Here is a 121,339-nt window from a genome sequence, read left to right on the forward strand (position 1 = left end):
AGAGATACGAGGTTTTGTTATGACAGTGGTAATATTTATCTGTGGTGCGTAGATGTGGAGGTAAATGAAGATAAAAGAGGCTGGCTGCTAGTGGGCAGATACTGTCCCGCTTGTCATGCTCTGCTGTAAGGCACTCAGTGGAACCCCAGGCTGCTTTGCAAGTGAAAATGGCACAGTGTGCTGTTAATGTCCCAGAATGCATCTGTTTTCCCTCCGAGAGATGCCATCACAGCAGGAGAAAGGCTGTAAAGTGGAACCACATTCTCTCTTTCTTTCATCCCTCCATCCCTTCAAACGAAAAGAAACATTGTCTTATATACAGTTGTGTGCAAATGTTTGGGCGCCCCTGGTCAAATGACATGTATTATTGATTTTCTAAGCAAAATTAATTTTACAGGGACCATCATTCTGCACATTTGAATACACAATTACAGTTTCTCTTCATTACAACACAATGTGAATAACAGCAAAAGTTTCATTTTATTCAATTTAACACCATTTGTACATCAAAAAAGTCACGCATTAAATTAGCTTGATTGAAATGTCGACACCACTGAAATATATCATGAAATATATGAACTCAAATTTGTCTTTCAGTTTACTTACTTTAGACAGTACTTGTCTTGACAGTATATTTCTCTTAGAAACTGTTCACGACATTTAAATCGAGTAAATTGAATGCTTGATTCTTTCAGCGCGTGTTCAGCAGCGCTTTTGACGAATCATACGGTGGAGTAATTCTGTTTCATGGGCTGATTTCACATCCCACTGGAGGAATGCAGATGTGTAGAGCACATGCCCCCCATTCCTCTGACAGATCCATTGAAAAACATGCATGACAGATCTGAGGCAGCAGGGATGGGGGGATGGGATGAAAGATGGTAGGAAAGCAGAGGGAATAAGGGATGAAAAACAGAAGGACAGCAAAGGTGAAAGGAGGCATAAAAGATGGAGATAGAGAGGAAGAGAAAAGGTAGCACAAGAAATGTCAGAAGGTTCAGTCAAAATATTTTTTAGGGGTTAAAAAAATTATATGTATATATATATATATATATGTATATATATTACCTACAGGATATCAACCACATAAAAGAACAAGAAATTCTTTTACTTTTTACTGTTTTTATGTTTATTTGCATTAGTTTTGATTATATATAGTGTTTTTACAAGCACAAAGACACTTATTGACGAATAAATTGTTTTAAATAAAGTACTAAGTTGCTTAAGTGACTTTTGCACAGTACCATATATTTTCAAGTATTAATGATGAAAAAGAGATAAAGATAAATACAGACAAAAGAATATAAGAATAAGTTCAGAAAAAAGGCAGAGATAACAGAGAATGTAGGAAAACCAATTATTATATAAAGACCCTTTCATTCCAAAATGCTATATATTCATTTGTAACAATATTGGATATAAGGAGTTTTTGATAAAAGAGCTGATATATGATGGAAAACACATTTTTTTTTTCTCTTATGAAGATACAAGGTACAATTTACACTTCATTAAGTTCACCTCCTTGTTTCTACTGCTCATTGTCCATTTTATCAGCTACACTTACCACACAGGTGCACTTTGTAGTTCTACAGTTACAGACTGTAGTTCATCTGTTTCTCTGCATACTATGTTAGCCCCCTTTTACCCTGTTCTTCAGTGGTCAGGAACCCACTGGACCACCACAGAGCAGGTATTATTTGGATGGTGAATCACTCATACCACTCATACCAGCGCAACACACACTAACACACCACCACCACCACATCAGTGTCACTGCAGTACTGAGAATGATCGATAGTACCTGTTCTGTGGTGGTGCTGTGGTGGTCTTCAGTGTATGAAAATACGCAAGCGGGCCCATGTTGGCTGGCCCTGACCTTAGCATCAACAACTCTAACAAAAGTGAGTAACAATTTCCACCTCCATCTCTCAGGAAAATGGCTAAGTTTTCAGGTTTTCAAATATGTTATGCCTATATTTGCTTGAATATGGGTGTCCAAAAAGTTATTTAGGAGGTGCTAGACCAACCAAGGACCTCCTGTATTTCGCATTCTTGGCGGTCCTGACCATTGAAGAACAGGGTGGAAGGGGGCTAACAAAGTATGCAGAGAAACAGATGGACTGTAGGACTACAGAGTGCTCCTATATGGTAAGAGGAGCTGATAAAAAGGACAATGAGTGTAGATACTTGGTACTGTGTGGGAACTTAATGAAGTGGCCGGTCAATGTAGCATATCTGTAAACCCCACTCCCAACAACTAATATCATGAAATAAAAGCAATTTCTTTAAAGTCGTCTATAACAGGTTTTGAATTAGAAACTGAGGAACGCTCTCTCCTCCTCATCTGCAGGCTGAAACGCAGAGCCCGGGCCGTTTTTTCTGTTTCTGTGACATTCACCGTTCAGCAGGGACTCTTGTGCTGATGTGCTGGTTAATGGTGGAGGGGGCGAGGCAGGCCCGGGGCAGCGCGCGCTCCCGTCATTAGCCATTCTCCTCACATCCACCCTGAACTCGCGGCGATTAGCCTCGTGAACGCGCCTCTTCGCCGCGCGGAAAGTAGGTCAGAGAATTTAAAGGCACAGCGTGGCTCTGAGCGAGCACAGCTAAACGGAACTGCAGTAGCCTCTGTGTAGACTGGCCGCCGTTTTCCAGGTGATGGAAGGACGTAATCAGCCTCTGTAGGCATGGTCTGTTTATCAGGACTCATTTAAAGGAGATTTGTTCAAAAATGTCGGCTTAGTTAAACTGTAAAGATGTAAACAAAGTCATTTAGAATGGTTTGATGTGAAAATGTCCCCTTCCAGAGGATCTTACCGAGACAGAATAACTCTAAGGCCCAATCCCATTTCACCCCTTGCCCCTACCACTTATCCCTTACCCCTCCATTTTCTGCGTTCATGCCTAGGGGGTAGGTTGTCCTGATTTTTGCTGAGACAGAGATGATTTATTTCACTTGTAAATCGTTACAGAACAATGCAGTACATTGTAAATGGTTTAAGTGAGCATAAAGTTTATTATGTAATTTTACAAGTGGTCAGTATGAACCTCCTCCGCCCATACTCAGTCGAGCGTGTCAGGTGTCACTGCACTCACAGCTCCTTCAATGCGATTCCGGAGATCATCCAGTGCTGTGGAGCCAACGGAGCATCACTGCTGATGAAAATCATGTTGCCCAGTTATGACAGATTGAAGTGGACAATGCAAACCGCTCTCTGCTCAGGGGTCTCCATCTCCTCACAGACTGAAGGGAGCCATCTTCCGGTGACAGTCAGAAGCTCTATGACCCCCTCTTTCAATTGGTATGTGATTGGTTCCTAGGCGCGTCAGGGTTGTAAAAACATGGTGCTTTGAATTCGGATGAATATTTTTGAATCACCCTGTATAGCTTTATGTAGTTTTTCTGTTATCACATTAATAAGTGATTAAGACTTAATTTCTTAAATTCTTATTTAAACTAAACCTTTTCGTAACTGAATCCTAGACTTCTTAATCTCTATAAAAACTGATATTTTAACAACGCTGTGGCAGTGTGTCAACCAAATGATGTAATGGCACTAAAGCTTAGTGAATTGGTCTTGCCAAATTTAGACTATCGTCACTCATACTCAAGCAGCTCAGCCAAATAATTGCACCTGATTATGTTTATTTTAGCCTGTTAGCATTGGCTTTGGTTCTAATATCTCTAGAATTTGAATTGTTAATTCTGTTTAATTCAGATAGAATAGCAGATAGAGACTACTTAATTTCTTGAAGAGGGCTTGATTTTCTGAGTCTTGATCTGGACTTGGCCTCCTTTAGACTCGTTCTTGTCTTATTTGACTTCAAGACAAGTCGAAAATCGTCTTGAATACAGCCCTCGTAGTAACTAGTTACTTTCACTTAGTTACATTGATAAGTACAATTTTGATAAATTTGTGCTTCATTTTTTTTACTTTTACTTCTACTCAATTTTTGAGGAACGTGATCTACTTTTTACTCCACATTTACGGTCCTTCACATTTAGTTCCCAATTCCTTCTCATTCTGTTACTTTAGTGGCAGCTTTTGGCTTTTGTAATTTGCAGTTGGTCATCATGCATTTTTAGATCAAGAGTGATCAGAAAGAGAAAAATACAGCCTAGCAAACTTCACGCTCCGATGCTGACAGATGCTAGAAGTTCTATGAAGCGCTGCTGCAGTTCCTTAAGTTATTTTGTCCTTAAGTTGACCTACTTTCTGCATTTACAAGATAGAAAAGGCTGAAATCAAGCTGCTACGGCTTGAATAATAGGAATGTCACTTGTTTCTCTTCCATTGGAAAGGCTTGACTTTTGGTTTCAGCTATCCTGTTTTCTGAAATACTCTACAGTTGTGTTTCAGAGCAGGAAAACAAAAAACTGTACAGTGCAGTGGGGCTACAGAAGCTGGGAACCACTCGTCTAAAGTGTGGCCTGCAATGGCCTAGGCTGTGGTATTATGATGTGCCTTTCTAAGACTGCATTGGAAACTCCGGTCATGAATACTTTAGAGACATAAAATATGTATAGACTTTCTATTTTTTGCCTGCAAATGGGTGCTTTTGTAAGCTGCACAAGCACATTCATACAGACATGGCCTACAGTAACCTATGAACCAGGACATTATGGTAATAAATCATACATGAAAAAGCATATTAGCATGTTTGCTGTATTTGTGTGGTCAAATTCAAACCAGAGAGTATTTTTTTCATTTGTTTTAATGAAAACAACGCAAAAATACCACACACTACATAATAATGATAAAAAAAAGACAATAAAACAAAATCCATAATGCAGATATACAGTCAAAAATCCTGAAGTTGTGCATTTTTTCATAATAATAATAATAATGATGATAATAATAATAATAAAAGTAATATAAGGTATAAAAACAGACAAACTATTTCATATGCAAGTGTTGGGCTAAAAATGTTCCCTTCATCTTCATGCCATTAAAACGCATGCAAACGTAAATAGGGTCATTCACTAAATACTCAAATACATTTTTTTCCCCTAATGTTCTCAGAATTTAGTATTAAAAAAAAAAAAAATTCAAAAGATCATCCTAAACCCTGAAAAACCCTGAAGAATTCTCTCGCACAGAAGAGTCAGAGCATCCTGAACACACATGAATGAGACCTTTAAAAAATCCACCACACGACTAACAGGCCCAGAGAGCGGAAAATTCCCAATTCTCCAACGTGCTCTCTGCTCTGCTTACAAATAACTTAAAGGAACAGTTTGGTGACAAATTAAATTTACCCAGTTTTCCCCCTTCACTCAAATATAGTCGATTAGCCAAGAAATGTTTAGTGTCCTAAATTTGCTTAGAATTTTTTGCACTGGAACTGCAGTGCTAATGTTGCTAGTAAGTAATGGAAGCTGATACATCAGTAATTCGCGCTGAGGAAACTTGCTAAATCACAAACTGGCTTCAGACCTTGTGTTCCACTGATTTTTGAAAATTACTGCATCGTTAAAAATGTTAAGACAAAGACATTCAGAGTTGCTTGATGTGAAAAGCTCCTTTCTAGCGAAACGGAGTCAGAATTGTTCACAGTGATGGTGACAGGAACCAGACGTCTAAAACGCTTAATGCCTCTAAAAGTTCCCTCACAGAAAGCTATTACATAAAATGGTTAAAAATACATTTCCTAATGTCTGAGACATGGTTTTATGACAGGTTTGCGAATGGTGGAGAGGTACATGCTGGACATTGTAAGGCAAAATAATCCCCACATCCATTTTTTCCCAATTTACAACTGTTGAACCATTATCAGCATGTTGGGTAATGTAGTGAGGGACTACATTACCCAACATACCTTGATCCAGAAGAAGGGGTGAAGCTTATTCCTTTATGTAAATCTGGTGATCCAGATCCCAACCTTGCCTCGTAAAAAGAGTGGACATACAATAAAAGAGTGGACAAATCAACGTTACATTTAAAAACTCGACACGTGTTGGTTCACTAGTCATTTTGGATAGTAAATAAAATGGAAATATTTGCATTGTAGACATTGCGCCCCCTGGTTCCGATCACCACCACTGTGAGAAACCTGAGTCGGTATAAGAAATGCACCATTTCTTATCAAACCACTATGGATGGTTTTGTTTACATCTCAACGATGGAATTATGCAGATAGATTATAGCAGTAGAATTCCTATGTGAATAAATCACAAATAGAGGTTTCTGACACTGCATGACAGTCATCTATAAAATATTCCTTTAAATAGAGCCTATCGACAAAGCTAAAGAAGTAAACTTCGTGCATCTTGGCTGATCTCATTTGGGGTAATGGGAAAACATGACATTTTGCCAAACTATCGCTTTAGCAGGACATCTCACTCTCTCTTTGATGACCTAAAGACTAAACTCACCAGCCACTGCACTGAAGAATTAAACAGGGATAGAACAGTAACAGCACCATAGTTTTAGTTTTTTTTTCTCCTGGTTTCCTTGTTATTAAACGATTTATATAATCTTCTCGACACAAAATCTGATCCATGAGTATGAAAACAGTGAGGTGAAGACTAGTATTGGCATTTCAAAAGGGTGACTATTTTACACAAGTTCACTTACAGTCATAGCTCTTTATATCAAGTACCACCATTTTACTCTTTGGCAGCCTCCGTACATATCTGAAGGAGAAAAGGGAGGGTAGAATTAAATAATATTTAAAATATCCAAATTCTCACTACTTATCACTTACCACTTGCTATACATATCAGATATTACCATATAACAGTCTTTATCTTCCATATGCTCTAAATACTCTACCATTTTTGGATCTATGAACTGGCAAATTCCTTCTACCCAAGCACAGTCAAGTGCTTTTAGCTACACAACAGTCTGTGATCTGTGACAAACTACACGGAAGAGAGATATGCTAATGTCAGCTAGTGAAATGAATCGTGAACTGAAATCTTAGGAAGACGAGTTAAAAACCTTAATTCGAACAGCTGAGCAGGCCTTTTGTGAGGGACTACATTACCCAACATGCCTTGATCCAGGAAAGGGGAGGAGCTTATTCTTTTAAATCTGGTGTTCCAGATCCCAACCTTGCCCCGTAAAAAGAGTGGACATACAACTGACATCAAATCAGATGCCAGTGGTTAACAATAATCACAGAAAAAAAAAAACAAGAAAAAAACAAAAAAAACAATGCAGAATATAGACAAAAAATAAGTTATGGTGGGTTCATTTTAAATCTAACAAGCAGTTCCTCACTCTTACAAAGAATGTAAATAAATGTTATAGGCCTGTAATGTAAATAATGCTATGGACTTTTAAAACTTTGAGGTTTGTGGTGGCCTATGCTAAGTAGTTGCTATGCTAGGACCTAACTGAGGTTTGTAGGTGGAATATAGTCCTGGCTGACCAGATGCATTCTGGGATTTGTCGTCCAGACTGCATCTTGAGCTTTCCAAAGCAGAGGGATGTGTTCTGAGATAATGAGTTGAGGCTGAGTGATGGATTGTGGGACCTGCAGTCCTTTTTCGCTGGATTGGATTGTCGTTGGCATTTTGTGAGCATTTTAAAGGCTTTTCTTTTGCGGCGCGTTGAGTTTCCTCATTCCCCTTATCCTCCCGAGCAGCTCCTGCACAAAAGCCTATGTGAGAGCAAGAGAGATAGAGTCAGTTGTCATAATCAGTACATCTGCTCATCAGTCATTCTATGAAGTACAGACACTACTGCTTTTAGACAGTGGCCTAATTTCAAATAGGGTTTTTTCCTCAAGTCATCATGAGATACTCATTTTTACCATGCTGCTCACTCTGCTGCAGTGTGTGCATGCAAGTGTGTGTGTGTATTAAGCCTGTAGGTGTGGGTCACAGAAAACTGGCTGCCGCAAGGTCACCGGTCTTGTTGTGACAGTGGTGACTCATTTGGCGCACACACCGTCACGCACGCATTCCCCATGACATTGTTCATTGTAGACGTACAGTGTTAGAGGCCTGGAATTGTTTACGCTGTAAACAACAATGTATCCCCAGCTGCCATCCTGCAAGTTTAATTTCTGTCCTAGTCTTGGGGCCACTGCACACTAGAGGAGCCACGCAGCATCACAAAGCAGATAGTACGAAGTGCAACTATAGCACATGCAAAGTGCTGATAAGAATCAAGTTCATTTTACACTCTACTTATACAGATTTAATGGAATAAAACTACATCATTTAGTGATTTTGTCACGTTTTGTAAATGTACAAGGTGCAAAACAATGTGACCAGGCTTAACATTAGCTAAATTAACAGAAGATTAGCATCTGTTTCTCTTAAAGAATTTCGACCAGGTATTCTTAACATCTTCCAGAGTGCTTACCTCTTTTTAGGGTTAAAAAAATTTAGAGTTTAGTATTTTTCAGAAACACCACAGCTTGTTCCGTTTTCTACTGGCTGATAATTTCCATTGCATAGAAAAGCGTTGGACTCAACACACAACTATTTTTTCATTATTTTAAAGGCATGATCTTTGACTGACTGTGTGTGCATGTATGCAAGACTTTACAGTATGGTAACTGGTAAAGCATATCAGTGTGTATGAATGGGGGTCAGTAGGTTAGACTGCCTCAGTGCAGTAGGTCTGATGTCTGATGTTCTTTGTATTTGGATGGATCCATTAGACAGATGTGCGTTTTCCGGTCAGTAGACTCCACAGGACTGCCTTGGGCCAGCCTGTGTGTCTGTGTTGGAGCAAGAAGCTGGTGCGAATCCTCAACTCTGAACTATCTAAATACATATATTAATCCTTAATGTCAATATTCAACTCAAACATGCAGTGAGGCTTGAGACACAACACATTTTGTAAACAGAAGGACTTACATCAGTGGGCTTATAGCAGTCTGTAAGGGATTCCTGGTGAGAGAGAAACATAGATCTTAGCATCTTAAAATAGCTAGGCTTGGGACAAAAATACACATTTATCTAAATTGAGCACTTTTTCCCCCTCCAATATGGATAACACATTATATGAGGTATATTTGACAAAATGATTACACTCCTCTGTTTCTCAATCCAGTATTAGCAGTGCAGGTTTCACCTTTAGGTCAATCCTTCTTTGGCACACTAGGTAGTGATGTAAGCCTTTTACTCATTAGTCAGAGAGGGAGAAGTCTAGCCATTCACTAGTCATGTCTTAAAATCAAAGCTGAGGCTGAATATTTCAAAACCTTTCATTGCAAACTCTGGTGCTGCAACATATTGTAGCAGTTTCTGCCATTTTTAAATGATTTAGCACTGCATGTGAAGGATTGTGAGTGATTGAAGGTCTGGAGTCCTTCAAATTCACAGAAATTAAGGGTGCATTTAACCAAACCACCTTTAGTGACGTAATGACTTCCTCGGCTGCAACCTTGGCTTTGAGACACAACCTCCTGACAGCAGCACACTCCAGCAGGATCGTTAGCACAATAAGCTAGCTAGTATTAGCTGTTTTGAAGTTAGGAAGAGTAAAGAAGGCAGTGAGGAACATGAGATTGTTGAGGGGGGGTGGGGGGGGCGCGGTCGGGGGCATTGTGGACTAAGTTTATTTTTCTTAAACCGGATGTAGCACAGAGCAGCAAAAAGCTTTGTCCTGTGTAGGGTTCAAATATTATTCAGACTTAAAATTTATCATTAGGAAACACACATGACTAATGATAATTATGGAAATCTAATAATACAGAGAAATGTAATAAGATTAGAATACTAATTTTAGCCAATCACAAATAGCTGAGGATGATTACATGGAAATAAATGAAAATCATATGGATGTGATAACATGAAAAGACTAAATTACACTGACATGGGAGGTAGATCTAATACGTTTTCTTATGTATGAAGACACACACACACACACACACACACACTTACCTGTAGCTTTACAGCTCTTTCATCTTCACTGTTGACCTCCAGGAGATCATCAATGTCTATTTCCACCTCCGGCATCTCTTCATCCTGCAACATGAAAGAGCTTTTAGCTCCAAACAATTCCTACTTTTACCCGGTGACCATGTGCACATTTTCTCACTAGATGGGACGACAGACGTCCAGCTGTTCACTCACATCAGAACACACCAAACACACAAACACAGATATCTCAACTCAGAGAGTGATTTATAATAGATTTATAAGAGAGAGAGAGAGAGAGAGAGAGAGAGAGAGAGAGAGAGAGAGAGAGAGAGAGAGAGAGAGATGGAAAGAAGAGAGGAAGAAGAGAGAAAAAGAAAGAAGAGGGAAAGAAAGAACAGAGAGAGAAATGGAGAGAAAGAAAAAGGAGAAAGTGAGACAGGAGAGAGAGAGACAGAGAGAGACAGAGACAGAGAAAGAGAGAGAGTATGACTGACAGAGAGAAAGATGAGAGACAGAAAAAGTGTGAAAGGAGAGAAAGAAGAGAGAGAAAGAAAGATCATGAGAGAGACAGAAAGAAAAAAAGAAGAGAAAAGTATGACTGACAGAAAGAGAAAGATGAGAGTCAGAAAAAGGAGAAAGTGCGAAAGGAGAGAAAGAGACAGAAAGAGAAGAAAGAAGAGAAAAGAGAAGAGAAAGGAGAGTATGACTGACAGAAAGAGAAGAAAGATCACGAGAGAGAAACAAAGAAAAAGAAGATTGAGAAAAGAAAAAGAAGAGACAGAAGGAGAGAGAACAGGAATAGTGAGACATTGTTTATTAGAGAAATATATTTCTCTATATTAGAGAAATAAAAATGCACTTTCCATTATACGTCAACAGTTATTAATAATAATTAATAATAAAATAATTTTGATGTCTTTTTTGAAATAATGCACCAAATCATTTCCTAAAGTATCGGAACCAGATCATAGCTGGAAGTCAGAGATTTACACTCATAATAAACATAAAATACATCAGTGCTTTGCCTCTGGAGGTGAAGACTGGCAGTATGTGACAGTGTGATGAGAGCTGAGAGGCGTGTTACAGTGTGCTGAGAGCGCTTTAGCGCCCAAACCTCTCAAACGTTGTGGAAGCGTTTTCTGTAATGTTCTGTAAACGTTCTGGAGATGCTTGAAGCCCACCAGGCTCAGATTAATCTCAGACCTCATTAATCACAACAGTGTGTCAAAGTGGTGACAAACACACACATGGTGAGATGAGGGCTATAAATATTCTGCCCTCTGTACGTCTGAAGTGAGGTGGTGAAGGGGGTGTATTTTCCATTTAGTAATCTGTTTGGAATGAAAGACTGACAAATGAGTGTGAGAGCGAGAGAGAAACGGAGAGAGAGAGGTGATAGACTGAGAGACGAGGAGAGAAATGCAGTCAGTCAGGTTTTCTTACTTGGGGACACCTAGCTTTTTATTAACTATGAGATGCTAAGTCATATTTATAACATTCAAAGTCAAAATTATGAGATACCAAGTCATAATTATGACATCTGAAGTCATTATGAGGTACTAAGTAGTAATTATGAGATTCAGTCATAATTAAGACATTTGAAGTCTTTGTGATATACTAAGTAGTAATTATGATATACTAAGTAGTAATAATGAGATTCAAAGTCAAAATTATGAAATACTAAGTCATAATTAGGACATCTGAAGTCATTATGAGATACAAGTCATAATGAGATGTTATATTATGACATTTGAAATCATAATTATGAGATACTAAGTCGTAATTATGAGATTCAAAATCATAATGAGATACTAAGTCATAATTATGACATTTTAAATCATTATGAGATAAGAAGTAGTACTGAGATTATGGGTCATAATTATGACATAGTATCTCATTATTATGAGATAAGAAGTCATAATTTTAGGAAATGATCTCATTGTTATGACTTACTAAATGGCAATTTTTTCACCTCTAAGTGGCAGAAACAGGCTTCCACAGATGAGGGTGAGCGCACAGTTCTGCTGTGCTGATGCTGAGAGCAGCACTCACAGTTACCCAGCATGCTTCACTCACTGCACAGTCTCAGTGTAGGGGTAAAAAAGGGTCACTCAGCAGGACGGCGCAGACTGAGAGCTGCGGTGAATGGAGAGCAGCTCCACACATACAAGACTGACCTTAACCCAGCTTTACCCTCCACACTCCAGCTCAGAGTGAAATAACCCTTCACTGGAGTTACAGACGTTCTGCGTGTCTGCTGAGGCGTGTGGCAGCGGTGGATGTTTGCCAGCTGGATACACAGCTGAATCCTGCCTTGCCTGTCCAATTTCATCTCTGTCCTCATGCCTGTGTGTGTGTGTGTGTGTGTGTGTGTGTGTGTGTGTGCACATTATAGCTTAACACATCAGTTCATTCACATCAGCAAAGCAGGGCAGCCATTCAAAAAAAGCTGACAGTAGTGCTCCAGGCAAAGCAGCTAAAATCCTTGATGTTAAAAGCTGTCAGCTTTGAGTATTAGGAAGAAAAAAGGAAATACAGAACATAAACTAGAATTACAGATGCGCAGTAGCTTTGTGTATATCCAGTCTGTGACGGGGTGCATGGTACATCATGAGGCTGATGTGTTAGTCCATGATAAATTGGACCTAAAATGATCATTTTTCCAATGTTAGAATTACAGTTGATAATTATGACTGATAGGCCCCATTTTCAGCTCATGCATGCAATAAGGAATGTATAATTACATGCTTAAAAAAGATGGTTCTTTAGGAAAGAAAATGGTTCTATAAAGAAACGTGAACATGCAAAGAACCCTTTGCATGATGAAAGGGTTTTTTACATTGTGAAAGCGTTCTTCAGAATGTGCTAAAGACGGTTCTATATGTAACCTTTTTGAAAAGAGTTCTATATAGCACCAAAAAGGGTTTTTCCATTGTTATGATGTAAAGCTTGTAACAGAAGAACCCATTTGGGTGCTATACAAAACCCTTTCCAAAAAGGTTCTATGTAGAACCATATACAGCACATTCTTCATCAATCTGAAGATCTCTTTCATGATGCAAAGAACTCTTTAATCATTGCCCATTCTTGGAGCAGCGCAGCCTCACCAGCAGAGCAGCACCCCTAGGGATAACACCACTGGCCAACACACCGAAGATCTGAGGTTCAGTTCCCCCTCTAGGAAGGAATGGCACAATAAAAGTCCTTGGGCAAAGCTCACGCTGCGTTTTGCTTATGACTGTAGATGGATGACGATCCAGATGTTCCAGATTTTAATGATGGACAATTCTGCCACCAGCACCAATGACTATGTACCGTAGCGGCTAGCAGAATGTTTGGTCAAGAGTTCAGTTTTCCTAACTTCTGCAGTCAGCCAGGGTGGTGGCACATGGTGCTGAATGCTTGTAGTTGAAATCCTGATGTAGCTGTTCATGTAAAATAAAACCCAAACTTCAACCAAAACTAACCCTTAGAGGCACTGTTTGTTTAAAACACAACTGTATGATAAAAATAGTGTCACACACAGGCACAAACACCACTGTTGTTCCAGTGATGCTATGGCCATGCAACATTCATATAGCTGCATGCCACGGTCACTCACGTACAATTACACCAGTTCTGCTATGACGCACGGACATTTAATACACACAATGTGCATAATGATATTTTGTTTTCCTCAGACTTAGTAAGTTGGGTTGAAACATTCCATATAGAGCCTGTAGTGCCACATATAAAAATACTGTAATAACTACAATGATTTTTATTCAATGTTTTACAAACTAAATTCAAATAAACAGGCGCACTTTAAATTATGCTCACTTTGTAATGAAACATAGTCAGTGTTCTTTAAGATGTGGCGATATCCACAATGTGCTCAGAAAAGCATAGTGACATTTTATTGTTATCTTGATAAATTATCATTATATTGCCCATCCCTAGCTTAGTCAACTCTTAAGCTTAGCTTGATCTAACTCTGGATTTGCTGTATTACAACATTGGATCGTTTTTCACCGAAATACATTGCCATGCCAACCGATGCTGCTAAGCTCTAGGTTAGGCTAAGTTTGGGAATACAAATAGCTCTGAAACCAAACAAGGCCAAACTTCTGACCAATCAAGGTCAGGGTTTACTGTTAATGCACATTTCCACAGTCTGATTTCTTTTCCCTTCTTTGGAAAAGAAGTTGCTTGACTCCATAGGTGTCATACAATTGGCAGTTCATTTCTTCATACGTCAAGCTGTATCATTAATCACAGCTTGAGTACCTAAACCTGAGTCAATACGAATAATTGGTATCTACCATTGTACAATGAGTTAGCCGTGGTCGTGTTTAAGATTTTGTGAAGCTGAAACCTACTCTGGAATCTTTAAACATGCTTGGTGAGAGAGGCTCCTGCTCTGGGGCAGGTTAAGTTTGAGATTGAACAGCTCTCAGACCACAGCTGAGCTTCTGAACAAATAGGGCAGACCTCCCTGTGTTGGCGTACCCTTCAATCTATTTCGAGTCACTTTTTTGTGAATTGCTGCAGGTTTATTTTATAGTCTACCGACGATTAATATGCTAAAAGAAAAATTCAACAGGAACCACTCAGCTGTCGCACACAGTGCTAAGAGTCTTGCTTTTTGGCTATTATTTTACTTTCTACATATTTTCATATTAGAATTTCTTGGACAAGTAGTAGCTGTTTGACTCTTCTCTATGTTTCACATGATTGGCTGTTCACTGTGAACATCACATTGTCATGGGCTTGTGCACAAGGATTAAGCATAGCTGGAGAATGTAAACCTGGGTTAGCAGAGAATTTTGTTAACCATCATCGTAACCGTGACTACATTTTTTAGGTTGTGTGAAGGTGAAACAGTGAAAAGCCCTGACTTAGCTGAATGCGCTTCCTGAGACAGGACCCTGGTTTAGCCAACATGGCTATGTAAAATTACTCAGTGATCAATTTGTAACCGGTCTTATGCTGTGTTTACATGTTGGCGGTAGACGATCAATGGCAAACTGGATATTCCATTGTTTTCAAAGGAGCACAGTTTTCATTTCTAAATGCCGCCATCAGTCGAATACCCCATGAAGCCCAGAACTACGGTAGTTTTAATTAATTTAATTTTTTATTAATATTTTTATCAGTCCAGAAATTCTATATTGGTGCATCCTTTATCTGTAGTTAAGTGGATTGACAGAAAATTTTATCTAAAGCAGCTGAAAGTGACACAAGAAAGCTTGCCAGTGTGTATTATATCCAGATTTACCACAAATCCTTGTCCTTGTTTTTCATATTTATCCTATCCTTGTTTGGTGCAGGAGTTGCCTTAAGAATCCTTTTTACCCTTACTTTCAGCTTTTTATGGAGAGAGAGAGAGAGAGAGAGAGAGAGAGAGAGAGAGAGAGAGAGAGAGAGAGAGAGAGAGAGAGAGCTAAGGAAGTGGGTCAGAGTGATTAGTGCCGGTCTGCAGAGCTGATAAGGCATGAGTATGGTGTGGCGTGTGTTGTATGTGTGGTAAAGAGGATGCAGTTAGAAAATAAGCAGACAGAGGAGAAAGAGAAGATGGTGCGGTTTCATCCATCACAGGGAGTAATTGCCTGATTTTACATTTAACTGAGGTACAGGGCCCACATTATTCATCTTAATTTGTTTAGAGAAGGCACATTCCATTTTTTCTTTTCCCATACTGCAGTAGGGAACCCTCAGGGCCTTCTAGGCCTTCAGAGAAGATCTAATGATTTCTGTGGGGGGGAAAAAAAACAAAACAAAACCTTTTTGTTTATTTTTATTTACTATAATCATAATGCTTGCTGTATTTAAACCCTGCAGGGATTGTAGTAATATTCTTATTTCATTGTTTTGTTTGGGGAAAAAAGGGTTAAATTCTTGAAATGACCTACAAAAGATTGAATCAGGTTTTTCTCCACTTTGGTATCTAAGTAAAGACAGCCAAGCTTGCTCTCCCATTGTTTAGGACTTCAGAAGCTCAGCTGAAGGTCTAATGTGTCAGATTACAAACACAATTAGGTACTAACAGTGGAATCAGCCAATCATGTTTTGATTTACAAAGGGTCCAGTTTTGTGAGAGAAAACGTCACTGAGTACTCATGGTAGCCTGTCCAGTGCATTTCAGTTAGAAATGGAAAACCGCAGCAGCTCTATGACAGAGCTATTTACTGAAGGAGTCACTGTAAAACGTAAATTGTGTTTGTAAGTCTGTTATCAGCTTCAGAGAAAACATGCAATGTCATTGACAAGTCTCAAATATCCATGCTAAATCTAAAATGGCAAAAATGTTAGAAAACTCCACGGCATATACGATCTATTAATGTAAAGTTTTAAAACAAGCCCAAATATATATGTTCTACTAGCACCACATCACATTCTTCATGAAAGCAGAAGTCAAAAACCTGCTATAAGATCTTCCACAACAACTACTTGAGCAGGATTTGAAAGTGAGTGTGTGTATTAAAAACTTGTAAAAGTGTTCAGGTGCTTGTGAAATGTCAACACCATGTGATTGACATGGCATTTGCCTTACTGAACGGTCATTCTTGCAGGGCACAATCTCTCTCTCTCTCTCTCTCTCTCTCTCTCTCTCTCTCTCTCTCTCTCTATGTATATCTGTATCTGTCTCTCTCTCTCTCGCTGTTTCATCTTTCTCCTGTCTGTCTGTCACTCTTGTCTCTGTATCTCTCTGTATCTTTGTTTCTCTTTAAATGGTCATGTGTTTACACACTTTCTTCTAAATATAACCATACACTCACCTTAAAACACACAAACACAAACACACACACACACACACACACACACACACACACACGTTGCCAGAGCTTAAACACTCCTATTAACCAGCTGTACAAACACAGATACACACACTGAAAAACAGGCACTCTAATCACATGCGTGCACACCAACACACACACACACACACACACACACACACACACACACACACACACACAATTATTTTTCCCCAAATTCCAAAATAACATTTGTTTACTCTCCAACATTAATATGTTAATGAGAACAAATACCTGATTGTCAATGTAAATATTTATTACGATTGTTCTCTCTACCTCTCTTTCTCTCTGTCTGCCTCTCTCGAGGTGCATTAAGGCAGTCAGAGCTGGTAAACTGATCAAAACAAACATTCAATCCATCATCTGCTGCTGCGCTTCACTGACCAGGTCAGAGTTTCTCTATTCTACAGCCAACAGGAGGAGTTTCACACATCAGGAGAAATATTCTCATCCTGCATAAACACACAGACTGCCAAACAGCCACAAATATGAACTGCAGAAGAGAGAACACTGACAGAAAAACACAGATCTAAGAAAGAAAGAAAGAAAAAGAAAGAAAAAGAAAGAAGGTAAAGACAACGAAAAAAGCAAAAAGACAGAAGAAGAAAAAGACTTCTGTCTGTGTTGATAGATATTTATAATATGTACAAATTGGGATTAAATCCACCTGGATTAGCAGTAAGAAGAAATGACATTTATTGTTTTTGTAGGGTTACAAATGCAGCAGAATACAGACTGTTTAGTTCACTAATCCAGCGCCACCTAAACATTCTGAATCAAAGTTCAATAAACAGGTCATTAAATATCAGCTTGAAATACTGGTCACATCTAAACATCCCTCTGATGCTTATATTTTTCAAGCAACTATCTGCTAATACCATTATGCATCATACATCACAGAAAAAGAAAGAAAGACAGAAAGAAAGAAAGAAAGAAAGAAAGAAAGAAGTTACAGCCCTAGCTGAACTCCATTTATTTGATAATATATATGTGACGTCTGAGATGAAGGGATAAAGAGGAGAATGAAAACAGCCACCAGCACCTGCTAAAACGGAAGATAATCAGCAGATCAGACAGGCAAAACACGCAAACACCAGACTCACCTAATCCATCACAGAGTGAGTTTACATCCATCATGATAACAGACACACAGAACCAGCCACGCTAAAGAAACACTTCATTAAGTACATCAGCGGAGCTGCTCACTCTGCATGCACAGGCTGTAGACTCTTCTCTTCATAGTCTCTTAGCACTGCAGCCATTACTCAGCAAAGGAGACGGTTCATTGATTATGGAGAATCACACTCAGTACTGTTTACTAAAAACAGCAGAGTTTCATCATGATCTTTAACGTCCATATGATGCACACGGTCAGATTTCAACAGACTGCACAACAGTACAGGAAGAGCAGGGGGTGATATGACTTCTGCTGTTTGATTTCACCATAAATGAAAAAAACTGACAGATGGTGGAGGTAAAGGGATCGATAACGAGGAACGCACAATAGATCAGTTAATATAAAGATACTAAATAGGGGTCGGTATACCAGGGTTTCATGGAGCCCTTGGGATTCATGGTGGCATTGCAGGAGGTTCGTGCCACTGTGGCTGAAATCACTGTCCAATAACATACAATTTAAGATATACAGTCATGTGCAAAAGTTTGTTGTTTTTCTACACTCTTAAAAAAGTTGGTTTTTCAAAAGGTTCTTTAGTGAAGAAAATCGTTTAACGTAGAACCATGAACACTCAAAGAACCCTCTGCATGATTAAAAGGTTTTTTACATCGCAAAAAGTGTTCTTCAGATTGTTGGAGTGTGTTGTGAAAGGGTTCTTCTATTGTTATGATGTCAAGCTTGTTACTATAGAAGAACCCTTTTTGGTGCTATATAGAACCCTTTTCAAAAAAGTTCTATATAAACCATATAGAACACATTCTCCATCAATGTGAAGAATGCTTTGATGATGCAAAGAGTGTTCATAGTTCTATATAGAACCATTTTGGTTCTGTGCTAAAGAACCCTTGAAGAATCATCTTTTTCATGTGAAAAAAAGTGAACAAATCCTCTGCAGAGAACTGCATGTTTTAATACGCAATTACTGTTTATTTGCGGAATTTATATTGTGCATTGGCAAATTCTCTATATTTTTTTTTGCACCTGTTAATTTATGGTAAGTCTACTTTAACTCTTAAGGGGTACTTAAGGCAAATAATTTAGAATAAAGGGGTTCAGCTGACAGATTGGGCCCCCCTGAATTATAGTATTAGGTATTACAATATCTACAGTCTACAGGCTATATTCACAAACACAGATCTTCCATTAGGAATTATTAACATGTATATCAAGTGATGCATCCCAATTTACTTTTAGGATCAGATCAGACTAAGTGTTGCTTCCATCTAGAAAAAAAAACTAACAAATAATAATAAAAAAAAACCCCTCAACTATATTTATGTGATTTCTGCTCTGGCTCATTGTGTAGTCGGCTGGCGTTTTGTCTGCCAGGACAAAGCCGAGCACTCTCTCAGAGCAGACAGGTCAGTTTATTGAAGGTTTGTATCAGAATAACAAGCAGGCTTTAATCCTGCTGAGAGAACTAACAGGGCTCAGAGCATCCAGCCAGACACAGAGCCCAGGGCAATGTACACATCGCGTGCACACACACACACACACACACAAGCACACAGACAGACACACACACTGATGTACACAAAGTTACACACCCAGTAAGAGAGTTTTTGTTTGATATGGACTGTATAGAATGAATGAGGGAGCTTTAACCTGACAATATCAACAACCTTCTCACATATAATACATACATACTCAGACAAGGGCATTTGTGTGCACTCACCTCAGACTAACAGTCACTGCATGTGTATAAAATATGTATACGGTCACTGTCAGGAGTTACATGATCCATACCATGATGGAAAAACAAATTTCCTTGCTTTCTGTGCTTTTTTGAAATAAAGGAGTTTCATACAGTTCACTCCCATATCTACGCAGTCCATACATGGAAACTAAGTGGCAAAAACTCATTTTGGATTCACACTTTGTGATGTCACAAAAACCAACTCATTTATATAGAGTACTGTGCAAAGGTTAAAGGCACTTGAGAAAATGAGAATTAAAAGGCTATTTAATTGGCACAGAAATTATGACTTTAGTTCATTTAAGTTATTTATAAATACCAATAACTAACACAATGAGCACTGATTTTATGTATGTCAATGTGTTCATTCAATCATTTTCACCTCATCATGAGGAAGCCCAGTATTATTTGTGGTCACTATCCAGTACCTGGTGTCGTTAATCAACACTTCATTATGTTAACTCAGGTGTGCTGCTGATGAGATTTATCAAATCTGTGCAATGGCTGGAGGCGACTTTCTGTATTTATATTTACATCTATTCTAATGTTACATTGTGTTTTTATTGCCAGAAACACACAAGATAAATGGTTTCAAACAGTGTGCTTAGGTGCCCAAGACTTACATAGTACTGTACATCCACATATTCAGCCTGCAGCAGTTTAGCTCCGCCCCCCAAGCTGAGAGTATAAGGAGTGTTTCAGCTCTAAGTGCTTTCCGAATGAGGCACAATGCAAGATCCAATCAGAGCAGAGGTCGTTTACATATCAGTCTTAAAGGAACAGTAAGAAAAACAGCCTGTTAAATTCTAAGGGATAAAGAGAGGTTGGAAAATGGTCATATAAAAATGAATTCTGACCATTTTTAGTAGTAAAACCACACAAAATGATAAGTGGACCTCAGAGAATAAAATAAAATACAAGAATAATGTTGGATATTAATATAGAATTATGCAGGAAAAAAACAAAAAACAAAAAAAAAAAACAGTACACTCCGGGGAAAAAAAAAGGGTATGAAACTCACTGGCACAGTACCCCTCTTGTCACTGGGGTGGTACCCTCAACAGTATGTCTCAGTACCTTTAGTCAGGGGACATAACTGTACCATAATCCATTGAAATTATATTTTCTAAGTTGTATTGACTCCACATGCCCCGTCTTGAACAATTTTATTGTTCTGTTTTAAAACATCAGGTTATGAAAAGGTACAAATATGTACTTTTCACCTGGGAAAAACTTAGAGAGACACAGTTGGACCTTAAAACCACTGTTGTACATTTGAGGGAACATTTACATTGTTTGTACCTTGAACAAAATGTACCTGCACAAAACATTTATTTCTAACAGTGTATGGTAGAAGTCCATGAACCACTGACCCATTCATGATGGAAATGCTCACATATTGTAAAGAGCAGCTGATTTTTACCAAATAGGCTGGTGTAAAAGTACAAAATATGCAGACAAAGGTAGTTTTGATATGACAGTGATAGCAGTCTACAACAACCTTTCCTCATACCGTTACATGCACTCGAACACATTCAGCACAATGAAATGTAATCCCTCATGACCTCAGACAGACAGACATACACCCCCTCCAGGCTGAACCTCAAAGAACGATCAATACACACACAAAGGAAGAGAAAGAGGGAGGTTCACAGACAGATTCACTCTGCTCCATTTGCTGTGAATGTGCCTTACTGGTGGCTAGTGGTCAAGTTTGGGTTTTAAGCACTATTACAGGGACAAAATATGTGATGCAGGTTAGGGGAAAACATAATGCAATGAGTGAAATAATGAATGAGTTACAATTACAATAATTTTCTTTTGATTAGGCTAATGTTGCTAACAAGTGCTAGAAGTCAGACACCCAATGTTTTCCATAAAAACTTCTCTCAACCCACTCAAACTGCATCTATGTCTTCACTGAGGTGGATGTGGTTTAGGGTGCAGTATGACTTACTGTGAACTATAATAACAAACTAAACTTCACTGTGTAGATGAACACTGCAGGCAGGCCTTTTTTGTTGCCATTTTTCCCCAACTTTTTCAATTTCGCCATTGTCCAGTTCCACACACTAGCCAGGTCTATCCCGAACACACGTTGCAAGCACAGAGAGCAAGGCCAACTATGTTCTCTTGGACTCCCAGCCATGGAAGACCTAGGCAGGCATTTTATGCTGCGTTTGAGTGGTGTCAGAAGTGGGAAATACCAATTTTCTCATTTGTTAACAGCACTCTAATGGGCCAAGATGTAACACAGCAGTATGAGAGTGAGCAGGCTACAGTCATGGAGGAGTTGGAACAGGAAGCCACTGTCCCACTACCTGGACGTCTGTGAAACCTGGAAATGGCATTCACCTTATTTTCAAGTTCACTCTGCGTAAAAAGTGATTGTGTTCAGGTTCAAGCTGAATTATTGAAAGTAATAACTGCATTCAGACAAAGTTTTAGGTAATTAGAGAAATTAGAAGCTGGAGAAAATATGAGCTGTGTGATTAATCACGATTAATCATGATTATTTTAATCATTTGACAGCTCTACATTGTATATGACAATAACTGCCGTTGCGGCCGTCTTAATCAAATGACCTTTGACTGACAAGGCGCACACACGCACAAGTCTAGGATATACCCCCCCCCACTCTCTGACTGAGCCTCTTTAGGACACCAATGACAAAACTAGGACATACTGTATGCTCTTTGTTCAGGGAAAAACACACACGCGCACACAAAATCTGCATGCTTGCGAACTGCTGTACTGCGTCCCCAAAAATAGACTGAATCGTCAGGGCACAGAAAGCCTGCACAGCGTTTTCAGCGTTTTCAAATGACCTCCATTGATTCAGAGAGTCAGTTAGACAGAGAAAAAGAGCGAGAGAGAAAACTCCATCACTGCAGGCCCACTCAGACTTGATAATGAGGTGTAAACGCCACAGGGATTGATTAAAGGGGAATTCCATTGATTTTTCAAAAACTTCTGCATAATTCAGTAAAGAAGATGTAAACAAAAGTCTTCAGAGTGGTTTGACGTCATTGTTCTTTAACAAGCAGCTCTCAAATTTAAAACTAAAAAATTTAAAATGATTTAAAATGTCTCTTTTCTGTCTTTGTGAGGTAAATGGCTATCAATAACAAACTTGCTTCTTAACCACACAAAATTAACGTCATCAACAAAGGACACTTATATCATGTGAGGAAGGCATGTACAACTCATCCCATCAAGTGCGAATACATTTTCGTTCCCTTTTAGATTCGTACATGTCAGAGTTAGACCTTGGACTGACTCGTTTCCAAGCTTAATCTAGCACTTGGCCATGTTGTGGAGGTTTCAGAAACATTCGAACTACTGCAGCTAAAATGAAGCCATCATATCTGATGAACATATAAATGTATTCACTGTTTGTAACAACTACACACTCCTCGGTAGGCTACTCTGCTGGGAAACCTAAACATTTAAAGTATATGCTAAAATTGGCGTTCGCAAAGTGTTCAGTTCTCTCACAACACATTCCTTTTTGTTTTGTAAAAGAATTTGTTAGCCTGTTTGTTAGTTTTACCTTGTGTTTTTAAATTCATCATCCACTTGTCCCACACAAACTTTCACTTGTCCCAGGCAAACGTTAATGTCGACGAATTTAGCCGCACCCAGAGGAACACATTTGAAAACAGGTTTTATTATTTAAGTGACTAACAGCGGCTGCCTATTCAGATAGCTAACCAGCTAACAGAGGTAACTGTTAAAACAGTGGATGCTGATACACTCATTTTCTTTTATGAGGTATTTTCTCTTCAGTGGATGATGTGGCAACATGGAAGAGTGCTAGAGACTATTTCTGAACATAGCTAACATCAGCCAGAGTAGATAGCCTAGTTAGTGCCACAGCTGTGTCATCTCTGCCTTCCCTACTTTATTCTTGCATGCTAACGGTGTGGCAGATAGAGATGAGAAAAACGCTAGCATATTCCTTTAAAAAAGACTAATCCTCTGTGTCCCATTTCACCTTCTTTACATTCCAAACGTCCTTCTCTCTAATTTCCACAAGCCTTGTTCATCCCTCTTGTGTGCTTTTACTCCATTTTCTCACCCTCTCTCCCTGCTAACACAGGCGAGACTGCTGATGCAGCACCGAGAATGAGGGGGGGAAATACATCATTGTCTAACAAATGATTATGTAATGTAAGAACACTCACACAAATGCACCTCCAGTCTCTCCAAGAAGTGAATGTCTGTGCATTAACATACAAATAACACTGGTTTACATCATGCAGAAGTAGATATATTTCCCAGAAGAGCTAGCATGTCCCCCCTGCTCTCCTTTCTTCTCCTTCTTTATTTCACGCTTTTTTACTCGATTCCCAGGGCATTCTCACTCTTCTCCAACCCACTGCAAGCACCATTGCTGAGCTTCCTCTCTCCTGCTGTATCTTGTCTCTTGCTCCTCTCTACATTCGCCTTGCTTTGTCCTACTCTGCTGTCAATCATTTAATAGTGGTCATGGTTGCTTTTGCTAGCTTTCGCAGTGGCAGACAGAGGACAAGGTCATGGCCCTGATGTCAAACAGCAAGCTCAGCTGACATATCAGAGTCTGAAGGAGTCAGAAATAGTCACTGGGGCCCACACGGTGCCGCACTTCTACATACACTGTATACAGTGTAAAATAGAGGCCTGGTCATCCATCCAGTGGAGATGAGTGAAATTCTGTAATCGCTGGTTTAACCCAATAAAAACAAACCCCACATAACAGTAAATCACTTGGTGACCGTTCTGGCGAAACACAACTTTCCCTTACCCTATGGGCAGCCAATCAGCCAAAGTTTGCTTCCATAATTTTGCAATGGAGCTACAAGGCTAATGTACCTAACAAGTAACGGAAGCTTCTACAACACCCATTAGCATCAAACAGCATAGCTAAATTATCACACACCTCAAACTGCCAGTCTGTTAAAGGGACATTACAGTCTAACACGTGTCAAGTTATTATGTGTTACTTGTACGGTATTTGGTAGTGCAGCAACATATCCATATGGACCCATTCATTTTAGACTCACTCAGGAGCGCCCTCTAGCGTTTGAAAAAACCGTAAGACATTGCAGAGTGGTAATTCTCCTCCCTACAGGTTCTCTTGTTTTATTTTTATTCAGCACAGAATGGACACCAGACATTCTCTTTTTTTACCCTTGTAGCCAGAAATCAGGAGCCAAAGGTAAGTGGTCTAGTTAGCCAGGTAGCTAACTTGCAAACGTTAGCCTTTAGCTTGCTGTCCTCTTCATCGGACAGGCCATTTCTGTCATTTGAGTAATCCATTCTCTCCATTAGTGATGATTTGAAAATACTTCACATATAGCATTGCTTACGGGTTTCTGACATGATGACAGTTGTTTATAGGATATACTAAGCAATGTATTTTTGTATAGACAAAAACATTTTTCTATACAACATCTGCATAGTAAAGAACAATGACAGCCATCTTGAAGGCTGAACTTTGTCTGAACAATACTAAAAAAAGCAAACACCACCAAACATGTCTTACCAACTATCAGTGTAAAGGAGGAAATTGTAAATTTGATTATTGGCCAAATTATTGCTTTAATAGTATTGAACAGTCAGCTCTGGAGCCTTTTACCTTGGACCATAGGACACAGTAGGCCTCATGAAAACCCCACATTATCAGGTGTCTCAGAAGGCCTACTTGCTAACTGAAACCTGAGATTTTCACAACTAGCCTGAAAAATTCGCACACATCTGCCACTTACAGTCCAAGGCCAGAAACTCATACAACTTCCAAAACCTTCAGTCCTGAAGTACCACTTTTCATCAGGCCACTAATTTAAATGTTTTAAAGGTTTAGTCCAAACATGCTAACGTGACTTACAATGAATGGAAGGCTAGTAGCCACCAACTAGCAGTATTTTCCTTGCTACATGAAATTCTTCTGAACATCTACTGATCATTTTGACTAATTCATTTCTTTAGTTTCTTGGTTAGTTACACCCAGCACTGTACTAACCACTTAATGATGAAATGACTGCGCACCATTTAGGCTGCTATGCTAGTCGTATTTATTTGTTGTTGACATGCTCATCTGATTTACTGTGGCTTTTCTTCTCAGTTGCGGTTAACAGCTGTTAACCACCGTTTAGATGTGCGACATCCTGCTGTATGTGATGTGTGGTCTCAGAGGCACCTGCGCAAACACTGACAGTGGGGGTCGACTTTATGTAATTAAACCACAAGCCCACTAATGTATGTGGGACAACCACCTATAACCAAGTAAGCGTAAAGAATTTGAGCTTTGATTTTAACTAATGTATGGATAGTACACAATAACGTTGCCAGAGTTTAAATTAACTCCCTAAATAAAATCACTTGAATAAATGCCACCCATAGACACAAAAGTGAGAAAGTTACTGCTTGTCTTTTAAGACTATTTTTAAAAAGAATTAAATATTGTGGCAGAAACAATTGCTAAAAAAAGAATAAACTGATAAGCAGCTTATGATGGTGCATTACATTAATGTCCCATTACCCTAATTGACCCCAGCCCATTCAAAACAGCACTGTCCACTTTAAACCACACTTTACTATGGTACAGTTTACAAGGTTTGTATTTCTATCTTTGTGGGGTATTTTCACTTACTCCTATGTAACTTTAGCTAATGAATATACTTTAAACTATAACTAATGGCAGCCATTTGATATAAACTTGCATTTTTAAACACATACATACATACAACATACATACATACATACATACATACATACACAAACACACCAGAATTTTGAATTTTTCATCTTGGCTGTCCTCGCAGCCGTCATGCTTTCCATCACCCTGAGGACATCTGGTGACCACTAAGCTCCACACACACACACACACACACACACACACACACACACACACACTGCCCGTCAAGCCTATGGACGCTCACGCGCATGAAATCAGACGGGTGCCGCGAGCGCGTCTGCTGAGGAGATCCGCTAAAAGGGGGTCAGCGCGCTGCGCTCTGATTGGCTGAGAGAGAGAGAAAGCTGGAAAAATCAGCATCTTGCGCCCCTCCGCTCCCCCCATCCCCCCAACACACGACTCACCGCGTCTAAACAGGAGCGGAGTAATTCACCATAAAACCCAAAGACCTGATAACATCAAGAGGAGACAAAACAAACCTCAGTTCAGCTCAACGCTGGAGAACTTGCTCAGGTCCAGTGTCGCAAAGCAGCTGATGACCAAACCTGATGTGACCCTGCCGTCGAATAAAAGCCCCTCTGCATCTAATATGTTCTCACATATAACGTTATTCTCAGCAAACCGGATAATTCAAGTCCAATAATAATGTAGCCCAGTAAGTTTCTCATCCTAAGACTCTTCTGAAATCAAAAGTATTAATAGGGATGGCACTGATTTTGCATTAAGTGTATTCAGCCACAAGAGCATTAGTGAGGTCATGTTTGATTAGTCTAGGATCACCAAGTCATCCTAAATGTACTGGACAGAGCTCCATCACTACAGAGAACACAGTTCCACTGCTCCACAGCCCCGTGGAGAGCGGGCTTTATACCCCTTTAGCTAACGCTTAGCATTTGGAATTGAGCATGTTAACCCCAGGTTCATGTGTAGCTGATCCCATTCTATTGACAACGCTTTTCTATGGAGGTTATACCATCTATGTGACGGCCTTTGTCAGCAATAAGCGCACCTTCTTATCCTATTGGGTAACCTTGACTTTAGGCTTCAGTTATAAGCTAATGGAGAACTCTTGCTTTGTGGAATAACCCCAGGAGGACTTGGCAAACGCTGCTACAGTTAGGGACCAGTATGCGCAGGAAAAGCTCTTCTCTCAGTCCTAAAAACCTCAGACAGAAGGGTCATTTCTATCCAGCCAGCACCTTAAAAGCCAAACCATGTACCTACAAAACGCACTTAATCATGTCAGGTTCATGTAACAGTGCCAGAACTGACAGAGCTCTGCGTAAAAGCGCCGCAGAATAGACCAGACAAAATGTAGGTCAGTCATAAGCATCAGCACATCTGAACCAAAGGAACCAAAACACACTCGCACAGCTAACTGTGTAGCCCTGGAGGAGGAGAACACACACACAGAAGTAACCGCTTACAGCACCAAATGTCTTTGTGTAATGCCCAGACGAGGCTGAAATTGGCCTCCTATTCGAATTTTCCCGTTCCACCTTAAACAGTGCAGTCACATTCTGGCGTCTACCGGCGCCACAATATAACTGCCGCGTTATTTAAGGTGGAACGTGAAATTCCAAGAAGTAGCTGGGGAAAAAGGAAAAAAGAAGCCAACTTCAGCTTCTCCAGCTCCAGCGTATCATTCCTCACCTCGCAGTCGTAAAGCTCGCTCAACTGCTCGATGATCCACTCCTCCAGAATGAGCCTCTTGCGCAGCTCTTTGCGGTCGTACTTCACCGTCACTTTGCCCTGCTTCTTCTGCACCGGGTCGTCCCGCTGCATGTGGCCGTTGGCCGCGCACCCTACCCCGGGCGCCGCCTGGAAGAAGACCCGGCCGGCGGAGGGCGGGAGAGGAGCGGAGGTTTCAGTGCTGGTGGCTGACATTGGAGAAAAAACCGGTTTCCGAGTGTCTCTATGTGAGAATCTGAAGGACAACACTGAGACACCTCGCGAGCACGACTTTAAACACCTGCTATTTAAAGCGCTGCGCGCGCTCTTAAAGCGAAAAGGCGAGGCTTCGCATGCAAATAAGCGCTGTACGCAACAGAGAAGGCGGGATTGGTCGGCGAGGTCGCCCTCCAGCGCTGATTGGCCGTTGGGCGGGCTCGGGAATGCAGCACGCGCTCTACGGGCTGAGTGAGGAACAGAGAGGGATGTTTTGAGAGCGAGAGAGACGATAAAGGAGACAGACACGCACACACACACACACACACACACACGCACACACACACATAGGCATATATACACATTCATATATATACACGCACACCTATAGGCAAAACACACCAATACACACACACACACACACACACACACACACACTGTGTGTCTATCAACCATCTATCTACAGTGCTATGAAAAAGTATTTGCCCCTCACCCGATTAATTCTATTTTTGCTAATTTGACACCTTTAAATGTTTCAGATCATTCAACTAATTTTAATATAAGATAAAGACAACACGAGTGAACACATTTTAAATGATCATTCCATTTACTGAAGATAAAGATTTATTCAAAACGTATATCACCCATGTGAAAAAGTAATTGCCCTCTAAACCTAATAACTGGCTGTGCCACCCTTGGCAACTGCAATCGAACATTTGCAATCATTTGCGATGAGTCTTTTATATAGCTGTGGAGGAATTTTGGCGGACGCTTTGCATAATTATTTTAATTCGGCAACATTGGAGGGTTTTTGAGCATAAACTGCTTATTTAAGGTCTCACCACAGCATCTCAATGGGATTCAAGTCAGGACTTTGACTCGGCCACTCCAAAACCTTCTTTTCTTTTGAGTCATTCAGAGGTTTGTTTGCTTGTGTGCTTTGGATCATTGTCCTGCTGCATAACAACTGTGCTTGAGCTTTAGGTCACAAACTGACAGGCGGACATTCTCCTTCAGGATTATCAGAGCAGAATTCATGGTTCCATCAGTTATGACAAGCTGTCCAGGTCCTACAGAAGCAAAGCAGCCCCAGACCATCATACTCATGTAGCAGCCCCAGACCATTACCTCCATGTTTGACTGTCAATATGATGTTCTTATGGTGGAATGCAGTTTAGCTTTTCAAAAGATGTAACGGAACCCATGTCTTCCAAATAGTTACACCTTTGCAAATGTGAGACAGGTCTTTGTGTTCTTTTAGTCAGCAGTAGTTTGTGCCTTACAACTCCCATGGATGCCATTTTTGCCCAGTGTGAAATTTTGGTAGGTCGGCCACTCCTGGGAAGATTTACCACTGTTCCAAGTTTTTTCCAATTGTGGATAATGGCTCTCACTGTGGTTCACTGGAGTCCCAGAGCCTTAGCAATGACTTTGTAACCCTTTGCATACTGGCAGATTTCAGTGACTCGCATCTGTATTTGAGTCTCTTGGCATCATGTGCTGCTTTTTGAAAACTTCTAGCCTGCTTCTCATTGAAAGACAGGTTCTATGTAAGTGATATGATTAGCAGCAATCATGTCTGGGTGTGGCTAGTGAAATTGAATCCAATAGTTAACTGAATTTGGTTAACTGGTTGATTTAGTAGCTAAGTGGGTAATTACTTTTTTCACATAGGGCCAGGTAGGGCTAAACAAAAATCATCATTTAAAAACAACACTTTGTGTTTATTTGCGTTATCTTTGTCTAATCTTAAAAGTAGTTTGATGATCTGAAACATTAAAGTGTGTAAATATAAAAAAAATTGGAAGGGGCAAATACTTCTTCATAGAACTCTATCTATCTATCTATCTATCTATCTATCTATCTATAGACAAAATTATTCGGACACCCTCCTAATTGTTGAGTTCAGGTGTTTCAGCCACACTTATTGCTAACAGTTGGATTAAATTAAGCACATAGCCATGCAGTCCCGATAGACAAACACTAGCAGTAGAAAGTGTCGCCTCTGCCACAAGTCAGTTTGTGAAATTACTGTCCTGCTAGATCTGCCCCTGTCAACTGTAAGTGCTATTATTGTGAAATGGAAGCATCTAGGAGCAACAACAGCCTAGCCATAAAGTGGCACACCACACAAACTCACAGAGTGGGGCCACCAAGTCCTAAAGAGCACAGTGCCTATCCTCTGTAGAGTCACTCACTAAAGAGTTCCAAATTGACCCTGGAAGCAACATCAGCAAAAGAACTGCACGTCAGGAGCTTCGTGGAATGTGTTTCTATGGCCGAGCAGCTACACACAAGCCTAAGATCCAAATGTACAATTCCAAACCCCAAGGGGAACCACCTGTGCTCTGGAGCAGTGGAACTGTCTGGCAGTCTGATGGAAGAGTCTGGATTTGTTGAATGCCAGGAGAACGTTACCTGTCTGACTGCCTTGTGCCAGCTGTAAAGTTTGGTGGAGGAGGGATAATGCTACGGGGTTGTTTTTCAGGGGTTGGTATAGACCCATTAGTTCCAGTGAAGGGAAATCTTAATGCTTCGGCCGACCAATACATTTTGGAAAACTGTGTGCTTCTAACTTTGTGGGAACAGTTTGAGGAAGACCCTTTTCTGTTCCAGCATGACTGAGCCCCAGTGCACAAAGCAAGGTCCATAAAGGCATGGCTGGGTGAGTTTGGTGTGGAAGAACTTGACTGGCCCATACAGAGCCCTGACCTCAACCCCATCAAACACATTTGGGATGAACTAGAACAGAGACTGTAAGCCAGGCCCTCTTGTCCAACATCAGTATCTGACCTCACAAATGCTCTTCTGGATGAACTGTCAAAATCTCCTCTGTATAGTGTAATGATGTAATGTACTGCCTGTCTGTGTATCTGTGTATCGTATGTACAGTGTAACAGTGTGATGTATTGTCTGTCTGTCTCTCTGTATATTTATCTAGCCTATGTACAGTTTAAAAGTGTGATGTACTGTCTGTCTATATGTCAAGGTATCTACATATCTAGCCTATACACAGTGTAATTGTGTGAGGATGCACTTACTGTGTCTGTCTATCTATCTATCTATCTATCTATCTATCTATCTATCTATCTATCTATCTATCTATCTATCTATCTAACGCACACATATGCAGTGTAATAGTGTGAGGACGTACTGTTCAGTGTGTGTCCCTGACCAACCTCCATTCAGTCTCCTCTCATCCAGCTGCCCACACTTATTAAACTTTCTGCCTGTCTGTCTGTTTGTCTGTCTCTTTCTCTCTCTCTCTCTCTCTCTCTCTCTCTCTCTCTCTCTCTCTCTCTCTCTCCCTCTCTCTCTCTCTCTGTCTCTCTCTCTCAGAACAGGGGCAGAACAGAGTCCCTGTTTTGGGACTGCGCCATCTCATTAGTGGGAGTTTCATTAAGTTACATAACCTCCTAAACACTCTTTCTCTTTCTCTCTCTCTCTCTCTCTCTCTCTCTCTCTCTCTCTCTCTCTCTCTCTCTTCCTCTCTCTCTCTCTCTCTCTGTCTGTCTGTCTCTCACTCACTCACAGAGGGAGGTCTGGCGTTTTTAGAAGGTCTTTAGCCCACTCAGTCATAAAAGACACAATAATGGGCAGAATAAAGTGTTATTGAGAGAGTCACGTACTGTTATGTGTTTATACACCTCTAGGTTTCCCCTAAAAATAACCATGAACTCACCTCCCCCACACTCTCTGTCTCTGTCTCTCTCTCTGAAGTGCCACTAGAGCATTGTTTATCCACATGACAGACCATGTGATTGATAATGATTGGAGCAGCTGAAATTTCTGTCCCTCTTCCATGCAGGAACAGATGGTCTGATGACTGTAATCCATTGCAGTCTATTACTGACACTGTCATTATCAGACATATTGCTCTATTTAGTGTTTTTAACATGAGAGGCAATGGCAGCTCTAAGTTTCTCAGTTTGGGCAATAATGCTATATATCATTTTAAAGGAAGTGTTCAGTGTTTATCAACCTGCTGTGTCTGCTGTATCTGCAGGATATGTTAGATTACCATGGACATACCATGGCATGGTAATCTCTATTTGACTTGGAGCTGGCATAACGTAGCAGACTAGGGTCAGATTCCCTGTTTGGGCCCACCATGTAGAGAATCAGACCCTGATCTGCCAGGTGGGTTTGATTCCCTGCTTGGGCTAGCCCACCATGCTTTACCAATAAGAATCTTTGACTCCTACTGCTACATTCACCTACATTGGCAATGTAGACTTATTAGGGTGGGAACAAACTGAGTGGGAAATTTTTAAACCAACCCAACACGTTGTGAAGAAACAGCTCAAAGAAGGGGGCAATGGTGTGCTCATCAACACTGAACAACGAACAACAAGCCTGCCTTTGGCCCATGGCTGTAATGTAAGTTAGCATGGTTGAATTGTCCCCTGAAAAAAGTACAATTAAGCATGTAGATATGTGTTGCATGTATGTAGAACACATTACATGCGGAAAATTTTTGCAGGAAAAAAAAAACTGTTCTGTTAGCTAACAATAGTGATTTGCTAGCTAGCTCATTTAGCTTGCGTTATTATTTAAATCTGGATGTTAAAACAGTATAGACTGGACCAGTGGTTTTCTATCTGTGGGCCTTGGCCCCCTAGTGGACCACAGTGGTACAGACAAACACTGGCAGTAGAATGGGTCATTCTGAGGAGCTCAGTGACTTTAAACATGGCACTGTCACAGGATTTCTATCCTGCTAGATGTGCCCCAGTCAACTGTAAGTGCTTTTATTGAGCAATGGAAGAATTGGAACGTTGACTGTGAGCCTGACCTTCTCGCCCAACATCAGTGCCTGATCTCACAGATGCTCTTTTGACTGAATGGGCACAAATTCCCACAGACTCACTACAAAATGTTGCAGAAAGCCTCCCCAGAAGAGAGTCATAGCTGCAAGGGGCGCAACTCCATATGAATCCCCATGGCTTTGGAATGGCATGTCCAACAAGCTCATATGTATGTATAGTGGGTGGTATCCACATACCTTTGGCCATATAGTGTATCTCAGAACTGTGTCTCCATGATATGATTCCTGAAAACAAGTCACAAAACAATCTGTATCTGCCACATCTGTAGCATATGGCCAGTTAGCATGGCTAATAATAATTCTGATAAATTTCCCTGAATAAAGCAGAAAACCTGATGACTCATAGCATGTTTAGACTTGAAGCTAATAGACAGATGTTTCATTAAGTTGCCTTGTACAGGGAAATGTCTCAGAAGGATTGTCTGTGGCAAATGACCATATGCAACACTGAACATTCCTTCAATGTGTGATCTTCACCCACAGGGCCCTCTGGTTCACCCCATCAGCACTAACACTAACTGCCTCCTCTTGCATGTGTTGGGCAGGAGCAGGAACACACTGTCCTGAGCAGAGCTGTGGGTGGTTCAGAAATGTACCTGGAGAGCACTGGCCTAAACTCTTTCTTCTTAGGACTGAAAGTATGGCATTGAAATACAGTGCCACTCTCTGGACTCCAGAGAAAATTGCACATCAACAAGTTCAAAACACAACTGCTCAGCAACACCACTCTCCCCCTCTACACACACACATTAATTCATTAGTTAAGGCTTCATTGTACAGATAAAACAGCCGTCCACTTTTGCAGGCCAACTGGCAAAGACCATCTGAGAGGTAAATAGTTTACATAGTTTGATGCTTTAGATTAGCACAAAATTTGGGATGACCCAATATTGGGGCAATACTGACTTAAGATGCAGATAGCTCACCATGAAATACCTTTAATTCTGATACTAGTAAATATATTACATTAAATCGGCAAGGCTACCCTTATGAAGGGATCATGAATGGTTTAAAATGAGTCTTTTACTGCTTATTAATTAGGTCATAAAGACCTTAAAATCATTAATAAGCAGTTGCAATACATAAATAAAAAGGGCAACAGTGACCTGTTGTTTGCCTTATAGCAAACCCACATTCACTTATACTGTTAAACCTCAGATTTTTGATGTTTACTGATCTTACTTTGTCGTCTCCATCAGTCAGCATTAAACCTGTCAGCTTTATCACATATACATATTCATCAGATATAACAGCTCACTTTTTTATTATTGTGCTATAATAGCTTATTATTTATTTATTAGTTTGTTAATTGTTATAAGTGAAAGTTTTAAACCAGTCATAAACCCTTTATAAGGGTAGTCTTGTTTTAAAGTGGTACCATTAAATTTAATAATGATAGTACATTGTGCCATACTACAACCCCATTTCCAAAAAAGTTGGGATGATGTGCAGAATGTAAATAAAAATAGAATGCAATGATGTACAAATCATATAAATGGAAAATATTACAAAGACAACATATCAAGTGTTGAAACTGAAAAATATTATTGTTTTTTGAAAAATATATGCCCATTTTGAATTTGATGTCAATAACTTGTTCCAAAAAGGTTGGGACGGGGGCATGTTTACCACTGTGTTTCATCACTTCTTCTTTTAACAACACTCGACCGGCTGCTGTAGTTTTGAAAGTGAAACATTTTCCTCTTCTTACTTGATTTAGGATTTCAGCTGCTCATCAGTTCAGGATCTCCTTTGTTGTATTTTTCATTTCATAATGCGCCAAATGTTTTCAGTGGGTAATAGGTCTGGACTGTGGGCAGGCCAGTTTACCACCTGGACTCTTTTATGACGGAGCAATGCTGTTGTAATAGGTGCAGAATGTAGTTTGGCATTGTCTTGCTGAAATAAACAAGGCCTTCCCTGAAAAAAGACATCGTCTGGATGGCAGCATATGTTGCCAAAACATATATATATATATATATATATATATATATATATATATATATATATGTATATATCATTCAGCATTAATGGTGCCTTCACAGATGTGCATGTCACCCATGCCATGTGCACGAACGCACCCCTATACCATCATGAATACTGGCTTTTGAACTGTGCACTGATAACAAGCTGTGGTCTTTAGCCCGGAGGATGCAGTGTCCATGACTTCCAAAAACAATTTCAAATGTTGATTCGTTGGAGCACAGGACACTTTTCCACTTCCCCTCAGTACATGTTAAATGAGCTTGGGCCCAGAGAAAGTGGCAGCATTTCTGGATCCTCTTTATGTACAGTTTCTTCTTAGTGTTTTAGAGTTTTACTTAGCATTTGTGGATGCAGCGACGAACTGTTTTCATAGACAGTGGTTTTCAGAAGTGTTCCTGAGCCCATGCAGTGATTTCCAGTACAGAATCATGATGAACAGATGATGAAAAGCAAAAGTTCTTTGCTATTTTACGTAGAGAAACGTTATTCTTGAATTGTCGCACTATTTGATCGTGCAGTCTTTCACAGAGTGGTGAACCCCTCCTCATCTTCACTTCTGAAAGACTCAGCCTCTCTGGGAAGCTTTTTTTATACCCAATCGTGTTACTCTGTTACGTGTTGTTGGCAATTCAAAATGGTCTAATATTTGTCAAAAAACAATAAAATTTCTCAGTTTCAACATTTGATATGTTGTTTTTCAGGTTTAAATGATTTGCACATCATTGCATTTTGTTTTTATTTACATTTTGCACAGCGTCCCAAGTTTTTTGGAAATAGGGTTGTAGTATACAGTTATACTGAATTAACAGTTTAACAATTTTAGCAGTCATAGCAAATCACCTCACTTTATTTATTTATTTATTTATTTAGTTAGTTAGTTAGTTAGTTAGTTAGTTAGTTAGATTGTTTTGTTATTTGCTCCTTTAGTCCTTTTCACAGAAAAGAACAGAGAAAGTTCACCAACACTGATGTAGTTTTGATGTAGTGCCACTAGGTGGCGTCCAAAAACAGTAAAAAACAGACTTTTCATCAGTCTTTAGCATACATAGCGAAGTAGATGGAACTATTAACAGCCCACCTCTAATATAAGCAACACCTGTAGGTGAAAGAACTGAACTGAATGAAATACCTATACACATACACACACTTGTCACAAGGTAGGTATATCTACCTTGTATCTATACTCACCATATAGATGCACTTTGTAGTTCTACAATTACAAACTGAAGTTCATCTGTTTCTTCAATGGTCAGGACCCCCACTGGACCACCACAGAGCAGGTATTATTGTAGTGGTGGATCATTCTCAGCACTGCAGTAACACTGACGTGGTGGTGGTGTGTTAGTGTGTGTTGTGCTGGTAGAAGTGGATCAGACACAGCAGTGCTGCTGGAGTTTTTAAACACCTCAGTGTTACTGCTAGACTGAGAATAGACTACCAACCAAAAATATCCAGCCAACAGCGTCCTGTGACCAGAAACGGACCACTGCTGAAGGAAAGAGGATGACCAGCGCAATCTGTGCAGCAACGTATGAGCTATCATCTCTAACTTTACAACTGCAAGGTGGACCAGCAAAGTAGGAGTGTCTAATAGAGTGGACAGTGAGTGGACACAGTGTTTAAAAACACCAGCAGCACTGCTGTGTCTGATCCACTCATACCAGCACAGCACACACTAACACACCACCGCCACGTCAGTGTCACTGCAGTGCTGTGAATGATCCACCACCCAAAATAAACCTGCTCTGTGGTGGTCCTGACCACTGAAGAACAGGGTGAAAGGGGGCTATCAATATATATATATGTATGATACATATATATATATATATATATATATATATATATATATATACATATATGTATGTATCATATATAAAACATAAATATAGAACAAAATATATGGATCATATATTTATATATATGGTTGAATACATACCAGTACAGTTTTAATTGTTAATATGTTATATATATATATATATATATATATATATTATATGGCTGAAATATATGTCACATATTGGTCTATATATGTCAGAGTAATCCATAAAAGATAATATATGTCATACATTTGAAACCCATATTTTGCCATATATCATATTTCTGTATAAAACTAATAGGTTTGAACGTGTCTGAGTAAAGGTGCTGGTTTCTCCTCCTCTCTGGAAATAGCTATCACCTGAGGGGTGAAAGGTGCCGCGCGCCCTTCTCCACCTGTCCGCAAGGGCGCGCGCCTGTCTCCGCCTCACGTGACGCGGGCAGAAATGGCGGAGCCGGAGGAGAGCGGCGGACATCAGAGTTACAGCCAAGGTGAGGTTTAAAGTCTTCACACGAGTGAGGGTCGCCGCTCGCCCACCTAAACTCACTTTTCAAAGCGGACAGCGAAGCGAGTGTTTAGTGGAGGTGACGGAAGAGTTTCTCTCTGAAAATGAGATGAAAAACAACCTGTGGCGGTTATTTAGAGCGAGCCGGTCATGAGAATCATGAGGACGGGATTATCCGGACTAGACACGAAACCTTTGCAAGTAGTTAGTATTTTTAGAGAAACCGGGTTTTATTAGGACTGTCTGTCAGCCTGACACACATTTCATATGTTTTAAACCTCAACCGCTCTCAGAAACACCGAGCGCCTCGAAAACACCTGTTACGTTTGAGCGTTTTTCTCTCAGAGCTGCTCGAGTTTCTCTCCCTCAGGCACGAAATGTCATGTTGGAAATGCGGAGAGAGGAGTTTGACATGATTCTTAAGCATTTGGAATAAGATTTTTAATTGTTTTGATAGCTGACAGGCAGCTGTTTTGTTTATTGGCCAACTGCTTCAGTTTCAGCTAAAGCTAAAGCAGCCAGTGAGTCAGTTTCTCTTTAGCCTCAGCCTCGGTGCTGGTGCTCCTCCAGTTCATGTCCCAGTAAAGCCTGAGGGCTCATGGTCTGACTGTGATCTGATAATCTTTCTGTGCTTAAGTGAGTTCACTCACCCGATAGACCATGAATTAGCCTTAAAAACGAGTAACGCCTCAGTTTCTGCTGTATCTTATTATGAAAGTCTGTCTGGACTTTGTTGGGGTTGTGGTGTTTGTAGTTCTGTGGTGTAGTTCAGAGGTCGTTCAGTAGAGAAGGTGAATGATGTGGCTTGGTTAGAAAAGTGTTGTGTCACAGAGAGAGAGAGAGAGTGAGTGAGTGAGTGAGTGAGAGTGTGGGAAGTGAACGTACTGCTAAAAGAGTAAAATTACCTTTACTCTCTAAGCTATAAGGAGCAAAGATCAGATTGCTCAAGTCTTTGGCTGTTCTTGTTGTAATGAATGGACAAGGTGTGAGTTTGTGTCCCTGGGTGTGTTTAAATTTCTCCAGGGTTTTTCAGCCAAAGCCAAATTCTCAGTGATGTGATGGTGAGCTGCTGAATTACATGTACACAAACACGTCAACAAGATCCGTCCATTTTTTTTCTGCAGGAAGATCTACTGCCACATGGTTCATAGTGATAACTGAAAGCTGTTTATTTATTTAATAAGTTTATGGTGTTGTTTGTAGGGATGTAACAATACATATATTTTAAGGTTTGATATGATTTTTATTCCTGAGGTACAGATTTGATTGTGTTTGATGTGTGTTAAATACTACATTAGCAAATACTACATTTCCATTCCAATTTTTCTCAAATTTGAAGTGAGTTTCCAAGAAGTCAGTAAAAGAAAATGCAAATGAATGTGTTTCCATCAACTACAGTTATGCACAGATTCCTGAAGATGATGTCCCACACTTGTGGTGTATGGTCTGACAGTCTCTCTCCTTTAATAGATCTCGGTAGAGCACTTTTGACAGCCCTCTGTCAGCTAAACATGGCTGTAGCCCTAACAGTGCAGCAGGTAGCAGACCATTTAATATGGGTAGCTGACCATTTAATTCCATTGTTTTTTTTAATCTGCATTTTAAGATTTTATGACCATAAAAGAAGTGGATGGAAAACACTCTTCTGATTGTTTTGGCTTAGTTTGGATTGGCCGGGGCCGCCTTCTAACAAAATAAGCCCAAGAAATAGTAACCAATAAAATTTCAGGAAAAAAAAGCCCAGTGGAAAAAAAAAGTGTGGCATAGCATAAGCCCTGCCCCTGCCCCCATTTTACTCTGATAGGATTCATCCCATGTGCCTGATTTTATCACTGATTTTGTCTTTGATTTTATCATCGAATATCAGCAGTTTTACATTTCAGTATTCTGTTTTAGATTTTTTTAAGACTGCATTGAAATCGTAATACCGTTACTTGAGGGTGGTAGTAAACAGAAAAAGCCAAGCATGTTTACATGGGTGTACTGCAGCAGGGGTGTGTGGATTGATGTGTGGAATGGTCTGCAGGTGGTGTTCAGCCTGCTTGATCTATTTGTGTACTCAAAAATAATTGAAATAATAACAATGTTTATTAGCTACAAATAACTGTTAAACCTCTTTAAATGTTCTGAGGAAGTAGGTTTTTAAGCCTGCCTCTTTGCTTGAACTAGACACCTGGTGTCTGTTCTTTTTGTGCTATAAAAGCTGTCCCATACTGTCCCATTTCTGGAAGAGTGGTGTCAGAGCACACATTATGTAGCAGTGCATGCTGGGGGTTGTAGTGCAGCTTGTGGTGAAACAGGGTAATATTAATAGAAAATTAAAATAATGTCACAGGCCAGATAGGATTGAACCACAGGCCTGACACGGGCCTTGTGTTTAACTCATGCGGCTTAACATCTTGAACCACTCAATGTAAAATTGTCTATAGTATCGTAGTAGTTTATCATCTGGTATATAGATAGCGAGCTCTCCTATTGGTTAGGACTTTAGGAGCTGGAGTTAAGGCCTTATACATTAATTACCAACTGAAATAGGAAGTGGAATCACATAGTGGGTGGGATGAATTTTGTAAGGTGGGAAAAGGTCCTTCTGGAAGTGTGTGTGTGTGAGAGAGAGAGAAAAAGAAAAAGAAGGAAAGAAAATGGGTTAATCCACTACTCTGGGGAGGATTGACAGACTCATATCTGCTGCTGGAGGGTGCGTATGCTTGTGGACACTGCTGCTTACGCTGCATATTTACATTACAGAGACTGAGAGCTGCGTGTGTGTATGTGTGTGTATGTGTGTGTGTATGTGTGTGTATGTGTGTGTATGTGTGTGTATGTATGTGTGTGTGTGTGTGTATATATGAGAGAAGAATTCAGGTTACTGTAGTGCACCACAGCATGGCTGTGTCTGTGTATATTTTCATATATTGAATGCACTGTTGGAGTCTATGATGATTAATATTTGATTTGTTCTCTGTATTAAATAAGTTTTTCTATTTTTCTGTGTTGCTATCTACGAGTGACTGGCTCATTAAACAGCGATCATTCAGAGGCAAGCTCACACCCTTACTAATGCTGACAGTTTCATGGTTAAGGGTGTGTTACACGCAGCTCAGTAGCCAATTTCTATACACATAACAACTTTTCACACCCATGACTTTTAGTGATGTTTATTTGTAGAGAATTCTTTTGGAAGTACAATTATATTGTGCTTTTTGTGTGGTTTTAAATATTAAAGCATTGGTTCTCAAACTAGTCCTCAGGTCCCTCAGACAGTAAGTTTTTGCTCTTTTCCAGCTCCCAACATGTAGGGATGGAGCAAACATGTGGACCATCTGGGAGGGCCCAGAGGACCAGTTCAAAAACCACTGAATTAGAGAAATGTGATCGTTTGTGGTTCCTAAAGGAATAGTTCAGTCAAAAAAGCTGACCTTGCCAACAATAAATGTAAATGAACAGCTACTAATTAGTATTATGCAAATTACATAATGCTCATTTATGACTGCTGATTTGCATTTATTGTTAGCCACATTATCATGTTTGGCCAAGCTGTTTGACTGTGTTACAGTCAAAAAAGCTAATGTTGCTAACACAAAATGAAAATGAAGAGCAACAACTTGGCATTTTGCAAATGACAGCATGTAATCAGTGGCTACTAGTTTCTTTTCACTGTCATCCACATTAGCATGTTTGGTCAAGCTGTTGTTTTAGGTCTCTGTGTATTACATGCTCATGTCCAGCTCTACAACAACACCCTCAGTATTAGGTCAGAACATGAAACATCAAAGAACTGTCTTATTAATGTGGGCAGCACACGTGATCATGAGATTATCATTTTTTAACTGAGTGAACTTAAGTTATATGAGTAAAACTTATATTGACTGTGAGGTTTATTTCATTAGACCAGTCATGTCTGTGTGACTTACAGAGGCTGATGTGATTTTATTGGCAATGAGAGTGTAATTTGTTCTTAACTGGTGGCAAGGGGCAACTGATTTGGCAGTGAATATGATAACTGTTCCAATTTATTTTGGAGGAAAGCCTACACTGTCATTCATCATCCACATCCATCCATCTGTCCATCCAAACATATACACAACCATCCATCCATCCATTCGTACTACTAAGTTTCAGTCATGTATGATATTCGAATTGGTGAGACATTCATTTAGGTTTTGGAAGATGTTCAATATATGAACCCTGCCCCACACTGGATGCGTCAGGCAGACAACACACAGCATCCAGCAGCCACTGGTTTCAGTTAAAGCCCCAAGAAACACAAATCTCTTAGCTTTTGTGGGTACAAAATATACATGTACCATGTATGTGCTAAGAATAACTTTCCAAAGACCACTAAATGATCAAGGAATTTTGCCAACATTCTCCTCTCTCAATGTGAAGAGGGACAAAGCTTGAGTAGTGCATACGTAAGGAGTATCCTTACCAATCACGAGGCTTGTGTGGGTTGTCCCATTTTTAACAACGCCGTTCTCCTTCGCTATGTTCTAGTCCGACAAACTTACCATGAGAAAGCTAACGATGAACAGAAGCTAACCTAGCAAGAAGATCCGAGCTAGCAAGAACGTCCATTTGTCTGTTCGTTTACTCAACCAGCCACGCCAGCAGTCCCTAGATGAATAAGAACCTTACCTTCTTTAAGGTGTTGCCATGTAAAAGTCAGATAATGTTTTGAGTGAACCCTGGACACAGTGGGGTCCACATCACCATCTTTCAGCCCATTTCACTCATTTTCTCAATTCATGCAGTTGTTTAGTTCTGCTTCGGTGGCCATGAATTGAGGGCTGTCAATCACACATGCATAACAGAATATTAGGCCACGCCCAGTCCGTTTTCAGAAAGTTCTGATAAGCTGTGTTACTTCATTGCTATGTGGTGTATGGTAGACTTTAGACGCCTGCAGTAGTTCTTCTACTGCTTGGACTAAACAGGACTGAGTTTCCCAAAAGCATCTTAGCACAAAGATGATTGTTAAATGGTAGTGTTAAAATTACACTGAACACTCTTTCTACTAGCAATAATCTTTACACTGAGGGCATTTTCCAGACCCAGGACTGCTTGCTCTGTGAGTTTGGTACTTTTGGTCAAGTCTGAAGCTGTCTTCGAGCCTGGGAGCAGTCCAGAATACTACTCTCTGGCCTTCCTGAAATTGGTGGTCTGGGGTTCGCTTCCAGCAATCTCTGGTGCGGTCTGCTGCACGTGTGGAAGTTATCCGCTCCTGGCACCGTGTGTGGGCTTGCATGATTACAAAATGAACCAATGTGATTACTTCCCTTTTCAAGTCGTGATGGCGGGAAAAAGATTACTGTGGACAGCCATATGATGGTCCATTCATAGTCCCATAGTTGTCACTATTATGCATCAGTATATACCTAATAAAACCTCACTTTCATAAGGCTGGAGCAAGGTTACTGTAATAAGCTCACCTTTGTGGAGCGAATGCATATACTGAGAGCATCCTGAAAACGCCATGCTGGCCTTCATGGCTAAAAACCTTCTCGTGAAAGAACGCCTCCTTGTTTGCAGGTGCACCTGCACAGTGGAATGCCGTGTATCCAAAAAGCGCTGTTCTTTGCTGTGTGAGTGTTTGTATGCAGGGAAAATAATAAAAAGCAGTGAACAGATGAAGCTAGTGCCTACCATTTTGTAAACCTGCACACAGAAACGTGATGTATGGAACTTTGCAATCGATCCACAGTTTGGATGGAACTCTTGTGTGTGAAAGCAAAACAGTGATAATTAGCCACACGCCCAAACGAGCCGAAAATTGGTCCAAGGAGTGGACTCAAGTATTTGAGTCAAGTGTGAAAATACCCTAAGATGCCTTTGAGAAATTGGGCCCAGATTAGAACCTCTGGCCAAAACGGAAGTGTAGGCTTCACATTGCCCTCTGGTGGGACATATGGTTCAGACATCTGTGGTTCTTAAACATGAGACTGTATAAACTTGGAGGGAAGCTAATTTGCTTATCAAAAATCTAAATTAACTTAAATACTTAATACTTAACTTAAAATTAAATTAAATATTTGATTATTTTAGACTTGAGTGATTATTAAAAACATTCTGGCTCATACATTACATGCACCCGTCCATCCTTCAGTTCGTCCTTCACCCTCTGTTGTTGTCCTGACGAACATTAACTGACTGGTTCACCTTGCCCTGCTTCCCTCCACGCTGAATATTTCAGTAGGAAACAGAGCTGTGTGTGTGTGTGTGGGTCTGTGTGGTGACAAGTGTGTGTGTGTGTGTGTGTGTGTGATGAGAGAGAGAGAGAGTAAGAGTAGTCTAGGGCGGACGTTGAGAGTGAGGGAGAGAGAGAGAGACAGTGGCAGCATCAGCAAGTAGAGCAGCAGCAGCATCTCTGGCTTAAAGACAGAGTGAGGACAGGGTAAGGGGAGAGCAGAGCAGGCTGTTTGTGTGGATTAAAGTGAGCTTCTCTAAAGCCTGGCAGCACGAGGAGTCTTCACTGAGCTGTTTACCCCTCAATCAGGGCTAGCAGCAGCATTTGCTTCTTCACTTCAGTCTTCTAATGTCAGTCCGTTCTTTCTGTCTCTTAGTTTTTGCTCTGTCTTTTCATGTCTAGCTTTTTATCTCGGCACACTCAGATCCAATGAGCAGTCTGCAGGCAGGCTGAGTGTTAGCTGTTAGCGTTAGCGTGAGTAAGCTTGCAGGACAGCAGCAGAAAAAGAGAGTGAGTGAGAGAAGAGGAGAAAGAAGGAGGCCTGAAAGGAGGTGGGGGGGATGCCGGCGCCCCCCAGGCTGAGGAGGGGGGGCAGCAGGCCGGCTCTGCCCTCGCTCTCCACCATCACAGAGGAAGAGGAGGAACAGAGGAGCCGCCGCAAGAAACGCAGGAGAGGAGGTGAGAGAGAGAGAGAGAGGGAGTGAAAGCAAAAGAGATAGAAGAGGGGTCACAAAGTGATGAAGACTGGGGAATAGACAAGTCAGAGAGGGCAGGAAAATAAGGAAAAGAGAGTGAACAGAGAAGGAGAAGAAAAGAAATGGAGGAGCCTAAGGGTGTAGGCTAAAGTCAGCTTAAGCAGGCTGCTTTGGTGCTGCGCTAAGCTGGCATGCTTAAACGCCACCTTTCTGACCTGCCAGCGGCTGTGCTGTGAGTGGGTTTGTGTATTAGCCACTTGATATGTACAGTTAATTGTTCAGTTAATGTTGAATGTATTATGTGAGTGCTACAGTACTGTAACATCAGCATTTTATTAGCCATGTTCTTACCCAGGGTTGAGTTTGTAATTAATTTAGACTGTTCTTTTGTGTGTGAGGGTTCTAGAATACTGACTTGACTATAACTGACTCGATGTGTGAGTTCTGGAATACTGGCTTGATTCTGTGTTTGAGGGTTCTAGAATACTGGCTTTGCTCTGTGTATGAGTTCTAGAATACTCGCTTGACTCTGTGTGATGGGTTAAGAACACTGGCTTGACCTTCGGTATGAGTTCTAGAATGCCAGATTGACTTTGTGTGAGAGTTCTAGCTTCACTCTATGCGAGTGTTATAGAAAACTGGTATTCTAGAACACTGACTTGATTTGTGAGTTCTAGAATACTGGTTTGACTCTGATGTTTTCTAGAACACTGACCTTTCTCTGTGTATGAGTTCTAGAATACTTGCTTGACTGTGTGCGTGGCGGGGGGGGGGTTCAAGAACACTGGCTTGACTTTCAGTATAAGTTCTAGAATGCAAGATTGACTGCTTAAGAGTTCTAGCTTCACTCCGTGTGAGGGTTGTAGAAAACTGGTATTCCAGAACACTGACCTGACTCATTGTGTGAGTTCTAGAATACTGTCTTGACTCTGAGTGCTCTAGAACACTGCTCTGTGTAGGAGTTCTAGAATACTCGCCTGACTCTGTGTGTGTGGGTTCAGGATCACTGGCTTGACTTTGTGTACGAGTTCTAGAATACCAGATTGACTTTGTGTGGGTTCTGGAAAACTGACTTCATTCTCTGTGAGGGTTCTAGAAGGCTGGCTTTAAATGTGCAAGTTCAATAATACTGACCATGATGGAGTTCTAATGTTTGTGGATTTATTTACCAAAAATATTACTTTAATTAATTTTACTTTTTTTATTTAGTTTTCATAATTCTCATATCTGCCATAATTCATTAACAACTTCTCTTTATCCCTTACAATTAAGCAGGCTGTTTTTGTGACTGTACCTTTATGCGTGATGTGTTGCCCTGTGTTGTGCTGATTCCAAAAAGTAGTCCAGGCTAAAATGTAGGAAACAGTGTAAAGTTACAGCACTCTGTATCACTTCAGTGTGAATGGGCAGAGCTCAGCTGCTGTAGGCTGAATAGGTGGTCAAACATAAATATGTTCATGGTTATGACATCATAAATATGATGAATTAATGACAGGCCGTGTTTGCAGCCTAGTTTTCCATATAGGAACTGAATGGGCAGGGGAACTGTACAGTCTTTAACAATGTTTATACTGCGTAGGGCTGGGACCACTTATCTATTTACTAATAATTATCAATAACAGACATGAAATCTATAGACAGTCAATTTATGAAAATGAATGGGGGAAAGAATACAGTGGAAAAAGGATGCGATTTATTACATACTTGCAGAAAGGGGATGAAGAGGAAGATAAAATGGATCCATCAAGTAGTAAAAGTGACAGTTTTTTTCTTTTAGCCAGAGTGACTCAGTCGTAGATTCTACTTTGCTTGGTGTGGAGAGGCCTTGGGTTTTCATGCCCCCTCTGGTGCAAATGGAAACTCTTCTAGATAAGTATTACTGTTAAAATACCTGCGGTTTTGAATAATGAAAATATTTATTGATGTTCTTGTCCTGAATCGTTACAGCCCTAATGTAACATGCCAGACCTATTTTAGAAAAGAAAGGAAAATGTCTCATTTAGTAGGCCCTTTAATAGCAATTTTGAGGACGTTATTGATCATTTATTTGGATTTGGAAGTTCTGCATGATTTCTGGCATATTGTCACTGTCCAATGAAAACCATGTATCTCCATTTTTGTTGATGTTTAGTTTTACATCATTTCAACACACCAGCTGTCCTGTACATTGTATAAACTGTTCATGATGAATGGACCAATAGAAACGCTCTAAAATCACTTGGAACAAAATCTCTTTACTCTCTCTCTTTTTTTTCATTGGACAGCGACGATATGCAAAGTGTCATGTGGACAGTAATCTAGTTGCGAAAAGCGTTAAAGTCCTTCTTTTGTCTTCTAATAATAATCAAGAGTTTACTCTGCTGAGTAAGCTCACACATTTAAGTTGGCAAATCTTTTGCAAAAATGAGTTAATTACGTCTGTATCCGGTGTCTGTGGGATGTTTGGCTTGTTTTATTGCGTGTGTGGGTGCGCCTGAGAGTTTGTCTTGCTCCTGTGTTGAGGAGGATGTGCATGAGTGAGAACCTTTCTTAGCGCATACTTGTCTGAGGTGTGTATGGAGTCACTTGCTATGACACCATTTTTAGGTTAAATGAATGGTACAGGTTAAGCTGCCCGAGCATTGTTTTTATTTTTAAAATTTATTTTTGCATTTGCTTATATTAAACTGCTCTCTGGCTGTCAGATTGGCTCGCTGTCTGGTGTGTGGTTACAGGGAGTGGCCATTTTTGTCCCTACAGTTGAAGCTGTTAATGACTGACGGGTTGGACAGGAATGCATCAGCATTCTCCTCGTTCTGGTCACATGATCTGGAAGAGAGCGACAACAGTAATGGGATGACAGGTAATGGTCAGGTGATCAGGCTGCCTCCATGGTTACAGACAAACTGGATCAGTGGAGCGTTCCTACTGTGACTTTTGACTTCAGAAACACATGAAACCCAAAAGAAATGGAGTCTGCAAATCATGCTATAGCTGTGATAAGAGTGTATCTGCTTTCACTATCAACTTTAAAGAGGTGTGAGTGTATGACTTTGGGTGATACAGTATTTGTGGTAATTTCCTCATTTCTTCTGCTAATGCTCAGACACACAGCATAGCATTGGCTCTGTTAGGACTAAGAGTTGAATGATCTCAATAATAAGTAGTTCCAAGTCTTGATGGTGACACATTGTTCTGACCAAAGCCCATTCACAGTCTTTGTATATCTCACTTTAAGCTTTGATTATTAAGCCTTCTATCCCACTTCATTCTGTGAACATTGTCTCTCAGGTGCTCATGGGAGATGTAGTACCTCAGTGGTGTGCAGCTTCAGGGCTTCAAGTGCTTTTTGGTAACTGATACTTGTCTCATGACAATGGTGTTAAACTATGGCCTCTGGCATAAGAAAACCTTGTAACTCTATTTTTTTCTTTCTTTTTTTTAAGTTCTTAAACCATTTGAGAACGTGCCATTTACATGGTGTGGAAATTTATTGAATGGACGAATAAGTTTAAAAAGCACACTTCATCTTTAAATGCAGAGCTCACCAACCAAACACCAATAATCCATTGTTTTCTGCTGTCCAGAAAAAGACTTGGTAAAGCAAAGGCGTTTTCCTACACTTTTGCCACTTAACAACTGGAACTGTTCGTTTTCCATTTAGCTCCAGTCCAGCACCAGAGGGTCCAGTTTCATGGGTTTTTGGTGCCTGCACAAGATTGTTACCAACAGGACTTGGTACTCGAGGGTGGGGCTAGCTGTACTTTATTTTGTTCTATAGACTATGTTCATTTGTAGACCACTATTTTTAGAATTATCACTTTGTCAGGAGTTTGCTAAGATAATGCTAGCTAGTTATGTAGGTACTGCTAACATTACCATTTAGCAGTGCCTTTTTTTTATTTCAGTCGTACCTCAAACAGGTAGAAAATTAGCTAGAACTAGAAACCTACGTTCTATTACTTTGGGTCAGTTCTTGTGTTTTTTTATTTTATTTTATTTTATTTTATTTTATTTTTGTTTTTGGTGTAGTGTAAAAATTCCCTAGCTGAACCAAAGAGAATGGGAACAGACCAGGGCTGGCCAAAATGAGGCCCAGAGGCCAAAGGATAGAAGGATATTTGGTTTGACCTACCAGAAGGTTGCCCTAACTTCCCTACCCCTTCACTCAGTAAAGGAACAAACCTTTTTCTATATATGACTTTTTATTTCTCTGAAAATTTGATTAAGCACTATTTGTAACAAATGAAATATATTGAAATGTTATTGGCTAAAAGTAAAAAAAAAAAAAGCATCAGTTGACTTTAACACTACACAGTCTTCACTCTTCGCAACGGAGGTGTAACAACACACATGTAGCCACTAGTTATGAGCTAAGGTTTTCAGGTTTTGGCGACGTATTTTTTGGGTGACTATTGAGATCTAGTGTTTGTTAACAACGTTAGCCTGGTTGTAATCTAAAGTTCAAAATTTGAACTCCAGATATGGCTGATCGAGTACATCTGTGGTAAACGAAAAATACAAACCTGATTTTTTTGCTAAACTATTCATCAAGCTATTATTTCATTACAAAGTTACACAGTAGCATCAGTTTGTTGAGTTTGCCAGGAAAACCACATAGGAGTTTGCTAATGAGAAGCACGGGTCAGACTTCGCACAGCTAGTTAATACACATGTGTCAGAACCCTGTTCTTTGTGTTTTAATGATTGAGCAAGGTCTCTCACTCTTTGTCGCTCTCTCCCGGCTTAGCATTAGCGGCCGCTAAGCTGCTCAGCGCTGGGATTGGAGCCCTTCCCCTTTTGCGGACTCTGACACACACACACACACACATGCAGATTGGTGCCATGTGGAGGAGTGCACAATAATCGCTAACACTAGAATAATCTCCCTCTGTCTCTTGTGCCTGCGTGCACACATTCATACATACAAACATTAATATCACACATACACAAGCACACACAAAGGTGAGTAATAACCCCTCACCCCTTGTGAGTATTGACCCCTCACCCCTCTCCATCTCTCTCTCATCTCTCTCTCCCTTTCTCTCTCTCTCTCTCTCTCTCTCTCTCTCTCTCTCTCTCTCTCTCTCTCTCTCTCTCTCTCTCTCTGGGGGTGGGGTGAGAGGCCACCACTTGTATTTTCTCACTCTGCACGCGTTCTGTCCTGTCAGGAACTGGCCAGCAGCAGTGGCCCCGCTGTCCTTCTTTCATTTCTTCATCTCTTTATTTGGCCTCGAATTAGCGGGTGTAATCCCCGGCCTGTGACGGATGCTTCAACTGCTGGCCTCTGGGTCTGACCCTCAGTGCACATTTGTGGTGCTAGCGGTGTTGGCGCTCTTCGTTTGGGATGTAATCGAGGTTTGAGAAGTGAGTTCTGGAACCTGAATTAGTGTTCTGGAACTCTCCAGAACTCCACTTTCCAGAACCATGAGTGACACCCAAGGTAAGAGTACTGTAGAGATTCTGGCCAGATCAGTACTGTTCCGTGGGGCTGTTATATTATCGTTATATTGTAACATTACGATTGCGTTTTTTTAATGTGATTATTTTCTATTAATTCTTTTTTCTGCAAAGAAAATCAGCACATCTGTTTTCTTTCACTGAATGTAGTGTACCAGACTGCTCGTTCACAGTCTCTACATTATTAGGCTGAAATTGCCCATTTAAAACTTTCCACATTCAATATTTTTCTCGCATTTTATTGGTCCACATATGATAATGTGTAGGTTTAGGTGCCTAGAACAGTCATTCACTTTTATGTGACCATTTTCAACCTCTTAATATCAGTTAGATTTAAACAGATTCTTTTTGTTGCTGTGCCTGTAAGACTGATATGTAAATCACCTCTGTTCTGATTGGCTGTGTATTGTGCCTTGTTCATAAGGCAGTCTGAGCTGGAACACTTCTCATAACTTCAGTATGAATATGTGAGCTATACTGCTGTAGGCTGAATATGTGATTATATGTAAAAGTGTTGGTTTTAGTGACATCACAAAAACAAGTAATACCTTAGTCATATATGGATTGGGTAGACTGGGGAGTGAACAGTGTGCTTTGAATCTTTTATGACATTACATCAAACTCTTATTTATGTTATAGGGGCCCTTTAAGACAATGTTGAATCTTTTATGACATAATTAAAATGTATAAAAATGATGAATTGCTCTTGTGTGCTTTGTTATGGTGAGGAGATGGTTGGACTGGGTTTGGAGTTTCTCTAAAGCTTTCTCTCTTCACTCTAGTGAGTCTGAGATTGAAGGCTATGTGTCTGATTGCTGTAAAACTATTTTAGTTTTTAATTTGTGTCGTAATAGCTTATGTTAGTTTCTCTATAAGATGGTCTGTGCATTTAAACGTAGTCCAGCTGTCATACATTGAGCAGTTGTCACTGTCATAGTCCCAAGTTACCGCTGGTTCTTCCTGTCTTTGTTAATGTTGTGACAACAGAGAAGGCTTTGAGGGAATCATTCCACAGATGTGAAGATGAGGCTTGTGTAGTTTATGTATGTTTTTCTTTTTGTGTGTGGAGGGGATATTTAGAAGCATGTGAAGCGTATAAAGCTTTGTGGGATTAATGCTGGGGGGAGGGGTGATCATGTGTGAGAGTTTAGGGGGCTGTACAGCAGAGAGACTCAGACACAGAGACCCTCTCTGATCTTTGGCCTCAGAACAAAGTCAAATGCATTGAGAAGTGAGAAATACAGAGAAAGGCAAGAAGAGTTTACATAGCAGTACTTTCAAATGGTCTAACACGAAGGAAGAGGAAAACAGGAATAGAGATCGCTGATAGATTGAGTGATTGGTCACAACTGATAAAGTTGTGAAATGATAAAAAGGTGATAGCTATCTGTTAGTGAAGTCTGTCTGTCTGTCTGTCTGTCTGTCTGTCTGTCTGTCTGTCTGTCTGTCTTTCTTTCTGTACTCCCTTTATCTGTAAAAGCAGGTTGTCTAACTATCTGTTAGCCAAAATACACTCTTTCTAAGTCTGTCTGTCTTTTACCTGAGATGATCTGTCTGTCTGTAGTGCAAATACTTGCTTTACCTGTAAAAGCAGACTGTCTGTCCGTCTGTTAGCCAAGAAGCTCTCTCAAGCTATCTGTAGTACGGATACTCTGTTTTTACCTGTAGGCGCATATTGTCTTCCTGTCTAACCAAGAGATACTCTGTCTGTCTGTCCGTCTGTCTGTCTCTCTCTTAGCTAAGGGAAACTCTGTATGTCTATCTGTACTCTATTTTTCTGTACGCGAAGATTAGCTATCTATGTATCTACATATCTGTACTCTATTTTTCTGTATGCTTAGGTTTGTCGGTTTGTATGTCTGTCTGTCTGTTAGCCAAGATAAAGTCTCTCTAAAGCTGCCTGTCTGTCTGCCTGCCAAAACACGCTCTTTCCCTCTCTGTCTGTCTGTCACGCAAATACTTGATATTTTTCTGTTAGTTAAGAGATACTGTGTGTCTGTGTATCTGTCAGTCTGTTAGCCAAGATTCTATCTATCTATATTTCTATCTATCTGTCTATCTATCTATATTTCTATCTATCTATATTTCTATCTATCTGTGTTTCTATATTCTGTTTATCTGTAAGTGCTGGTTATCTGTCTGTCTGTCTGTCAGTCCCGATACACACTCAATCTGTCTGTCTGTTTGTCTGTCTGTTTCAGTCTCTCTCTCTCTGCAGTCATTTGTTCTGTTGTGTAATGAAAGCAGGACTCCTGCTTTACATAACTATTCATCTCCCCTGTTTGCCCCCTGACCTCCGGCTGGTTAGAGCTCTGGCATTCCTCCATCACTGAGCCTCAGTTGCACTCCACTGCACACACACACTCTGCCATGGAAACCGGCTGCAGCAGAGCCGACATGAACGACCAGCATCAGGCCCATGCCAGAAGTTACGTGAGAGACTCAGATGTGTGGAGAATCTAATATTGGAGGATTGTAGCGTGTTTAGTTTTTGGATGTGTAGGCCCCGAATATGAATGAATTACTCTGTTGGTTTCTGTTATATTGGTTTGTTGGAGAAGCGTTTTAACACCTGTTAATGTTTTATCATGCCTCTGCCCTAAATCCACAGATCAGCATGTGCATGTAGAATGTATGTATGTGTGGGTACATCTATGTGTCTGTTTTGTTAAAGGCAGGATGACGTCCTTGTGGCAGTGTGTCATAGCCTCACTCTCAGAGCTGTTTGAGGACAATGAGAATGCCAGCATGGAGGATGTTCTGATAAATCCTCCTTAACCCAGATAGTCTGCACCAGGAATAGAGCTATAAATGCATTCTCTGCACCAGAATGCTGTGTGTGTGTGTGTGTGTGTGTGTGTGTGTGTGTGTGTGTGTGTGTGGTATTGGATTATTTGACTTCATATTGATCTGGAATGATTTAAAGATCTTGTATCTTTTTACAATTAGTGCCAAGAAATTCATTTTGGGGTTTTGCTGTGTGGAAACTCTGGATATACTGTTGTTGTCCTGTTTCTTTTTGTTTGTATAAACATACGTAAGTTTAGTTCTAGTGGTCTGGCACTGAATAAGTCTGTTCTAATGAGAAGCCAGGTGATATCAAATAGAGGCAGAGGCTTTCAAAGAAATTCAAAAGAAGGTTATGTTGCTTATGAGCATAACGAGAGATCTGCACAGGCATGAAATTGAAGCCTGAACCCAACCCGTAACCACAACTTTGAGACCCGACTCGATTCAACTGGTACTGCCAAATTTGAAACCCGAACCCACTCAGACGCACTAACGAGTGGATTATCACAGACAGGGTTTTACAGTGCTTTGCTTTGTTACTTAGTGCTTGAGTTGTGCGACAGAAAATATATAAATAAACTAGCATTTTATACCTCTGTAATACACTATAAACAATATTTATCAGTATTTTTGGAATTACAGGTCATAGCTGGCAAGAACAGCATCTTGAACTTGAACTTTTGCGGTAAAGTTCAGCAACGCTCTTGCTACTGTTTCTACTTGCAGAAATACTTAACACGCTTCAGTATGGCTGTTTGATTACAGAAATTTTGAGTGGACTCTGAGATAAGTGATGGAAGAGTCGAGTCATCTGGTTAAAATGTTACTATATTACAGTCTTATTAATAGTACAGTATTAACTATAATTGAGTCTCATTTTTTACTTCCTGCACACTTAAAAATAATGGTTCTTGAAGGGTTCATTAATAAAGAAAATGGTTCTTTATAGGACCATAGACACTCAAAGAATCCTTTGCATGATTAAAGGGTTCTTTGCATCATGAAAGGGTTCTTCAGGTTGATGGAGAATATGCTGCAGATGGTTCTTTATAGAATCTTTTTGAAAAGGGTTCTGTATAGCACCAAAAAGGGTTCTTCTATTGTTACAAGCTTGACATCGAAACAACAGAAGAACCTATTTGGAGAAAACTTTGTAGAAGCCTTGGAGTCATGTCTCAATTCCCGAGTGCCTGGAATTAAGGATTCAGTTTTTTTGGGATCAACCCCCAGCCTTACACTTCATGTGAACTTAACAAGCAATGGGAAATGGGAATGTACTGTTGAATTTCATTTCTGGTTTTATTCAGGGGCACATGCACCCATTCCTCAAACTCTGGAGACATTCCCAAAGCAGCTATAATGGGACCGTAATGGGTTTTTATGCTTAAATATTTTTAAGTGTATTATATGCAAGAGAGTGAGAGATGACGTGACAGAGCACGGGAGGGAAACTGCATGAGAGTGCGTGAAATTTTACATACACATATTTCTTTAAATAAAAACAAATCTGCTACGTAAAAAAATCACTCAAACAAGCCCGACACAAACCAGATGAAAATGGACCCGAACCTGGCCCGAAACACAGTAATTTGTCAGGCCCACATAGGGCCTGGGTTGGGAAGCAGACCACCAATCATGATATTCCATTCATATATCTTGCTGTAATGGAATGAAATTGACATGTCACAAGAAAAAATGACATGGTCACAAGAAAACACCAGAGGTTTTGGTTTTAGGAGCTGATAGTGATCTTGGCTTGCTATTTTCTTAACCTTTAATTATAATGAAGGGAAACCGGATTTCTCTAATTCCAAAGTCATGCAAGTCAAAGACGTTTGTTTGCTTGTTCTAATGCAAATAGAGCTTATGTCAAATATAAATACTCACAAACTGGTAATGACTTGTACCTCATTTGAAGGTTACTGCTTCATACTTAAAGATATTTAGTGGAATAGCTTAAATGTTTAGTTGGTGTGTCTCTGTATCCAGTACACAAACAGCTTTAGTAATTGTAGTTATTTTGCAGTGGAATGAATTATATTATTAATGTATGGCAATAACACTAATGTTCACATGCTAAAGTAGAGAATGTATAAATGGGTAATTTTTCCTTTTGAAATCATGGCATGTAAATCGTGACAAAGACACTTACAATTGTAAGGAGACACGGCTGTATGTTAGTTATCATTGCTTGGTATGTGTAAATGGTGGTTATCACATCTCTGAGGTTTCTATTTGTGGTGAGATTATACCTCATTTGAGGTGGCTAAACAGCCCGCAACATCACTGTCGTTGTCGTACATGGAGTCCACAGTTCCAGTTCTCTCAGGAGTGGATATTTTTAGCTGTGAGGAGAATCAGATCGGATCTGTCAGTATCCATTCAGAATGCCTCCCCATTCTACACTTGTTCTTCGCTGAATCACTCTTGCAGCATAGTGTCTCCTTAAGAAATCTTTATTACTGTATGACAAATACTTTGTTGCCAAAAATTCACTGCAATATAAAGCCTAAATACTAAAGTATATAAGATCTAAAGTGCTTCAGTGTGGAGACATAGAAGGCTAAAGTTGCTCCAATTCACAAAAATATGTATTTGTCACCCATTTCAGCAAGCCATAGCATGACAAACATGCATCTTCAGTTTTGGTAGTTAAACGCACCTTAGACTAAATGGTAGTCCCTAAAATTTTGCTACATCGAACATCAATAGTTTAAAACATAATGACTTATCAAAATTGAAGGCCATGCCCACTTTTAAAAGTCTTTATATTGCAGAAATGAATGAAGATACAAACCTAAACATCCCTCTCGCTATCAGACACAATGGCAATATTTCCTGAAAGTATTAAGCCAGTCTGAGATTGTCTGTTGAGAGCTTTTGATGTCATTTTGTCTATATAGACATTCTATGTATGAATTGTTACATTGGTAGGTTAAGTGATGAATGGATTTTTGTGTTTTATGTAATTCTGCTTTTAGTTAATAGACTCTGCTTTCAAATGTGCAGCTGGCTTTCTTGCTTCGCTAAATGTCATTGAGCTCAGCTCAGTTACATCAGGAAGAGCTGTAGGGTGTAGACTGTAAAGTACACATTCACATGCACACTAACCCGGTCTCTATTGTATCCTCTGGAGAGATCATGAACCTGTGATTTGGCTTGATGCAATAAGGTCACAATGGGCAGCAAATACATTTCAGATTAGATTACAGTGATATATTATTGAGGTATTCACCTTTTATTCTTATTAATAAATCCCCCACAGGACATTTGAAATATGCTAAAGTTTAACTGGAGATTTCAGAGACTAAAACAAAGCTTTGTTTTATCCCTCATTTTTGATGTAACTGTGCTTCCTGTAGGGAAAACGAGACTTTTTTTCAATTGTTTGCAGATATAAAGGTTTGGAAACTGATACCTAGAGCTTTTAGCAGAGAGTAAATGGGTCAGACAGAGTTGGGTCTTTGCATATATCTGGAACAGCAGTGTCCCTAAAGAGCCTTTAGGAAAAGGCAATGTGGAGCAGGCAGCAGCTACTTTAGTCTAGTCTCATCAAAACCAAATAGTCATGGACAGAATCTTCTCTTTTCTCTTACAAGTCTTAGAAATATCGCAAGCACACTTAGGAGCACATCAACTGAATTCTGTATTAATGCACCATAAAATGAAGTAAATAGTCTGCGACAGTATTAAACATACCCTATGTAAGTTCTGTGTAAAGTTAGGACTAATATGTTCATGAATGTGACTAAAAACTGAAAAGTTGAAAAAATCACTGGATTATACTCTGAAGTACTACTGAACGCTCTATATTCTAACGTTTCAAATTTATGTTTACCACTCATTTTTAGCCCAAGTTAAAATGAACATAAATGCCATAACTGTGGCTAGCTTCGGCTCACCTCAGTAGCTTTCAAAAGCTGTCACCATCCACCGCTACCTTCTGTATAAATTTGCACACCCATGTCTGATTTTCTCACGTTGTCAGGCATCATGATTTCACTCTGAGAACATGAATGAAATAGTTGTCTGGCTTATCTCTGGTGTTTGCTTTCAAGTTGTTATTTATTTGTTGATTAACATTTAATTTGTTAACGTTTTACATACCTGTTTCAGGCAGAATTCAGATTTAAAGCCATTAATTTAGCATCACACAAAAATCCCTAAATGTTCACACAATAGTCTAAAACCACAATGAGTTGATAAGAAATGTGAAATAGACTAGGTCTTTGACACTGTATGATATATTATCTATCTATCTGCCTCCAAGAATGAGCCTCCAAGATGGTTTCCAATGCTTCATAGCTATGAATGTACTTTTGTTGACACATTTGTCATTCATATGTGTGATTATTTAGGAATGCAGTTGGTATGATGCTAAATACTGGAGTAGAAACTTCAACCTCCAGTGAAAAACTAAAGAATCATCAGTTTATGTCTGTGGCCAGAGAACAATATGGTGGTAGCGACAGTAATAACATAATATTAACTATGAATATCTGATTTCTGCTAATTGCTCTTCCTTGCTGTTTCTCTCGCTAAGGTCTAGACAAGCCGTCTGCCCATCTGTCTACGGTTTATCTATTCCCCCCTCCCTTGTTCGCTGAGCATTATGGGATGCGCTCTGCGGATTAATCTTGCATGGAACCCCCCCAAACGAACAAAACATCAAACCAGTAAATTATATCACTATGGCATCTGCATTAAGAAATAAGAAATGGAGTACATGTAAAAGTAGTAAATTCACACAGTTCCCCTCAAAGGCTTTTACGCCTATGTATGGATAGCAGAAGTGAAATGATCAAATCAGATTTGATCAGCTTTATCTGTTAAAATGTGTGGATTTGTAGGCATTTGAATATTGGATGAAATTGCTGTGATACGTGCATGATAAATTGGAAGTGAATAGGGGTGGTTACTTTTTTGATTGTTTGCTGTAGTAACGTATGGCTGCTAGGGCTGCGCAATATATAATTTTTGATCATTAAAGTGATATTCTAAGCCCCAGATATTTACTATGCATTAAGCTGGCCACAATTATCATTTACATTGTGATTGGCCATTCGCAGATCCCTGTGTATGCTCTTTTATGCACTGGGTTTTATCCATCCAGTGAAAAACAGCTTCGTCCTACGAGCATTATATAGTCACAAGATTGAAGGGGAAAAAATTGCAGTTCACAGCATCAAATTGTTTTAAAAGTTATTCAGGGGTTTTATTTGCTATATGAACATGATGTTGCTGGGTATTGCAGTGTGACGCCCAATCTCACATCCCCATCCTGATTTCACTTCCCAAGGTCCCTCAAAGTTAGCCATTTTTGTATTATTATGCAAGCCATTGCAGTAAACTTAAACTCGTCACTGATTATAATTCAGTTGTGTGCTAGCTTGGTTGCCTTTTTTTTTTTCACAAATATATTTAAGTTAATAAAAAATCAGGCACATACATATTTACTTATGCTTTTTGAGGTTCCTCCCAAGTGGTTAAATGAAGGATCTGATATATATGGTTCATCCAATAACATTGTGAAAATCACGACTTGAAACCAAGAGAAGTAAAATCAGGATGGGGATGTATGAATAAACACCACACTGGCACACACACCACTTCACCAGTACCCATTACTGCGTTCATAACTATTGGAATTGTTGGAATTTTTCAGCTCGGGAATCATTACTTCCTGCTTTAAAGCGTCAGCGGTTAGAGGTTAGGAAAAAAAGATCTGCTCACAGTAAGCTTGCATTGTTTGGCTGTTCTGTGTGTTAAAAAAAAACTCTTAAAGCATTTACAGTTAAAACAAAACGAATACCTTGCACAGAAGGGCTTATGCACGTATCCCTATGAGTTTATCGACATTATACACAAATAATATAGCATAAACAAACAAACTCAGCAGTCTGTTTACAAAGCTTAAAACACGCCATTACTTCATGTTCTGTGGGTGCCTCCATGTTGCAATGACATCACGGATCATCAACTCAGTAAAGTCAGCAAATAGGGTTGCTGCAAATATGTGAACAATCTTGGGGCTTGAGGACCGGTTTGAGAACCACTGACTAACCAATCAAAAAAGTTTAGTTGCCTGCACAGACTGTTCTGACCAGGCATGGACTTTCCAGAGGAGTTTCTATGGGTGTTGTGATTAACGGTCACATGATCCAACAGAAGTTAACAATTTTGTTCAAAGTAATACAGCGTTTTTTAAAAATCTGTCAATTTACCAACAAGGATGCCAGTTTTGGCTTACTGTGCAGGCTGATTTTTGATCATGTCACAGTCATAATATAAAGTATACAGTGGTGTGAAAAAGTGTTTGCCCCCTTCCTCATTTCCTATTCTTTTTTTTATGTTTGTCGCACTTAAATGTTTCAGATCACCAAACAAATTTAAATATTAGACAAAGATAACACAAGTAAAAAGAAAAAGAAATCCAAACCTACAGGGCCCTGTGTGAAAAAATGATTGCCCCCTAAACCTAATAACTGGTTGGGCCACCCTTAGCAGCAACAGCTGCAGTCAAGCGTTCACGATAACTGGCAATGAGTATTTTACAGCGCTGTGGAGGAATTTTGTATATAATACAATCAACCACTGTATATAATATAATCAACATGTGATATTTTATCCATTTTGTGTCCCCCTAAACTACAAGATACAGTTGGTGTTGGAAAGGGAGAAAAAACTGATTTGAGTAAATATTCTAAATGAAGCTTAAGACAGCCTCAAGTCTTACACTGCTTTCATAATAACTCTTACAGCAGTGGCACTGATTCAGCCATGGCTGTGGGTGTGAATAAATATTGATCAGGTGTGTGAGGTAGCAAACGTAACAGCAGGCTGCTGATTGGTTTTAAAACGCAGATCAATATGAAACTCAGCAGGACTAGAATGACCTCGGTAACAGCCGTCGTTGATAGAATGTCAATATCCGATGTGGGCGCAACTGTAACATGACATGATGTGCGATTGAGCCTCCCTCTCACAGATCAGCACTTCAGTCCCAGCGCTGGCCTTCTCCTGTACTGCACAGTTCAGTGTTTTTCTTGCTCTAACGCTTCTGATTCAACTCATCGGCTAATTAGCAAGTCTGTCATGAACCAAGTCAGGAGTTTTGTTAAATCAGCCAGTATTAACCACTCATAAGAATTCATTTGTGGGTCCACAGTTCTCATGTCAACATAACTAAGTTAAGTTTTATAGTAGTTACTGAATATGCCTGGAGTTAAGTGTAAAATATTTAGATAAGGTAAGATTAGGTAAATAAAAGTAGATAAAAAATAAAGTGTAGATATAAATGATCCCATATATCTCATAACTTCAGCAGGTAACGTTTTGGCATGTTTCATATTTTATCACAAAAAAAAACCCTTAAACTCCAGGATTACTGTTCAGTTATTGGTCCTAAGACTTACTGTTCAACAACTACTATGGAACTAATGTGTTTTGTAGCTATGGGAGTGAAGAAGTGAAGTATGGACCCACAGATGAGCCCTTAGAGCCTAACAGGCTTTTAGGTTCCACAAACAAATTGGTTGAATTTTGCTGATAAATCACCAGCAAGCAAGCAAAGTTTATTTATATAGCGCTTTTTACAACAGGTGTTGTCACAAAGCAGCTTTACAGAAAAATCTGGGTCCAAGCTCCCATGAGCGTCGCCAGTGGCGACAGTGGCAAGGAAAAACTCCCTAAGAGCAAGAGGAAGAAACCTTGAGAGGAACCAAGACTCGGAAGGGGAACCCATCCTCCTTTGGTCGATACCGGATAGCAAACAGTATAAAGTAATATAGTACAAAACGGGGAAAACAGGTGGAGCAATGGTTAATTAGTTTTAGATTATGCAGCAGCAGCATGTTTTTGTTTGTTATAAGAAAACCACATTTAGGAATGTAATTGTATTTACTACAACCTCATTTCCAAAAATGTTGGGACACTGCAAAATGTAAATAAAAACAGAATACAGTGATATGCAAATCATTTAAACTCAATAATTAATTGAAAATAGTACAAAGGCAACATATGAGATGTTAAAACCGAGAAATTCTATTGTTTTTTTGAAAAACATTTGTCATGTTTTGAATTTGATTCCAGCAGCACATTTCATCAGCATTCCCTGTTAGGACAGGGGCATGTTTACCACTGTGTTGCATCACCTCTTCTTTTAGACAGCGCACTGAAAGTGTTTGGGAACTGAGGAGACCAATTGCTGTAGTTTTGAAACTAAAATGTTTCCCCATTCTTGCTTGATATAGGATTTCAGCTGCTCAACAATTCGGGGTCTCCGTTGTCGTATTTTTCATTTCATAATGTGGCAAATGTTTTCAGTGTGTGGCAGGTCTGGACTGCAGGCAGGCCAGTTCAGCACCCAGCCCTCACTATGGAGCCATGCTGTTGTAATAGGTGCAGAATGTGGTTTGGCTCACCCCAGTGTATGTGTATGTATGTATGATGTAGGAACTCTTGTTTCATAGTTTAACCTTGTGATAGTTCATGGTCCTTTGCTGTTTTAAAATTCAGTTTAAGTTTATTTCTGACTGAGTTGGTTTACATTCATATGAAGACATTGATTTTCTGCTGTTTAAGAAATTTGACAGTTGAGAAGAGTGTTAAGAATTGGCAGTTATATTTGACAACTGACAATCATATCAATCAGCAAAACACTGTTTTACAAAAGCTATTAGTCTGTTTAATTTCTTTTCACCATATAAAATATTGTCTGATATTGTCTGCTATTTGAATTTTTAACTATTTTATATCTGTATTGATGACAGTTTTCATATCAGTCAGGCCAGTGATTATTGTCTTTATGTAAAAACGCTCTTTCTGGGTCAGTTTGAATGTGTTGTCTCTTTGGTTGAACCTGAGGAATCTGAATCTGAAGAGGGGAATCTGATTCTCAATTAGGCATCTGAAGAGTCAAAAGAAACACTGATTTGATCTGGAATCTATACCCCTTTTATATAGTATTAGAGGTTTTTTCTGTATTTTTACTGTTTTCCCCATTTTAGTATAATAGGAAAGGTATGACTGGTTAAAATGATTAAATAACAAGTATGAAAAGAAAAAGAGAAGAGCTAAACAAAAAAACTATTTTCTATTTTAGATTCTTTAAAGTAGCCCCCTCAGGTGCCATGTCAAAGTAGCTAGGTTACATATTTTGGCATATCAAAAAAAAAAAAAAGGTGAAAACAGCATGTATTGAATAAAATAACTTTGAGTTAATGTATGCACACCTGAGGGAGATACATTTTTTTTTTTTGTCAGTAAAAATTCAATTTGATAAATTACAATTGAAATGCATTTGCCGAAAAAAATAATGAATATGTTTCAAGAATTAAGTCATATGACTGCTTCTCTGGCTGTACCTACAGAACATAACGAAAAGCTCCTGAGCTGTTGCCACTTCATTCTGTCTTTGTGCTCTTATGCTGCAAAATACAACTATAAAATTGAACAGTGCTGCTCAACGTTAAAGATTTAACTGTGAACTATTTCCATTTTTCGCAGTGTGTTTTATGAATGACACAGAGCTCTTGTACAGAGCTGATAGAAACTCATATTTCTTTCGCGATATTTCTTATTTGCTTGAATTTAATCCAGCAGCTGGGTGGCAACATGACTGTTCTCTTAAGTAGCTCACTAACATGCTTGAAGAAGATGCCCATAAGCTGAGTGCTAGACTGCTCAAACTACCAATTTCAAGCATTTAAGCATAAACTGGGGTCACAGTGTCTAAAACTAAGAAATACATCCAGTCATGTGTTTCAAGCTTTTTAATTGAATTTTCAAACAGCACTTGAGTCAGTCTTACACATTGACCAGATGTGGTTGGAATTTTACATGAAGGTTCAACAGGACAATTTTTAGCCCCTCAAAACTCCCATGAGTAAGAAATCCTCTTTGAGAACAGGAGCTTTCTTCTTCCTCATCTGTGTCTTTCTGCTTGAGTAAACCCACCTTCTCCCAGCACCCTCTGCTCCAGTGCTGTAATCTGCTTTCCCAGCCCCAACAGGATCACGCGTGATTATAAGTCAACAGCACCTGACCTGATGTCACTGAGCTGGGTTGGGTACACAAGCAAAGAACAGTTTCAGAGTTAGAGTACTGATTACGCTGGTGCTTAAAGGACTACTTTGGCAAAAAACATTTACACAATTTCAACCTTACCTCAAATACAGCTTTAGAGCTACAAGGCTAATATAGCTAACAAGAAATAGAATTTTATATCCCACCAATAAGCATTAGACAAACTTAATGCCTAAATCATCACACAGTTACTTCAAACCATGTTGAGTCGTTAAGTAAGATCAATTTTTCTATAAATTTGTCTGTGAATGTGGTTTAAAATACGAAATCCACGCTGCAAAGTGATCGGTACTGTTTCTAGCCTTGTAACTTCTTTCCATTTTTATAGATGTTTAGCATGTTAAGCATGCAGTGCATGCTAATGTGGTGTGGGCAGTTTTTGGGGGGAGCTTGAGCAACCCTTAGCGCCCCCTGTAAACCGCCCCCCCCCGTGCTGTGCCTCCATTAAGGAGCAAATACCTTGTGTAGCGTACACGTCCACATTTAACTGGTGCGGACTTAGCTCTGCATTGTTAGCTGTGTTAGCTCATTAGCACATCTGAAGAGGCAGCCTCTATTACTGATTCAACACAAAAGCCTACTGATTTCCCTTGATTGTTTTTGAATAATCAGAATTGTTTCTCTGCGTGTTGCTATTTTTTGTGCAACACCTGTACTGTAACCTAAAAGGTCATCCTGCACTGCTACATTATTTTCATCCAAAGCACTGCTGTTTCTTTCCTGTGGTTAACCGGGTATCCGTTCATGAGCTTTTACGGAAACTTGAAATATCAAAATTAGACTGAATGCATATACCTAGCTGATACACTGATTAAAGTGGAGGTGTATCTGTTCTGTCAGAAGGATGACTTTAAAAAAGCACTTCAAATGCAGTTGGTTTTAAGGGTGATTTAGAGAGTAAGTAATTGAGTACCTTGTCTGGAAATATTAAGTATTCGAAGCCTGTAAAATGATAGTGTCATACGGTGCCAAGCAAGTCTCTTGATGACCAATTGGAGGGCTATAAGCTTCCATTACTTGTAGGCTACATTATTGTTGCACTGGAGCTGCAGTGCTAAAGAAGCAAACTTCAGACACCATGGGGGAAATTGTGTAGATTTTATTCATTTAGTTCCAGTTCTTTATTGAAAGAGTTTTGTGGGTAAGATTAATGTCATTCACTTGGCTTATCGTGTGTTCAAAAATGTAATTGGGTTTGGTAGAAGATCTTTTATTAAACTTGATTTACTGGGCTAATACAGGCAACCTGCCCTTCTCAGAGATCGTTATCTGGTCTGTTATGCTCCTCTGGCGAGCTGTTTCCGCAGGCCTATGTGAAAAGTCTTTTTCAGTTTTGTTTTCTTTAGAGATGCATTGATAGGAAAAATCTGTACTGGTGCCAGCATTTGACATTTTCGAATTGATGAACTGCTTCGAAGTATAAATATTCATTTAACAGATTTAATATGCAAATGAACTTTTGGTTTTCTCTGCAGAACATCTGTCTGAAGGGTAAAGACTGTTTATGAAATGTCTGGGCACCACTTTAGTCTTTTCTATTGTTATTGAAACTCCAAAAACACTCCATAATGCTCTTTAATCTTTTAGATTAAACTTCTCTGTTTGCCCTAGATGTAGCCGATCAGCCAAGAAATGTTCAGTGTCCAAATGTTCTTGTTTAGTTTAGAGCTGGAGCTACAAGGCTAATGTAGCTCACAAACACTAGAAGTCCAAGAGAAGATGTGATTTAGGACACAGTATGACTTACTGTGAACTATAAAAACAAACAAAACTTAAACTTCAAAACTGTGTAGCCAGCTGCTGTCAGACACTTTAGGCAATGTGTTTGGCTGACTTCTGTTTACAAGCTGAATTTTTTCACAATCTTGAATTTTCTAGCTTCAGGTATGTTTCTACAAAGAAACAGCAGAAATCAAATGTGGTGTTCATATGCCTCCCTGGCATGCGTGTATACAAAGAGGAGTTGGATTCTGCAGGGGAGGTAGAATTTACCACAGCACTATTATATAAAGTGGCTGGCTTCAGTGTTCAGCTATACAGTGAAGGTTACTTTGTTCTAGTGTTTGTTAGCAACATAGCTCTAGTGCTAAATTAAGAAGCACAGTTCTGACACCTGACCTGCCTTGGCTGATGGACTGCACCAGGGATAAGTGGCAAATTGTGTAAAGTAGATTTTTTGCTGAACCACCTATGTGCACAAATGTGAAATTTCTGAACTAATTAAAAGTGTGCAAGAACTTGTTAACATCTGCTGTGAATCGGTATTTAAAAACATATGCATTTAGTGTGGTTTTTTGCACTGCACTTTTGCATGTTTTTTAAATGGTACTTGGACCATGTTTTTTAAATGGACGCTGACCTGAAAGCACATGAATGTGCATACACTTGTATGCAAATGTTTTAATAGCCCTGGCCAAAGTATACTGTTGTTACAGTGCTTGTAACAACAGAGGAACTCTTTTTGGTGCTACATAGAACCATTTTTAAAAAGGTTCTATAAAGAACTACTTAAGTAAGCATGAAATTGTTCTATATAGAACTTCCGGTTCTAAATAGAACATTCCCTTTACTAAAGAACCCTTGACAACCCATCTTTTTTTTAAGAGTGTAACGCTACTTTTAAAGGCATGTTTTAACATTTCCTTCATCTACCCCTTTTCTGTCCTTTAGACTCGGACTGTCACCTCAAAGGCGACGAGAAGAAATCTTCAAGTCGGCCGGACTCGTCCACCTCCGGGCACAACACCTACACCATCCCCAGTCCAACAGATGTACAGAATACAACCGGGAGACCAGGTGAATCACGTGTGCCCAACATGAGCACATTTTAACAGGGATTAGCTGTTACTTTCCATGTTGTGTTTAGTTACTTTCACCCTGATTTTTCAAAATTTCAAACACTTCATTGAGAAGTCATTCAGAGTGGTTTGATTTGAAATGATTTATTGTAGAGAAACTTACCAACTCTGACTTCTTTACAGTGGTGGTGATAAGAACCAGGAGTCATGATGTCTACAGTGCAAATACAGCCATTTTATTTACCATCCACAGCCACGAGTGAACCTACAATTTCCAATATTTACATTTTAGGCCAAAAGATTATTCCAAGACTGTTGTAAAACATTTGTCTCAGAAATCAGGCAACTTATTTATAAGCATTTTTATAATAGCTTTCTGTGAATGAGCATTTAGAGGGAATACACTCTTCAGATGTCTGGTTCCTATCACCACCACTGTAAAAAGAATCTGAATTGATAAGTTTCACATTAAACTACTCTCAATGACTTTATTTACATCTTAACCATTTCATTATGTGTGGAATGGAATGGGTGCATGGATGGAATTCCCCTTTTAATCCTTGTTTGTCTGAATGTGAATGTTGAACTCGTGTCATCTTCTTTTTTTATTCATTTTCTTAATCAAACAATGACAATGTACATAATGAGTGTTGTTTTTTTTTTTGCATGATGCAAAAATTTAAATATTGTTAATAACAAAAAAGGTATTGGAGTGTCAGACAGCAGACACCAAAGCAACATGCATTAAAATGGTTCATGAGCTGTTTTGTGTTCTGTCAGTGTGTGTTTATATACTAAACATGTATGTGTCTGTGTGTCTCCACAGAGCCACTGGTGCTCAAACTCGATGAGAGGCAGAGACTGGCTCGAGAGAGGAGGGAGGAGAGGGAGAAACAGATTGGTATGATGCACACACTCTTACACTCACTCCCAAGCATCTCCTGCTGTTTCTGAATTGATCTGAACCCATAATTACTATAATAGAAACTTCATAACCTGCATAGGCAGAAATCTGGTGTCTTTGATGGCTGTGCAGCTTTACATTGCAAACTATTTACTAAGGAGAGAAGAGTATGTTGTGCATGGTGACTCAGGACCGACTAATATTGAGTAGAAATTGACCATATTTAAAACATAAGCCTCATCAGATCAATGGGGATGTCCAGGAAAAAGGGCAACTGGATATCAGGATATATTCTAGATATTGCTGTTACAGTTTACATATATTTTGCACATTTTACTGTCTACCTCATACTGCCTTATCCTTATCTTATATTAAACCTTATAGGATAGTGACGGCTATTGTGTAGTAAATATAATAGCAGTCATTAGATCATGAATAAATTAAATAAAGGATAAAGGCTGAAATAATGATAAAAAAATAATCAGCTGTCCAGAATTAAGTTTAAATTCCACTCAGGGTTATTATAGTTTTGAAATTTTCATTATTTTTTTATTTAGTTTTTATTTTGGTTTTTGTTACTTAGTCTTAAGGGTCCATGAATAGTTTTATTTTTGTTTTTATTTTCTGGAAAGTGATGGTGTAGTTTTTATTTAGTTTTCATTTTAGTTATCAGTATTATGATAAATGCTGTGGTGGTAGGTGTTTGATAAGAGTAGAATAAAATTGACTGAGTTCAGCTCCAATCCAGCTTTCTTAAAGAGAGCCAAACACGCAAAGGATCCACTTCTACTCTTTCACCCACTGAAAAAAAAACAAAAAAACTATAGGTTCTTCTCAGTAATTTCAATTAGTTTTATTTAATTTTGCTGTGGACATTATAGTTTTGATTGTTTGCATGTTTTTGAAAGCTGTACAGTTAATGAGCACATTTTTTCCCTGCTAGTTTTTGTTTTCGTAATAGCTTTAGTTAACTATAATAACCCTTAATCTGCTTCAGTGCATGTATTTACCAGGCAGTGCTTTCAAACGTTATCTCAACATTTTTTTAGTCTGGATACACTTTCCATAACCTGCTGTTCTCAAATAAAGCACAGTGGGTAACACTTGATTCAATTTATATATCAGTTCTACATGAATAAAATTTGTTGCACCAACACATTATTTTCTCTCAGTTTACTCATTTTTGGCAGGCATTGAGTTGATGTAATATATTTGATTCATGTGGAAAACCTCTGCTGTACTAATGAGGGTCTATGGGCAAAACACCTAATACTACATTCATCTACTATTGTAAACTGTAGGTAAATTGTTTACCATTGTAAAATATTTTAAAGCTGTGATTGCTATAATTGTCTAATTACGCTATGTTATGTTAATCAGTGATCCATTTTTCCATTTCTTACATGATATATGTTTTATAGTGTTTGTGTAACTTACATCAGCAAAAATAGCAACTTACAGCTTCAATAAATTTATCAGTTATTGGTATCAGGCAAAACGAGGTATTAATTATCAGATATCGTGTGTATTTTACTCCATATCGGAATATAAGTATATGGTTAACAAAGTGATAAAGTTTTTAATCTTTGAGTTGTTCTATAACAGAAGTAGTTTGTGTGGGAATAACAGTGTGGTTCTGACCTTTGTAACCTTTCAGGAGGAGATTTAAGGCCAGTTTAAATCACTAATTAAACTGCAAACACATGCTATGTGTGTCTCACTCCCGCTCTCACTCTCCCTGTAACTGCATGACTAGGTGAATGTGGCAGGTTGCCGTGGTGAGGTTCAGTCATTATGTAAACTGTTGGCGGCCTGTGCTCATAGACGGAAGCAGAAGATTTAGGGTTGCGTGTGTTTATTTTAGATTGGTTAAATCATTTGCTGTTTCAACAGGACCATTCACTCTCTCCCCAGTTGAAACCAGTAAAGGAGTGAGGCTTTGAAAGATGATTGGGCAACAGCTTTGCCACAGTGATGGTTTTGTGTGGTGAATGCTACAAATAAATAGACCCCAAAACCTGTTTAGCTTTAATACCTGTGTTTTCTAAGCATTTTATCAAGCGATCAGTCAATTGATCACCTAACTGGCACTGTCAGTCGTACACAACAGTGGAATGCATGGCATAATTATTGACATTTCCAAAAATTCTAATAGTCTATTGCATCTTGAAATTTTAGCACAACCGACAAAGTTACATGTGGCCATGAAGCTGTTTATACAATTTGTGTATTTATGTGTGTAGCTGCACGGGAGGCTCAGTGGCAGGAGCGAGAGGAGCGTGCACGGCAGTACTATGAGAAGCAGCTGGAGGAGCGAAGGAGGCGTCTGGAGGAGCAGCGGCTGAAGGAGGACAAAAGGCGTGCCGCTGTAGAGGAGAAGCGACGGCAGAAACTCCAGGAGGAGAAGGTGTGCTCCTCATTCCCTTGAGTGCATGCTCTAACATACATACATACATACATACATACATACATACTAGGGGTGCGGGAAAAACTCGATTCTTAGGCTACGTTTACACAGCAGGTAAAAGTGGCCCAAATCCGATCTTTTTCCTCAAATGTGACACAGATGTGTCATCTGTGTGGCTGTGTGAACAGCAAAAAACGCATTGAATCTGACATTTTCAATTCCGATTTAAAACGCTTTCATATGTGGTACTGAAATCCGATCCGTATCCGATCTGCGGCAATGCAGCTCTGTCTGAACAGCCGGATCGGAATTCATGCGACTTTTACGTCAGTCTAACTCGACATTCGTCATAATTTCGCGCGGCTGAGACTCATAAACATTTAGTCTGATGTTTCTGTACCAAAAAATTAGAAGAGACTCATCAAACCGCTCCATGTTTCGATCGGAACGGCCGAACGCGGCCGGAGGAGCCCGAGGCTGCAGCGTCAGAGAGCAGTTTAAAGAATCCGAGGACACGAACCAAAGAAGCGGCCGAATAACGAGCCCTTTTACGGCGAACCCGAACACACTGTGGGTGATGAGTCCAGCTGTCAACCACTGGAACTTTATACTCGCTCCAGTGATGCTGGCGAAGACGAAACTGAAAGCTGCGGTAGCGACTGGCGTTCACTGGCCGTCATGACTGTTTACCTCTGGACGAGCCGCCACGTGAAGCACTGTTCTTTTGCGCATGCGTGGTCGGTTTAGGAGCTGATCTGTTCAGACTGATGTCGCATACAGGTCACATTTAAAAGATAATGTGAACAGCCAAACAAGAAAATAGGATTTGGTGAGAAAATCAGATTTGGGCCACTTTTACCTGCTGTGTAAACGTAGCCCAAGATGCATCGCGATGCGGATGTGAACGATTCTGAATCGATTCATAAATGTCAAAAATCGATTATCTAAATATTTAATTTATAACGTAATGTTGACGTAACGCAAAAGGCGGAACTGGAAGTGGGTAAGTGCAGCGCCCGGACAGTCTGTGGCGGCACATAACAGAAACACTACTGGATGAGTGAGAAATCCGACCGGCTCCCTCTGCATTAAAGCCAGGTTAGGTCAGGAGTCACAACACAAATGTTAAGAAGAGACATTTTGTCCTTTCAACAAAGTCAAACCACCTTCGGAGCCACAACATTTAATGTCCAGTATGTGATAATGTTCTAGTATGGGCTAAAAATATAAAGGAGAGCGCAGATTTACTTCGCTCTGCTTTAAGCTTCAGCTATAGCCGCTTTCCTCCGATCTCTGCCAGAAAACTTTTCTTCAAAACTAGAAGAGTTTCTTGTAAAATGTCTCAGCATCCGGCTGTTTTACGAGGCTGAAGTCGCTTCTCATTCGCCAGCTTCTCGTTCTAATTTTCTCGTTCCACCTTAAATTCTGCCTTAGGCGCCGAACGTAACTGCTGCACCATTTAAGGTGGAACGGGAAAATTCGAAAGAGAAGCGAGTTCATTTTCACAACTTTTTAGAGAAAGACAGTCTCTTGTTGCAGATTTAACCAACCGCGCTGCTTATAAATGCGAGTAAGTCCCCCAAATGCATTTACATTATGGATCATTACAAATACTTTGCTTTAAAACTACCAAGTCCTCAGACAGTGGGAAGATAGAAATCCTGTATAGAGAAAAAAGATGCATTGAGATGCATCGATAATCATTTTATAATCGCATCGTAGCCCTCTGAATCGTGATTGAATCGTGAGGTGCCTAAAAATTCCCTCCCCAATACATGCATAGTGTTCACCAAAACATTGCTCTACCATTCACATTATTGTACACAATATAGTACACAGACATTTGCAAAGCTTAAAAACACAGCTGCGTCGTCAGAAACTACGTCACAACATCCACATAGAAATTGCACTACAACACCCACAGATACCAAAAAACACTATCATCCTGAATGTCTAGTTTATACAGAATAGTAACTTTACAGCAGAAGGCAAAAACTTTAACTTTCAATGTAAGTTAATGAAAAGAGGTTTTATTCCAGGTTTTTGGAACATTTCTATCGGTCCATTCATCATAAAACATTTACACAATGTAATGGACAACTGTCTGTAAACATGATGATATAAATGGAGATATCGCTGTCTAAAGAAAACCATATGACAACACTAAGATGTCCACATAGATATCATGGCTGCTTGATTTCTATTTAAAAACTACACCTTGGCATCTGTAGTTACCAAAAACTACACCATATTGTTGTTTTCCAAAAACTACTCCTTGAAATTCATATAAATTCCAAACAAGTAACCATGATATCTGTATAAAAACTACATCCTGACATCTGCAGTTGCCAAAAACTACACCATGATTTTTGCAGTTACCAAATAACTACACCATGATATTCGCATAAATGTATTAAAACGTGTACAGACTGCACCATGACACATACAGCTACCAAAAACTACACCATGATATACACATAAATGCTAAAGACTAACCATGATCTCTAAATACTTGATAAAAAAAACTCTCACTGTAACCTCCACAGTTACCACCATATTACCATAATATCCACATAGACATAAAAACTACACCGTGATACCCACATAGTTACCAGCTCCATGGTATCCTCGTAGTTACCAGAAATTAACCATAAACTATACCATATCTGCAGAGTTACTATAAAAATACACAGACGTTATCACGTAAAGGTGACACTGTGGCTTTTGCAGTCAATAGAGGCTACACCAGAAAATGTACGCATTCCCCCAAAAGACTCAAGTGCCGTTTTAACTGTTCTCCTAGCTTATAAGAATTTAAACCAGTTTAAGAACCCAAACGCTTTATAGCACCAGCTGAAATTCTTATATCAGACCCACAACCTGCCAGTTGTAGAGAAATCTGATTAGTGTTTTAAATCACTACTCAAACTGCACCATAAAGTGACTGGCACATGATTATAGGATCATGACCTCACAGGTTTAGAGAAAGGTCATACGACATTAGAGGCAGGGTTAAATTCTCAGCCTGAACTTTTTCTGTGTACCTGCTGTTGCAGTTGTACACACACCTCTCACAGTGCTCATATCCTCCCCTATCTGATCTCCACATTCCTGTGCTCTGTTTGAAGTGGAGCTGAAAGTGTTCTGCAGACCTGTACACAGGTGTTATAAGCTCAGCACCTGCAAGCAAACAGCGGTTAGCATTAACATTAGCATTACAGGAATGTCAGCTTTCACAGGAGTGTCTCCTGTGAAAGCAGGCGGTATGTGTGTATGTTCACCTCTGTTGTGTTTGTGTCTATTCAGATGAAATGCTCAAACAATAATGATCTGAAACACAACAGCCACATTTTCTAAATAATGCTTTACTAAAAAGAAAATTATAGTATGGAGCTCATAATCTGCCTTTAGACCAACAAGAAGCAACGAAATGTCACGTCACGACTGCAACTGGTAGGCTGGCACACTACTTTTATCATTCAAGTTTCAAGCCAAAACAGGCTTTAAACTTTTATTATAGAGAATAATGGCAATTTTTCTCTCAATGTTGGTAAGAAAAATTGCAATTAGATATTTTCTCTGATTTTCTCCTAATTGTTCAGCCCCAGTACCGTGTGCTAGTCCTATTTGTACTTGTAGAGTATATCCATACTTACTTTCTTTTTTCTGGCTTACTTCTCTGTGTATGTGTGTTTGCCAGGCACGCTATGAGGCTGTAATGAGGAGAACTCTGGAAAGGAGTCAGAGAACCAAACAGAAACCCAACCGCTGGAGCTGGGGAGGAGCTCTCACCACCAGCACATCGCACAACAGTGGTAAACACACAACAGAAACCACCTGCACTGTAGCCCACCATACTTAGCAATGCACTAACCACAAGAATATGAAAAATATGATAACATAAAATACAAACCTCACATGCCTTTACCTTGAACTCATATGCATAGTGTAAGTAATGCACAACCAACCGTACATCACATAAGTGCTTCGGGCCAGAATGTCAGCTCATTTTTTCCCCTATTTTTCTTTTCAAACTGTTTTACAGCAGGTTTAAAACTTAAACGCTCAAATAGCAGGTCTGTTTATTATGACAGAATCACAATCACAAGTTTTTACCTTTGCTTGTGTCAGATAAAAGGTCCATCATTGAAAAAATAGCCTCTGCACACAGTTAGAACAGAACAGGAGCTGCTCTGCAACTACTAGGCCAACAGGACCATAACATCTAGATTTTGTTTTTTAAAAATAGTTTAAAATACTATAGGAAGTTGGAACAGTGGCGTGTATTTACATTTTACTTGTGTGCACTGAATAGAAAATTGGCTTTGACACTAGGGCTGGACAATATCGCAGTACTTCACTGTTGTCGGAAGAAAACCTTGTATTTCCAAAATGTTAACTTTACAGGAGAAGGAAAAAACTACGTTACTTTTGATGTAAGTCAATGGAATCAGACTTTTTCCAAGCCCTATTCTAGGGCTATTTGTTTTGGTCCATTAATCATACACACAATGTAAAGGGCAACATGCATTTTCAAATTATATCAAAAACTGAAAAAACAACAAAAATGAAGATACGGGATACGGTTCGCAATACCTCACAGTATGCTTTTCTGGGCATATCGTGGATAACATCAATACTTGTAGAACAGTTAACTAAATTGAGAGTATAATTAGTCCTGTTTAATTGGATTAGGTGCAGTGCGGCATGTGAAACATTGAATAAAAATTGTACTTGTAGTTTTTGATAGTATTTTTTAAAAGTGGCACCATTAGTTCCTTTTAGTCTGTTCCAACATAAGTCAGAAAAAAAATATTCTGACATGTATTGTGAAATTGTAGTTTTGCCATATTGCCCAGCCGTACTTGATACAAGGGCTCGCATTTTGATAGACCAAAGACACATCTAGTTCAGATGGTGTGGCCTACTATACTGATTAAAATAGAAGTTTGTTAGATGGATGAAAATGTACTTTAGAAATGCTTTCGGTGTGTCGTACACAATAAGCCGGTTTTCATCCTGTAGCAGGCATATTGTTCTGAGAATTGTCCATGGCATCATTTAGCTTTGTTTACATGCACACAATAGCCCAGCTAAGTTCTTAAGGCTGTTGTACACTGAGCGCAATTTATTTATTTTAATTTCATTAAAGCCTATGTATAACTGATGATATCTTTCACGCTAAACGCACAGAATGGGATTCGGATGCCAAATTATTTTCTCCACCCTCTATTTGATATTTAGCTGACTTCGGCAGGCTGTATGAACTGACTGACTAATCACGGTCATCTCTTGCGTTGACATGACGACACCAAGATGAGGGATTGGCAGCATTAGATTACTGTCTGCTTTGTCATGGATGGCATTTCCGAAAGCAGCTCAAATGGGGCTCAAACTGGGCTACGGACATTTGAGTTATATGTGGAAGCGCTCAAAAAGTTTCTGCTCCCGAGTAAAGCAATGCGCGCCTTTTCTTTTTTCAATTTTATGAGCAACAGAGAATGTCTTTTTGTTCTTGAAGACATTCTGCCCATTTATTCTTTTTTTTTATTTTTTTTTCTTGTAGTTCAAACGTTCCAAAAAAATTTCACGTCTGGTGTTTATAATTTTAATGCAAAATAATCATGTACAAATGGTTTTGTGTCGTTTATTCGCTTCACATTCAGTGTGTAAAGGCCTTTTAGTTAGTCTAAGAAACCGCACTGAACCAACGTTTGCATGAAATATATTTAAAATAGAACAAAGTTTTTTAATCTAAATGTGCATGTAAACACAATTATTATATTACGTCTTCAGTCTTGTAGTCAGTTTTGAGATTATTTAGATACTCAAACTGTCTCTATGTCTGAGATGTGTTAATGTTCCTGTGCAGCTGCAGGGGGTGTGTGTGTGTGTTTGCGCATAAACGCATGTGTGTTCTGCTTTGCATCTCTTTGCTCTCACACATTTGCTGACTCAGGGTCTGCTTCGACTACCCCCTCCCTTTTGTTTCTCTTTGCTTTTTTCTCCTCTCTCTCTCTCTCTCTCTCTCTCTCTCTCTCTCTCTCTCTCTCTCTCTCTGTCTCTCTCTCTCTCTCTCTCTCTCTCTCTCTCAATCAATCAATCTGTCTCTTCCACGACTCTTCTTTTAATAATCGCTTCCTATCTTGTAACTTCTATTACTTCCTTCCTTCTTTTCTTTCTTTCTTCCTCTGCTCCTCTCACTCTCTCACTCTCGCTGCCCCCTCTCTCAGGTTTTGATGACTCTGCTCTCCTCCTGCCGTTGGACCTGGCTGGGCTGGAGCATTATCATGGTGCTTTTAGCCTGGCGCGTCAGCAGCGCCTGCGCACTCAATGTGAATATGACTCAGAGTAGAGGAGTCCACTAGCCAGCTGACTAGCATCAGCGACCCTAGAATGTAGCAGAGACTGTATGTAGCATGAGACTGTAGATAGCAATAGCATTAGTGTAAAATGGATTGTGTGCAACAGTTAGCATGTAGCCTACAAGGCCTTCCTGTAACAATGATCACAGTTACTTGGTTAACATAAGCATTTATCTGTCTCACTTTTTATTACATCGAGTTTTTTTTGTAGAGACAAAGTTTTCTTTTGTGTGTATTTTTTTGTACGCTTTTGTAAGTATCTAGAATGGTGGTTACTTTTCATTAATGTGAGTGCTGGATCTTTTGAGAGCGTTTCAGAAACTGAAGGTAATAAGAAGCGTGAGACTATTTGTGAGGAGGCCTACATTGCTGCAGTCGTACTTGTCCACATTGTCACATAGATGATATAAGGGCAAGTGAAGGGCATGCATTAACAGTAGCTGTAGTCCATTAGTTTTCCATGAAATTAACCTAAAATTAGTATTTGCTAACCACATTGTATCACAAAAATTTGTGATGCTGGAGCATCAGTCATTTGACAGCCTCTTCCATTTCCTATCACCTTTTCTCTCTTTTCAGTCAGCATTCTCTCTGCACTCAACTAATTCTCTCTGGAGGGCTGTTCAATTTCCAGAAATTCTGGAGTCGACTCCGATGCTGATTCCAAGTGATGAGAATTGATGGAGTCAAGATTCCAAGAGTTGATTCCACACGATGGTTTCAGTTTTTCTATTCCAATCATAAAAACATAAGGAAGGAAAATAAAAAGTGCAACATTAATTAGGTTGATAATATATGTACAATATATGATGTTGTATGTATGCATTTTATGTTATAAATGACAAGGAATCTTGACCTATTGGCGTCAGCGTACACAGCATGTGCACAGCACAAAAAAAGCAGTTTAAAAAAGCTAAGGGAAATATGGGGGTGATAAATGTTTGATGGATATGATGGAATCAACAGAAAAGCTGAATGTTGAAAATAAAGTCACTAAATGTCAACCCATTTAGGAAATCTGCAAATTTATCATACAACACATTCCTGAAACACAACAAAAAGGATTCATGCAACCAAAAAATGTTTATTTCCAATTTTTTTGCCACCTGCCACTACAGAAGCACGAATATTGGTTGGTGGGGCATTGCTCCACTAAATGACCCCCTAATGCAAGGCCTCTTGACATATTAACTTAATGTGCTGCCACATCAATTGTTCCTCAGAGAGATGAAATATCAGCTGAATTATGTGTATTAGATCTTAGCAAGGCAGTTTGGAGAGATAACTTTAGGAAATTTACTGTTACAAATTTTACAATTTACTTTATAAACTACAATTCAGCCAATTGATGCGGGAAAACTTGAACATCACTATGTCGAAATGAGCACAAAGCTTTGACATCAAATCCCAATTCCTAATTACCTGGAATCAGAGAATCGACTCTATTTGGGATCGACTTCCAGCCCTGTCTGTTTTTCTGTTCCCTGTTTCTGCAGCACGCTCTCTGTGCACAACTTGTCCTTTCTGTTTTGTCCTGTCTGATGTCGTTGTCTCTGTGTGTGTTTGTAGATGCTGACAGAAGGTCAGTCTCCACCATGAATCTGTCCAAACACACAGACCCAGTCATAACCAAACGCTTATCCTCCTCTTCTGCCACGCTGTTAAACTCACCAGACAGAGGTAACCACACAAACGCACACACACTCAGATACCAAAACACGGATCCAGACCTTTTTGTTCTATGTGCTGTTCTTTGTTTCTCATTGTGTTTTCACTTTTGTTGGTACTGTAAGGTTGACTCACTCACACAATTGCACACATACACAATGAAACGAGCTGTTACTTGACTCTTTTTAGCTTTGTGGTCAATTTAAAGATCTCTATACTGTTCAAAGTTGTCATGGATAACAATGGAGTTGGTGATGAATGTTCATTTCTGTTTAAATGTACCTCAAAACTCAACTTTGTGTCAATGGCAGTCAAACTTGTGATTTGTGATTAACAGGCGTATGATTGTTGTGTTTTGTGCTGTTGGTCTAAGCCTTACAGAAGCGGACGTCCCTTTCTTCCTCTTGCTTAGTAAATAAAGTTCAGTCTAAAGCTCGAGGTTCCAGAGAGAAGATCCAGCAGGACAAACCCGCAGGTGGTCCTGGGTTAAACCCAGCAGTTATTTTTCTCTCTCTCACAGGAAACACACATTCACTGGTTACACACAGATCCAGCTGGAATTTTGGGGTGAATTTTGTGTTTAGGGAGCAGCTAAGAGAATTTAACATCCTGTCTAATCCCCGTATGAGTAGCTATTTGGATATTAAAGGGGCATTCCGGCCTAACACTTGCATTTATTGTGTTATTTGTCAAGTTATGTGGTATTCAACTGAGCAGCATTGTATTCCTCAGCCTCGTTGGTTTGACAGAATTCACAATTATGTCATTTTCATGTTTTCCTTTATGGAGTTCTCTTACTACAGTACCTAGCAAGCATTACACACGTACACTATATGGCCAAAAGTATGTGTATGTCACACCTATTGTCAACAGGTGTATAAAATCAAGCACACAGCCATGCAGTCTCCTTAGACAAATACTGGCAATAGAGTGGGGTCGTACTTAAGAGCTTAGTGACTTTGGCACTGTCATAGGATGCCACGTCTTTCCTAAATCTGCTCTGGTGAACTATAAGTGCCATTATTGTGACAAGGCAACATTTAGGAATAACATCAGCTCAGACATAAAGTGATAGACCATGTAAACTCACAAAGCAAAGGAGACATTTTATACAATTCTATTCTTCCAACTTTGTGGCAGTGTTTTGGTGAAGGCCTTTTCCAGTTCCAGCATGACTGTGCATCTGAAGCGAGATCCATAAAGACATGATTTGCCAAGTTTGGTGTAGATAAAGTCCAATGGCCTGCACATTGAATGCCCATTGAACACCTTTTGCATAAATTTAAACATTGATCACAAGCCCGGCCTTCTCATCCAGGATCACTGCCTGACCTCACAAATGCTTATTTGACTGAATGGACACAAATTCTCACAGACATGCTCAAATCTTTGAGAAAGCCTTCCCAGAAGAGTGGAGGCTGTTATAGCTGCAAATATGGGGGCCAACTCCGTATTAACGCCCATGGTTGTGGAATGAGATGTCCAACAACCTCATGTCGGTGTGATGGTTAGGTGTCCACATAATTTTGGCCATGAAGTGTATGTCGTACAACCATTGTGAATTCAGTTGTTGCTCAACCAGTCATAACTGCTAGCCTAGCCACTGATCCACAAGCTGATAAAAACAGCCAAGTTAGCATTAGTGTAACTCTGACCTTAGTTGTTGAACAAGATAAAAATGATTATCTTTATCAAAGAGACTATTGAATTGAAGAGTCGTTGGGTATCTGGATAGATATGTAACTACCTTGCTAACATTCTAATGAGTGAGTTCTGTCATTCAAGTAATCCATTATTTCCTTTATGATGATTTGACGACACCACAGATGTATGGCATATACTCAGTTTGCTAACAGTATCATTAGCTATCTGGCTTCCTTCTGCGTTCACCAGCTGACAAATAAAAAACTTAAACACCCAGCTCCCAAAACATCCACCCAAAAGTAGTTGTAGTTTTGTAAGTTCCTTCTACCCCCAAGATGCTTCATCAGGAGGGGGTTGTTCTGGTTTTTAACCTGGAAAATCTCGCTCTAGAGACTGTTGCAGCACCACTGTAGTACGTATGAACAGCAATGGTTAAACTTGTAATTTTGGCCAGAGTGTCCCTTTAATGTTTATGAACATTCAGAAGCCAGTATCTATAGATCTGTAAAATCAGCCCCAAATCCTGTTAGTGTTTAGGTGAATGTGTGGGGAAAATGTGGCTATGGGACAAAATATAGAATGTTTGCACACACTGACTGACTGGTTTATTAGTCTTGAATGTATTGTGACGGTCTATTATGATTATACTCTCTAAATCCACCTTCTGTCCATGCTTGCTTTGATTGAATGACATGCTGTTGCTGCCCTGTATATTGAATTGCCCATGTTTACTTTGTGTATTGTAGAGCACACATTGCAAAACTTGTATGCAGTCCAGCAGTGCATGTATTCCTGTCCCATACTGAGGTCAAATGGGCTGACTTACCTTGTGTATGCCATGTCATTACTGTGTCGCATGTTTGGCTGGTTGCTAATGTTTGGGCTATCAGTCTTTTTATTGGTTGGCCAGATTTTTTTAAAATTTCCATTAATCAGCCAGTAATCAAACAACATCTAATCGATGGATAAATGTTTGTGTGTTTCAGGTATGCGTCGTATGCCTCTAACTCCATGGGAAAATACTGTAGTCAATCGCTTACAGACCCCAACTCACTCTTACCTGGCCAGAAGCCGTAGTGCTATGTCACTGTCTGGAGATGCAGGTAAAATAAATAAATAACTAATAAATAATAAATAAATGAACAAATAAAATGCAAACGCACAGTATGATTGCTCTTACTTGGTTGTTCTGAGGTGAATAAAGTCAAATGAGGCTAATCCTCTCTCCACATAGATTAGTGAAAAGCTGTCTGTTTATTTCTTTCATATGTAATATCACTTCTGCAAAGCCCAGATTGGATGGAAAGGTTAATGATGCAGCCTGACACACAGAATCCTGACTTCGAAGCTGTTTTGGGATTGTCTGTTGAATATAAATGCATTCGGGTCTGACTGATATATTGTTTTGATGATAATATTGACTGATATTCAATGGATTTACCTACATTACTCTAAGAGCCTTAATTAAAGCCATGCAGCCTGAACTGGCAAATTAGTAAACACAAAAGGCCATCATGACATAAAATCTAAACCTGCTCCTAAACCTGTAAATATCCTGTTATAGTGCAAAAATTTTTTCTTTCTCCCCAGTGCTGCAAGATCTAAATGTAGTTTTATCTGGGGAGGTACTGTAATTTTAATGATTACCCAGGAGATCTTAATCCAATATGAACCTACAGTCTGTTACATTCTGAGTTTTTACAAGTCTGGAGTAAAAACCTTCTACAATTCACCAAATCTGGAGTAAGTAATAGTAGTCGCATTCCAAATGTCTTCAGAGCAGAGACAGAGTGGGAGTCTAAAATCTGTGCAATTTCATCATCATTTATTTCTCTTATGTATTATTTATATGCTGCACTGAGATAGCTACTGATGAAATGGAAACTGGTGAAAGCATAATCATGACAGCCTATATGCTACAAACTAACGCTAGCTAAGTTAAGTTCAGCATTTCTCACCGCCCACCTGCTCAGATATGTCCTCATCCCTCATAAGTAGATTTTTCTTTCTTGTCTTCTCGGTGCCACCTTGGTTTTTTGCAGTTCTTGCCACTGCTGCTCGTCTTCACGTGACTCACGAACAAAAAAAAAATCAGTCATGTGAAAAAAGAACTCTGAGCTCTAGAACTCTAGAGCACTGCCTCCGTTCCACCTTAAGCAGTGCAGCGGTTACGCATTACTGTCTGTACAGGTGTCTGAACTTACCTGTTATATCATTTAGGGTGGAACGGGAAATGAGAATAAGAAGCTAACAACAGCTTCATTTACAGTTCTTTTATCCCTAAGATCAAACAGGGCTAATTGCATAATTAAGTAACTTGGAATGTGATTTTGGTCTTGTTGGGTGGCATTTGGTAAGTTGAGTAAGGCCCCTTTACTAGTCTAATGCTATTGTAGCTAGCATTAACTGGAAGTTTTTGTTGTTTGGATCCGTTTAATTTTAATCTTAATGCTGACGTGAATGTCCAGTCTGTGATGTTTTGATTCAGATTGCGTGGGGTAATCTGACAGTTAACTAAAATTATTGTAGTCTGTTTAAAAATCTATATTGGTTTATCATCTGTTATTAGAGCTGCTTTATAAATAAAAAAAATTTCATATCGGTCAGGCCCCTAAATAGTGAAAACTGAAATGTAATACATAGTATGTGGATGTTTCCTTCCAAAACCTTGATAACTTTAACAAGCAGACCTTTTAAGGACCAGCTTCCTATATTCAAAACGGGGAGGGAGGGAGAGTGAGAGAGAGATGAATATTGTAGAATAGAGCTCTGCTTGGCTGGGTTCGTCTCTCGTTTTGTGAAACAAAACAGCTCTTTCAGGGGTTCTCTCTGCCCTGCACTGTTACCACGGTTACAGCCGTGCCCAGTTACTGTCGGCTTGGTTTTATATCAAACTGTGTGTGTGTGTGTGTTTGTGTGTGTTTGTGTGTATAAAGGTCGTCTTTGCTGTATGTGTGAGTAATCTTTAGACTCTTATGCTGCTTCACTGTGTTGGCATTACTGGGGCTTGGTTGTCTCTCAGTGTGTTTGTGTGACTGTTCATTCTGCTCTCACAGTGTGCACTTGCTTACCTGGGCATTCTGTCATTGATTCTAGTTCATAATTAATGCTTGAGCTTAAAACCTGCATATGTGGAGCTCAGTCATCACCAGCTATTAGGGCTGCACAATATAACGTTTGTTAATCGTTGCTGCAAAATTGGCTTTTGCAATACTGATGTCAGAGAAGGCTGGGGCATGCAAATGAGCCTCTAATAAATCACACTAAATCACATTATTGCGCACCGAGAGCATCCTGATCAAATCTCTGACTTTTCCAGATCAGTATTTGTGGGTGTTCTGATTAGTCAAGAGACATCATCACATCAAGACTTCACCACTGTGTTTCAGTATACTTCAAGCAAGGATACATATTTGTATCTAGATTGCCAATAGAGGGCACTGTACTGAACACTTACTTTCTTAGAGACTTGCATCGTTGTTGTTGATTTTTAAAAGATTTTTCTCTAAGATACGCATCACATTCCATCACAACCTTTGTTCCGATTAACAGAATACTAATTTCTATGGGAATCACTGTTATGTTAGCACCAAAGCTTACTGAGGATTACGTTCACTGGATTTATTTACACATGGCAGCCCTACATAAAAGAGAACATTTGAATCTTACATGTAATGTTCTTTACTGTAGTTTGCAGTTTCTCAGTGAATTCTCCAGTAAACAAATATACTCAAGAAAACACACACACACACACACACACACACACACTCACATTCACACACCTTTTTAGATAGCCAAAGTATGCTAAGATTCATGATACACAGTCATAAGCAAAAGTTTGGGCACACCTTGTCAAATGACGTTTTGTTGATTTGAAGTGAAAATAAGTTACAACATCCTCTACAGAGAACACACTCCTGCACATTTTAATACACAGTTGCTGTTAATTTGCTAAACCTGAACATATTGGGGAAAAAATCAAACGTGAAATGTGACCTGTGCAAAAGTAATGGCACCTTTATGTTGTTCAATTTGTTAGTAAACGAATAAAAATTCTGTGCTACAATTTGCATAAAAATGTCATATTTTGTATGTTCCCTGTGGAGGCAGAGGTCATCAACCCTCCTCCTGGAGATCTGCTTTCCTACAGAGTTTAGCTTCAACCTACATTTAACATGCTGCTCCCCCTGCATACCTAACACGAAAGCATCTGATCCAGCCAATCAAAGACTTCTGAAGAAGTTAACTAGCTGGAGCAGGTGTGGCAGATTGTGGTTGGAACTACACTCTGCCTGAGGGTAGATCTCCAGGACCAAGGTGACCACTGCAGGATGAACTCATTGTCACTTAGGAAATCAACAAAACATGCAATTTGACCAGGGGTATTTGAACATTTGTATATGACTGTATATTCAAATAGCTACAGGCTTTGCTATGAAAGCTACATTAGGGTTACATTGAGAGTTACATTAGCCATAAAAACAACTTCTACATGGACTTAGCACAACCCGTAAATTGGGTATTTTTGCAGGAAAAGCCCAGTACGCAGCTTTTTTTTATTATATGTGCAGTTTTTGAGAATATGTTGACATTGTCCTTAGACAAGCATTCATTTTACAGTGCAGGGAAGGAGTACCAGTATGGCGGCCAAGCAGCTTCACTTTGTTGTGTATATAATGACCCCATCAGCGGTCTAGTTCTCTATATATATCTGTGACTGCAAGTCAGATTATATCACCATATGTAGCTGTGTAATCAAAATCTGTTGTACGTGTTGTGCAGCCCTATTGGCTACTATTTCAGGGGATCCAGTTATGGGCCACACCCAACACGCCTTTAGCCGCATTAATTTCTTTGAATGTCATTATGGTAATCCTGGCCCCTTCCCTCAGGAATAATTGTAGTTGCTGCATGCCTTTGTAGTGCTTTGTAGATGCTAACACACACTTTCTCTTTCTTTTCCTCCCTCTCTCTTTTTCATAATACACCTTCACTTCCTCCATCTCTTTTTCATAAAACTTTGTTTTCCTCCATCTCTCTCTCTTTTTTTTTTTTTATCTATCACCTTCACTTCTCTTGTCCACCCCTCCTTCCTGATCCCTCATTCCTCCTGTTAATTAAATGCATAATCTCACTACATGGCCTGGTTGGCTGCTTAACCTTTGACCCCTCGTTCAGTGACCCCCGTTTGTCCTCGCTCAGCCTCCTGTCACCCAATGAGCTCGCTGTCCTTCAAGTCCCTGCAGTCACGCAGTGCTGAGAGGCCAATCAGAGCAGGTCTCAGCCTTGAACGACCCATCAGAGCTGGATACGTTGGCCCCGATACCATCCCCCGCAGAAAGACGACTCATAACATACCGGTAAGAAGAGTGCATCTAATAGACATGATGTAAAAGCTGTGCATTTGTAGGTGATACTGGAGTGCGTAATAGCAACATAGCCTTCATTTACCAGTCCATAGAGTCCAAATATGGAACCAAAGCTGCCAAACAGCCCTTGTTGAATTCATGGTTGTGATGTCACAACCACAAACACATTTTCAGAGATCTCCCTTATTTATTTAATTATCCATTAAACAGCCATGAAGTTATTCATTCTTTGTAATATTTTGTGATTTTTTATTTTTTTTTTCCCTTCTGTCTGACTTATTATGGGTATTAATGGGTGGTCTTTCGCACTGTACTTTACACATAAGCATCCTTTCAGCGTACTATAGTTTAGCCTGACCAGTCACACTAAAATCATAAGGTGTGTTGTTCCTATAGCAGAGGAGCACAACCAAAGTTGTTTATGTATCTGTTTTTAAGCACAGAAATGTAAAGTTATTCAATTTAAAGGATAAAATGGTTAAAAATGTAAAATTGGACTAGATTTTTGTTGCATTAAACCACACAAACATTAAGCTTTGACTTGTTTTGGTCTGAGCTGACACAAATGCACACTTCAGTCTCTGTGTTTTGCCAGGAGCTTATGTCGTTAAGGAATTATGTCTAAGACCCAGGAACCACTAACCTACACGGGACACAATCAGTCTGTTTTGTAGGAGTGCATGCCAGGAAAACTGTTACCAGCTACAACCAGCCTTTATCCCTTTCCTGCTTTCAAGCATTTTTCACACCACACTGAACTGTGCTTGTTACTCGAAATATGGCCATCATTCTTACACTCACCAATCTACACTCACTGTCCAGCTCTAACTGCTCAGACTTCTTGTATTCCACCTCATGTACTGTCTACCATCTCCGTCTACCAGGGGTGGGTTTCTAGAAACACAGAGGCTGTTTACACCTTGCATTAACATGTATTTCTTGTCTAGATCATATCTGGAGATATAGTTGTGTGCAAAAATTGACCCCTGGCCAAATTACATTGTTGATTTTTTTTTAAGTGATAAGAAGGTAACACAACCTCTGCAGCAAATTATTTCTCTGCAAATGTCAACACAATTATTTTTATATTTGATTAAGTTATTGTCCTCTGACTCTTCAAACCTTGTGATTACACTCAACAACCAAATGAAACTAATTGATGCCTACAAAGCTAAATAAAAATATCAGTGTGCTTCCAGCTCACAGTTCCCACATAATCTGCATGTAAGAGTCAAAGGAGGACACCTTACCTGTGACATCATCACAAAAATGTCTGAAGTATGCAAAGCAACATGTAGATAATCCATTTTGGAAACAAGTGTTGGAATGGAAAATAGAATGGAAATGGAAATCTTGGGCCACAGTTGCATATAGGAGCAGCATTTGATGAAAAGAACACCTTGCCAACTGTTAAACATGGGAGTGTTCTGCTGAATCTGCTGTTATATTTGCCAAAGGGAGTGTTAGCAAGTACTGACTTAATTGGGTGTCCAAACTTTTGCACATGCCACAACCACTGTTTTATTTTTTTCTACTTATTATCAAATATAAAGTACCTTAAGAGTTTGGTCTGATGGGATCCAATTTTATTTTCCTACATGAGAGCACATCAACTCGTACTTTGTTTACATACATTATATACTTTTATTTACTCCCCCTTTGGCTTAGATGCTTTCATTGGTCCAGAGTGCAAGAAGGCACTTCAGTGTCAGGAAAACTGCAGCCTCTTGTGTTTCCTTGTAATCTGAACACAATACGTTCTGGGTGTGTTTTACGTGTGGATTTTCATGCAGTCAAGTGGCATGCAAATCTGATCTGACCACCGAAAACACATGTTGATTCAAGGTGTAAATAGCCTTACAGTGACCCCATCTACACCTGACCCTTTTATGCATCCTCAGTGTGAGAATTATATCTGGATAGGGATTATCCACATATAAATGCAGGTATAAATGCACCCAGCAGCTGCATTGGACTACCAAGTGTAAATGTGGGGACTCATTTTTTCTTAGGATATGATCCAGATACGAGTCGCAGGGAAATGACCAGGTGAATAACTAGGTCATGAGGTAATGGGTATATTTTGCTGGTAGAAAAAGCCCCAGGTATAATTCTCGTCCCAGGTTAAGTAATAATAATAATAATAATAATAATAATAATATTAATTCCAGATTTTAAAATGGCCTCACATTTTAGTCCGTCGTGGAACATGTGCGCAGTATAAACTCTAATCGCCAGTGGGCCTAGTAATTTATTTTCCCTTTTTTTCCCTCAGTAGTGCCATCTGCTGGACAACAACTCAACTGAAGAGTAATATACAACAGTAGCTTTACACCTTTTTGCCACCTGCTGTTGTCCTGCAGAGCGATAGCAACACTTTTTTTTTCTGAACCGTGTGACAAGATTAAGATAAGGATTTTCTGCCTCAGGTCTCGTTGTTAATTGAAATGTGTTACCTCAAGGCTTGTGATGCTAGTCGTGTAACAGTACACAGTAAGAAAGATAGTTGGTGCTATGTGATCATTTTCTGTATATTTAATGAATTGGGAAGAACAGACTGAATGCTGCTGTCTGGCTTTGCTTAACAGTTGAAGAGTTGTTCTTAAAAGTTGTGTTTTAGTGAGTGTTGCGTGTGCTGTATTTGTTGTTTAGCTGTGTTTTATGTGGTTAGGTTGATAGGAAGGATAAGGACTACGTGAGAAAGTCTTGGAGTAATCTGTCATATCCTACTCCAACACTGACCCCGACACCCTTCAAGAGAGCACCCTCACCCGGCAGCCAGCGCGGCAGAGCCAGTCAGCCTTTGTCTGTCAGGTACGTATGCACACATACATAGATACATACATACATGCACTGCTCGCAAGTTTGGGGATACCCAAAGTTATATCACTTTAGATCAGGGTTTTCAAGCTCAAATTACCAGGGTGCCACTAGAAAAGGTGGTCTTTTCTAAGTTGGGCAAGTTGAAAAAAATGCAGAGCAAAAAAAGTGTCCCGTGTGTGTGTTTTTTCCCCGTATGCATTTTAAGTACATGAGGTTTTTCATCTAATATTTTATGTGATTTTGTAAACAAAAATATAGGAAAAAATGGGAAAAAAGTTGTAAAGTATAGTATTTAAACACATAAAATATTATCATAGTACATCTTTGTCAGTGTTTTTAAGCAATTCTTATAATCTAGGGCCAGTAGTTTAAGACCTCTGTTTAAATACTCGGCTGCAAACTCCATTTCAAGGTCCTCAGAATGCTTTGATTGATATTGATATCCTTGATATGAGGAGAGCAGGTCTTCTAAATAATGATTAGACTCAGCTAAGTGCTGACATCAAAACAAGAAGACATAATGTGTGGGTTTGGCATTATTCCCAAAGTGGGATTTTCAGTAAAATTCTAGAATGTTTTCAGGAAAATTGGTACACCAGAGTATCCCACTGTTCTAATGAGGAACCCATACAGGGATCAACAAGCCACAGTCATGACAGAAAACAGACAAACCGACTGGTTCCACTTCAGCAAAGGTGTAAGACAAGGCTGCAAGGCTACCATCACCATACCCACAATCTCAGTTGGACCAGATCACAACGTAACTCAAACATTTTTTCTTTACGCTGTGTTTTGCTTTTGGTTTTCAGGAGTTCCGCTAAACCACCTCAGAAGCCTCCCGTGTCCAAAAAATCCAGATCTCCACCTCCACCAGCTTCCCTCCCTCTGTCACCCAGCAACCCCTCTCTGTCTCCCGGTAACCTGCGGCCCAACAGGGTGGCATCAGAGAGCCCCAGAGTGACCCCGGAGGGCGAGAAGGCCAAGAAGGAGGACGAAGGGGAAAAAATAGAGGCAGAGGAGGGCAAGAAGGAAGCAGAGGAGGCAAAAGGACAAGAGGAGGTGGAGCCAAGATCAAGCACTGCCAAGACAGCAGCAGAGGCCACAACACCAAAAGCAGAGCCTGCCAGTGGTTAGAGCGCTCATTTACTTTTGCATATGCATATACACATGCTCATTAGGTCTGAATGATGTGGACAGAATACCAGTATTGTGATTTATATTAGTATATACACTATATGGACAAAAGTATTGGGACACACCTCTTAATCATTGAATTCAGGTGTTTCATTCAGTCCCATCGCCACAGGTTTGTAAAATCAAGCACCTAGCCAGGCAGTTTGCCTTTATAAGCATTTGTGAAAGAATGCTATGGAGTTGTTTTTCAGGGGTTGGCCTAGACCCCTTGTTTCTAGTTAAGGGAAATCTTAATGCTTCAGCTGACCAAGACATTTTGGAAAATTGTATGCTTCTAACTTTGTGGGAACAGTTTGGGGTAAGGCCCTTTTCTGTTCCAGCATGACTGTGCACCAGTGCACAAAGCAAGGTGCATAAAGGCATAGTTGGGTGAGTTTGGTGTGGAAGAACCTGACAGGCCCACACAGAGTCCTGACCTCGACTCCACCAAACACCTTTGGGATGGGCTAGAACAGAGATTGCAAGCCAGGGCCTCTCATCCACTGTCAGTGTCTGACCCCACATATGCTCTTCAGGATGAATGAGCAAAAATTCCTACAGACACACTACAAAATCTTGTAGAAAGCTTTCCAGAAGAGTAGAAGCTGGTATAGCTGCAAAGTGGGGACCAACTCCATATTAATGTTTATGCATTTAGAATGGGATATCATAAAAGCTCCCATAGGTGAAATGTGTAGGTGTCCCAATACTTTTGTCTATATAGTGTATTTTGATTGTGATATGGATTGCTGCATCATTGAATCAATGACTGATTGTGATATTGTTAAAGATTGCTGTGCAGTATTTTAGTCTCATGGGCATGTGCTCCCGTAATGAGAACATACTGGGGATGACTTTTTAAATTTTTGATGCTGGCTTATGGCAAAATCTGCAGTGTAACAAGAGTACGCACATTCTAAAACCTGCACCAGATTCCTCTAGTGAGTGCTCTTTTAGCATCCTCAGTACAATTGATCATACAAGCAAAACAAATGAGCTATTCTTACGCCAGAGATAGTGTTTATTTTTAAAGCATGTAGCAATGCGTTCCATGCATACACAACTTTACACATCTACATGCTCAATTGTAGTTTTTGGGGAGCGTTTTTATTCATGTTAACTTACATTAGTAGGCTTGTTATTCATTGGACAGCACTTAAGAGTGCACCATCACTCCTTACTTTGAGCTCCGCCTTTATGAGTAGGATTAGTTTAGAAAATGTATGCTCTCTTTGTTCCCACCCTGATAAGTCTTAATTTCCACCTTAATTTAGCCCAAAATTTCCCATGGTTGTCCTCTGACATTCTTATCACAACTCTGGCCCCACGAGACAAGCAGTATTTTAACCAAAATTTAAAAGAATTACATTTGTTGAATTACATGCATAACTTGATTGATCAAAACACCCGCAAAAGCCCTTATCTGGAGCTGTGATTGATCAGGAAGGTCACAGCCTACAGCAAAAACCACTATGATTGATTTACATATTTCAAGCCTTCTGTGGTATCAGCATCGTAAGACCATTGTGGTGATAATGATTAACGAACAATACATTGTGCAGCCCTAACGCTCTCTGTGTATTTCATTATGTTCACCCGTATAATCTTTCACTGCAATTGTAGTCAGTTTCTCCCATCATCTCTGCATCTGTGTTTTTGTCTCTCTGTATGTCTTTGTAGAGAGTGTTGTTAGTCCTCCAGCTATTAGAACATCTGCGGGCACTACTGACCCAGAGGAAGCCTCTCGCCTGCTGGCTGAGAAACGACGGCAGGCCCGAGAGCAGAGGGAAAGGGAGGAAGAGGAGAGGAGACAGCAGGAGGAGGCTGAGAGGTGTGTGTGTGTGTGTGTGTGTGTGTGTGTGTGTGTGTGTGTGTGTGTGTGTGTATCTTTGAAGTGTTTGTGTCTTGATGTTGAGTGTGAATCATCGATATCATGGTAGATAAAATTTCTAGGGATGTCCTGATGTGATCAGAAAGATGCATTTCTGAACCAAGGCATATTTTTTGGCTCTGTATCTGTAATGTTAAACCTTATTCCATTCTGATTCTCTGGTTTTATCCCATTCTTTACCTTCTATTTATGCCACTGTCATTGATGTGACATAAAAAGACATACCTGCTGAGTGAGATACTTCAATTAGATTGTTTAATGAACTGTAATGACGTTTAAATTTGCTCTGTACGGCTGTAATATCTCTCAAAATGCAAATATGGGAACAGACTCAGTATTAGCGAATACTCTAACTTCACTCCATTTTACTGCAGCCATGAAATGTAGCCTTGAATTTTAATATTTTTGTTAAATAATTGAATTAAAATGTAATTATATTTTGAATGAAACTATTTTATTTGATTACGTTCATAAAAATATCAGATGAGTCCTTTTCCATTCTGCCAGCTGGGTGGCGCTATGAGGCCTGCAGAAAGTGATTAAATGACATTATGATGGTAGACGCTGTCTGGCAAAGTGGATATTCTATTGTTTTCTTGTCACTGGAACTTTCTGTCAAGAGTTCAGTTATCTTTTGCCACCGAATTCAACAGTGGAATAAACTGGATGTCGCTTTTTTTCTTCTTTTTTGTGGAGCCATGTACGTTATCTGAACCTCTCATTGTTGAAGTAAAGGCACACCAATTATTTTGCAACAAAACTTAAAATAGTAGAGAGCATCTTCCTGCCTTTTTACCATTTTTAAATAAACAATATATGTTGCTAAACCTCTTCTCTGATAATTAACCATTTTTGGCAATGAAGCTGTCACCATACCTGGCTGCATGCCATCATCGATTGTGTACCACTAAGACAGGGAGCTAATTTTTTTTCAGTATCAACATGTAAATGCAGCATAATATTTTCAGAACTTAATCAATAGAAATGGGTTAATTATGCACAGGCGCCACAGAGAGGAGATGGCACGGAAGAAAGCGGAAGAGAAAGCCAGAAGAGAGGAGGAGGCTCAGCGTCTGGCCGAGGAGAAGAAACGTAAAGAGGAGGAGGAGAGACGCTTAGCAGAGGAGAGACTGCAGAAAGAGAGGGAGGAGGCAGAGCGCCTGCAGAAACAGGTCAGAAATCACACACACACACCTCTCTGAACAAAATGACCAGTGCCTTGCAAAAGTATTCCACCCTCTTGGAAGAACTTTTTCTGGATATGACATTAGCATGTTTACAGTGTTTTATTTGGTATCTTAGATGCTCGTAAAATACTTTTTAAAACTATATTTGATTTAAAGATATATTTATTGAGATATTTGGCTGCAGGTATTTGTGGGATATATACACCTGCAGACACATTATTATTGTTTGGCATTTACTTTTTTTTTTACTGTTATATATGTTTATTCCCCTTGTATTCATTTTAATATGTCACTTTGAAGCACTTTGCAAATTGAGTTTAGGAAAGTGCTGTAAAAAGATGACTTACTTACTAGGGATATTTTTTAAAGAAGGAGCATAAGGGTTTGGATTCCTATACAAGAAGCATATTTCTTAAGCTTGTTAAGAGCCTGTTTTTTTTTAACAAGCAGTTAAGCAGACTGCTAATGGGATAATAGGTGACTCCAGTAATATTACTTAGCCTTTAAGTACAAATGTCTATTGAATGTTTGACTGCATATCTGGAAAATATGAATAGTCCATGTGTAGACTGTGTAGGCTAAATATAAAGTAAAGGTTTCCACATTAAGCACTCTTATTTCATTGCAAATAATGCACATAGATTCTGAAATACATTCAGAGCATATCTTTGACATTTAAAAACAAAAAATAGTTTCTTTCAAGAAAGTTAAGTATGTTTGCAGATCACTCTAAGTGTGTCCAACTAGAAATCACATTGCACAGGTGAATGTAGAATACATACAAAACTCATAAGGTTAACAAAATGTGTGTGTGGTTTAACAGAAGGAGGAAGAGGAGGCCCGCCAGCGTGAAGAGGCTGAGCGTTTACGTCAGGAGAGAGAGAAACACTTCCAAAAAGAGGAGGCTGAGAGACTGGAAAGGAAGAAGGTATGCTGTTTTTGTTTTTCATTAATGTGCTTGGTGTTTTTGTTTGTGCTCATTGATGATTTAAGAACACTCTGTGCTTCCACAGCGCCTTGAAGAGATCATGAAACGCACACGCCGATCTGATCAGGTACTGTAAAAGACGCAAATACACCTTACTGAAGTCCTGTTTCTGCATCTCCCTTGTCTGTTTGGTCATAAATGACATCTACATAATCTTCCTCAAACCTCAAATGTAATCGACCCACCAAGACACGTTTGGTTTGGTGTCTGAAGTTTGCTTCTTTAGGTTTGCACTGTGAGGCTAATGTAACAAATAAGTAATGGAAACTTGAAGCCATCAGATACAAACTGAATGCCTGAAACATCATAGACTTTCTTCAAACTGTGTGAAGTTGTTAAAGTCTAATTGAGATTACTTACATTGTTTCTGACACTGTTTGGTATAATGTTATCTATAAATATGGACAAGTATGTTACAGAGTTAAAACAATACCAGCGGCCATCTTACAGTCTGGATATTTTTCATACTTCTGTCCATTTGTAAGCTTCCATTACGTGTTGGCTACATTAGCTTTGTAGCTTCAGGGCAAAACTAATTTTGGGGGAGGTTGAAGACTGTATATTTTTATTTTCCCCTGAGCCGTGGCCTCTAAGTGCTGAAATCTCTCACCTGGTTGCTTTATTTGTTGTTGGTCTTAAATCTGTTTCTCCTGTATGCAGAAAAGCACAACCCAGAGGAATGGAGACATGAGCCAACAGCGTGGTCAGGACTCTGGTAAAACCATGCTCATGTATTTTATTTTGTTCATTCAAATTAGTGTACTGCCCTAAGCAGCACACTGTCGAATCATTGATAAATGCTTTATCACCTTGAGTTTCTCATCAAGGTTGTGGGACTTGTAGAACATGTGACCATGAAGGAGGCGCTAGACTTCTAGCCACTCGTATGCCGTAATGCAAAGCTTGGTTTTTGAAGCTTTTCTGTATGCAGTGGTTTTATAGGTAGTGTATGTTCTGTGTGCAGATATATTCTGGACCACTCGCTACATGTTTATAGGCCAAGTTATTCTTTTTTGATCTATTTTATAAGCTATGGATGGGGGGGTTAGGGCCTTCAAGTTGCTGGCTCACCTTTCTCACCACTCAATATCAACCACGCCTGGGAAGAACTTATCTGATACCAGCAACCTTTTGTCTGGGAACTCCTTTGATAAGTCACTTCTACTGTAGAATCAAATGGAGTAGTCTGTTCTGAGAGAAATTCCCCAATAAAGATGAATGATTAGTTGACAGCAAGGTGGCTCAGGTTTCTGCTTAATGTCTGTCCAATTTTGGGTTCACTCCTGTGTAGATAGTTTGATTGATTGATAGTTTGATCAAGGATATGAATTTGGAGTTTTCTCCCTTTTGCTGGAGTAACAACCTCTACTCTTATGGGACAAATTTAGACTAGATGTTGGAACAGTGCTGTGAAGATCTGGTTACATTCAGCCGCAAGAGCATTAGTGAGGTTGATGTTAAATGATTAAGTTCTGGATCAGAAACGCCACTCCAACTCATCCTAGAGGTACTGGATGGAGCTCCATCACTCCAGAGGACGCATTTGGGGGATTTTATACCCCTCTAGCAGACACTTGGCATTGGGAATGATGACCTTAGGCTCGTGTGTGGCAGCTACAGAGCGCCCAAATCCATTATTAACGCTTTACAATGGAGATTATACAAGCTGTGTTGAATACCTGTGTCAACAGTGGATGCGCCTTAGAGTAGGACACAAATTAGAAGGGGGTGTCTGGATAGTTTTGGACACAGTGCACTTCAGTTCAGATGCCAGTCAGATTTTTTTCTTAAGTGGTCTCTTTGTTATGAATTCAGCCCCTGGAAGCCCTTCGGTCACCGTAACCTCTCCACAAGCCCCTGAGGCCTCACAGCACAGTGACAAAAACGGACACGCCAACCCCAGCCTCAGCTCTCACACACTGCCCCCTGCTGGACACAAGTGAGTACTGTATCCAAAGCTGTGATCCCCACTTCAATTCAGTAGTGCCATAATTCGTCTTTCTTAATTTATGGATGTAATTGCTTTTGTGCAGTGTACAGTAACTTACAAATAGCAACGACTGGAAACTAAATGAAGTCATCTCTGACCTGCACAGTGCACAGTACTGTGTAAAAAGTTAAGAAAAAGGAAAATGTTTGTGTTGAGTGCTCAATAGAGGATAATGGAACTGTCATTTACTGAAGCTTTTCTCACTCTGTTTGTTTTTAATAGTGTGAGCACAGAAGCCCAGCTCCGTGAAAATGGCATCGTCATGGAGACACAAGCCTTTGAGGAAGTGATTGAGGTACCCATGATGACAAAACTGTCCCGTCAGGAGGGAGATGGAGAGGAAGAGGACGAGAGGAGGAAGACCCCACTGCTGGCCTTCAGAGAGAACGGCAGCAGTCATAACCTGACTGCCCTGGATGACAGCCAGAGCCAGGTCCAAGCAGGTGATAACATGTTCTATTTGTCTTATTGTTGTTATTATTATTATTTTTTTATTATTATTATTATTATTATTATTTTTCACCTTTACTGCTTTCCAGTATCTAGTGGCATGATGATGCAGTTACTATTATACGTTTATTGATGGTTACATATTGCCTGAAATATTGATAGATTTTATTGCCTGAAGATTTTTTAAAGTATTATTATTTTTATTGATATATTTATTTATTTTAATGTATTTTATTATTTACTTATTTAAAATATTATGATTTATATCATATGTCATATTTTCGTTGTTTTTTGTAAATGTGTAGTCCTCTGGGGCCTAAAGAAATTAAGCTGCTTTAAAATGACCACAAGCTCAGCACATTAAATAAGAATAGTTTAGGTACTTCCAGCTATTGTAACATTGATTTTTGATTGTGATTGTGCTTCATTTCCTTATCTGTTCTCTTTTACCTTTTTGCAGGTGATGTCTGAAAACCTGAGTGAGAAGAATGGGGAAGTAGATAAAGAGAAAACCTCCAGATTCTAATGTTGGAAACCTTCTTTCCTCCTTCTCCTTTCAATGTCCTCAAGTTGGCACACCTGAAAAGCTGAGGAGAAAGCAACTGTTAAACGTCCCTTCTCCTCACAATGTGGACAGCTCTCCTAAAGATTGCTCTTGTGCTTCCTTCAATCTGGCTTCTGCCTTGACCCCTTCCAGACTAAAGTGGTATGTCCCAGGAACATAAGGAGCAGTAGCGGCTCAAATCATTTATCTACTGTTAGTGGGGGAGCTGGGGTACGTCTAAAACCTGTGGATTTAAATCAGCTGTAAAGTCTGATCTAATACTTGAAGAATTTCTTTTTTTTTTTTGTTGCTGTTGAGGTAGCCTTCGGTAAAGTGCTAACCATAGTGACGCTGTTGGATGGTGAATGACCTTTGTAATATTTAGGTAAATCTAATGCAAAACTGACAGGTTTTGCTTTCGGTAAACCAGGAATGGTGTGTGACTTACTGATCTCACTGCTTAGTTTTGGAATTCCTTTAAAGAATGAAGAGAAAGTACTTTCATCTCATTTTTGAAGCTTTAAAATACATTCGCCTCGTTTCATCTGATTTGAGAGAGCCCTCGTAATGACGTGACTGATGGTTCAAGAATCCAAAGACCCCATCCATCAAGCGCTGTCTAAAACTGTTGTTTGTTTTCAGACCCTAATTGGCCAATCAGGAGCCACCCCATGACCATCAGTAAGCATTTTTTGCATTTTAGTGGAAATATTGCTGTCATTCGAAAGGTTTTGCACTACTCTGAGCTGATCACTAGTGGCAGTGCTTTCATCCTACACCATAGATATCAGAAGGGAGAATTTCTCTGATATGTAGTGAAGCAGGCTTTAAAAAAATATCTCACTCTGTGTGATCAAGATATAGTAAAATGAGGAAAAATGACATTTGCAATGCTGCTACATACAACTTTCCTTTGCCTTATCAGATCATGAGAAGTGTGAGGTGTTTGAGCAGCTTATCACTTCGTTGGTGGGCCTCATTTGGTTTAAGGGCTGATTACCCCCCCACACCCTTTAATTTTACACATGCAGGACCACAACCAGCTCAGATCTCTCTTAGATTCATCTCAAATTGCCCAGTGAGTCTGGACTGATGGAAAGACCTCAGCAGTTTCTGAACACTGTAATGCTTTAGTCTTATAACACTATCAACAGTTAACAAAGGTGGCCATCCTGCAAACAGTGTCAATAAAACAGGTTAAGATACTGTATATTTTGTTGAATGGATGTACAGAGAAAAAATGTAAATTTAGATATGTACACAGTAAAGACACAGATATAACTGTAAAAGTTTCAAAGTTCTATATTTTATTAAAACTGACACAGCTTTAAAAAGTGAAACACCTGAAGTATATCATGAATGGAGCTTTACTAAAACTGGAAGCTGGGGTCTTCTACACCAGCTTTATCAGAGTCTATTAATAATATTATACAGAGGATAAATAAACCTGCAGTAGCACTTGTGCTCTGAAACACTGGATACATAAGCGCTCTGGCTTAGTTTTAGTTCAGTGGAATATGCTCGGTTCTTCTTCACCCAGCCTTCTTTTCATGTCTTTAGAATCCTCATTACAGACACACAGAACGACCAAAACAGAAATACTTTCTCTCCCCAAGCAGTCAGATCTGTATAGCATGTAAAAATATAAAAAAGCAATAAAATTTTGTTTGGAAATCATAATGCTTTTTGTTTTTTCTTTTTAATAAGAACATTTTTGACTACAACTATAAGTCTGCCACATATTGGTCTTAAAAATGAATGGTTTTATCCATGTTAAATTGCCTAGTGCCTAGAAGCTCACATCATAGATTTCCATGACAAAAATGTAAAGTGAAAGCTTCTATTTTCAAAACTGTGCAAGTAGTTTTTAGTTATGATTTATTTAAGATTACTTACCAAATTCTATATCTTAAATATTGAGTTTAACTACTTGCAGAATGACTGAACTGACCTTAAATACCTAGATATAAATACAACATTACAAACGATAATAGAACAGTCTAAAAAGTGTTCTTCATCATTGGAAAGGAGTCTGTGTGAAATTTGATGGAGAAAATAATGTTCATGGGAAAGACTAAGCTGATAAGCAAAACATTGGCATGAACAATAAAATATGTGACAGGCATTTCCTCACAATTTACACCATGTTAAACAGATACACCAAAGAAACAGCATACAGTACATTGTACTGAGCTGTTGTGCACAAAACAAGACTATGAAGGATACTCTGTTAATGTCCTTGAAAACTGTCCGAACGCCAACTAGCTTTTGGTACACAGCCCAATTCTTTAGTATTTGAAACAGTGGCTGCATCCAAAACTGTGTACCATACTAAACAGTATGTCAGAATAGTAGATGACTGGGGCCCCTGAGCGCTAGCCATATTAGGAGATTGTGAGTTTGATCCACGGTGAGGCTACAGCCATCCATGGCCGGGTAAGCACAACTGGGTTCCTTCAAGAACCTACAGATAATAAATCAAAGCCGATCTCAGCCAATATATAAACTCTGAAATATATATATATCTAGTGCGTAATATACAGTGACCAAGTGTTATAATTGTCACATTAGGTCAACACGTTACAGGTGAATATGGTGTAAACAATAAACCACAATCTTTAAAACTGATTACTGATATTCTTAGATGTGTGTTTTGTATTTGAAGATTTGCAAAAAATGATGTTTATATATGCGCAACATCATTAAATTCAATGTCATTTTGCAAACATTTTGCCTTTAGCTTTCAAATGATTGAAAGTAAAATGTTGGCTTCATTATTTCATTCATTATTTTACAGACTACTTTTGATACCATTGTTCTGTTTAATCAAGAAAACTGTCTAAAATGGTTTAGGAGGTCATTCTGTTGGACAAAACCCATAATGGCATAAACCCAGCTACTGCCAAAATAACCTGTCCTTCAGAATAGTGCAGAAGCCCATTCCCCCAACTCAGTATCTCAAAGTAGTGACTTATTTTCTCAAAATATTGATAAAAATAATGATTTATTAAATTTCAAGAAAGTAAGTAACTATTTCGGATATGCTACCTAAACGTATCACAAACAAATGACAAAAATATAGTTGTGCCAAAGCTTTAATGATCAGTTACACATGACAGAATATAAGCCATTGAAAGTTGATGCTAAATCACAGTGCATAAAACACAGCCGCCAGTTTCACCTGTTATAATTTCAACTTGGTACAGACATTGTATAAGCAGCTATACTCAGTATTTGCATATGTGATTTAGAACATACAGCAGTACACTTTAAAAACATCATCATCATAAAAAATTATACTTGGAGCAGAGTTTGAAATTTTACATAGTTGCATAAGTGAAATGGGCGTGACCAGCTTGTTGCAAGGTGAACTGGTGAGGAATAATGTTATAAATGAAGGTATTTAAGGCATGCATAGTGTGCAAAATAGAAATAAAATATTGGGATATTGTGCCTCCTCAGTTTTACATTCCTTCTTTGTCATGCAAGGTGACCCTTAAAAACTGCACAGGAATGATGTGGGTCCCCAATCCTCTTCACAGTGAACTGTCAGAGTGAATTTCTGCCTGATGGAATTCTGTATTTGTTTGTCGTTGGAATATCTTCTGTAGAAGCGCCTTCAAATGATTCCTTATTTTTTTACTAGCAAAAATGTAAATCACTGGATTAACACAGCAGTGGGAAATAGCGAGTAATCTGCAGAGATCAAATGCATATTTAAGCTGAGCAAAGACACCAAGTTGTGTAAAAAGCTCAATCTGATGATGAGTTAAAGTCTGCAGAAATACCACAATGTTATAAGGAACCCAGCTCACAAAGGACACCACCACCATGCAGAAGACGAGTCTCACAGTCCTGTGTTTCTTCTTTGTTTGGGCCTTGATGATGGTCAGAAGAATTCTTATGAAGCAGAAGCTCATGACTAAAAAGGCAACAACCAAAAAAATGTTCTGCTCATATGTGACACCAACAAAGGCTATAATGCTGTTATGGTCACAGTAAAGTGTGTCAGGGTCTGATGGGTCACTGATGACTTCGCTGAACACGAAGTCTGGCAAAGCTGCTGAAAAGCTCACCACCCAAGCAATGATGGGAATCACTGCAAAACTGTGACACTTGGTCCAGTCAGACCTATGTAGCAGAGGATGGACCACTGCTGCATAGCGCTCAATGGACATCAGCATCAGGAACACAGTGCTGCTATAAAATCCAGCAGAGAAGATAAAGTTCACAGTTTTACACATAAAATCACCGAAAGTCCAGCTCCAGATGTAGTAACAGGCCCAAAAGGGAAGTCCAAGAGTGAAGATGAGGTCAGACAGAGTCAAGTTAAGGATGAAGATGTTGGTCAGTGATTTGAGGTTCTCGTAGAGTCCAAGGATCACCAGAACCAGGATGTTACCAATGAGACTGAGGAGGACCACAATGGAGATGAATATGGTAAGTACAGTGGATCCAAATTTGATCTCAGCCTCCTGGGGATATGTTTCATTATCCATAGGAGAGTAGAAGTAATAGTCTTCATAATTGTCTGTATCGTTTTCTGGAAAGCAAAGAAAGGATTGTTAAACATGTAAAGATTGATTCTGTTTTGCCATCTTTCAGGGTAGTGATGGCAAAGGATCTACCTCTGTCATCAACTATATATATATATATATATATATATATATATATATATATATATATATATATATATATATATATATATATATATGCATAATCTATATGCATGTTTCAGATAAATAATTAATATTATTAAAATTAATAATTAAATTAATAAAACCAACCTACAGCTTCTTGGGTTCTATATAACACCAAAAAGGGTTCTACTATTGTGATGATGCCAAGCGTAACAATTGAAGAACCTTTTTGGGTGCTATGTAGAACCCTTTTCAAAAACATTCTATAGACAACCACATACAGCATATTCTCCATCCGTCAGGAGAACCATTTCAAGAACCTTTAAGCATGCAAATATTTCTTTCATATTTCTATAAAGAACCATTCTCTTTGCTAAAGAACCCTTGAAGAACCATCTATGCTATTTCAGTGCTGTAAACCCAACCCTGTTACTTTCAAACCTCTTACTCATTCAAGCCACTGAATGACATTGTTTCTGAGATGAGTCAACACGGTGGCGAAGTGCATGTGTTCTGAGATTCAATGTTCAAAGTATAACCTTAATTTTTTAGGACTTACAAGAGCTAAATGCCACCCAGTGGTGGGATCACAACAGCTAGACTGAGTTTCCATCAGCTGTACAAGAGAATAAAGAACCTGGCATTTAACGGACTGTATATAGCGAGCAGTCTTATCGAGAGAGACACTGCAGTTATGTTTCAGTGAAAACCAAACGTAGAGATTTTTTTTCCAAAGACAGTCAACAGCACCACTGCCTGTGGGATTTGAACTCCAGTTGCCACCTTGTAACGCCATGGCGAGGCTCACTGGACTGTCTAATCAGTGCGTAGCAGTCAGTTATGAGGTTAGCTAACTGTGCTTAAGACTCCACAGAGTCTCCGTGTCTTATTACAATCACAAAAACTTTGTGTAGCAGCACTAGAGGACTTTGAAATGACTTTTGAAAGACTAAAGTCTGATACCTTCTCACATCTAAAGAGTGTCACAGTTTTTAGATAGATAGATAGATAGATAGATTGATTGATTGATTGATGCTTTATTGATCCCGAAGGAAATTTAGCAGCAGTAGCAGTCACACAACACAGGACAGTAATAAGGATGTAAACAATATAACAGGAAGGTGGAAATTTACAAGCAGATAAACACTTTTCCTTTCACTTTATAGTGGTACAGATGGGAAGATACGTTGGCTGGGTGTGTACAGATCTGGGGCTGTAGAACTGTGTACTCTGACGGATCATCACCCAGAATCTTTAATTACCCTGTAAAATGTTACCTTTTTTAAATTGACAGATTTACACATCAACACAACATGCAGCGATTCAGCCTTGTTGATTGGGTCATGAACTAAACCATAAAAAACAAACAAACAAAATGAGAAACCAGTGTGACAAAAAGCAAAAAAAAAAAACTGATGATTCTTCAATAATGCCATTCTTTAAGTCCTCTGCACATTTCCTTACATCACTGTTAAACTCACTGAGCCTGAAATATTAAAGCAGTCAGTTTAGAGCTCTCTCTCTCTCTCTCTCTCGTTCTATAGCGCCGCGCGCATGCGCCCCTTGCACATCATATTTGCATCGGCCAAGACTTAAAACTTACGATAATATTAAACACGGTTGATTTTGAAAAAGACTTGAGACCACCATCTTGACCACCTCACACTAAACGATCGAGATGACGCGAGCGCGATTCTAGCAATGACTTCATTCCGACACTGGATGTTTGTCTGCGACAGTGAAATCGCTTGTAAAGTCGTTTGGTGTAAGGCCGGCATTATTAACACCCCTTACTGTCGACATTACAGCTGCTGTTCTAAACATCCGCTTGTTGAAATGTGACTCTTAAAGAGACTATCAGCGCTTTACTGCTGGGATTTTCCGCGCCGTGGTGAGGAAATTCCCAAAAAAAAATCCACAGCAGAAAATCATTGGGGTGGTACTGCACCAGAGGGGGCGCTCGAGAGCGATGAAGCCCGTAGAGCCCGAGCCGATCAACGAGCTCTGTTCCCGGGACGAGGCTGAGCCTCATCTCGCTCACGCGGATCTTGAAGAATGACAGCAGAACAAAATACTGACGTTCAACACACCAACCAAGAGGGCGAGTACATGTCTGTGAACAAGCCTGCACAAAGACGTGCTAAGAGAAGGCACTGGAATATAGTATTATCTTTTCATCGGTAAGATGAAGATACATTATCAGTTCTTCATTAGTTTACTGGACTCTGCTGCCTTCTGTCGTGTATATTCCCCACACAGACTTCAGTCTTTTCACATTTACGTTAAAAGAACACAGTAATGATGGATGGATGTACTTTAATTTAGCGCATTCATTTTTTTTACAGGCAAAAATGGTTCGTTTTGGCGAAGTTTGTCGATTTTGTCCGATATTTGCCGTTTCAGCTCCTGTTTTAAACGCGCAGAAAAACACACGCCATAGAGAAAATTCCTTTAGTTCGCTAGTAGTGATGACAAATCACAGTGTTGTTTTAATAAATGACTAAAATAGTTGACATAAATGTCGTTTTCTTACCCATTTCTCTTTCCCAAATGCTCGTCTGTGCCACAGAGAGAAGTCGCGGAGAAACAGAAACTAACAGGGAATCAGTTTGTTTACAGTTCTGGAACAATAGTAAGATGTTTTCTATCAGATATTCACTCAGCGCTGGGTTGCCAAATGACCCAGTTTGGGTTTTTCCAGCAAAGCCTTCCCAGAGTGAGAGCTCCACTGTAAGGCTCCGCTCGCCTTGTTATACTTTCATTGTTATTATTCTGATCTCACTAGAGAGATATAATCAGACTCCCATAGTCCTTGTGGCTCCTGAGCTATAAAATAATCAAAACATCAACTTTCTTACCTTAGTATTTTATTGTTTTACTGGCTTATGCAAAAGTTTGGGCACCCCTGGTGAAATGACACTTTGTTGATTTTCTAACTGAAAATAAATGAACACACATCCTCTACAGGCAGCAAATTACTCATTTCTATGCAAAGTTCAGTGCACAATGTCTATTAACCCTTAGGACCATTGGACCATCAGACTCTGCCCTCACAATCCAGAGTGATTTCATCCACCTGTGACTATCCATCAGCCAGCGATCCAGCTCCAAAATCACCCAAACCCCACTCACTACTGTTTTATTACATATCTGCTTTTAGCCTTCATATTATGAACAAAGTGCTTTCAGTTTACATTGATTTTGAGTATTAACAATACATGATATTAAATATGCAACTGAATTTGTAATTAAAAATAAAGCCTGTCTTGCTGTGTATCAGAGTTTTAGCACTGAGCATGAATATATGATATTTTTCCACACTTCCAAACTTCAGTTTTAGAAGGTTGCATTTTTTTGTTTTTTGCTTCTTCTCATCCAAGTAATCCCAAACACATTCAATGATGTTGAGGTCTGGACCCTGGGCTGGTCAGCCCATTGTTCTGAGAACACCAGCAGCTTTATATATTTTTTTTCCCAAGATCTGAAGCAAGAGTGGAACTTTATTCTCTCCTTTAAGCTTTAAGTGCTGTTTGTCTGAGGGGGCAGTTTTGGTGGTCTGCCAGGTCTTACATGGTTGTTAGGAGTCTCATTTTCTGTTCCATATCAGGGCTCATATCATCCTAAACTAGGAACTGCTTTTTGGATTGAGGGAGTTTGATGTGGTCTGCGGATGTTGTTAGGGTTTCGGAACGTGTAAAAGAGGCATGCAGATCCTTAGATGTTAACCTGGGACTCTTTGTGATCTCCTAGAATATTATACGCTTTACCATTAGAGTCATTGTTGTTGGATGACCACACCGGGGAAGGGTAACAATGGTGGTGAATTTCCTCCATTTGCACACATTCTGCTTGACAGTGGATCAGTGACGTTCCAGCCTAATGAGCTTTGACTAATGTTTTTTCTGAGGTCCTCAGAAATCTCATTAGTGGCATGCACTAACAAATGTAAGTGGTAATCTCCAGACTTTGATAATAAAAAATCAGGCCATGTTTTTTTAATAGAGTAGGGTCAGCCACACTCACATCTGACACACAACTGATTGATTGCATCTCCTGACCCTCATTATCCCCTATACCAAACTGATAATTGTAGAGGTTCACATTCTTTTGCCAACCAAATTATATAACATTGAATCACTTTGTTCAATAAATGAAAGGAAAACTACACTTTGAAACAAAACAGTGCTTCAACGGTTCATTAGTAAAGAAAATGGTGCTATATAGAACCGTGAACACTCAAAGAACACTTTGCCTGATTAAAGAGTTCTTTGCCTCATTAAACGGTTCTTTAGATTGATGGAAAATGTGCGTGAATGTGCTATACACAGTTCTATATAAAACATTTTTGAAAATGGTTCTATGTAGCACCCAAAAGCGTTCTTCTATTGTTACAAGCTTGACATTGTAACAATGGAGGAACCCTTTTGGGCGCTATATAAATCCTTTTTCAAAAAGGTTCTATATAGAACCATGTACAGCACGTTTTCCATCAATCTGAAGAACTCTGTCCTGAGGCAAAGAAGCATTTAATCAGGCAAAGTGTTCTTTACTAAAGAACCATTGAAGCATCATGTTTTTAAGAGTGTATATAATTGTGTTATTTGTTCTATTGGGTTCTCTTTATCTCTGGTTATGAGTTAAATAAAGATCTGATCTCATTTTAGGTGAAACTGCAGAATTGCGCATGATGCTGAGTTTAAAATACAACCCCATTTCCAAAAAATGGGGACACTGTGCAAAATGTAATTAAAAACAAAATGCAGTTATGTGCGAATCATTTAAACCCTATATTTCATAGAAAATGGTACAAAGACAACAAATCAAATGTTGAAACTGAGAAATTTGATTGTTTTTTAGAAAATATATGCCCATTTTGAATTTGATGCCAGCAACCTGTTCCAAAAAAGTTTGGACAGGGGGCATGTTTACCACATTATTACATCACCTCTTTTTTTTAAGAACACTCTGTAAGTGTTTGGGAACTGAGGAACTGCTGTTGTTTTGAAAGTGAAATGTTTTCCCATTTTTGCTTAACATAGGATTTCAGCTGCTCATCAGTTCAGGGTCTCCTTTGTCATAGTTTTCATTTTATAATGTGCCAAATATTGTCAGTGGTGACAGGTCAGGACTAAAGGCCAGTTTAGCACCCAGACTCTTTTAATATAGAGCCATGCTGTTGTAATACATGCAGAATGTGGTTTGTCATTGTCTTGCTGAAATAAGCAGGGTCTTTCCTGAAAAAGACGTCATCTGGATGGCAGCATATGTTGCCAAAACATGTATGTATCGTTCAGCATTAATGGTGCCTTCACAGATGTGCATGTCACCCATGCCATATGCATTAATGCGCCCCTATACCATGATGAATACTGACTTTTGAACTGTGCACTGATAACAAGCTGAGTGGCCTTTAGCCCAGAGGACACAGTGTCCATGATTTCCAGAAAGAAATTCAAATGTTGATTCGGACCACAGGACACTTTTCCACTTCACCTCAGTACATTTTAAATGAGCTCAGGCCCAGAGAAGGTGGCAGCGTTTCTGGATCCTGTTTACATTTGGTTTCTTCTTTGTGTTTTAGAGTTTTACTTAGCATTTGTGGATGCAATGATGAACTGTTTTCACAGACAGTGGTATTCAGAAGTGTTCCTGAGCCCATGCAGTGATTTCCTCTACAGAATCATGTCTGTTTTTAATGCAGTGCCACCTGAGGGCCCAAAGATCACGGACAGCAATTACTGGTTTTTGGCCTTGTCCATTGCATACAGAGATTTCTCCAGATTCTCTGAATCTTGTAATGTTATTATGTACTGTAGATGATGAAAAGCAAAAGTTGTTTGCTATTTTATGTTGAGAAACGTTATTCTTGAATTGTTGCACCATTTGCCTGCACAGCCTTTCACAGAGTGATGAACCCCATCTTTACTTCTGAAAGACTTATTTTGCTCATTTTATACCCAATCGTGTTACTGACCTGTTGCCAATGAACCACCAGGTGTTTTTAAAAGCATAACACAACTTTACCAGCCTTTTGTTGCCCCTGTCCCAATTTTTTTGCTGGCGTCAAATTCACAAATGGTCAAATATTTTTCAAAAAACAATGCAATTTCTCAGTTTCAACATTTAATATGTTGTCTTTGAAGCATTTTCAATAAAAATATAGGGTTTAAATGATTTGCACATCTTTGCATTTTGTTTTTATTTACGTTTTTCACAGTGTCCCACCTTTTTTGGAAATGGGGTTGTAGTTGCTTCACAAGAAATAATGGTGTTTCTTTGAAAAATGGTGACTATTTTTTAATTGAACGGGTAAGTATTATAAAAGGTTACTTCCTAAAAATGTAAAAAGTAACTGTATTCTGAATACTGCCATTACAAAATATAACTTGGACTGAATACAGATGCTTAATTTCTGTATTCTGAATACGTATTCCTAATACTTGTATCTCATTACATCCCAACCCTGGCAGTGATGACATTTCCGTTTGTCATTTGGCAGACACTCCTATCCAGAGTGACTTACAATTTGATCAGTTTACACAGTTAGGCAAAGGTAGTGTTAGGAGTCTTGCCCAAGGACTTGTATTGGTATAGTGTGCCCAAGCAGGACTGAACCCCAGTCTACAGCATAGAAGGCAGAGGTGTTACCCACTACACTATACCGACCAAATAATACTAGTATTTCTTTTCAATTACACAGTCAAGGCCACTTATCCTCCTTGGTTACAGGTGCCTATCTACACAGTCATTGGGTGGAAGGCAGGAAACACAATGGACAGGTCACCAGTCACAGACATATACATTGACAACTGGGGCAATTTAACATCTCCAGTTCACCTGAGAGCATGTCTTTGGACTGTGGGAGGAACATGCAAACTCCACACAGAAGGGGATCCTGGTAACCTGGCTGGGGAATTGAACCCACCGTGCCACCAGTGTTAGCCAGGACTTGCTAACTAAGTAAACTATGTAGAGGTGTTGAGAGATCTGTGTGCATGTTATTAAACTTGTGTTTAATAACATCTACACTGTGTGTGCTTTTCTCACCTGTTTTTCATATGGCAGTGTGTGAATTTTAAAGCAGTTTATATTTGAGTGTTATGAAGGATTATTATCCATCTCACCTTATTTGGAATTTACTACAAGCCATGGCATTGCTATGGTGAGGGCTCTGTGTGTTCTTGGGCAGTTCAGCATACTTTACTGTAATTGTGTTTTCTGTATTAGTGAATTGAGTATATGCAGCCCAGGGCTGTTCATTTTACATAGGAACGTATGTTTTTCCTCTAATCTTGTCTTGTGAAGATTAAGTAAGTAAGAAGTTGGCATTGCACATATCCACGACATACAGTGCTGCTTAATCTTAATGTTAGTAAACTTTTTTGAGGGAAGATTGAACTGAACAGCTCCCCAGCAGTGCACCACAAGTGATAAGCTTAGCTTTAACTGGGCTCATGCATGCTGAAAATCACATAGCTACCCGTTTTATAGTCAAAATTGTAAAATTTTGTAATTGGCATTTATACAAGAGTTAGTTCCAGCCACACAAACTGATTGGTTGAGAAGCGTTCTAACCATGCTGTTATTTTGCCATAACATCACGTTTTTTTCACAAGCACTGTATCACTCCACTGAGACGCTGTTTGGCGAATGATATTGGGTTCATTTCTGGCTAATTCCAGGTTGTTTGGGGGTTCTTCTGTCCCAGCTGCCGACTGAAAAGCTTGCTCAGTGGTGATGACAGTTTTGGAATTTAGTGTAAGGAGCTGGAGAGCGAACTGCTGGCTGTGCAGTGAGTGAGCGGAGCTCATTACTCTGATGTAGCAACAAGCTGCTTGTTAAGGAACTATAATTTGGCGGAAGGAATTGCTAACATTGTTTAATATGTTTTAAAGTTTCATGGCCCAATTTATTCATTTCTTACTTTATTTATTTAACTGTTGTATAAAAGCAATAGAACACTCTAGATCATGTGTTATTGTGAATAACATCACGGCTGTGATGATCTATGATGTTATTTCGCAATAACACACTCCCTCTTGCTTAGATGGCAAATAGATGGCTTAGTGGGATTATGGGCAGCAGCAGTGGATGGAAGCAGATGATGAGAGCCAAAATAACGTTCAGAATTTTGTATTAATTTGAATAACTACACAAACAAAACTGCCAACCAGTACAAGTGAAGAAAGTATGAAATAAATAAAAATTACATGTACTTTATCAAGATGTATTGTAAATGTATTCAGAATATGTTACTTTTTTATGTATTACAATGCAATATGTTACTGAACACATTTAGGACAGTGCATTCAGTATTCCATCATCACTACTTCTCCAAAGTATTCTTCCCAACCCTGCTTAGTGCATTACACAACAGTTAAGCCATCACAGTCAATGAATGCATACTTCTGATATAAGCATATAAAATGCAGCTAAGGGTCTAAAGGCACGTAAACAAAAAAGCATTCGCCTGAAGTCCAAAAGATGAGAAAACAGTAAGGACTGTGCACATCGTTGTTCCTAATTTCAAAAATGCTTTACTTAGTCAAATTTAGGGCTACATATCAGGTTCACCTGCAAAAATGTTTGTTCTCTGTTTTAAGCCATTGTCAATCCCACAAGGCTACACTCTTGGTGTAAAATTATGCCTTTATTTACATTTATTATGCCTTTATTTACATGTTATGACATAAATAATAGCATTTTAGTACAGACCAGTTTTAAATGCACAATACAGAGCAGCCAGTCAGGACAGAGCTCATTTACATAAATCATTCTTAAAGGCACAGTAACAAAAACAGCTTCTTTGATTCTATTGGATTTAGAGATGTTGGAAAATGGTCATGTAATCATTACTATTAGTGTTTTTCATACAGAAAACCACACAAATGTTGTGAGTCTACTTCAGTCAGAAAACAATACAAGAAAAATGTAGGATATGGGCCTCACTCTGTCATTTTATAACAAGAGCAAACACGATGACACAGTTCTAAAAGTAAACTTAAAGTCAGTCAGAGAGATGAACTGCTGCAATTTCTAATGTTTCTGTAGGTCGTTCCAAATTATTCTTGTTTTAATGGGAGTGAATTAGGTCAACTTTTGGCCCACATAAAACAGGCAGAATGAATTTCTACCATTCTCATATAATGGAAGTCTATGGTGATTTAGCATCGAAACAGTTTCTTTAGAAGTGTCCTCAAATTATCCCAGAATATTTTATGAACAAAACAATAAATCACTGGATTAAGACAGCAGTGGGAAAAAGCGAGCAATCTGCAGACATAGAACGCATAGTCAAGACGAGTGGACACGTCACATTCAGAAAAAGTTTTGATCTGACGATAAGTTGAGGAGCGCAGAAATATTACAATGTTATAAGGAGCCCAGCACACAAAAAACACAGACACAATACAGAGGATGAGTCTTTTAGCCTTGTGTGCGTTGGCAGCAAGAGATTTGAGGATGGCTCGAAAAATTCTTGCATAGCAACAAAACATGACAAAAAAGGCAACCACAAAAAAAATGTTCTGCTCGTGTGTAACATCAAAGATAGCAAAAGTGCTGTTATACTCACAGTACTGTTTGTCAGAGTCTGGGTCAGGTATGACTTCATAGTACAGTAAGTCTGGCACAGCTGCTACAATGCTCACCACCCAAGCAATGAATAATAAAGGAATAACTGAACAGTGCCGATATCTCGTTCGATAGGACAGAGGATGGATGATTGCTACATAGCGCTGAATGGTCATCAGCATCAGGAACACAATGCTGCTATAAAATCCAGCAGAGAAGACAAAGTTCACACTTTTACACATAAAATCACCAAACGTCCAGCCCCAAATGTGATAACAGGCCCAAAATGGAAGTCCGAGAGTGAAGATCAGGTCAGACAGAGCCAAGTTGAGGATGAAGATTTTGTTCAGTGACCTGTCGTTTTCATCCAAATTCAGTCCAAACACCACCAGAACCAGTATGTTTCCGATGAGACTGAGGAGGACCACAATGGTGAAGACTGTGGGAACTACAATGGATCCAAATTTGATCACAGCCTCGCGATTACATATTTCAATATAATCATCATAATATGCAAATGTGCCATTTCCATATTCTTCTTCTGCACTTATTTCTGGAAAGCAAAGAAAGGATTGTTAAACACCTACAAAGCACTTCTATTCACTCATTTTTACTCTGACTGAGAGGAGCAAAGAGCACTAGTTTATACAAAATTAGAGCTCTTTGTTCCTCTGTGTCAGAGTAAAGCGCTTTCATTATCTCTGTGATAATGCTGAACAATTCAGATACATTTTCTTACCCATTTTTCTCTCCTGAATTGTTGTGTGTGTCACATGGAGAGAGGACTAGGACACTACAACACAGAAACAGAATGATTAAAGTAGGCATTCACTGTGAGATTTAAGAAGTCTTGCTGTTTTCTGTCAAACTCATGCTGCATTTGTACATCTAAAGCCTACAATATACTATCTGCTCACACAGCACTAAAATAATCAGTCTGACTGACATGCTATTGATAATTTCCAATAAAGCCTAACAAAGATACTGAAGAATAAGCATGTAGTTTTGCAATCTTCTTCCATAATGTCCATTAAAAAAGGGAAAATAAAAATACATACATGTATACACTTACAGAAGTATCAGCTTCTGCAGTCTGCACTGGAAACATGAACTATTTCACCTGGAGGATCAGAATAGTGTGTTTTGTACTGTCAGGCTTTTGCCCAATAGATGAAACTGCACATTAAATTCTGGCTGCAGATCTCTCTGAAAGACAAATTGAAACAAACGTGAAAACTGACATTTCTGGAAATTTACTATATTGCACACCTACCATGAAACCTGAAAGGGTTGGGGCATGTACAGGGATTTCTTAATCTTGTGTGAGCAGCTCTGAAACACTCTCGAATACGCACTGTGTTTAAAATTTTTGGGTACGGTAAATGATAGATGACTATAAGTAAAAAAAAGTGTCAATGTTTCTGGAAGTTTTTTTTTTTTTTAGCTGAAAAACTGGTCAGTCCCAGATGCAGTGCAAGGCAAATGCAGAGCCTCAGGTAGGGGACGTTGGTGCTGGTGCCTCCTGGCTAAACTAATCCTAGCCGGCTCCTCTTTCCTAGTTAACTTAGAATAGCTGCAGATCCAAACGCCCCAGTGTAGGTTCGATTCGACTAACTGGTGCTCTGCTATCATAAGCATAGATTATAAAAACTTAACGTTACAACAACAAGAGCAAAGTCGACTGATTGATGGTGGAGCCAAAATCAAACCTGTTCTGTAGTGCTTTTAAATTGTAGCCTGCTAGGCTAAGCTAACGCAAGTGCACAGTGCCTCCCTCTGCAGTGCGGATTGACTGAAGTGATAGAAAGATAAAAAATAGAATTATTCTGTGGTGCTTTGAGCTGTACGCTGCCAGGCAATGCTAATGCTAATGTAGCTACTTATCCAGCTAAAGGTGAAACCCACTGCAGTGCAGTCTGTTTCAGTAACAGATGCTACCATTAAGAGAGTAAAGAAGATGAGACCACACCAAGAGACTGGAGTTGGAGTGACAGACGGACTTTTGGAAGGAACTGCTGGGCTTGGAGCAAGTGAAGCTGGTTGTGGCAGCTGGCATTGGAGCTGAAGCAGAAAGTCAGGACTCCCTGGCACCTTGGCCTTCGTTTCCTGTGAGGGAAGCCGCTGGGTCCAGAAGAGCTGAACACGCAGCGCCAGCGCGGATCCCTGAGGGTCGTGAGCAGCGCACACGAGCAGCACCCTCCCCAGGTTTGACGATGCTGTGGACAACGGGAGAAAGTCAAACTATGACCGGCAGGCCAACGGCCAGGAGTTTTAGCCAGCAGAGACAATCTGAGGGCAGGGGGAAGTAGAGGCGAGGTAGTTACATCTCTCTAGGTCCATCAAACAATATCCATTTTCTTTTTCATGCGCTTTGAAGTAGGCTGGCATATGAGCTCCTTGTGGAATATGTCAGAACTGTCTGGAAATATCTGACGTCTACACTCTTTGCCTACAGAGAATCCAGTGTTGAGTAGCTTCCTGTTGCTCCTGTTTTTCCTGTTGTTTTATGGAAATATATGGCTGTATGAAACATATTAATAGCATTAAGACAAAACGCACTAACAACAGCTCTGGAAACCTGATGGCAGGCACCTTATGTGCGTTCACTGGTAGGTTTTACTCATTGATAAGTGAAGATACATTAACTTTTCTACTTTTCTTCACTGGTTCGCTGGAATATGCTGCCTTTTGTTTTTTTCTTTTTTGCGGCCACAAAAACAAACCAACAAAAACAAACAAACAAACAGGTGACGGTCATATTTCAGGTACATTTCACGGACATTTTTCACTCTTTTCTAAATCACATTTTATTTTTTTACTGGCAAATAAATTACCCGCTTCAAGCAAGCGTACAAACTTTCATGCGAACTGGGCGATGTTGTCTGATACATGCCAAAAAGCGCATAAAAATGCGGACAGGAGAGAAGTTACTATTAAATTCAAATACTAATGTTAGTAAATAATGAATGGTCATTTCGATGAAACAGATGACTTTAGTTATTAACATTAATGTCATTTTCTTACCTATTTTTTTTTTCCTAAGCGCTCGTCTGTGCCACAGAGAGAACACGCGGGGAAACGGACTAGCAGGGCTTCAGTTTGTTCAACGGTTCTGCACCAATAGACTATTCACTGTGTGGGAGGAGCAGAGCTGAGGTGTCAGGAACGCCTAGAACTGCACTTGAGCAGGGGCGACAAGGTTGTACCTTAAACATATGCACAATAGCATAATGCTCAAGGGCTCACAAACTTTAAGCAGCACTGTATGTCGTGTATAGGTGCAATGCCAACTTGTACTTACTTACTTAATCTTCACAAGACAAGTTTAGTGGAAAAAACTTATGTTCTTATGAAAAATGAACAGCGCTGAACAGCATATACTCAATTCACTAATACAGAAAACACAATTACAGTAAAGAAGCTAAACTGCCCAAGAACACACAGAGCCCTCACCATAGCAATGCCATGACTTATAGTAAACACAAAATAAGGTGACATAGGTAATAATCCTTCATATCACTCAAATATAAACTTCTTTCACACTGAAAACAGGTGAGAAAACCACATCCTTTCCTCTACAAAAACATTAGTGCATGGCCTTCTTTCCATGCAGACGAAGCAGGTTGTGTTTCAGTGCTCCAATCTGCACCTATTTCTACACACCTTTTGATGAATAAATCTCTCCTTTTCTGTTCCCAATCCTGATCCTTGAATACCCCCTGCCTAATGAGTCCAAATGAATATGATCACTGCATTACATAATATTTCCTTTAGAGTTAAGTCATCACAGTTAATGTATACTTCTGGTATAAACATATAAAATGCCACTAAGGGGCTAAAGACACATAAAGAAATAAACAAAAATGTTTGTTCTTTGTTTTAGGCTACTGTCATTCCAATAAGGCTAGGGTTAAAATTATGGCTTTATTTATATTTACATTGATATGCACATTTATTTACAATTCATTTATAATAACATGCTTTAATATTTAAAAGTGAAGCCTAAGTAAGGTGAAAAGGGGTGTGACCAGTGTGTATCAGACAGATCATCTGCCTTTGGCAACAAGTACGCATCTAATTTTGAAATTCATGATTTTAAGGTATCATACCACCAGACACCACAATGGGTCAGATATATGAAGAAAGCAAACTACAAAAGCACCACCAGCCCCCCATCCCTCCCTCCCCCACCCCAGACCCGCAGAGGAGGGGCCATCCCTTGTCATTCTTCAGATACAGATTCTGCCTTTCAGCCTGACGAGTCTACAGAGGAGAGGAAGAGAAAGGTATGCAGGTTGTCTTTTGTGCAAATCGAGGCACAAATTTTCTTAAAAACTTTTGTAGACAATAACGAGACACTACATATTTTGAAAGGCTGTTTTGACACTGCTAAATACTTACAATTGGTGTATTTTTTCAAAAAGACCTGTCTAATCAAAACGTAATGAAAAGCAGGGAGAGAGACACATTAGTATTAGTAATTAATGAGGTCAGGTACTGATGTTGGATGATCAGCTCTGGATCACTCCAACTCATACCTAAGGTATTGGATGGAGCTCCATCACTCCAGAGAGCAAGAGAACAGTTTGACTGCTCCACAGCCCAATGCTGGCAGACTTTATTCCCCATCTAGCCCAAGCTTGCATTGGACATGATGCCCTTAGACTCTTGTGGGGCTGCTCCAGAGCATCCCATTCTATTGGCAAATGCTTTCCTATGGAAATTATCAAAGCTGTGTGTGCACAATTGCCTCTGTCAGCAGTGGGTGCACCTTAAAGTAGCTGAGTTAACTAATTAGAAGGGTTGTCTGACTATTTCTGGACATAGTGTATTGTGTTTAACCAAGTTATGGAATAAAATTAATTTAAATGCTTAGTTATTTGCATTTGTGAATAGCTTTCTACAGCACAGCAAAAATCAAGAAGGAAAAAGAGGACAAATAGTCAGACACAAGAAAACCATGAAGGCAGCAATAATGGAAGTATATCTTCAGATCCTGAGACTGGTGAGTTCACACTTGAACAGATGAGTATGGTAAGATGTGGACTGAATGACCTACTAATTAACAATTAACAACTGCAGTACAATCACTACCAGGCAGAAGTGTGTACTGACTAGTAACATTTACTAAATTACCTCTACTCAAGTCAGATTTTTATGGATTTATGCCTCCCTGGGTATTTTCAAATTATACTATTTTTACCTCTACTCAGATTTATTTGTTAAGCAATGAAGGTAGGCATCAACATTTCTTTACAGATTCTTGTTTTGTTCTTAATGTTATTCTCTTACATTAGTGACAGTACTGCTTTGTGAATGGTCATACCTCCGACTTTGGAGATTTATCATTTTATTTTAGGCTGAAAATGAGCAAAATAGAGCCTAACAAACTTCAATTCATTTGCTTATAGACACTGGGTGAACTATGAAGTTCCACTGCAGTTCTATAAGTTACTCAGTACTTAAGTAGCCTTTTGACTTGATACGTTTGTTTTTTACTGAAATTGTTTCTTAGAAAGGTAGTTTTGAGTCATTACTGTTACTGAAGTAACAGTAGTTCTGCTTGAGTACACACCTCTGTTCTCAAAGCAGCACTCTTCCTTAGCAGCCCTGGTGCATTTTTTGGCTGTGATAATTTCCATATGCTTGCTGTATTGTTACTCTGATTGAGTGAATATTTCCCCAGCAGTTGCTGTCATATTGTAATAACATTGAATAGACTCTGCATTGAAAGGATTCTGGGTTAACATGCTTATGTAGGGTTGGCTTTGTTTTGTTTTTTCAACTTTACACACACAATTTGGAAGCGCAAACTAGGGGTGCAACGATTATTTGACTTAGTCAACTAAAATCGACGACCAAACTAATTTAGTAGTCGATTCGTTGGTGACGTCATTGCGCGTCTTTCTCGCGCTCACTAGAAACGTTGCGACATTACCGCTCCCTGGACAGTTAACAACAGCGCGATGGCTGCCTCAAGAACAAAGTCCTCAAAAGTGTGGAGCTAAACTCAGAAAACAAATTGTGCTATTTGTAAAACCAAGCTTATTTGTAAAACGGGGAGCCCATCCTCCATGATGGAGCATCTGAAGAGGAAACTTGTCGGCTCACTGGGTGAAGAAGATTAATCTCGGTAAAATACAGCTCTAGAAGTGCACTCATTAGTGCAGTGTGTGAAGTACAGAAGTGTGTGTGGTTTGGGACGCGGAGGTAGTTGTGCTAGCGAGCTAGCTAATGCTAATGTCAAGTTCCGTCCTACTTCATGCTGTGAGCCGAGCTGTAACATTCTGTTTCGAAATGCATTTTCTCTGGAATCGTTAACGGAGTTGGAACAGAGGAGCAAGTAACTATTATTCACAGCGACCCTGTTCATTTTCCAGATAACGTTCACAGTTTTAACACTGCATCGTCGTCTTAACGTCGAGGCCACCGGTGTGGTCAAATTCGGCGAACACAGGAGATCCGAACAGGTTTCTGTTCTCAGCGAACGTTTGACTCCACTCGCTAACAGTTTAAGGAGGTAGTTCTCTGTGAACACACAGAGTAGCTGGACAAAGGGTTACCGTTGAAATGAAGTGTTTACACAAAATCGTTTAATTTTAACTGATTTAGATTTTATTGCTGCTACTTAGCACGTCCTTGGTTATAAATTTTGATTGGAAAAATAGAATGAAGTTTTATTTTTTTATCTTTTGTATTATCTTTAGTTCACTAAAACTTTTTTCTTGAATGTTATCTTTATTGTCTTCATTGTCAGTTAGCAAATGCATAAAACAATCTCCAGCTAAATTTAAAAGCTAATAGCTACATAAAAGTATTTTGGTAATTTAGTGATTCATAATCCAAATAATCGATTATTCGTTTCAGTAATTGATTATTCGACTATCAAATTAGTCGTTTGTTGCAGTCCTACTGCAAACATACATGTATTTCTAAGCACCTGTTGGTTTGCTTCTTTTATAATATTGCCTGCAAAATCTACTTCAGTGCCATGCATGTTTTGTGACATAGCCATTCAGAATATTTACTATAACAATATAGAAAGACATTTCTGTTCAGTACAAAATTCAGAATATTTGCAAAAAATACACTGAGTGCATCTACATGCACTCCAATCTAGAAGTCTGATTAAGAAATCCAATAAAGAGAGCTGGATTTTAGCTCAGTAATCAGATTTCTCAGTGCATGTATGCTTGTACTCTGATTTCTATCGGATTTCTCAGTCTGCGCATGCACGAGAACAGACAGCAGTACCAGAAATAAGCAAGCGGCATTGTCACAAGATGGCAGCAAAACACTTTTGGAGCGACGGTGAAACCAACTACATGCTAGACGAAATGAAGGAATTAAATATTCTTCATCTTCTAGATGATCTAAGTTCATATTTTCAGGTAAAGTGAAGCGATATTTAAAAAAAAAAAAAGCTGCAGCATGAAGTTTGAGTTTACGTTACATTTACATCATGTCTCCTGTGAGTTTTTTGGCTGGGTGCAAAGCAGAAATCCGATTACTGCCTGACTAATGTAGACCCAGATTTTTCACATTATCTGATTACCCAAGAGCATGTAAACGTGTTGATCAGATTACTGACAAAATCTGATTTTCTGCAGTTATCAGATTATTAAGTGCATGTAAACGCACTCGCTGTTGTGTGCAGTGTGTACAGTAGCTTGTCCAGTGGTAGCTTATGCTAAGACTGCAACCAGTCATTGCAGTATCAAACATTTTCATCAGCTGTTTCATTACATTTACATTAATACCTTCCTGTCACTAAGATATTAGAGATACCATACAAAATATGAATGAGATTTGAAAATGGCTATCATCAATATATGAAATGCAAAGCACAATTAATTTGTTTTATATATAACATGACAAATATCAGTTTGGTCTTATCAGGATGAAATGTAGATAACGTCACAAGCTCGCCTGTTGGGAATACTGACACAGTAACCCCGGCTTGAAGACCTGGAGATCTAGTTTGGCAATATATGTGATGACAACAGTAGTGATCTTCTTTCTACCATCTCATGGCATTCCCAAAATGAGGTATGTATGTTGTCATTTTGCATTTCAGCCAAATTCTGTGCAGCATTTTCATTTATAATATTATTATCAAAGCATTCTGTGTTTGAAATTGATTTGTTTGATTTCTTCTCTTTAAATTACCAACAGTTTAGCCAGGATAATGGTGATTATATATTTCAATAAATTTGCATAAACACTGACTTGCGACTTTATTACGTACTATACCTGTATTAGCTTCCATTTATTTCTAGTCATTTGTAAGTTATACCATAGATTTACAGTTATAATGTGTGACTCTGACCAGACTATTCAGAGAAAGAATGGCAAGCTGTTGGTAGACTATGGGCTAAAGGTTATGTGGACCATGGCATTATTCCAGTCAGACTATCACCACTGTTTGTTCTAGCATGTACTCAGGGAATTGATTCAGTGGGTAAGAGCCTGCTGATGTCTTCATTTGCAAAATACTGGTCATCTGCAGCGAGAGCATGTGCTGAGAAGGCCATGACAGGCAATACAATATGGATGAAATTGACAAAGAGGACTTCTTCACAAGAGAGGGATCGCATATCCAACCTCCAGAAGCCAACATGCAAATTGCCTTTCTGACAATAGCACACAAAGTTTTATTACCAGAGCCCAAATCTGTAAATGATTGCTTCAGCTATGTCATGAGAGCCTTGCACTGCAACCTGACAACTAAAGAAAGCATACTGAAACTGTATGAGTCGAAGCTGGCCACAAACAGGAAAGTAGCCCAGATGCTGAAACCATCTAAAGAGTTCTTGAACCAGCATCAGCAAGTGGTCCTAAATCACTTGCTGCGGTATGTGCGAAGTATAGACCAGAGGAGACTTGAGAGCTTTCTGCGATTCTGCACAGGCTCAAATGTAATACGCAAAGACAAAATTGAAGTAACTTTTGTCAACAATTCGTCAGGTCTTAGTCGCAGGCCAGTAGCGCAAACAAGTGGCACTGTTCTTGAGGTACCATGCATGTATAAATCATATCTTGTATTCTGTATGGATTTTGACAACATTCTCTCTGCTAATCGCTTTGCAATGGATATGTTGTAGATACACACACTGTACACAGTTCTTGCAAACCATGATTGTAAAGTTTAGTATGGTGGATTGAAATATTACAGGGCATCTGGTAATTTAGAAAAATGTTTGGTAATTTTGGACCTGTTGTAGAACTTGAATAATAAAGCATAGTTTTACTAAATTTTCCAGTTTTAGTTTTATTAGGTTTTGCTCACTTAGAAATATATACTGCAAAGCACCAGTTGAAATTGGAAAAAACAATTACATTTAAACCCTTGTACCTGATATGCCATAACTTAATCCACACTGCCTGTAAAGATGTGCAGTTGTTCTGGAAGTGGTCTTTGTGTGAAACACAAGCAGTTGTTTTAATTGGTCATATCTTCAGCATTTCTTAATGTATTTGATACTTTACAAGTTCAAGGAATGAGTTACTGTTGAGCATTTCTATTTGTTTTCTTAAAAAAATACATATCGTGCTAAATTTGATGGTTATTATGTTTTACAGGCAGTGTATGTTCATGAGCTGCTCATGGCAAAGTTTAAAATGAAGTTAATTGTTCATTTGCAATTATATATATTTGCAGTTTCTGCACAAGGTTTCAATTGTATTTTAAAGTGCGCAGAGTGTTGGATGTTAAGTCAAATGAGTTTTGTTAGGCCCACTACATTTTATTTCATTGCATACTCAAGAATAATCACATACCGTTTGTAGTGTGGCTTTTTTGTTTCATGTTTTAAAACATTTAATTAAATTCAAAAACAGATTCACTTTATTTCTGGAAATGTGTATGTTTGCGTGACTGTAATGTTTACATGTCAGTTTTATTTACATGATATTAAAGAGTCATATTTCATAATCATTTTCCATGTTCAATGTCAATGTTAACTCAAAGCCACTGAGAGACTCTTATTTCATTTCTCAAATGTATGTGTAAATCCAGTGCACGGAAGGAGGCAATTGGGGAAGCCATCTGTGATTCTGCCACGGTAATGTTGCAGAGCCTGTAAACATCGGCGTCACATGGTACTGTTGATCGAAATGTACACGCACTCTTGCACAGTTGAAGGTCTGCTTCATCTGCTGGAGACAGGAAGTTTTCAGTGCCATACAGCTCTGGCAACAAGTACATGACCTTTGGGCGCCCACTGGAAACATTGTCATTTTTGCCTGGTCTGATAATTCCATACTCTCATGGTCTCATCAAGTTCATACCTCTTGGACATTGAGAGATTGATCTTTACACTGACTAATTACATAGTAGAAACTTTTTTTTTTCTTAAAAGCTGTCTGAAATACTCCCTATGAGAAGAGACTAATGTGTGTATTGACTAAAAACTCAGGCTAAACATGATGTTATTTGAATATTTGGAAGGGACATTCTAAAACACATAACATGGTGTAACATACTAAAACAATGACCTGGGATCACTATTTTGTCTTCCACATTACATATACCAAAAGAACAAAACTGACTAAGCAATATTTTATAAATTAAGCTCTTTTTAAACCTTTTTTTCCTCTCCATTAAAACTCATTATAACAAAAAGCTTAACGTGGCTTCAAGTAATAAAACAATAAAACATGGCAATTGGTGTTAATTGTGGAAAAAAACCTAGCATGAAACGTCATGTTTTATTTTAATATTACAAGATCATCTTTCTGGTACTAGACTGGTTAACCAGTAAGGTTGTTAAAATTTGGTGATCACAGGTCATTTAATTATAATGTTTATTATAAAAATCCATTCTTTGTGTTTTGATTACATGGTCTTTTTAGGGGCAGCGTGATGGTGCAGGGGGTAGCGCTGTCACCTCACAGCAAGAAGGGCCTGGGTTCAAGTTTGTATGTTCTCCCTGTGTCTGCGTAGGTTTCCTCTGGGTGCTCCGGTTTCCTTCCACAGTCCAAAGACATGCAGTCAGGCCAATTGGACATGCTAAATTGCCCCTAGGTGTGAGTGTCTGAGTGAATGTATATATGTCTGTCTCTCTGCCCTGCGATGGACTGGTGACCCTTCCAGGGTATATCCTGCCTTCCGCTCAATGACTGCTGGGATAGGCTCCATCATCTTGGTTGCGGCGGAGAAATCTTTGAAAATCTCTGATGTGTACATTTTCTGTATCTTGATCTCCTCTATCTATTTTAGGGCAACCTCTGAGTCGCTCTACAGCTTCTATGTAATAGCCTCCCACAATTTTTGGACTGCTGCTTGTAGAGAATGCATTCAACCAAATTATATTTCTAGAAAATCCATCAATGCACCCATTAATACAAATACCAAAGGGCTTTAGTTTGTCATAAGAATCAAAATGCCAAATGTAGTTTGGACCTCTTGGAAAGTACTGAACCTTGCAATTGTTGTTGAATAAACATGATAATGTTGTCTATGTTGCCATTAGTCCAGACCATTCGTCTTTAAAATGCATTTTACATGTTTCTCAGTGATGATGTATCCATGATGACTGGCAGGAATAAATGTTATGTCTTTATATTTACTAGCTGAAAGTACACTTCAATAAACTCACAATATCCATTCAACTAGAGCATAACTGCAAGATGGTGCTCACTCGAGTGTAAGACAGTGCTCATCTGATAGTATTTGGAGCTCACTTATAGTTTGCCGTGTGCACCACATAGTATCAGGTGCTCACCTGATAGTATTAGGTACTCACCACATAGTATCTGGTGCTCAATTGATAGTATTGGGTGCTTACCGGATAGTATCTGGTGCTCACCACATAATACCGAATGCTCACAACATCTGGTGCTCACTTTTACCTGATAGCATCTGGTGCACACCAGATTTTTCTCTAAAAAAATAAACCACGTCACTTTTACCATACACCATATCCCTTCTTACCCATTTATCCATTTCTTGTGAGGAGAGAGGACTATGACATGCTTTTGTGCTTTCCTCTAAGCTTGGGCTGAGGAACTTGTGCGAGGCTCTTCCCAGAGAGTCAGCCAGTTTCAGCAGAGTCAGAGCTTCTCTGGAGTCTTCACAATGAGAAATTCAAACTGCAAATGCAGAAGTTAAGAGTGTTTTGTGTGTCAAAAAATTCCATGGCTTCTGCTCAACAGACAAAGCTGTGCATGACTGTAAGTCACCACCATGTTTTGGTTATATTTATTATAACTGAGTGTTATGAGGTAGGTCTTGTGGTCGGTACATCTTCCAAACTGCAATCAAACTACACCTACATAACCACAAGTTTTTTGAGGGGGTTGCCAGAAGAAAGCCTCTGCTGTCAAGGAACAACAAACTCAAGCTCCTACAGTTTGCCAAATGTTACTGGAACTTTCAGTGGGACTGTGTTTTGTGGTCAGATGAGACCAAAACAGAGTTTTTGACAACAAACACCAGAGGTGAGTTTGGTGTAGACACAAATATAGTCTTGCAGAAACGTACCCCATCCTTGCTGTGAAGTATGGTGGTGGATCTGTGATGTTGCAGGCCTGTTT

The 121,339-nt window shown here is 39.3% G+C and overlaps 4 protein-coding genes across 14 annotated transcripts; 1 reads left to right on the top strand and 3 right to left on the bottom strand.

The window, feature by feature from the left end:
• Positions 1–6,220: 6,220 nt before the first annotated feature.
• ppp1r14c (protein phosphatase 1, regulatory (inhibitor) subunit 14C) lies at positions 6,221–28,056 on the bottom strand. Its single transcript, XM_036592444.1, has 4 exons — positions 27,823–28,056; positions 9,845–9,928; positions 8,816–8,848; positions 6,221–7,605 (listed from the first exon to the last, which is right to left on the bottom strand). Exons 1-4 carry the CDS (start codon positions 28,054–28,056, stop codon positions 7,531–7,533), a joined length of 426 nt encoding a protein of 141 aa, XP_036448337.1. The 3' UTR covers positions 6,221–7,530.
• Positions 28,057–37,084: 9,028 nt separating this feature from the next.
• On the top strand, positions 37,085–96,269 carry si:ch73-217b7.1 (ensconsin). 8 transcript variants are annotated; one of them, XM_036592005.1, is made up of 20 exons: positions 37,085–37,177; positions 65,059–65,184; positions 66,013–66,087; positions 68,334–68,497; positions 72,198–72,312; positions 76,432–76,542; positions 76,904–77,005; positions 79,161–79,277; positions 81,111–81,128; positions 83,377–83,534; positions 86,215–86,357; positions 87,176–87,495; positions 89,220–89,370; positions 90,434–90,602; positions 91,441–91,545; positions 91,631–91,672; positions 92,266–92,320; positions 93,421–93,544; positions 93,818–94,038; positions 94,506–96,269. In XM_036592005.1, the coding sequence occupies exons 1-20, from the start codon at positions 37,132–37,134 to the stop codon at positions 94,514–94,516; spliced, it is 2,373 nt and encodes a 790-aa protein (XP_036447898.1). In that variant the 5' UTR covers positions 37,085–37,131; the 3' UTR covers positions 94,517–96,269. The 8 variants fall into 8 exon arrangements, with proteins under 8 accessions (XP_036447898.1, XP_036447899.1, XP_036447897.1 ...); XM_036592006.1 differs by having other exon boundaries at positions 81,111–81,122; XM_036592004.1 differs by lacking the exon at positions 81,111–81,128 and having other exon boundaries at positions 83,353–83,534.
• Positions 96,270–97,668: 1,399 nt separating this feature from the next.
• On the bottom strand, positions 97,669–102,136 carry LOC118822747 (chemokine XC receptor 1-like). Of its 2 annotated transcripts, none has more exons than XM_036592013.1 (2): positions 101,763–102,136; positions 97,669–99,120 (listed from the first exon to the last, which is right to left on the bottom strand). In XM_036592013.1, the coding sequence occupies exons 1-2, from the start codon at positions 101,764–101,766 to the stop codon at positions 98,126–98,128; spliced, it is 999 nt and encodes a 332-aa protein (XP_036447906.1). In that variant the 5' UTR covers positions 101,767–102,136; the 3' UTR covers positions 97,669–98,125. The 2 variants fall into 2 exon arrangements, with proteins under 2 accessions (XP_036447906.1, XP_036447905.1); XM_036592012.1 differs by having other exon boundaries at positions 97,669–99,132; positions 101,763–102,128.
• Positions 102,137–108,035: 5,899 nt separating this feature from the next.
• On the bottom strand, positions 108,036–111,884 carry LOC118822572 (chemokine XC receptor 1-like). 3 transcript variants are annotated; one of them, XM_036591710.1, is made up of 4 exons: positions 111,827–111,884; positions 109,875–110,008; positions 109,542–109,595; positions 108,036–109,355 (listed from the first exon to the last, which is right to left on the bottom strand). In XM_036591710.1, exons 3-4 carry the CDS (start codon positions 109,543–109,545, stop codon positions 108,394–108,396), a joined length of 966 nt encoding a protein of 321 aa, XP_036447603.1. In that variant the 5' UTR covers positions 109,546–109,595; positions 109,875–110,008; positions 111,827–111,884; the 3' UTR covers positions 108,036–108,393. The 3 variants fall into 3 exon arrangements, with proteins under 3 accessions (XP_036447603.1, XP_036447602.1, XP_036447601.1); XM_036591709.1 differs by lacking the exon at positions 111,827–111,884 and adding an exon at positions 110,803–110,829; XM_036591708.1 differs by lacking the exon at positions 111,827–111,884 and having other exon boundaries at positions 109,875–110,238.
• Between the last annotated feature and the right edge of the window lie 9,455 nt (positions 111,885–121,339).

The sequence above is a fragment of the Colossoma macropomum genome, unplaced genomic scaffold, assembly GCF_904425465.1.
Source record: "Colossoma macropomum unplaced genomic scaffold, Colossoma_macropomum, whole genome shotgun sequence".
Taxonomy (NCBI): Eukaryota; Metazoa; Chordata; class Actinopteri; order Characiformes; family Serrasalmidae; genus Colossoma; species Colossoma macropomum.

Excerpts from the sequence above, each read along its gene's own strand:
- ppp1r14c (XM_036592444.1), bottom strand. The coding sequence starts at position 28,056 with ATGTCAGCCACCAGCACTGAAACCTCCGCTCCTCTCCCGCCCTCCGCC. Across the intron at positions 8,849-9,844 it reads AAAGAGCTGTAAAGCTACAG|GAATCCCTTACAGACTGCTA; the intron begins GTAAGTGTGTGT and ends CTCTCTCACCAG. Across the intron at positions 7,606-8,815 it reads ACTGCTATAAGCCCACTGAT|GCTTTTGTGCAGGAGCTGCT; the intron begins GTAAGTCCTTCT and ends GCTCTCACATAG.
- si:ch73-217b7.1 (XM_036592004.1), top strand. The coding sequence starts at position 37,132 with ATGGCGGAGCCGGAGGAGAGCGGCGGACATCAGAGTTACAGCCAAG. Across the intron at positions 66,088-68,333 it reads GGAGAGGGAGAAACAGATTG|CTGCACGGGAGGCTCAGTGG; the intron begins GTATGATGCACA and ends TTATGTGTGTAG. Across the intron at positions 91,673-92,265 it reads GCACACGCCGATCTGATCAG|AAAAGCACAACCCAGAGGAA; the intron begins GTACTGTAAAAG and ends TCCTGTATGCAG.